We start from the raw sequence: 132,295 nt of genomic DNA on the forward strand, positions 1-132,295 counted from the left end.
GCGTAAACCATATTGTACTTTTGTTGAAAACCGCGAAGTAGTGAATCACCAAACGAAAAGAAAATACATTTTTTGAGTGCGCTTACAAGTTAAATGTGATGAATGAGGAATATAAAACCAACAAAGTTTAGAAAATTGTTTGCCTAACATTTCCCAGAACAAAAAAAATAATTTAATAAATTATGCGCTTAAGCCTTGTTTCAGCTCTGTAGCTACTAAAAACAATAAAATTGCCTAAGAGATAAGAGTTATAATACGATCTATCCATGCAACTGATCGCAAAATGATATGAGCCACAAAGTCAAAGCACTTTAAAAGGGTTTCTTACGGACACTCGCGTTATTTGTTTCTACGCATCCTTACTGCGCACGTAAGTCATGTCGCAACATCGTAGCAAGCGCGCATTGGAAAGAAATATTAACAATATTATCAAATTTTCACCCTCGAATTATGCATCTCTACCCTTCTTATTATTTCATTGAATCTCGGTTACCAGACATTATACCTATATTTGGCTTTTTATGGAAATTATGTGCGGCAAGTATCACTTAGCTTAAAAATTTTTGGCGGTATTAAAGCGGAAATTCCGTCGGAAAAGATGGCTGAAAACAGCAGTCAAAGGCAAAAAAATAGTCAAAGGCGATCCAGAAACTACAAAAAGCTACTTAATGTCACAATTAATTCAGCTGCACAGAGTTTGATCCAAAAGATTTAACTGAAAAGGATTGTAAATGCACAAGAAAAGCGACTGAAAGAAGACGAATGGCAGCAAAACCAACTGGAAATTCTAGATCCGAAACAGTTTCGTTCAGGAAGCGAAAACAGATTTTTCGGTATAAAATTAAGCTTAGCACTTTAGTAAAGTTTGTTACCTTACATTTGGATCTTGTCCTTTACTTCTTTTATTCTTCAGCAGTCTCCAGTGAACTCGATCGATGTGAGCAACTCAAGTGATCATGAATGCCGCGTAAACAGTAAACTCTTGATTCCGCCATTTGACTGGCACGATGAGTACATTTTCAGCAGGGCTATCCTTCCGAATCTTCCCGTTAACCTTTGTCGCTTGTCACAGATTATGGACGACTTAATAGAGGAGATTGTGCGAGTTGTGCCGGAATATATCAGAAGAAAACTCTGTCTCACTTGTTTTAATTTGCTGACATGCCTCATTTAACGAAAAAAGCCAACAGCCACTGACAAATATTTTCCCGCCTTTTCATACCTCACTTCGTTTAGGTCAAACTGAAATCTCCACATTCTTCTCTTAAATGGTCTTTGAACACGTTTTTCTTTATTTTAGATCAGTGTTTTTCCTCCTTCTCTCCACCTTAATAAAAAGAATCTAAGTTTAAGAAGTCTTAATTTTTTCGCTTTTTTTTCCCATTCTTATTCGGGTGTGCATGACTGGCATGACCTACAAGTGCTCTTCTGTCAGAAATAACGCGAACATCTAAATCAGCCACACTGAATGGATTTAGTTACTTCCGAAAGCCCTAGTCAGTGAAACAGCATGCAATCCATTATTATTAGAATTTATAGCTTATTAAAAAATTATATGGCTGTCATGTTGTGACTTACGAGAACAAACTCATACTTGAAGGAATCCTCAATCAAGGTGACTTTGAGAGAAAATCTTCTGAGCTGGAGATATCAATGGTATCTTTGCTACGGCAAGGATTTTTGGCTGAACTAAATTTCTGCACAGTAACTGACGAAATAGCCTACATACTGTTGTATGTAGATTAAAAACTATAAGTTAATAAAAACAATTGTTATGGAAAAAAATTTCACTTAACTGTTGGATAGCAATTTTGTACACAAGGGACTGAAATTTTAGTGCACCTTTTCTATATGTTTTTCAAATTGTTTTTCTTACCAGAAGAACGCTTTCGCTTTCACCCAGTTTCAGAATATAATCTCGCAGAAGTGTATGTGTACATACCGTTATAAGGCGGAGCGTTAAAAACTCTAAAAAAAGAGAGAAAATGCATGCTCTAATTGGCTGAAAATTCTGTGTATTATATATTTTTTTTCAAATAAACACGATATATTCAGAGAGACAATTAAAAACACTGGTATAATATTCCTTAGGTATCGTTGTTGTTTTTTCTTCTAAACATTTCAAAATAAAAATGAGCGATAGAAATTTTACACAACGTTTCGATGTCGTCATGACATCATTATCAAGTGACAAGAAAATAACGGTTCAACAGTGTTATATATGCGGTGAGAGGTGTTGAACCGTTATTTTCTTGTCACTTGATAATGATGTCATGACGACATCGAAACGTTGTGTAAAATTTCTATCGCTCATTTTTATTTTGAAATGTTTATCGAATTTTAATCTCATTCGTTTTTTCTTCTGCGGCCATTCTAGCCGCTTGCTCTTCCAAACTTTCACCCGTGGAAGAAGTATGTTCTTTTTGCCGGGTGGTTAGAAATCTTGTCTTCAGCTAGCCAAAAGGAACAGGAAAACAAGAGTTGTCTCCCATTTACTAGTACCCAATACGTTCACAAAGCTGACAACGCAAGTAACGCGTCGCTATCCGCCTGCTGGTTTATTGAAGGTCTCCTCGCCGTCTTTTTGTTTGATCTTTTTTATTATGATTATTTTTATTATTATTATCATTGTTGTTGTTATTATTATTATTATTATTATTATTTATGGTGTGTCGCTAATAAACTATTTCATCAAAATGATTATGGTTACTGTAGTTGTGGGTAAGAAGTTTTAAGTCTTCGTTTTAAGAATAATCGTTCTCAACCCCTATAACTCCACGCTTAGGGCACAAGTTTTGAGCGAATTACGAACTTCCCTTCAGATCTGCGTTACATGACAAAAAAGACTCGCACGTTCATTTGCAAGTGCACGCTATTTTTATCGAAAGTTGAAACAAGTTTGAAGAGAACCACTCTATTTCACCGCGCGCACTTCAATCCAGTAGGGAGCTTAAGAAACCACGACGGCGACGTCGAGGACAACGTTGATAAAAAAATGATTTTATATTTTACCTACGAATCTCGCAGTACAGCAACCCCTAAGTCATTTACTTTGTTTATCACTGCCAAAGCTATCACGAAACTGAATCTGGAACCCAGTGATAAATTTGAAATAAAAATTTAAAAAATTAGCCGCCGTAACTCACGTTCTCTAGACAACGCAGAATTTGGTCATTTCACGTTGTAGTTTTGCAGAGGACGGCAAAGAAATGTACCAAGAATTATAACGCACGGGCACAGCCATTGTTCTGCTCATTAAACCTTTTGTTTAGCGACGTTGCCGTTGCCGTTGCCGTCGTGGTTTTCTTAAGCTCCTTAGTACTAGAAGCACAGAACAAGAATTTTGCTTATTTCGCGACTGACTTTGTATTTCAGTGCGACCTTGTGACTTTGGTGGGCAAAAGCGAAAAACGTCCGTTCACTTACGTTCACATAATCAAAGTGAACGCAGTGAGCCTGTGTCTCTAGTGACTTCGGTTGACCAGGGGCCCGTTTCTCAAAAGCCCCGGAAACTTTTCGGGCCCGAAAAGCCCTTTTTAGTATATCGATATTTAAAGACAGAGAGGTGTATACGCCTGAAACTTCTTGTATGAAGAGAACCGCTGTTCATGTTAAGAATATGTAAAAAAAAAAAACAGCTCTGTAGTCATAAGGTTTGAGATTTTGGTACAGCTTTTCGTTTGCGAAAATCTTTCGGGACCTTCGAGAAACGGGCCCTAGGCTTTACAAGTGAACGCCCTTTCGGCACCCACGCGCTTTCAAAACATGAAGCGGGTACCTGAATCTGACACGGGTGACCTAGCAACCATAGAACAGCGAGTTCTGCCAACCGTTTCATTTCCCTGATCCACCAGTGAATAATTCAGTTGGTGTTTTTCGATAGGACACAACGTCGAGCGTATACTGAAATTTTTCCCAAACGACTGTCGGCGCCATGTTGGAGAAGAAGTGCTCGACCGGCCGCTCCTCACGGCGCTATCTGCGAGCGTTACTTGTGTTAGCTGCCTCGTGTGTTGTGGTGGCAGGAGTGGGATTCCTATTCAGGGATACGCCATTTGTAAGAGATCTGAAGAAAAGGTTTATGATGGGAAGGTAAGGAAGTGAAGCTGATAGTCATACATGACGATATCTGTTGGTCTAGATTGCGAAGATTTGACGCAAAAATGTCTTTCAAGCCGCGCAGATTTCTCACAAACCGGGTAATAGGCATAGGAAATTCTATTCAGCGATTTTACTCGACATGTTTCCTTGAACAAAAATATAACTGCTCGAAATTTTATGCCTCAGTCGATAAGTTTAAAGCTTGATCATTACAAACAGTTTTGATCCGCACTTTTGTCTCAATCGAATCCAAATGTTGTCGTATATCACCGGTGAATAACACGTTTATCTAGCAATCATGTTTTGTTTATCCAGAAGAATACTTATTAACTGAAATACAGCCCCGTCAATCGTTGTCACTTTGTATCAAAAATTGCAGTGCGACGTTATTGCAATAAGACACAATCAGAGAATTGTTGTTTCGTTTGAACGCCGGAAAAGTACATCACTGTTTTTAATTTGCCTTGACTCAATGACATTTTTGATCCAAGGATCAATCGAAACAACCTTTTGGCGCACAGAAAATTAAACGGGTACAGGTTTAAAGAGTGATTCACTTCTTAATTCTCTTAATAACAACAATATATTGCCATGTAGGCAGGTGATGAGAAATGAGAAAATCGTCAACCAAAGGGTATTGCCTTGATGTAACAACGAATTCTCAGCACTTATATCAAAAGAAACGTAGGGCGGAGGGTGTGGAGAATTAACTAGTGATCAGGTGTAGGGCTTAGGATGGAAACGTCAACTTCAAGCCACTTTCACTTCAACAATCTTTCTTAATGCATTGAATATTTTTGGCTGTTAGTTTTAAAAAATTTGACAACTGTCAAAACATGTCAGCTAGATTACAAAGTGTTAATGGATAACTGATGGCCCGATGCACGTTACACGACCCCCCTTTCATTAATGGATTTCTTGATCACGTGGCTATGAATTAAATTCAGATATATCCCGCGTGGGAAATATTTCTATAGATTGCAACTTAGGTGGGATGCGATACAGTTTGGTTGACTCTAACATTCGCTCTTTTCAGTATGTTATCGTTTCGTTGCTAGATGACAAATCACTTGTTTTTGGACTAACTGGTTCTTTGCACAACTACTTGGGTGGGACCAGTCATAAAGTATGTAATGTTTAACTGGTATCTTAGTAAAGATGGAGCAGTTTTCATTTGAGTGTCGAAAAGTAATTGGTTTTCCATCAACTGCGCTAAATGTTTGGCTCAAAAAACACGCGCCACTTTGTCATCCAATCAGAACTAAAACCAAAACCAATCGTGACTCGCTTGCACACGTTTTCCCGTGCTTTGCTTCGGCTACTTGCAATTACTTCGAGTTTTGATTGGATCACTGTATTGCCTGTGTCGTTTTGTGATTGGCCAGAGTACGTGATTACTTTGGTGTTGGTTTTACGACAATTAATTGAAAATTGCTCCGATGAGTTCGCACTGAATTTGAGCTATGATATATGCTTGTTTCCGTGATAAAAACTCTTCGTTGGTTGAACTAATGGGAAAGGCACAGATACCCCAGAGGTATAGTCTTGCGCAGGAAACACTCAGGCTTTCACTTGGGGTCGAGACGCAGCTCTCGCAAGGTCTCAAATGAATTGCTCGATACCCTTTGAGAGATAGAACAAACAACAGAAACAATGCACCCTAGCCCCAAAACAACAGCTGCTGCATTATGACGACGAATAGAATTACAAGTTTTCGAGAGCTGCTACACTTTTGTTTCCTTGATTTTAAACTTTTAATTCCTGTTTTTCATATCAAAGCCCAACGAGCGCTAAACAACCAGTCAAACAGCACTTTTACCAGCATGCTGCTGTGGCCGCAGACAATGCTGAGTGTTCCAAAGTGGGACGGAACATTCTCAAGAAAGGGGGTTCTGCTGTTGATGCTGCCATAGCAACCACCTTGTGCGTTGGCGTCATCAACATGCATTCCACTGGGATCGGAGGCGGTGGGTTTATGATGGTGTACGACAGTCACAAACGGTCAGCGGAGATGATCGACTTCAGAGAGACGGCGCCTGAGCATTCTGGTGTTGATTTGTTCAAAGGAGATCCCTTGAATGGGATTCGAGGTAATATCTTTATACCTAATCATACCCTTTTGGTACACTTCGGCGGCATATCAGGCAAGTTTGGTTGAATCACGGTTCCTGTTTTAGAGAGACATAGTTGAGCCAAAATACCCATGGCGAGACCAAACGAGACCAAACGACCAAACAAAACACGCCCAGATTCGACCAAGTGACCATGATATCGTAACTATATTAGGTCAGTGACTTGATATCGCAGGATATCAGGACAGTAGACACGACTTCTGATTGGCTAATTGCGAATTTGGGTACGGTTATGTCGTATGTGTCCCTCCATGGTATAAAACGGATGCCACAAAATGTATTGCACAAATATGTTTGTATTTATCATGTATATCATGTGACTATCGTTACCCTTTTTCCATGCTTGTCACTGTGGTTACATACGTTTCTATGCACGTCGTAAACCTGGCAACGGCACTGAACATAACCTTCCATAAGGGTATTAGTTTCTAAAGAAACTGCTGCCTTAGGCGGCGGGTACTTGAAACACTCAGCTATTTATCAACCTGAAGTCGATAAAGGTCGTTAAATTAACCACCGTATCGAGTTTGTGAAGCTCACGTTTTCAGTGTTAGGTCTTCGACAATTGCATCTAATTAGCGGGACTTAGGATTAGCCAGAGGTAGCGAACCAATCAGATTTCTTGAAACACCAAGATCACTGAGTGTGCATATACTAAATCAGGATACTGCTGAGCACCGTTGAAAGTTTGTCCATTCCATCAGTCGATTTGACAAATAGATACTGGACACGGATGGTGAATAAACGTTTAAAACCGTTAAAAAATACATCCTGTTACGTGGTAAAGGTAAAGTACGAGCCTAGTTCCCTATCAGGCCGGCGCTTATCTCGGGTTTCAGTAGCATGAAGGGGCTAGGACTATTTCTACTCTCCCCTAAATGGGATGCTAGTCCATCGTGAGGTTACCCCCAGGATTAAATTCGGCGGTACCGATTTATACACCTGGGTAAAGACACCCTGTTACATACACAGAATAAAATTGATAAGTTACTTACAATATTACGTGTTACGACTGTGTAACACTCCTTAAGAACCTTTTCACGTCAGTCCTTTTCCTTGTCTTCATTCACAGGTGGACTAGCTGTTGGAGTTCCCGGAGAGCTGCGAGGCTTGGAAGCTGCGTGGAAGAAATACGGCAAGTTACCATGGAAGGAATTGTTTAAACCAGCTATACACATCGCTAAAAAAGGGTTTATCATTCCAGAGACGGTAGCAATAGCGATAAACATCTGGAAAGATCTACTCATGAAGGACAAGACGTTTAGGTGAGAAAGAAAAGTTATTTGGTTGACGAAGAATAATAAGACAATTAATAGCTTGACCAACAATGGTTTCCCTGTAACGTTCATTTTTCTTTCACCGATTGATTGACTGACCGACTGACTGAATGAATGAATGAATGAATGATTGATTGATTGATTGATTGATTGATTGATTGAATGAATGACTGGTTGGTTGGTTGGTTGGTTGGTTGGTTGACTGACTAACTGATTGACTAACTGATTGATTGATTGATTGATTGATTGATTGATTGATCGATCGATCGATTGGTTGGTTGGTTGGTTGATTGACTGAATGCTTGATTGATTGATTGATTGATTAATTAATTAGTTGGTCGATTCACTGACTGACTGACTGTCTGACTGACTGACTGACTGACTGACTGACTGACTGATTGCTTCAATTATTGAATGACTCTGCTATTCCCCGAGCCAGTATGCAGTTAAAAACGTGGGGTTGTTTACCTAGATTTTGACAGTGTGTATGGGTCAAGGATGCATGAGACCGCACCTACATTGATAATTGTCACAATAAACAAACAATCATAAACCAGAGCAGTTATGGCAAAAGTTGTTCGATTATCCTCTATTATCTACCTTCTTCTTGCTTAAAATATACTTGCAGACGAGATTTTACCAGAAATGGAAAACTCTTGAAAAAAGGAGACCTCTTGAAACGACCACACTTGGCCAAAACTCTTCAACTTATTGCACGGGCGGGAAGCGCCGAACCATTTTATAACGGAGCAATGAGCAAAACTCTCGTCAAAGAAGTACGCGCTGCTGGAGGGGTTCTGACAAGGAATGACCTCAAGAACTACAAAGTCAAGTTTCGTCCAGCGTTAAAAAGCAAGCTGGATGACATGACGCTGCTGAGCACTCCACCGCCTACCGCTGGACCAGTGCTGGCTCTGACTTTAAATATCTTGGACGGTAAGAGGATGTATTCAGCTCATTTAAATTTTTAGAGATGTACCAAGAGCATTACTCATTACGTAAAGAGAGAAAAATTCCTGTTTCATTCACAGTTCCACAGAGGATATACTTTTAAATCAATCACAGGAAACCTGCCTGATAGAACAGTTTTCAATTGAGTGTCGTGAAACCAAAGCCAAACCGATTACTTACCAATTACACTACTCAACCAATCTCAAACCATTGTAAAACCAAAACAAAACCAAAGTAACTGTCTGATTACTTTCGACGCTCAATCGAAAACCACTCTGGCCACTATTAACTATTGTTACTTGTTCCCCGACGGGGGAGGGAAACAAAAAACAGCTACAAACAAAAGAAAAGAGGCCGGAGAAAAACGGGATTGTGAAAGATTCCAGGCAACAACTTGTTCTGGAGATCAGATTCAATTGTACCCCACAGCAAAACTCCTAAAAAGGATCATTTTGTCGTAACTCCCATCAGCAGGTATCTATGTTTGCTTACCGCAGGATTCAAATTAAGGCAGAACGATCTTGATGAAAATCCAGTGAGAACGTATCACCGTATCATCGAAGCATTCAAGTTTGCGTACAAGTATCGATCAATGCTCGCTGACCCTGACTATGAGAAGGAAGTTAACAAGGTTTGTTGTCATAAAGAGCTTTTGTAGTTTTGCCTCGGTCTTTTAGTAAGGGGTAATGTCTGCTGATGTGTTGGTAAGAAACAGAACAATCTCGAAAAGAAAAAGAAAATTTCTGGACCGGGTTGTTCAAAACCCGATTAAGCTAACCCAGGATTAGAGAAAATTTTGATTTCAGTTTTGCAACTTTTCGGTGAGGTTTTTTGTTTGTCCTTCAGTTTTGACTTTGAATAATCTCAAACTACACAAAATATTAGTAGTGAAAAACATTTTCGTACCAGAAAAATTAATAATTCGATTAACTTTTAATCCTGGGTTAGCGCTTACCGGGTTTCGAACAACCCGACCCTGTACTTAATTTGACCGATATAAGTTCTCATGCTTGCACGGGGATCGATCGCGGCTTTTGAATGATTGTAAGGATTCTTCTTTTTAGCTAGCGTTTTCAGGTTTTTTGCCCTTATTTAAGGGAGCTCAGTCACGGCATTTTGGCTGCGTAGAAAATTACCTTTGAAATGAAGGAAACCTAAAAATAATAGTTCACTAAGATAGAAAGACACCAAAGAGATTGTAATAAACCATAAGGGAACAAGGATGGTCAAGGATGGAGAAGATTATCACGGATTGCAAACGACGAACTTGAAAAATTTAGGTTGAACTTTTCAAAATGCGAAACCGTGACGTAGCTCCTTTATATGCCTCGGAAACTTTCACTTCTCATTTTATTTCTTCCCAGACTGTCAAGGAAATGATGAGTACAAAACTAGCGGACGACATTAGACACCAAATCACGGACACAAAAACACACCTTCAAGACTACTACGGATCTCGATACCACGTGCCTATCAAGACTGGAACAACTCATCTTGCCGTGCTTGCCGCCAATGGAGATGCAGTCTCGCTTACGAGCACTGTGAATGGATAGTAAGTAGTAGGTTACGCTGCTCTCCCTCCCCACCCCCCTGAACGCGTTGGAACGAGGGAGGGCCGCACTGGGACCACTGTACGTCATGATCGAAAATCAAAATCTTGTCATCGTGGTGGAGTGTACATCTCTCATCTCTCAGTAGGAAGCGACAATAGACTGTTCACAGCCTCTCTCTTTGTCTACGCAGGCGAAAGAAAAAAGTAAGCGAGGCATCGAATAAAAATACGAGAAAATAGAGGGCTGTGAACAGTCTAAAGCGACAAAGGCGACCCACACTCGTTAAATACTCTATAAGATCAGCGATTTTGCTTTGTTTTCTGTACGAAGCGAAGCGGATATGCGTGCCATGCTTCCAATTCCAGTCCAATGCTTCCAATACTTTAAGTAAAGTGCGTCAAACCAATCATTTCGGCTTGCGTTTTATTGCAGTTTTGGGGCAAAGTTTCTCTCAAACAAGCTTGGGTTTGTCTATAACAACGAGATGGACGACTTCAGCGCACCAAACGTCACGAACGAATTCGGACTTCCACCATCACCTGTTAATTTCATCAAGCCAGGGAAGAGACCGCAGTCCTCGGCCGTGCCCGCAATGGTACTGGACAAAAAAGGAAATGTGCTCATGACTATTGGCGCTGCTGGGGGTACTATAATCACAACTTCTGTTGCCCAGGTTAGTTTCGGTGAACGATCACTTTCAATAAGCTTTGGCTGAAGCTGGCTTACTACAGTTTCAAGAAAGTAAAAGGGCCGAACTTTTGACTCGTTTGTAACTGTTTCAACGCGTTTTTTCTTTCGATCCAATTACTTTATGTTCGAGTCTCGGGGCTTGAACAATACAAACGATAGTACTAGACAAAATGGACGACCGAGTGCTGAAGGGAAGACCAGGTGCTAGTAGTTTTAATGAACTTTTTCGCAAAATAAATCTCATTCCTCGAGTCTTCGTTCCTTACTGCGCAAGCTTGACGAAACGAACGACTTTCGAGAGTTCCGTTACAGGCTAGATTTTGATAAGTTTTAATTGCGTTATTTACCGAATAGTGATTTATCCAGTGGATAACGGTATCCACCTTTGAACATCTGGCCCAGATGCCTGGAGTCGTGTCTGGTCATTGCCTTTGTGTTATGATTCATGACAAGGGGCTTCGCCCTCATGGTGCCTCTCACAACAGCAAGAAGTTAATTCTATTTCTTCACATACCCAGTTTGAAAGCCCAACCCATGAATAGCTATATAGACATTCCACACGGACTTTGTAATTCAACTATCGTCTCGTTTTGTTTCTTTCATTCCAGGCCATCATGAACTATTTCTGGTTTAAGAAGAATCTGCAGACTGCCGTAACAATGCCTCGAGTACACGACCAGCTCTATCCTAACTATGTATTCGCTGAGACTAAGTTTCCAACAGAAGTAGTTAACGGTCTAAAGGCTCTTGGACATCAGGTAGATTTGATAAAAGACTGGTCAAGGAAAAGATCCTCTTGAACTCATTATCAATACATTACGTTTAAACAAACTAAATCACCAAGAGTGGTTTGGATATGTAATATTAATTAGCACAGGCTTTCTCAGTTTTCTCACTAGTCTAAGCTTCAATTGAAAGGATATATCAAACACTCGATCACCTCGAATTTCGGTAACAATTCCTCGCGGTACGTTGCATCTTTTCTAGTAGTTGGAAACGTGATGAAACGCCGTTTCTCGTGTTTGATATGTAACTTCAAATTTCTTCACTTCCACTTCTTTACATTTTAACAAAAAGAAAACAATGCATATGCTTACAGCACTTGGATGTTGATAGTTCTACGTTCTGTCTAGTGGACTAATCTGGGCGTCAAATTAAGTAATTCTCTTGTCATTTTGTCAGTGGATGCGCAATGGCCTCATGGTTAGTGCGCTCGCCTTCGGATTTAGCAGTCCGGGTTCGAACCTGTGTTGTGTGTGTTCTTGGGCAAGGTACTTTACTCTTACATTGCCTCTCCCCACACAGCTGTATAAGTGGATACCGGCGAAATTAATGCTTGGGGGGGGGGGGGGGAAAGCCTGCTATGGATTAGCATCACATCCGAGGTGGCGGGGGGGGGGGGGAGAAGAAATATTCCTAGTCGTATCATACTACTGAAACCGGAGACAAGCGCCGGCCTGATGGACTTCTTGGCTCGTATGCAGACTTGACCTTACTTTGTCTCTTCTCATTTTAGGTGAACGTGAGCGACGTTAGCCATGGAGTAGTCCAGGGAATTGTGAAAAACCCTCACAAGTTCAAAATGGTTGATTCCCACGGAAAACGAAAAGGCTACGTGTACAGTTTGGTACCTCAAATCTACGCAGAATCTGACTACAGGAAAGGAGGCCTTCCCGCGGGATATTAACGCTCACTGGTCACCGAGGGTCCAACATAGGCTTTTCCAATCCCGCATCCCGCCACTGTTTTTGGCTTTATCCCACCATCCTACTCCAGTCAGAATGTTTATCGAGATCCCGCCTGGTTAGAGTTGAAGTTCCCCGCGTAACGTCCATAACCTGTGATTTTTATGTTGTTCTTCCCGCATCCCGCCGTCAATTTTAAAGCTATCCCGCATCCCGCCTGTCAAAATGAGCAAATCGTGTTTCAGCCGAAGTATTTCTTATCGCGCATCCCGCCAGTAAAATTTATTTCATCCCGCATCCCGCCAAACCTATGTTGGACCGCGAGAATCACCAGTTGAGACAACAGTGATGTTATCAAGCAATCACGTTCAGCTGTCAGGAAAAAAAAGAAAAAAAAACATTTTATACGAAGGAGACGTACTATATTTTGAAAATTCTGCAGTCGTTCAACAATGGAATCTGCCGGAATTTTGACCTGACAGCAATATGAGGTTAACAGACATCGATATGGACGAAAACTTCATTGCACGATCAGGGAAAACTATACGAAAGAGCATAAAAAAGTAAATGTAAATTCGAGACCCTGATATTGAATTTTATTCAGCTGTATTCCGTTTTGTAATGATCTTGATGGGGTATATAAACTAACTATGTGTTGGCTTTACCGTTAACAGCACAAAGCATGATTAAAAACAATGCATTTTACACCTCAGAGTTTCCTGGAATTTTGTGTTAGTACATTATGTCAAAAAGCGCTCTCTTCGCTCTGCCAATCAACACAGCCTGATATAAGGAATGACCGACATCCAAAACTTCGCCGCATAAGGCCTGCGCATATATTTGACAGGTTTTACTACTAAGCCCAGACCTTCTGCCTTGCATACGGCAGCTGCGCCCGCAGTACGCGCGGCAGTCAAAACTTAGCTGTCTCACCGAAACGACACGATAATAGTAATTTTCTGCGCAGCTAACACAAATTAAGACAATGCTAATGTTGCTTTGGCCTCTTCTAATGGTTAACTTGAGAATCCTGGGTTTAATTTGATGAGGAACTACAGATTTTGTTCAGAATACAGAACTGTTATCCTACCTGGCGACACTCAACGAACTACGAGCGAGTTGCCTGACGTTGGCGCCAAATTAGAAGCTTGGAGGCTCAAAATGTTTCATAGTTTTCACTTTTTACAATCTGATATGGTTTTTGGAATTACAAATTCCTTTTCGTGAATATTTGATGCCGTTTCCAGTGAGAAAAGGTGCCTGACTTCAATACTTTTCTTGTTAACTTACATTGAATTGAAGACAGTAGACTTTCCCCGCCTGCTGAATCCTGATTGATCAATTCAAATTTCGGGCGCGTCAGCTGTATGCAAGGCGAGTGGCCCACCATATTTGCATTCGGTGTTTAGAATGGCAATTTCTTGAAACAAAAAAGCTGGCGACTTTTGACTCAGCTTAGATTACTCGAAACCAAAATGAGACCACTGAGAATGTCAAAAGCGGCACGTTCTGGAGCTCTTTGATTATGATATACGAAGAGACCATTTTCGTATTCTCGGTATTGGACTGTAACTAGCTTGCAACTGAAGCTAATGCGGGCAGTCTTTTCAAATGCAAAGGACATTAATCTATTTTTTTATAATGTTCCCCCACATGTGTCTCCATTGCAAGCTAGTTACAGTCGAGTATATGGCCTATTACCTTCAAATGGAAGGAAATCTTAAGATAATTTATTTCTAAGAAAAAAAAAACCAAAGAAGAAACAATCAAATGGAAATAAACAACGATGTCACACAACTGAGGAAGATTACGATAGATACGAGAAACTCGAAAAAAAAAAATGCTGATCTTTTCAAGACGAACCGTCACTGACGTATACGTAACGCCTTCAGGTTCAAGTAATTTGAACCTGAAATCAAAACTCAGAAACAACCGAGAATGCGTTAGAACTGTTAATTTCAGTTATTGTTACTCTTGAGGCTATAGAAAACCTGAGTAAACCGGTTTGCGTACCTAACACACATTTAGGGTGTCTGGTTTCTGGTGCTGGAGTCATCTGACTGCAAAAACCAAAATCCTTTACTATTCTTGTTTTCATGACAATTAGGGTAATGATATTAAATAATAAATGAAAAACAATGTTAATTTTGGTAGTTGTAGTCAAATGACGTCATCGTGCTAATCCGCTATTCGTGTCATTTCGCCATACCGGCCGGGAGCGATAAAAGACGTTGTATCCGCAGGCTAACGATGTCGCTAAAGCCCTGCCAAAACGGGAAATGTTTGGCGATCAAACACGATCAAACATTGTTTGGTGACCAAACATGTTGATGTTGACACGGAACGTTAACAGAAATATTGGCACATAATAAAATTAGACCTTGTGATTACCACGACTACAACGAAAAGACATAAAGTGCTTTTTTTTTTTATTAGGAAATAACTGATTTTGTCAGTGATTTTTCAAGCTACTAAAGACTGTATTAGGTAAATATGGTTTATCGCAGAACTCAAACAGCTCGATAGATAAAAAAATTATCGCGATTCACTGATTTTAAAGACAGTCCACTTGTCATTCATAACCTGCCGTTTTTATGCCTTTTAGGATTCTAAAGGAGCTCAGTCACGGTATTTTGAGTTATTTTTTACCAGGTACAATGCTACCTTTAAATTGAAGGAAATTTGAAACTAGTAGCTTACTACAATAGAAAACACTAAAAAGATGAAAATAAGCCATAAAGGACCAAGGATGTTTAGGATTGAGAAGATTAACAAGGATTACAAACGACGAACTTGAAAAGTTTAGGCTAGACTTTTCAAGATGCGCAAACCATGACGTAGCTCTTTTAAGCGCGCCATGAGTATCAAAAACAAACCCGCATTGTACGGCTCAGTAATGATGATGTCGAGTAGGGTGACTTCTCAAGTGCGTAAAATATTTGCTTCAGTTCAGTGAACTGCAAGATGAGCTGTAAGCACTCTTTCATCCGACCTACTTTGTAGCATTCAATCTGATTTCTCTAATAGCTTTTCTCTCACCCAAACACCTTTGTGTTTTCTTGCACTCGAGATAAAATAACACATTGATTTAAGTTTCTAACTCTTCAAGTTCTATGATATATATTTTTAAGTTCTGTGTCAATTCAGTGTGCATTGATTATATGTACGACAAATATCATTACCTCGACACGTGAGCCAGGTAGAATGAAAACTCAGAGCATTAAGTCCTTTATAAAACGTTTTCCTCCCTATATAAGGTAATTAACGGCCAGTTATGACTCATTAATGATTTTATTAGACACTGTAATAGTTTGAGTAGGTAAAGCCTGCATGCGAGCCAAGTGGCCCATCAAGCCGGAGCCTAACCCGGTTTACCATGAAACGGCTAGGAGTATTTCTACTCCCCCCTGGATGTGATGCTAGTCCATCGCCGGGTTACCCCCAGCATTAAATTCGGTGGTACCCATTTATACACCCGGGTGGAGATAGGCACTGAGAGTAAAATGTATTGCCCAACAACACAACACAATGTCCCTGGCCAGGGCTTGAACCCGGACCACTCGATCAGGAGACGAGCGCACTAACGATGAGGCCACCGCGCCTCCAATTATTCTGAGCAGCTTGCCTTTATTTGTGCTGCGACAAATAAAAGTGGATGAAAGTCGACAAAACCGATCGGCCTACATGGCAATGTTTTGCCATCGAAGAACAACCAGTTTCGCAAGGTAACAATTTTGCATTCAAGCTGTAATCTTCATACACTGTTTGCACTTTTTTGGAAAATTTAGATTGAAGTCAAAATATTAGTTTCTTTGCTTTCACGTATTATTTGAACTACGTACAAAAAACTGAATATTATAAAAACGGCATTGTAAATAGAATTAAGATAACAGTGATCACTAGCTGCTGGAATGGGACAAATGTTGAGCCAACCTAGATATGCACTAATAAATTCAAATCAAAAACAGACATTACAAATATATAAAGCTCTTCCAGTCAGTTATAAAGATGGCTTAGCACTACTTTCTGGGAGAGACTAGGAGAATTCTCACTTCCCCTGGATGGGATGCTAATCCATCGCTGTTGACTCCAACAATTTGCTGTATATCTACACCTTCCTAGAGAAAAGTTGGGGGCGGATCTAGGGGGTTCGGGGGATTCGGTAGAACCCCTAAATTAAAAAAAAAATGAGACATCATAACACGCTGACTTGGCCTCAGAATGACGGAAATCTACTCCTATTTCCGTCCGAGGAACTCAATTTTAAACATTTTCGGGGGAGAATGTCCCCGCACCCCCTACAGGGGATGGCCTTTAGTATCTCGAACCCCCTTCTCTAAAATCTTGTATCTGTCCCAGAAAAGGCACCGTGGGATTAACAAGTCTTCCCCTGAAAATAACACAGTGAACCCGGACAGGTTCGAAACAAGACTTCTCGATCTCAAAACACTTAATTACATTGCACAATGTAAAATAATACCTACAAAATTGGTGCTGTGCACTGATGATCAAGTAACAACTTTATATGTAATTTTCGCATCAGTTCCTTTCACAAATCATTGAACTATATAACTTCTTTCTTTTTGTTTACAATCATTACTTTGTCATTGAACGCTGGATGTTCTCAAATGTTTGAACTTCTCCATGTTGAAAGCCCAAGACTACGATAGCGTCGAGTGTTGGAAATAAGTCGCGCCAGTTTCTCCCGCTTAGCCCCAGGCACACTCGGCGACGGGTTCGACCCCGAAGACACCCGCAACAGCGGCTCCTTGAAAACAGGGCTTTGCCCTTTCGAGTCAGCGAGTCTGCCAAAGTTACTGACGTTCAATTCACTGAGTTTTCCCTGGATGCATATCCCAGGGTGAATAATCTGCTGACGAACCGGCGAATTTTGATCGGATCGCTTCGCATGACATCGGCACATCTGATCCCGAAGATTGCTGTCGAAAAAGCTGTACACAGCCGGATTGGTGCACAGCTTTGCCAAAGCCAGAAAACACGCGAAATCGTGAAATATCTCAAAGCTTTTTCGCTTGGGATTTCCCACGGTCTCCAGAGCGTAAAGTGCCGCTAACGGGGCATAACAAAATATAAAAGTCGCCATGACTATAAGGTTCATAACCACGGATTTTCGCTTGGCTAGCGGTACAGCGTTGGAGCGCAGAGAGCTGGTGAATCGGCGGTGAATGTTTATTGGGACGTCTGGGGTTGCTTCGCGCGCGCCCACCTTGCTAACGGCTCGGTCAGCTGAATCAGGTTTTAGCAGCCTACTCACCACTGCGAAGTACGTTACAGTCATGATCATGATGGGTAACATAAATATCGCCCAGAGTTGCACCAAGGAATAAAGCTTGTCCTTCCACGGCAAAACCGTATGCTTGTCACAGCTGAACAACAATGCTCTGGGTTGGTGTTTTGATCCCAAGAAATAGTACAAGACAGGATTAGCGAAGAGCAGTGCGTAACACCATGCAAACACACTCATGTACCGAGCTTGACGACGAGTTATCTTGGACAGAGGATAAAACACTGAGTAAAGTCGGTCCAGGCTGATCATTAATAACGTTACTGTAACTGATCCCAGAGCAACGGACTGGGCGTATTCCAGTAACTTGCAGACTGTCGGACCTCCAACCAAATACTCCCCTAAGATTTCTTGTTCGATCTTGAGTGGAATAGCTATACACGCAATAGCGAGTTCTCCAATGGAAAGATTCACGATTAAACTGTTCATAGCCGACATCCGCGGGGATCGTATACCGCAGTAGCAGACCAAGACGTTGCCAGTCGTGGAAACCGCCAGAATAAGAGACAAGGCGATGACCTTCCCTACGGCCACAGTTTCGTGGAAGGCCGAACCTTGTGTCCCTGTCGTGTGCGTCGTATAAACATCCGTCCAGTTTACGTTAAGATCCATTGGGGTTTGATAATCGCTCGTCAAAAAAATTCACCACGACTCAGTGTCAGTTTAGAATTACAGATATTGACTCCGAGTTCGGGTTCATTGTGTACACGGCCCACGAAACAGGGCGAAGCAAGCGGGAGACTAACATGTTGCTTTCGAGCGCAAGAATTCTATGGATTGAGAGAGATTTGCTATGGATGACACGCCTGCCAGGTGGCGTGATATTTGGCGGGTGTTTTCCCCGCCACGTCAGAAGAGCACCAGCGCCGCACCCTGTGAGGCCACAACGGAGCATGCGAGGGCGAGAACAACCGCTGAAATAAACCGGACAATGAGAGAAGTTTGACTGTATCAAAATACGGAAAGATTTTTCTTACTGCTTTACTTCTTTATCATTTGGGCTATACTAAAAGGCCAGTGAACCATTAATATTGCAAGCTGTGAGACTACCGAAGCATTAACTTAAGAAGTGGAATCTTTCCTGTTGCGTAAATAAAACAAATAAGCAAACCCTCAAAATCAAGAAACAGGAAAGATAATTTATGCACCGTCGGAGCGAAAAATATTACGACTTCTTTTTACGGCTTTTGAGTTTTTGATTCCAGAAGTATCAAAGCTATAACCTCAAACGGTAAATATTCCATCGCGACAATCCAAGCGAACGATAAATTGACGTTTCGTTTTTTGATGTTTTTACCAGTTGATTCCTCGACTAGGACCTCAAACATCGGCTTCACTTTTGTTCGTCTTTAGCATCAAAATTTACGCAAATGGTTTCGCAAAGACGAATGGACTCTTTTTGAAACACGTTTTTTCTACAGCGTGGATCAAGAATAGTTTTATTCAAAATGGCAGTTTTTCGTTATTCATAATTAATACTTACTCGGAATCAGTCATGCCAAGCACTGCGATCATGTGCAGCCAAGCTTTCGAGGTCAGTGGACGTCACTGGCGTGTATTGAGTAAGGATAAAGATATTTATTTGCATGACAGCCATCTGATCTTTAGGATTTATATTTATCCATGACACTTATAAAACATTGTATCACTTAAACGAAATGTCAACTGCAACGGAACGTGATTTTATTCACTGAAGCGACCGGGCGTAAAGAAAACTCGGTGAAAATGTAGAGACTGGAATGAAAAAGCTTCAACCTATAGGTTAAAAGTTCTCAGTTATTTTATTGGCTGTGCAGAGGAAAATGTGCCAATGATCAAAATGGCACGCTATTTCGGCTGTTCTTTAAAAGCTACCAAGCGATGAACGAACGATTCGGCTCCAAATACATCAAGGGCGTGACCGTAGGTAAATGTTAGGAGAGAATTCAGAGAATTGCTCGGCCTGCTCCCATAAGAAGTTGCCTGTTCTGTTCTTGTTTGAATTTCGTATCTCGAGTCATCGCCCCTTTCTGTGCAAGCTTGACGAAACGAGCGACTCTCGACAGTTCTGTTGCAGAATCGATCTTGATTGCTTTGCTTCAAATCGGAAGCAAAGACCAAGGAGAGCGATTGAGCCACGCGCGACTTGAGCCAAAAGGTTTGGCATGTACGCGTGCGCAATTAAACCGGAAGTCCTTTATTTTCGGACTTCCTCGCGCGCTTCCTAACCGCTGATCAAGGGGAACGAAGACTCTGGGTTACAGGGTACATGCATGAGTGTTCTTGTTTTGTTCCGTAGTAGCATGCTCCCAGACTCTACTGCAGACGGCAAGCCGTTTTTGCGAGCACTTCCATGCTCTCCCATTGGTCTACCACCGGGAAAAAGACGTCATAACGACGGCCCGTTACTGGAGAAATCTCGCACCAAAACACACCATCCAATAAATAACGTTACAAAACGCACAGTTCTTGTTTTAGATTGAATTTCGAAAGAGACACGAACTTCAAAGATCTGTCGTGAGTGCCTGAGCCAAAGGCACCAGCTAATTTTCTTCCAGGAGTACAAATACTCTTCAAGTAAGACGTTGGAAAAATAAGTTCGGTCTGACCGCTGATTTCATAAAACCGCTGATTACGTGTCGTACTTTACGGCAATTTACGTCATTTGGAAGATGGTTTAAAATAAGACTTAATTTCAGGGGCAATCTATAATAACAATAAAAAAAATACTACTCTTAGTGTCACACGAACAGATCACAGTCCATTACCTAAACTCTCCCTTCTCCGTTCTATATGGGGGTGGAGAACAAAGAGCGCAGGGACTGTACTAGTTCACAGTGAGTTATAGACCATTCTCATAAATGGCTGCCAATTATAAATTCTTTTGAATATTAAAATTAGCCTGACTAACCTCGTTTTGAGCTGATAACTCAAAAGCATTTTTGCTCTCAAATGAATCTATTGAGGCTAATTTAAATGCATACAAAAGGATTTTTTTGGCAGCCATTTTTGTTAAGGGTCTGTGTTACTCAGACAGTGTGAATGTGTTGCTAACCCAATGTAATTTGGTTTCTACCTAACCAATTATTTTTATGCACAGTACCAAAATATGTATTGATAACTGAAAAATGTATTGAGAGATTAAACAACTGATGACAGCTTCTATAGATGTTGAACAGTTGAAACATGATCACTTCTTACCATCCCTTTTCTTTTTTGATCTTTCCTTTCCTTTCTTTTCCTTCCCATTTTTTTTCCTGATCACAGATGTACCCTTCCTTGTGGGCAATATTTAAACCATCACCGTGACATACTCCTTCAACTGACAAATGAGTTTTTCTACAGTGGACAAGGATGTTCTTATTAAATTAACTCCAAATGTCTGATAGAGCAGTTTTCAATAATATTGAGTGTCACTCTAGTCTAGCAGTAAAACGTCACTCTAGCAGGAAAACGTATGAGAGTGAATCCTGATTGGTTATGGTTTTACTCCTAGTTGGATGAAAAAGTGGTGTGAGTTTTTTAAACCAATCTGGTGACCTAGTAAGTGCAATGCCAGATACTTTTCAACATTCAAATGAAAACCACTGTAAGAAGTAGCAAATTGCTATTATATTAGCCTGCGAACAGGCTCACAGCGAGGGCAGAAAAAAAATTTAGCGAGCGAAAGCGTGATTCCGCGAGCGAAGCAAATAGAAGCACTCCCTCATCACCAGACCGCTCTCGGCTCGTCCCGCTCGCCCTAGACTACACTCCGCTAGCATAGCACTCCTATTGATTCTCTCGTATTTGCTACATTATTCATTTGGCACAGACGCAATCCATTTATCCTTCGCAGTTAAGAACTTGTCACAGGCTGAATTTAAATTATTCGCAACATCTTTACGCTAAGAGAGCGAAAGGGCAAAGGCCTCGAAGCTAAGCGGCCTCCCGAAAGCTTAGTGACCTCCCGTTAAATGACGTCACTCGAATTTTGTTTTGTTTTGCGCGGTGGAATAAAATGTATTCATCCAACGAAAACAAAACAAATGCTCTTCATCGATGTTGAGAAGTCTTCTTTGAGGGAAAGAGCATAAGATGTAGCCATGGAGGACTGATAACAGTTATGTTGTTAGATCGCTTGACTAAAGGACAGCAAAGTCCTCGCAAATCCATCTTCTCTGGCGAAAAATTCGCTTCGTTTTCGCACAAACCGCTCGCCAGAACATTCTCCGACGAAGTGAAACTACGCACATCCTTCCTCTTGGAGTCAACAGTTCTTCTCTGCAATGGCGGAAAACGTCGGTGAATTTGTTTACAACAAGAAGGACCTTATAGGGCATGGAGCTTTCGCTGTAGTTTTCAAAGGACATCACAGAAAGGTGACCTTCATCTCCATAATTTTGCAAAGGGCAAAAAAAAAAAATGTTGATACGATTTTTTTTGTTTGACTTACGTAAGAGTCTTAATTCACAGTCAAGATCATTGTTTCGAGACATTTGAAGTTCTTTTAAATGTGAAATGATATGGATATCCAGCAATCTTATCAAAGGTTTCATTTATTCAGCATTTATACGTATTAAAGCTTGTACTTTTCCGATATGTTGTAACTTTGAACCTTGTCATTGAACAACATCAAATGTAAATAAGCTTACTGCACCATCCATAAACGCGCAGTGTTTAATTAGAGAGAATTAAAATTAAGATCTTTACACAAAGGCAAGTAAGCCAAGAAGGATAAGGTATCTTCTGTATTCTTTTGATACCTTTTTTCGTTTTATACGGTAAGTGAAATTTTCTTTGTTCGATTTTATGCCTTTGCAGAAGGATGACTTTGTGGTGGCCATCAAGGTGATTGCGAAGAAAAATATTTCCAAGACTCAAAATCTTCTAGCAAAGGAAATTAAAATTCTAAAGGTGAGTTCTAAATACCTCCAGCTTTTATTTAATAAGAAATTAATTCTGCGATCGTAGGCTTAAGCTTTCGTATTGCATGATCCATGTAATGCATGATCACAACATTATTCCCAGGGGAAAGGAAATTTACAAAGAACAGAGGAAACCGTTCACGTGGTCATCATGTGCTATGTACAAAGGCAATTAGCTTCTTAAACGAGGATCAAAATCTAATGTAGGGAACGTTTAATCTGAGGTTTTGTTCGTCACTTAGGCTCCTTTATAGTTTAATTGCAATGTTTTTTTTTCCTGTCGAATGGAGATGATGACAAAATCCTGTCATGCAATCCGTTGGTGTGTAACAACACGTTTATATCTTTCATTGCAGGAACTCCATCACGAAAATGTCGTGTCGCTTTTTGACTGCCAGGTAAATAAAGAAAGTTTTTCACACATATTGTAATGTTTTGCGAAGAACTCCCAGTATCTACAAGAAAATCGAAGAGATGAATAAAATCTTTGCAATGTATTTGTTACCAGTGAATTCTGATCATATCTTGCATACATGTCTGTAGACTTTGGAATTGACCTTTTTCCATTGATTTGAATCAGATAATCCTCTCACCCACAAAAAAATAATGCAAGGAAATATCCATATGCTATCCACAGAAGGTTTTTGTTTGAATTAAACCTCCTCTCCATCCATCTGGAAATTCCAGTTTACCTTCATACAAGTTTCCCTTTACAATTTTGGGTTTTCAAGATCCCACATCCTCTCAGAATTTCTACTGGTCCTTCCTTGGGGTGGGTAACTGGATACATACAGTTTCTGGAACTGCACAATACGAAAGTAAAGGCTAGACCCATACAGAAAATCCCTCTTACCTTCAGAATACCCACAAGGTACTTATTTGCATTACAGTAGTTTCAGTTTTCTGTTTATTATTATTTTTGCCACATTGTACATGTATTCACGAAATATCAATCCATAAGACAAGGAAGCCCAGGGAAGCCAATAATGCTCACGTAAAGGACTACCTTTAGAAATACCTTGCCACATCCCTGTACCCATTAAAATTGTAAACGTGTATTCAGAAATTGAAAGAGCATAATGAGTAAGAATGACAATGTTAGCCCATCCCAATGACATGAGAAGAGATTGAATACTGTGGGAGTGCCCAACTTCATTCCCAGTGTCTCTTTTCTTCTCCTGGGAATGAGGTTAGCAAGCATAGCTACATAATAGTTAAATATGGATGTCATAACAGCTGTATTATTTTATACAGTAATGATCTTCGTCGGTAAATCTTTTGCAGGAAACATCCAACAATGTCTTTCTTGTCATGGAGGTTTGTATCAATTGAGTGCCATTGTCTAGTGTATACACTTTGTGTGTTTGTGTGACTGAATTTAAAGGGTTTGAATACGGGTGAACATGAATTTATTTTATACATTTTTCCAGCTTTATTGTTTTCTCCTGATTTCCGTCTGATAATCGATAGATCTCTGTAAGGTGCAGTGGCATCATTTTTCAAAAGGATATCTGGCTTTCTTGTGTTTATTAAAATGCTTAATCACTCTTGACTCGACAGTATTGCAATGGAGGAGATCTTGCAGACTATCTACGTGGTGAGAAAATTTCACTTTTAATTACTGTCTCTTACAACAATTTAAATAGTACTGTGAATTCAGAGAGTCAAAAATATTTGATCACCAGTAAAAATTATGTGTTTCCTGAGATTTTCCCCAAACAGTGCAATATTGGACATCCTAAACAACTGAGGCCTTGCTTTTCACATACTGGCTAATTGTTTGCATAAGCCATGCCCAGATGTACTTACAAACTAAATTTAAAGTTGACTAAGCATATTTTTATTGTAGAGAAAGGAACCCTTAGTGAGGACACAATTCATATATTTCTACGACAGATAGGTATGTGAAATGATTATATGTACTGGGTGTTAAAATATTGTATAAATATCATTTAATAACATTCATGATGATGACGATGAAGGTGTTGATGTTGGTTTTAACAATAACTATGATGACAATAACAAGTACAGAGTAGAGTGTCCACGCTTGCTTGTTAACTAGCATTCTCTCAAATTTTGGAGAACTAAAACAGTTTGACTTCTTCAGCTCGTATTTTTGTCATTGTGGTGGATCTTAGTTGAAATTTTCAATAGCTAGATAAACGATCTTATTGTGCTTCCTTTTTATGCCTTAACATGTAGGACTTGTGACAAAATCTTGTAACTGGAATTGTTTTACTTAAGAGTCCCTGTCCATAGAAATGGAAAATAACTCGGCAAGGGTCGAAAGTTTGATTTCGCTCATATTTTCTTGGTAGATAGGCTCTCGTGTCGCTCACAATCATTTGCCCAAAGAAAATTTTACAGGAATCTGTAGACCATCCTTCTGCGATTCAACCACCAGAAGCTTGATCCATTTGAAGGTTTCGGACTAAATAAATAATAAAATACATGTCTTCAAAATTTAATTATTTTGCACCCAAAACGACAACGCAGCATTCCCTAAAATCAACCCAGTACACATTTAAACATTGCACAAAAATATTTGGGTGTTTTAAAGACGGAAGAATGATGTGGTTTTGCATGCGAGGCTCTCAAACGTGCTTAATAAAATGGTGCGTCAAATGACGATTTTAACGGAATTTGGTAATTTGCATATTTCTTTGAAATAAAAGGATATTTTGCCAAAAAAACTATCCAGTAGTTTTTGTCATGCCCTAGCCTATTTACCATAAGAATATGAGCGAAATCGAATTTTCGACCCTTGCCCCGAAATTAAGAATTTGTCTGATTATTACAGGCCGGCACTCTTTAAGATATAACAAAGTACATTTTTTGTCTGCAGCCTTTGCCATGTGCACCTTGCAGTCCAAAGGCGTGGTTCACAGAGATCTAAAACCACAGAACCTACTCCTGCATCACTCTGGAACAACCACACCATCGCCCTCACAGATCAAAATAAAGATTGGTAAGGGTTGTTCTTTATCAATGATCAGTTTCTGGAAACATTGAGCATTTTACTTTTCATTGCAAGATAAAAGGCCAACTTGAATGCTAGAGGTTACCCACAATTTGCTATCTTCCCATACAGGTAGAAGTGCAGTGTTCTTACAGGTACATGTAGTTGCTAAAATTGTGTCACAGACACCAGAGTTATGTGACAGAGCTAATTAGAATTCTGGTTGTTGCAAATATCAGCAGGAACTTTTACATTTATGTATGGGTGGCATGTTGCCCTAATGATGAGTGCACTAACCTCCACATTCAAAGCAGTCTGCTTTGAAGTCTAAACTAGGGTCATGTTTTTGCGCAACACTGAGTAATTGCACATGATTAAAATATTTACTGGCAAACAGTAAATATTTCAATCATGACCTCTGCTTGCTACCTTGAACTTGGTTATGTTGCAGGTCCCACTATCTCGGACAAAAATCATTTTCCTTGGATATGCTTTTTTGGTAAATGTTGGGGATAGTCCTGCAGTGGACTAGCATTCCTTCCAGGGAGAGTGGAGTAACTCCTAGCTGCTTCATGCTATGGAAACCAAAGATCCAAAGATAGCAGACTTGGCCTGATGGGCCACTAGGCTTTGCCTGTACCTTTATGCCCATGCACTGATGATAAAATGTGTAACATCAGTAATTCCCATAGTCTAATTTCACTTGAAGAGAAAGTCTTAATTTGTTTTATTTATTCCAGCTGATTTTGGGTTTGCAAGATTTTTACCTGGTGAAATGATGGCAGCTACATTATGTGGATCTCCAATGTACATGGTGTGTGAATTAAATAGCTAACTAGTCTTAACTTGTTTTCCCACCAGTTACTTTGTCATCCCTTTATGGCACATACATTTAAGGCAGACTTGAACTTTGTTTAATACTGTTTGAGTCTAATTTTACCAGGAACTACAGTGTAGGAACTAGAACTTTATTCATACACAACACTCAAAAGCTCCTACTGGAAGATTCTTTGAAGCCCCAAGTGAAAGGAGAGGAAGGGGGGATTCTTATTAAAGACCTTAGTTTAGACTGGGGAATGGGATCTTTTTGAATGGGATCTTTCTCAAGTCATATCTATTAATTTCAAAATATATAATTACAGTGTATTAAGATAAATTCAGGGCATCTCTGTAGTAACTGCAAAAACATATTTGAAAATAATTTTCTCAAAGTGATGGTGTTCTTTCTCATTGGTGTACCATAAAAGAACATATGTAATTCAAGCAGGGGGTATGGGGTGGGAACTTAAAAAGTTCACTTGTGAGTTCTAAATGGGGGCTTGAGCAGCAGGGTTGAAGGGGGGGGGGGATTTTAGACTTCAATTAATTTAATTATATCAATAAAATCAAAGGCTAGTGTGTTGAAAACAGAAATGTTGTTGGGACATTGTACTCGGTACTTTGTACTTGGTACTTACTAGTAACTTAATTGCCACTTGAGTATGATGTACTTGGTATATTGTACTTGATACTTGGTTTCTTGCCAAGTATGTACTTGGCATGTACCAATGTAGGAAATGCAAGTATTCCAGTTGTACCATTTGCATTATTAATAGCCTAACGGATGGTCAAATATTTGTAACTGAATTGTGCTTTTCTTGGATACATAATTTATTACATATTCCAGGCACCTGAAGTGATTATGTCCAAAGCATATGATGCCAAAGCTGACCTGTGGAGTGTGGGGACAATTGTGTACCAGTGTCTAACAGGAAAAGCCCCATTTCAGGTTTGTTAGTGTGAAAACAGTTCAAGAAAGTGGAAGGCTCTTATCAAGGCGGATACCACATGCTGTTCACTAGGGGCTAAACAAAGTCCACAGAAACTATTCATTAGTGAAATAGTGTTCCAATATTGTTGAGGAGGAGCATTACATTTTCACATGGGATGTCCTTTGGAAGGTGATCTACAAGTTCACCTCATACTTAAAACTTAGCATAGTTTATTCTTGTCATTTGCAGGCAAATAGTCCACAACAGTTAAAGAAGTTTTATGAGAAGAGCAAATCAATTTCCCCTAAGTGAGTACCTAAATTAAATAACTACTGACAGTAACTCAAATGTTTTTTTTTTTTTTTTTTAAATTTAGACTGTCTCTCGTAGTGATTGCTTCTCTTGTTTTCCTTGTGATGAGGAGTTCAGATTAAGAAACTTAGTATCATGTAACTTTGTTCAAAACTTTAGTATTCCAGTTGGTACTTCCAGTCACTTAAAGGACCTTCTAATAGGATTGTTGAAGAGGAATCCACGAGACAGGCTGGACTTTGGTAAGAAATTTTTGTTCATTCAAGTTTTTGTTTCAACCCAGTAATATCTGTTACTTACCTAGACTTGCATACGTACAGTTGTATTGAATGGCTCCAGGATACAAAACAGGGTGGTTTCTGTTGAATAGTTTACAGTCCCCAGAGCTCGACATTGAGACAACTGGGGTCGCTAATGGGACCAATTTTTTTCATTCATCTGGTGACTCACTTTTCATGCTTTTGACTGAAATACTTTTGCTGGCAACTAAATCTGAAAACTTAGGGGCCAGCTGGCCCCAAGGTTTTTTCCTGAAAGTTAAGCCCTGCACATATATAGTTTAATTCTCAGGTCCATTTGTTTTCTTTGAATTCTCTCCTTTTGGGGGTCATCATTTGAGTTGTCAATTTGGTCCTTTTTAGGAATGACAGGTGCTAAGTAAGGAAGTAAATAATGGCTTTAGTGGCTTGGGATACATTTGAACCTCTACTAATGGCCACCTAGAGGCCTATAACAGCCACCTTGTTTGTCCTGGCAGACGATACATTGACCCAAAGAGTCCAGTTGTTCCCTTTCAACCATAAAATCTTACATACTAGACTACATGTAGCCAAATGTTGACTTTGACACCCTGAAATAATATGACACTTACTCACTCATCAATGTTGAATGTTAACCTGGGCATTGTTTCTGTACATTATCATTTCAGGTGAATTCTTTGCTCATCCCTTCTTGACTGGCAGAGCTCCTCACAAAGCATGTAAGTCATAGAAAAATAATGATTGCTGGTTTATATTATATTATAGTTATTGTAGGCCAGAACAATGAGACAATGAAAACTGGTAACAGTTTGAGATGGTGTTGATGTATTTCAAAATTCTGACTTCTTTTTTAGCCAGTCACATTGCAGTTCACTTTATGTACACAGTGCATATTAGAAAAGGATTTCTATCATTGACTTCTAATAAATTGCAACTTCCAACTTGCACTGGATACATTGAATACATCTTGGATAGAAATATCCATTTGGCAGTGAATATTATTGTAACTGGTCTTTTGTTTTCACATTCCTTTGTAATGTAGCCACCCCAGTTGCCGTCCCAGTTCATCAGCGGAAACACTCAGGTAGTCCCCAGGGAATGAGGTCACCTTCTTATTCACCAGTAAGTCTGTTAAGCTGTAATTTCAAGTTCCACATGCATTGATCAAAAGTGAGTTAATGCTTTTCCACTATCCACAGTAGACTGGATTTTACAGATAAATATGGTGACTCACATTGTAAATAAGTAGGATAATATGACAGAAGATTGCTGCTGCCTTAGCTGGAAAAGTAAGTCCATCACAGGTTTAATAGCCATGCATTTGCACCCAATGCACAGCTGGTGAAACAAAGATGTGACATTTGCTTTCCAAGTTTGTGATGAAATTTAATTTTTTTGTACATGACACCTTCCGTTCTTAACTACATGTAATAATTAAATACATATTCCCCAATTTGTTTTCTTTAGAACTATGGCGCTGAAGCTTTGGGCGACATAAGAGTTGATCTGCTTCATCGCATAACTCCACCCTATGACGCTACTGGTATGTCCCCTCAGGACCCTCCCGCTGTCATTAACATCAGCTCCTCTGGGAACAGTAAGTAGTTAATAACGTCCTTAGATGCTCTTCCAAAGCTTGAAAGTATGATGCTACAAGTTCCTTTCCCTTCAGTGACTTACACTGTTTATTGGAAGTTTCTTTGTATAAGGGGAAAAAATGTAGGGCTTCAGTTTTTATTCTTTTCCAGTTTCCACTACAAACCACAAACATCTGATAGTAAATTGCAGTACCAAGTAAATGCCAACTTTTTTGTTAGATTTCAGATTTTTATTATTTGCAATGAAAAATATTAAATGGACCCAAATAAAAGAAAAATGCACAACGTAAACCAAATTAAGATGGCTCAGTGACCAATGTAGCATTGGCTAGTGTAGGCTATGAAGCAAAACATAACTAGATGTGTACAGGTTCATAAGGTGTTCAGAACAGTGTTTTGCAATGCTTTTTTCAATCATTTAGGGCTGTATTTGTATCGCAAAACCTACATAGTCCCTCAAATACGTAATCATTCCTTTTGTTGTTTGATTCCTGTGTAATGGACACAAAATCAAAATCAAAAGTTAGGTGAAGCTTGTTAATTTGTGAAGCAGATCGGAAGATGCAGCTTTTGGTAGAGTTAGTGACTGTTTGTGTCAGCATTAACTGCATCATATTGTCTTTTAATGTTTTTTATTTTTTCCTTCATCGTAGCCTCCAGTGCTCAGCTTAGTTCTCAAGGTGTTTACCCACCAAGCTCTACCCAGGAAGACGAGTTAGCTGCTGAGGTTTGTTGTTCAGTTACAAAACATAGACTCCACTTTAAAAAGTAAACGTTGCACTACCTTTCATTATTGTAGCTGATTTTTCATAAAATTAATGTATTTGACTTATTACTTCTCAAACTCATTAATAATTATTTTATTTATAAAGTTAAAACAACGGAAATCATGGCCGTGATGGTGTTCAGATATTTTATCTTAATTAGCAAAGATTTCTACGATTTTGTTACTCCGTTTTTCCGTCATAATTTCAACTCTCTTCTTGGCGTTTGGAAATGTGGTCAAACACGGTCTCTCGTGTATGCTACAGTGTATATTACATCAAGACCTCTCTTAAATATATTTTTTTCGGACTAAACCACTTAGACCTCTAAATATATGCATCACTTATACCTTTATGTGAAAAATATATCGCTTAAGCCCCAAATCTCGGGTTCAAAGTACAGTAACAAGTGTCAATCAATTGCTACGTCAATCATTGTTTAGGTGTGTTGGAGAAACTTATGAATTTGTTGGATATCTTTTACTTTTTTCTCTGAACAGAAGACCTTTGGTAGTTCTGTTTTTTGAAGGTTTTTGTTTTTGTTTTTGTTTTCAGGGTTTCGTGCTTGTTCCATCCAATCCAGAGACTCCTAGTAAGTCACGTGTTTTTTTTGTTTTCAGTTCAGCATGTGCAAGACTGCAAAAGTCTCTTTTTCCGTCTCGTTTGTCTCTCGAAGTGGCGGAGCATGACGCGCGAATTCGTGATGCATGATGCGTGACATGAAAGGCGCGAAACGCCATTAGCGTGAGCGAGCCTGTGAGTTCACGAGGCAAGTACAAATCTGCCCGTAATAATTTCCGGTTGAAAAATGAAAAATCTGCTCGACAGGTCGGCGCGCGTTACGCAAAACTGTCACACTCTCCCTCTTTCGCTGATCAGTTTATTGACTTCAGCAGTTGGATGATAGAACTCTTATCAGATGTTTTAGTGTGTAGTATCGCTGTATTTATTAATATGCACAATTGGTAAAAATATACAGCGATTACACACTACAACATCCAAGAAAGAGGTAAATGTTTCTTATAAGGAAGATAAGATTATATTGTAACATAATGGTAAAGGATGTGTTGTATGTATGAAAGGAATGAAATGTATGTATCGAACTAGTTGATACTGTATGTTGAACTTGAAAGTGTTGCTTGCGTGTTAAAAAAAACCTATAAGATTTTTGTATGAACAGTTCTAACATGGGCTAATCCAATTCTACCTTTGATTCTCTTTCAAGGATTTCAACAGCAGAGAAACCCCTCAGACCCGCTGTTCCCATTCTACGGGTTAGTGACCTTCTCTCCAGATGTTTTACTATTTGGTTAATCAAAGCTAACGAAGATTTCCGTTTTTTCCTTGCCTCTTACAGCCAATCACCCCCGAGGAGCAGCAACAGCCCCTATTCGCCGTCTCCTCCATTATCTCGCACTCCTCAAAGAGCCACTTTCACCGTGGGTTCACCCTATTCGACATCGCCAACATCACCCACTTCTCCTCTGGCACTCCCCCTACCCTTTCACAGCCCAACTTCGTCTCCATCGTCAGCAGACTCCCCTCCAGTTGAAATGCGTATGAGAAGACGAACAAATTCTTCTCCGGGACCAGCACCAAGCAGTCAGCCATTTTCGTCACCACTGCCTATTCCAAGATCCAACACTGCTGGAGGCTTCGGGAAGCAGGCTTCCTCTAGGAAATCCCCATCTCCCACCTACTATGGTGCAGCCGCTGCCGCCAGAAAGCAGAGAGGTGGCACTCCCACCAAGCCGTCCGTTGGCAAGAGCCCGACAAGCAGTCCCGGTCCATTGAAGGAAAGTAGTCCTGTGACACAGAAACAAGTAGCGCAGTTCATACCCAAGGGATCTCCTACGCCACTCACCGCTGCTGTCCAAGCGATAAACGAGCAAGTGAAGGGATCTGATATGCCTGCAGGTCTAAATCAGCCAGTATTTACGGGATTTTCAAACACGAGCGCTAACAAGGAGCTTGCACGCCCAGCAACGCGTACCATTCGAAGAGCCCTGTCAAATATTGAGCCTTTGGTTTCTAGGCCGCCAGACAGCTCCCCACTCCTGACCGCTCTGACACGTCAATCAAATGCAGGCATAGGTGTACCAATAACGGACCTCTCTGAACCAGGAGCTGAAGACAAACAGATCATACGCGTGCATAGCTCGCCGGCCATCTTAGCAATGGGCCTACCCAGGAAGGGAAGCTTGTTCACAGCACCTGGGTTCCAACTTGGAACAGGAACCTCTTCTCCCATCTTCCGCCGGCATTCGGGCGGAGGATACACGCCTCTAAGAGGAAAGAGTCCGCCACTGTCGTCTTCAGCCACTGGCCTTCCTACCATACCTGGGTCGCCAACCAAGACGTCTCACAGCAAGGAATTCAAAGATGCAGCTGTCGATCAGGATCAGGAGATGAAGCCTTTGAAGGGACTGTTCACTGTCGGGTCTTCTTCACCCAGGAGTGGCGAAAATGGCTTTCTGTTTGGATCCCACCCCGGGAGGCTGTCGGAAAACTCAAACAAGAACACTGGAGAGAAACCTGCTGTTGTGAGTCAAGGTAAGCGTTAAACGTTGCAATATACGACATCAAGAGACAGGATTTTCTGGTTCAGCAAATCAGTCGGAAAAATTTTGTAATTGTTACAGCTTTGTTGACAACAATAATAATTGCAACTGTGATGAGGTGAGTAAATGGTTGCTTAAGCACGGAAATAACGTACAATACATGTACCTCACGCTAATGCGTTGTAATGTTAATCACGTGACAGGCACTAAAGTTACCCTGGGATTTGGAAACGACTCTCCTCCCAAGAACCCCAAGCAGCAGCTTATGGTTGCCCAGGAAACCGAGGCCTCTTCACCTGACATGGAAGGTCCTATAGCTCTTATAGCTCCTGAATTGCCGGAGGACACACTCTTGGATGTAAGAAAACACGTTTGTTTGATTTAACACTTTTCCAGGCAGAGATATAATTACATGAACGCTATAGCATCAGGGTGGTCCACGAGATCAGCATCAGACTGAGTCCGTGTTGTTTGTCAGAGACGTTGCTAAGTAACGTGGCGTAAATCTTGATTGCTTCAAGCTGACGTCACAACTGTCGAAGTACTCATTCTTTTTTTTTTTTTCTTGTGATTGGACAAGAAGAATCGTTAACTTTTCGTGTACTCCGCCGGGAATTTGCCAAAAACGGTTCCTTGATACGACGAATGTTTTTTCTTTTCAACTAAACGCACAGCCATGCTCAGACCATTTCAGAAAACTAATTCCTGTTTTTCTTTTTAATATGTGAACTGCAGGCGGAGCATACAGAGGGTGTAAGGAAACTCAACTTTGTTTTGTCGCTGACGGATGCTATTCTTGAAGTAATTAGTGCTAGGGGAACTCCATTCACAGTCCTGGCAGATTCTGTGGCCATCAAACAAGTAAGTGCTTTTTTACATGCTGTCGTGTTTTACTCCTCTGTGTCTTGTGTTCCTCCGGTTTCAAGAAACGTTTTGTCTCAAGCAGTGTGGGGAAAGATTAACAGGTAAACACTTTTTCTCTTAAATGTTTCGCAGAATGAAAGCTTCCTCGCAGACCAGATTGGATTGAAAAGCGACGAGTTAAGGTAATGAACATTGAGGAAGTGTACATAAAGAAACCCTCTCATTTTATTCGGCTAAAATTTAACAAGTAGCGAGGTTACAGCCTTTATTCCTGTCTCCGAGAATCGTCTGAGCCTGTAGTGTTTCGCCAGCGAAGTGGCCAAGCAGCATGCCATATAGGATGCCTCTTTCGGAGTGCTCGCGAGTGTCTCGCCCCGTGTTTTCGGAAATAATAAGTAAGAGTTTGCTGGGTTGGTCTTGTTTGATAGCCATGGGATGCTTAGTATTGCATGCTAGTTGTTACAGTTGACTTACCATTGAATAAGAGCTATAAATCTTAGTTCAAGTGCCCGAAGGAATGTCGATCTTTTAGCTAGGTAGAGCACCGAAAGTTGAAACGTGATCTCGTCATCGCAAAAGTACGTCATTGCCCTGAAAGCTTCTCTTACGAAAACTGCAGACTCAGAATGTTATTGTAGACGGTTTTAGGAAGGCAAGGGTTATGCTCATGTTGGGTGTTGTTGGCTCAAATTTGACCATTTTCAAACTTGAGCCAACAACATCCAACACGTCGCAACAGGGTGGTCAAACGCGCGCAACATTTTGCGCCCAACAATGTTGCAATGTATTGCGTTGAAATGTTGCGATCGTTTGGCCGGGGCTTAAGAACAACTTGATTTACACAACAAAAGCAGTGAAGTCTGTATCAAAACAAGGTCACCTGCAGCCTCACTGTCATTCAAAGGCCAGGTCACTGAACAGACAATTGTAAAATAGATTTCACTATGAAAGCTAACGTTAAAAACAACGACGTTTCGACTGTTCGACGGTCATTTTCAAGTTAAAAAGTAGAATTTTTGTGTGCGCTCAAATAGTCTGTTAAATGTTTTTAGGAGTGGGAGAAAAACGGGACTAACTGATATGTCTTCAGCTACTTGTGCTACTATTAACATGGTTTATTTACCTTTTGTTAGGAAAATGGAACAGCTCGTTCTGTATGTAAAAGCTCTCCGTGCTCTCAATCTTTCTTTGCTGTTTGCGCAAGGAGAAATCCGAGTTGGACATTTAAAACCATCAAATGCAGTCAAGAATGGTAGGATTAATAAGATTAAAGATTAGCTTTTAAACTATATAGATTTAGTTTTGTTTTTGAGTCAACTGAACCCTATCTTATGGACAGCTCGTTATAACTAACGTCCTGAATTTTTCTGGAGCGGGATTTTAGAAGAAAGAAATGCTTGTCGGCAGTGTATAGAAGACTCTATACCTTGCTGTATTGGCTTGTTTAAAACGTTTTATGACAAAATGTTCAGTTCTCAATAAAGTAGATGTCTTAGCAGTTACACTTACCAAATCATATAGTCTGTAATGTCAGTCGTCTTCTCGCCCTAATCGTTTCCGTTGCGCCTCTGGGGGGAAACTGGACATCAATTAATATTCGGAAGTTCGTGCACGGAATTAAATGTGCGTCTTAATTTTATTTGTCTTGCCTAAAGCGACCAAAATCTAGATACGAACCCAGTTGATCCGTTGTCATTACTGAAATCTCCCAAACAATGGGCAAGTATAGTCTCACTCAGTGACTTTTGCGACGAGAATTTTGGATAACGTTTGATTTCATCGGCCTTCCTCGCATCTAACTTATAAATGAAAGCTCTAAGTTAGTTTAGGGTACAATCAGATCATGATTTTGTGTTGTTGTTTGTTTTAGTTTTAAACGACTTGAACAACCGTTATCACCAGTGCCTCGAGAAGGCGTCACAACTAAAGCAGCTCATTGAACCAGGATTGCAAACTCTCGATGGAAAAGCCATGACGGTAAGCCAGCCAATCAGAAAGCTAGAATTCGGCGGTATGCAGTGGTGTCTGCTTTCCCGCCCTAATGTACCGCGTCCATCGCAGCCTTCAATTTATCCCGCCAAAAGTTGGTGTGGGATATCACTATCGATAACTATCATATGTAGAGGCGCGGTGACCTAACGGTTAGCGCATCTGATGGGGCACTAGGCTCGAAAATAGACTTGACCTGTACCTTAGGGAGTTGGGCGCCTACTGGTTAGGTCAGGTTTTGTTGTGTTCTGTCTTTTGGACAAGAAGTACGCTTCACTCTCCACTCAGGAGAATAAATGTGAATTATTTCTCCCACAACTTAACGAGCATTCTGAAGGTTAGCATGCAATAGAAGAAGGACCGGGGGGGAGAGGAAGCAGGGAACCAACGTTTCTCAGTATTCGCAGCTTTTCGCTTTATGGCACAGAGAGTCGATACAATTCCACATTGAAATCTTTTCAGTTGTAGTTGATGTTGACCACAGATAGTTTAGACTTAGATAGTCTAGATTTTAAAGTTTTTGCATGTCCACAGGTCAGTGCAGACAGACTGATGTACCACTATGCGATGGAACAGGTAACTATTGTCACTAGTCTGAATCAGGCACGGTTACGACCAGCGTAGAACTCATAACCAGGAATTGTGAATTGCAAGTTGTCGTTTAGTTTCAGTGAAAAGGTGCAGTCTGACAGGGTTTGTTGTTCCTTCTCTGTGTCGTTTTGTTGCTTTCTTCAGCTATACCGTCACGGAACTGTCGTTTCTTTCGCAAAAAGTACACATGTCATTGGCACCAAGTAAACTGCTTCCTCATAGGTCTTTCTAAAACTCATTCTGACTTTTTAAAATTTGTAGGACATATTTGTGGTGCAGATGTTCAAAGGATGGTAACGCTTTTGGCTTTTCAACAGATTTTCTATCCAGTGGATGGCCTAGCTAGTTTTGTCAACACTGGAAAGCTATTTATCCGGTGGATAGTCTTTTCCACCTTTGAACAACTGGCAATACCTGCAGTGAATGTTTGCTTTTTCAATCATCTTGACGGGATTCACTAAGTAGTAAGATTACACCAAGAGAATACTAGTTGTTGTTGTTGTTTTTTACTTTTCTTTTTTCAACTTTTCAGTGCCAGAATGCTGCCCTGGATGAGCTGTTTGGTAATCCAAAAGAGGTAACTGGCTCTCTCAATCTCAGCCATTTATCGGCAATTCTCCAGTTGTTTGACCCCTTCATCTTTACGGTTCTGACTCTTGCTGTCTTTGTTTCCTTTTTCAGTGTAAGGTGAAGTACGAGACAGCCCAGGTTTTGCTTCAAGGTCTCGAGGAAGACGCGCATACTGACGATGATCGGCGTCTTTTGCAGAAATGTATCCTTTGATTGTTGTTATAATTATTTGACGATGTGAATGAGTTATTTGGGCAGGGCCGTGAGTGGCACGGAGCTAACGATCGTCCTGACCAACTCGGTCGTGATAAACCCTTTACTACGCTTGATTTAGTTGGTAAAAAACAAATAATATCATAAAAATATTAACAAACACATGAAGCATCTGAATACACAGTGTGCGTTAAATGATTAGCTCGACAGGAGTTGTCCTGGGAACTAGGTTAAGTGGACTCGGTTAGGTGATTGCTGTTTCTCGTACCCAGACCTCTGTAGCACTTAAGACAGTGGTGTGGGTACGAGATTACGGGAAAGTCGTGCCTGTCAGTGGATGGGATTGTGTTCTCCCGATTGACGTCCATGTGGTAATATCCAGTGGTGTGAGGTTGCGGTAGAACCCTGTTAATCCAATCAACAACGAACTACCAAAATCTGGTCATGTTAACAAGGAAATCGTCTTAAAACTTAATAGCATCAGTTGCAGATTTACTGTCGTTGTATTTCCTTAACCACAATTGCAGATAAAATTGCTGTGGATAAACGATTGACATGCATTTCAAGAGCAAGGTCTCGCAGAGCAAGTCAGTCCAGCGCTAGATAAACCGCGCGGGACTGGGGACTACCCGATGGGTAGTGTAGACGAGAACGAGATAACAAGTGTAAACTCAGAAATACGGATGTTGATATTTGTGTGTCAGGTGTTAAAGGTTGTTTACTTGTAAACCTACGAACGTGGAACCGAAACGGTTGGTTTAGCTCCAAATTGGGAAAAGTTGAAAAATTTGCTAAATTAGAAACTTCGTTTCAATCACAAGGTGTAAATATGCGATAAGGTTTTTGCCTTTTCGTTTTCAAATGGGTTATTGCAGCGCTCGAGTGTCATATGTTCATCAAATGGCCACTGTCTCGTGTGAAGAGACTGGAGCACTATCGCTATTTTGAAGTGGTTTATTTATTGCTTGGAAAGTCGTGGTAACTATTTGCATTGTACCACAGTTCCTCGGTTATACGTTTCACCGTCTGGGTTATTTTAGGTTATTTATATTTTTGCCACGTGTAGTGGTTTGTGCGTGTGTAGTAAAGTACGTAAGGTCTTTAAACCGACTCAAACGTCAAACTTTTCATGAACTGAATCTTTCGCATTTACGCCAGTCGGCTCACGGGAACTTCAGCCCGTTTGATAAGTTCATTATGTAATATATCAAACACGAGAGACAGTGTTTCATCAGGATATCCAAACACCGAGAAGAGAGTTGAAAATACGACGTGCAGCGGAGTATTTTTGACGAAATTCGAGGTGTTTGGATAGCCGATGAAATGCTGTCTCGAGTTTTTTATATATCTTCTCAATCGAAACAAAAACTAAGGAGTAAACGGAGAAGTAAAATCATCAAAATCGATGCTAATTAAGACCGGGTATCAAAACCTCCTTCACGGTTGTGATTTTCTTTGTCTTAACTTGATGAATTATTAATGAGTTTGAGAAACTATAATTCTCGATTGGTCTTAACCTGGAAGTTCGACTTTGCCAATTCAAACGTCGACCTTTTTATGATCCGATCGTAATACATAGATTGACATAACTTATGTCTCTACACCGCGAACTCTTAAACTTTTATTTAAAAACGAAAATATGGTTAGGTTGCCACTGATTTCTCACGTTTGGCGCGTTTGTATTTGCCTTGATTGAGTTAAATTTTAAATATAAGTTAGCTCTGAAATTCTGCCAATACTACATTCGGTTCATGAAAAGTTATACGCCTAACGGATCATGGACTCTGCCTGTAAATAATATGGTCAAAGAAAATATCGTTATTGCCTTGTTCAAAGACGCTTATGATAAGTTTTAAAAAAGAAAGCAACAATTTATATGAAGGGAAATTTTTGCAAAAGGTGTTAAAAAGAGACAGTATAAAAATTTTTATAAGAATAAATATTTCGTTATTTTTAGAGTTGAAATTTTAACTTATGATACATACATTTGCTTGAATTTAAATTAACATAATCGATGCTGAATACATTAAACAACACTGCGCAGGGAAAAACTATCATATTAAAATGCTATGCTTTGCTATAAATTGTATTTATTGGAAATGCAAAATTTTGAAAGTGTAAAAAAAAAAAAAACGGAAAAAAATTAATAAAAAAAAAACTTGTGAAGTGTGAAACCCTTCCATGGTGTGAAGTTATTTATTAAAGCCGTAGTTGTGTTCGCCTCCCCTCTTTCTGTTTTCCATTCGGATTGCCGGGACAAATGGAACCGAAATGTCCAAGGAAATTTTCCAGAGAACCCGAAAATTACGAACCGGCCACCATATTGAGCGCAGGCAAGCAATTAAAGACACTTTGTAAACACCGATTTAAAGGATGGAAAGGCAAGAAGAGGTTCGAAAAAGAAGTTAATGGTTTGCCAGGTAAATCTTAAGCTTACCAATGATGCATAATAATCAATCTTTATTTTATTTGTACTCATTCTTGCTTAAGAAAAAATTACAATTTCAATGAAAATATCAAAAGTAAAAATTTGAGTACTAGCTGCCTGGAATAACCATAGGGGCTAGCGGAGCCAGGCAGCCAGTTAACATCAGCATTAAATAGAAATAAAATACAGGGCAGCAAGAAAACTTGAGCACAAATGCACACACGAAGAAAAAAAGAAGAGGAAAAACGCTATTTCTATGCTGTGAAGGAAGTCTAAAATAGTTTAAGTTATATATGAATACAAAACATTAATATAAGAAGAGCACACAATAGCTATGGCAACTAATAACAGCTACTGTATTAAACTATAAAAGAAAGACTTCGAAAGGTGACAGAAATGAACAAAATGCCAATTAACAGGTACTTGGAAAACACAACTGCAACGAAATCGTGCTTAAATTTGTTCAAGTTGCTAAGATTCCTTCTTCAGCGATAGGAGAATTATAATAACAATTAAATCGAATTTGCCTTCTTCGACGTGCCCCGCAATCTGACCAGTTTTTACGCCAAATCACAGGCTGGGACATTCATGGCCTCGATTTTAACAATCTGGTTGCCTGCAATGCTGGTTAATGACTTGACCAGAAGAAGGGGTGGCGAATTGTCTCTCAAGCCCCATTAATGTCGCAAATCGTCTTGGAAAGTGCTGAAACAAGAGCCACCATAAGACTCGGTCTCACAATTGAAGAAGTCAAATGTCTCGAGCTCGCTACTCTCGCCTTCTCGCAATGTCTTGCTTTTGTACCGTTCACCGCTCCTAGAAGACATGCAAAATTCCTAGCTAGCCTCGGCTCCTCTCGTAACCAACACGAGAAGCTTTCCACAGCCTGTCGGAAACGGCTAGGAGATCTTTCCCTTCTATTAAAGAGCTGTCTGATTGCTTTTGCCGTCGCTCTTCTTTCAGCCCGTACTTGAGACCGTTTCCTTCCAATGAATGAACTGTTTCTTGAAGACGCTGAAAACAATCACCTACCGATTTATCTGCCCAGTTGAATGACTGTATCTTAAGGTCATTCCTCACATTTGCATCGCGCATCCTTACTGCGCATAATTTATGGCGTCATTAGCGAGCGCTCGTGCACGCGCATATTGAAAACATGACGGATTTGCCTTGATATTTAGCTGTCAGTTGAAAAATGGCTCTAGTTCACCAACGAGCACGGGCACCCCAATTTTTTTTCCCGTCATTGTAATCAACTAATCATAAGCTTTGCGTGAGAAAAGACTGATGTAATTTCTATTGCGGAAAATTGAATAAATAAGAAAAATAGCAGATACACTATTTTGCAGTTTGGTAACCACGTCAAGAAACTTGGTTCAAATTCTTAATCAAGGATTTAACTTTCTGTCTGAATCAAACTTAAAATATTTATTTGTGTCCGACACAATGTATTGACTGTAGTTTGATGCGTGTTCTTATGAGTCCGGGCTCACAAAGATTTTACAATTACCAGTGGGAATGCGTTCTTATAATAAGCATTAAATAATGCCAAAATGGGGCATTTCCAATGCCTCACTGCTCCTTAATGAGCATGGGCATCCCCCTTTTTTATTTTAAAATTGAAGTTATCATATGACAAATATTCAGTGGACAAAGTCTGAACAAAAATATATTGTCACTTTTATTTCAGAGGAATTACCTGAAGCCTGGTTTTCACTAGTGCCGGAGCCGTTGTCGGAGTCATAAGAGAGCTTACGACTTAGTGAAAATCAAAAATCGGAGTCGTAAGCGGAGTCATAAGCTCGACGGAATCGGAGTCGGAAGAATCGGAACGTTTCCATTTCTTCCGATTCCGTTTACGAATCCGTCGCTTACGATCCAGTGAAAACTAGATTGTTGGAGTCGGAAGAACCAACCAATCACAAGGCCCGGAATCTAGCATTGTGATTGGTTTATTCGTCGGCTTCTGCTTGCGACTCCGACAATCTAGTTCACGCAATCGTAAGCGACGGAGACATTAGCAGAATCGGTGTTCTGCTTCTGACTCCGTCAGTTTCATTTTCACTAGATCGTATCGCTCTACGCTTCTGATTATGACTCCGACTACAACTCCGTTGCTAGTGAAAACCAGCCTTTAGAGGACGCTAAAGTACTTGAATGACATGCAACCTACCAATAAGAGCGATCGATTTAGTGCTTAATTAATTCTGACCAATCAGGGAGAACAAAATAAGTGATTCATAAAGGCGCTAAACTATATATCAAACACGAGAGACCGTGTTTCATCGGGACATCCAAACACCGAGAAGAGAAGTGAAAATGCGACGCGCAGCGGAGTATTTTTGACGAAATTCGAGGCGTTTGGATAGCCGATGAAACACTCTCTCGAGTGCTTGATATATCTTCTCAATCGAAACAAACACTAAGGAGTAAACAGAGAAGTAAAATCGTCAAAATCTATGCTAACTAAGACCGGGTATCCAAACCTCCTTCACAGTTGTGATTTTCTTTATTTCATCTTGATGAATTATTAACGAGTTTAAGAAAAGTAGTACAAAGATGTTCTTCCCAAGAACACTTATGTATTTTTAAGATTGGTGAACTATATCAATCTCGCTCCCAGGGCTTTTCAATCAAAGTTTCCCGCCTCTTCCAACATTCAAGTGAAAGCCCTGGGAAGGAGGCTGGCCGACGTTTAATTTTGTTTTTTGTTTTTTTATTCTTTGCGTGGTCAAATGAACAAAAAAATAATAATAATAATTGTTCCTCTGTGTTCTAGCAATAAGATGTAGTACGGAAATCTTATGTTATTCCAGTCAATTCAGATTTTCACTTACATGTATCCTGTCCACAGACCCTCTATTTTGTGTTGAGTTCGTCAAGATCGCAAGTAAAAGGATTCAACGCTGGCAATTTGAAAAAGCCGGCAAACGCTAAGGGGGTGGCTCGTAGCAAATAAATAAATAAATAAATAAATAAATAAATAAATAAATAAATGTCTGTGGACAGACCATTTTTCTCTCCCTAAGTTTTTGCGTCGCGCTTTAACCAATAATTATTCGATTGCAGCATAGTTATTTCGTTGATGTCCAAAGTTATTTCAAAGGATCAAAATTGGAAAGAAGTACAGCATTTCCTCTTGTGCATGTCTATAAGTGAGAGCCCTAAATTGAAACAAAAATACTTAAACTTGTTTTTGAATCCAAGTAGTCAATGTTCGGAAAGTCTTCTTCAGTCGTTTGCAACAACAAAGATCACTTCATTTCTCTTCTTCCCAAAATGGAGAAGGTTCTCGTACCTCGCGGTAAAAACCACTTGTTTGTCGTACTTTTTCCCTTCGCTATCCAAAATTCTCTTCAACTTGAAGACTTCTTCCTGCCACTTGTCTTCGCTAGCAAACCCCTCGAAGCTCGACACGTAGGCAAAGTGTTCAGCCACGTCTTGGATGAAAAGACCGCCCTCGCTCGGCGCTGGTGGTCGGTTTGCGTTCTCGTAGGGCAGATGAAGAGACGCAACAAACTCGCTTTCTTCCCACTCTCCGTTCTTTCCGAGCTCTACTCGAACTTTAAGCGGACAAGTCAAGTCCATGAACTTCTCCGGGCCATTCTTGCCATTGAAGTAGCGACCGAGGATCTTTTCTCCTTTACTAAGCGCTTTGCTGTGTTCCATATTCTCGAAACGCGCCGAAATCCAAGTGGAATTTTCGTACTGTCGGTACTCGTAATCTCTCGTGAAGTTCATGACGCGAAACTTTGGACCATCCCTCCCTCGATAATACTTAGGTTTTCGAAATGCCTCTATATCCTCTTCGTCCTCTTCGTCTAATTGATCAGTAGAAACAAATATTCCCATCCTAGCAGTTATCTAACCTCGGGCAAGACAAACATTAAAAGATATCTCTCACATGTAATTACATGTAACGATATGCGAGATGAAACCTCAAACACCTTTTGTGGACTGTATGAATACCTTGCGAATAAATGCAAACTTGGTTCCTAATTATTATTACAATCATCTATAGAAGCTTGAAGGATCTCACAAAAATGTTTTTTGTTTAACATGTTTAATAGTTAATTAAGAAACTTAGAATACCAAACACGGTTTTAGTCGATCATAGCAACGAAATTGTATCAACCGAAACATGTGGTATTCGTCTTCTTTAATAGGGTCGATCTAATCCAGGTACCGTTTAATTTAGGTTTTTGCTCTTTAGTTTTATAACGAAAAATCCCGAAAACAAATTAGAGCAGCAAAGTTGATCGGATTGAAGCACGAAATCCATTTAAAATAATGATTTAAATAATTGATTTGAGAATTGCAGCAATGTCAGGGTAATGTTATCATGACTAAAAATTCGTTAATTACTTTCACTTTTGTTACATGTGGGCGGAAAAGAAATGGAAATAGAAATCATTTTCCGTTTTCTTTATGCGCTCAGTTTTGATCATTTATGAAAGACGGAATTAGTGCATTATAAATACGGATCATTATTCGCTTAGGAAATAATCCAAAGAATTCATTCCAAGTCTACCATGCTGTAGTCCTCACCTCCTTACTCTACAGCTGCGAAACCTGGACTGCGTACAGACGGCATGAGAAGCCGATCAACCACTTTCATCTGCGGTGCCTCCGAAACATTCTCCACATTCGCTGGCAGGACAAAGTCTCGGACACAGAAGTCCTGAAGCAGGCAGACCTTCCCAGTGCCATCACCGTCATGCGCAAGGCCCAGCTGAGATGGGCAGGCCACGTCTCTCGCATGCCAGATGACCGCATTCCAAAGCAGCTCCTCTACGGGGAACTCTGCTTTGGCAAGCGCACAGTTGGAGGGCAGCGAAAGCGCTACAAGGACAGTCTAAAAGTCTCCCTAAAAGACTTCAACATCAGCACTGAGTCCTGGGAGTCTCTTGCCTCTGACAGACCCTCCTGGCGCCAACTCATCACCAAAGGAGCCCACGCAGCAGAGGAACGCAGGTCCCGTCAAGCCGAGGAGAAGCGAGCAGTACGCAAGGAAAGAGCCGCCAGCACTAACAGCGAAGCCCCTACCCACTTCTGCCCTACCTGTGGGAGAGGCTTCCTTGCCCGGATTGGTTTCATCAGCCACCTCCGGACACACCGTAGAAATTTATTTACAAACTAGATGTCTTTGGTCATCTTCGACTACGAAGGACGAACAACAATCCAAAGAAAATTGGAAGAATTGTAATTGCTCGATACTCTGTCAGTCGCTCGCGCATTTTTAATACCATGTTCCATTTCAGTAGTTTAAAATAGAACTATCTAAAAAGAATTTTCAACAAAACAGCGCTTAATGTGCGGAACCTAACTGATTTAAAGCAAAACGTAATCGTGAGTAACAAAAATGGAAGACTGGATAATGTTCCAGGTCCAACCTCGTCCCCACCTTCAAGGGAAGGCCGTGGGGACGAGCTCGTCCCAGGTCAACCATTCGGGCTCCGTCCACACTACGCGGGAGGAATTTGAAAACGGAGGTTTCACTCTGAAAAAACGCATCAAATGTTTTACGTTCACACTACGGCTGAGAAATTTAAAAACGCATCAATCAGCGGTCATTTTGAATTTGTGTTTGAAGAAAACTCGGTCAGGGAAACCATACGATCATCGTGGCGACATCGTTTTCGAAAAGCTCCGTTTTCAAAATGTTTTCCGTCCACATGATAGCGAAAAGCCGACGTTTTCAAACTCCTCCGGTTTGAAGAGCGTTTGCAAAAAAGCTCCGTTTTCATGACGGATTAGTGTGGACAGTAGGCCTACCCGTGGTAATAAACCAGCTTTTTCAAATTTCCCCGGCGCGTCGGTGTGGACGCTGTTTCACTAGTATCAATGAAAAAATATTTTGTCTTTCAATAGGGAGGGAATGGTCTATATCAGAAATCGCTCCCATCCATTTACTTTTTGGAATTTCACGCTGCCTTCTTAATACTTCATATCCTGAAGGAAAATGAGTGCGGCAAGTTTCTCTTAGCTTGAAATTTTGTTCGCGGAAGGCGAAAGTTCCTTTGTCGTTTCCGTAACAACTTTTGAAGGCATCGTTTGAAGCAGATTTTAAACCATCTCCTTTCAAACTCAACACTAGAACTAAAGTTTGGACATTTTTATGATATTCATTTTCCGTCAACTGGGTTCATTTAGGATTTTTAATGCCACAAGTACATCAAAAGCGATTTTTCCTCGTATCGCACGTGCGGCCTCTACCACTTGCTACCCAGCCACGTGCCCTTACAGTTCTCCATACCAGTTGCTTTCTCGGCCACGTGCTCATACTGTTCCACCTCTAGCTTCCGTCCACGTGCCCATCCAGTTTTGTTAGTTGGGCCTACCACTTGCTCCACAGGCTAGGTGCCCATTCAAGTTTGTCCAAAACTGCACGATTACGTTTTAAGAGGCGGACAGACAGCTAAAGTTTTCTCCCCATTTTATAATAATATTAGGTATGGTCAAAAGGAACGATATTACAGTTTGCGTGGAATCGTGAACAATTTAGCTACCAGAATCTTCTATGTTTCTCAAGCTGATCGTTAGCAATACATCTCAATTTTCCCCACCCATACAAAAATTTCCTGTTTGCCTTGGTAAAATCCCGGCTATTTAGCCTCTTTTCGATAACTTAGTACTCGAATGTGTTGTCGCTTCATCTCAATTTGGGGGAAATTTTGCTCATTGTTGAAACCACAAAAGTGAGCACAACTGCGACATGCGTGCTCAACCCACGTGCTCAAACCACGTGCAGTGTACCGTACACGTGCGGGTGGCTCGTGTAAATATATGGATAAACAACCAGACATTACCAGGGGCTGTTACATTCATTTAATAGTATAATACTTTCCTCAGTAGTTTGGCAGAGTGGTGAAATAAGACTGAACAAGGTCTTGGAAACGTTTTCTAGGTGAGTGTGGCGACAATTAGAAGTTCAGGAAAAATTGTTCCTCACAGGTGATTCTGCTATTCGTTCACTGCTGCTATATTATTGGCCTTTAATCTTAGCGCATTCGCCAGTATTCATTAACTTCTCGTTTGATGTAAAATGAATATTTTTTAGGCGAGGTAAGAGCAGTGCTGTGTCAGTGGATATCGCGATATTTCATACCAGATCTGCCTTTTTTGTTTCAACCTGACTATGCCGGTTTTCGCCAGACCAGGGCTTTACGTTGATCATATTTGAGTGGTACGCCGGCCAGCATACTGACTTTCTCGATCAACTGGAACCGGTAATCAGTGAGCACTTGCTAGTTAGAATCTCTTGAACCAGAGTCAAAGTATTCACTATCTAGAAACAGGTGAACTGGTTGCATGCTCAACTCAACAGCTTGTTTAACTTTTTGTTAAACAAACTTTGAGAATAACTGAGTGACGCGACAATTTTCAAGTCGGTGAATTGAAAATATTCTGTTTACGATGACTTCTCCAACCATGATCTATTTTTAGAACATTTCCAAGCTCAAAACGCGGGTTTTTTTTAAGTTATTACTTTCATCAATGAATTCTACTTATACATCTTTCAACAGACAATGGCCGTCTTTGTACTAAAGACGCATTATCCGTCTGGACGAACTTGGCCAAGCATTTGTAGTTCGTCATGCGTCTTTAGTATAGAGACGGGCACAAGACGTATTATGTATCTAGACGAACTATGCTTAATAATAATAGGTATTTCTATAGCGCCGATCTGTTTTAAGCGCTTAATTTACAAAAGCAAAAGAGCTAAAAAGAAAAGTTCTACGAGATAAAAGTACAGTGTACAATGATAAAAATACAATAAATTAAGAATTTTTTCTAGCTAAAAATAATAATTTTTAAAAAGATGTCTTTAGTTTACGTTGAAAAAGACTTGGATTATCGCATGAACGTACTCCATTGGGTAGTTTGTTTCAAAGTTCTGGAGCTGAGACGGATAAAGTTCTTGATCCAGGTCTTTAGGTTAAAGTTAACAGGGTTAAGACGAAGTGTGGATGATGAGCGGAGTGTTCTAGACGATATAAAGTATCGAGTTATCAGTTCTTGAAAGTAAGGCCCTCGTAGTGCGTCGTTCAAGACGCGCGATGAAGGATAGTTCGTCTTGACGCATAGTGCGTCTCGTGCCCGTCTTTATTCTAGAGACACATAACCAGACGAACTACAAATGTAGGAACAAGGTGTCCAATAACACACTGTCCAATAGAAAACAGGTGCCCAATAACCAACTGTCCAATAGTAACAAGTGTCCAATAACAAAGTGTCCAATAACCAACTGCCCAATAGGAACAAGGCATCCAAAAACAAACTGTCCAATAGAAAACAAGTGCCCAATAACAAACTGTGCAATGGTAACAAGGTATCCAATAACAAACTGTCCAATAGGAACAAGGTGTCCAATAACAAACTGTCCAATAGTAACAAGGTATCCAGTAACAAACTGTTCAATAGGAACAAGGTGTCCAATAACAAACTGTCCAATAGGAACAAGGTGTCCAATAACAAATTGTTCAATAGCAACAAGGTGTCCAATAACAAACTGTCCAGTAGGAACAAGTGTCCAATAACAAATAGTTCAATAGTGACAAGGTGTCCAATAACAAGCTGTCCAATAGGAACAAGGTGTCTAATAACCAATTGTCTAATAGCAACAAGTGTCCAATAACAAATTGTTCAATAGCAACAAGTGTCCAATAACAAACTGCCCAATAGAAACAAGTGTCCGGTAACAAAGTGTCCAATAGGAACAAAGTGTCCAATAACAAACTGTCCAATAGTAACAAGGTGTTCAATAACAAACTGTCCAATAGGAACAAGGTATCCAATAACAAACTGTCTAATAGTAACAAGGTGTCCAATAACAAACTGTCCAATAGTAACAAGGTGTCCAATAACAAACTGTCCAATAGGAGCAAAGTATCCGATAACAAACCATCCAATAGTAACAAGTGTCCAATAACAAACTGTCTAATAGTAACAAGGTGTCCAATAACAAACTGTCCAATAGGAGCAAAGTATCCGATAACAAACTATCCAATAGTAACAAGTGTCCAATAACAAACTGTCCAATAGTAACAAGGTGTCCAATAACAAACTGTCCAATAGGAGCAAAGTATCCGATAACAAACTATCCAATAGTAACAAGTGTCCAATAACAAACTGTCTAATAGTAACAAGGTGTCCAATAACAAACTGTCCAATAGTAACAAGTGCCCAATAACAAACTGTCCAATAGTAACAAGGTGTCCAATCCCAAACTGTCCAATAGTAACAAGGTGTCCAATAACAAACTGCTCAACCGGAACAAGTGTCCAATAACAAACTGTCCAATAGGAACAAGTGTCCAATCACAAAATGGATCCTCCTTGTGACAGAATACCCCTCGTAGCTGATCCCAAAACCTTTCATTCAAAAATGACTCTTACGCTCAGTGACCTATGTCCTTTCTTCGAATTTTGTTGTAGTTATGATTAATTGGTGACAGGAGTTGGTATCGTCTGTAATCAGGGCATACTCGTAATTAAACAAATCATGCTCATGCTTCCGATAGCAGTCCGATTTTGTCAATCAGTCGCATTCAAATGTTCTTTTAATGCTTCCACGAACACTCCCGTGAGTTTGTCGTATTTTTCACAGCTAGATCATCCGCTGTTTTTCTTTATTTCATGCTTCGTCTCGGCGGGGTTACTCCCCAATTTTGTTTATGATAGATATGATACATGATTGATATACCAACAACCTCGTCAAGACTTAGGTCTGTAAGCTTTTTCATACCTGCGTTATTCGGAGAAGTATTTTACCCAAATTTAAAGGGCTTTGTCTGGAGACGCCTTCCCGCGGGGGAGGGGCGGGGGGGTGCATATGTTGGTGTCCCTCGGAGAGTGCACCAATATGGCGGCCGTAAAGTAGCAGAAACAGCTGTCACGGAGTTTTGCCATTAAAACGAGACGTTTATACTCGAGGTCTCCTACACGTTGAAATCAATATTTCATAGAACGCAAGGACCGATCAGTTAGCAAAACCTTACAAAATAAGTCATCTTTTGACCAACGTGACAGCTCTCGGGCCGAGGTCGCCATTTTAATGTCACGCAACGCAAAATCTTGGAACTTCAAACGTACCTTACTAATACAAAACGAAGTACCCTGGCGAGCTAAAGCTTTGAAAACGTCAAGTTCTTAGAGAGTCTTTTATCTGATTGAACTAACACCTCAGAAGGATGGGTAATTTTTATTTCGGAATATGAGGATGTCACATGAAAACCGCAATATCATTTCGTTTTCCCTGTGCGTAACACATAGTTCCCGTTATTTTGTTCTTTATAACTGGCTCTAAGGAAACACAAAGCAAACAAAAATAAATGCAAGGGGTATGGAACATGTAAAGTTTTAGTCTTATTTTGGCCCTCTCGCCGTTACGCAACATAGCGTTGCGTGACGGAGCATTACCGGTAATCGACCGTCGATAATCAAATGTGACTTTTCTGTCTTCATGTCAAGCGCACGTGCGGCAACAACAACAAGTTTGGGACATACAACAGTGTTTTCTTCGCATTATATGAATGATCACCCACACAAATCGTGATTACAATTCATGCCAGAGGAAAAACAAATCGTTTTATTTCTTTTCTTCTTTCTATTTTAAATTAAATTTCAGTAGCGGCCAAATTTGTATTGCACGTGCAGCCTTCTTAATTACCGCTCTCTTCACGTGCTCCAGCGACTCGCGTGCAGATAAAATTGCTTACCAGACATCGCTGAGTCGATTCGAAAAAGATAAAACTTACGGAAGAGACGTTTGTTCGCAAGCAAGCTGCCTTTTAAGAGTCAAACTTTCCTTGAGTTCGTAGTTACTATCTGAAGGTAAGTTTAAGTAAAACGAGGTCGACAGTTGAAAATTTAGTTTGATCGGCGAGCCGCAGCGCAGTGTAATCAGGTGTAAGTGATATTCAATTTGACAGACATCGCCACGAGGTTGAGCGTACGGAATCAACTTTTCGCTGGTGAAAGATCCGTTGAACTTCGTGGATTTTTATAATCTCAATTAACGAAATTTAGACTTGAGAAATGATGCACAAGCGGAAATCGAGAGAGGAGAAAACGGTTATAGGGACGAAAATACTGGAAAATATAACCAAGTGAATTAATTTTATTTGATGTAGCAAGTCGACGATCAATGGACACTGTCTGAATCATTTCGGGAACTGTGCTTGTAGTCGTTTGAAGCAGGCAAGGACTTGTTTTCTATGGAGATATTAACTCTTGTGGGAAAGAGGGAAAATAAATAATACTGGATGATTTATTTGCAAAAATATTGTGATTTCAGGTTTATAAGGAAGCAATCAACACCGAGTAGGGAGCCAGAGTACTAGAGTAATACGTAACATTATCATCAGCCGTTTTTTTTTTTTTTTTTGTTAATTTTCTTTCTTTCTTTCCTACCTTTGGGGGAGTTGGGGAATTGAAATTCGGCCCTTTTTTTGTGCGGAGGTCGAAAAAATACTCGGTTCTTTTGTGTTCCTCAATTACTGTATCGGGTACCATCCCGAAACCCGCAACGAACCCTTCCGGTCACCCTCCCTGGCATAGAGCGTCATGTATGTTCACGTTTTGTTTCCAAGTCGCGTGAGTGAATTTAATATGGCCGCTAGTGATGTCGAAAAATCGTTCAAAATAACTCGTCAGATCACTTAGGTTATACACACGACGTGTCAAACTGCTGAAAATTATTCTCATCCGCCAGAAAATACGAAAAAATTCATTTGGAAATGGTTCGAACCAACCAGACTAACACGGAAAATCCATTCGGTGTTGGTGATGTGCACTCACGTTTGTCACGGTCCATGGTCACGTTTCTGCGCCGCTCGCATGTGATGAAGACTACTGAGAAAGACTGAAAACGGTTACGTAACGCACTACTGAAGCGGTTTTAATTGTTGACATCAGCTCGCCATCTTTGTCGAGGGTTTGTGAAAGGCTTTTTTTTCGCTATTACTTTGGACAGAAAAACATCGGCACGGCTTGAACAAACACCGTAACAAGTTAACAATAGCAGAGTTCGAAAATTCGAGAGTTGATCTTACATAGTAAACCTGAGTAAAGTGCGTGTAATAGCTGTCCGTCCTGTTGACTTCAGCCATGGACTAAGTTATCCTCAAAACATAGGATAAAACGACATGTATGGTTATCTTTCTGTTTAGTTAACATTGCCACAATATGACTAACAGTGAGGACTGTGTTGTTGTTGACTATGCGTAGTATTTTCGTGCCTTTTCAAACGAAAATCAGTGTTCAGTGGGCAAACGGATTCAAAGAGTTTTCACTTAATTTGGCGCTTTACTATATTTACAGGTTTTAAATCCCCGAGTGCTTGGCTGTAGAGTGTGACTTTACATGGCGGAAGACTTTGAAGATAATAGAAACCAGTTTCAGGTCAGTTCAACCAAAAGGCATTTTATTGCGTGCCTACTGATTGAAGGCTAAAGCTGGGAGCAGGGTCTCTCTAACTTAACCTTCGTTAAGGCGTCGTTTTTAGAAAGGGAGAAAAGGAAAACAATTCAGCGAGGGAGGGTACGATTGCAGGGTTACAGCTAACAGGATGTCTGAGACCATTTACCAAACCCAGCTTGACCAACCTGTAACCTCACCTCTCTCCCGAGCAAATGGCCTGGTAACATCCCTCATTAGTATCACCCAGCTAGTGGACTAATGCAAATCCTGCATTTTAATTGGCTATGCTACTAGAAGACTATTAGTAATAGTCCTCGACTAGCGAAATTGGCGCAATCGAACATGACGCTTTCTTTCGTTTTATTCCCAAATAAATATTTCTTCAACTTGCATTATATTTGCTAACTTTATTATTGCCTTTTCTGTCTGACTAGTTGGGTGATACTAAAACAATTAGACCCTTCACCCTCAAGGGCCACGAGTCTAATAATTGTTAATTAGTAGAATTCTACAAGTATACTCATTCAAATGCTGTACTCTGATTGGCTGAGCCATTACACACTATCAGCCATTAGTGTGCAGTAGCTTGGTTTGGTCCAAAAAATTACAACATTTCCTCGTTTCTCCGAAGTTTTGAAAGGACAATTAGAAACAAATGGATAATGAAATAGCTGAGAAGACTAAAATTAAAAAGCTTGAAATTGTTGACAGAAACTGATAAGCGCACATACACAACTGCAAATGTCAAATTGACAATTCAGTCCGTGTAAATTCTCTAAAGCGTGAAGTTTAATACTAAGATCAGAAATAATTAGTGTCATGTTCCACAACCGATGGAACTGGATTATTGTAATGAACGGATACGACACACGAATCAAATCTGGAAGTCCGCCATGCTGCTTTAATAATCAACTTTCCAACTTACATTGTGCGCTTAAGTATATTATGTATGATGCACCGAAATGTACCTTACAAACACTACAATTAGAATCGTCATTTGCAGGAAAATTCAGTTTGAATTCTACGAAAACAATTAGATAATTTGCTTGTATATTTTCTTTGGGCTATTTTCTAAACCCCCAATAAAGTGTCCTTGTAGGTTCATGTAGGAGTTCCCTTCCTGGGGAGATAATGGTCATGTGTTGTCTTCATGGATAATCATCATAACAGCACTATTAAGGTAAAACTTCATGTATCTGAACTACTTTTTTGTCATTAAACAAAGGGTGATGTAATTGTTCCAAGATCCACACCATCTGGTCTTCATAAGACTTCTCACATTGTAAACAACAGTTCACATCCACTTGCTGACTCGAAAAGCCAGCAAAGAAGCAACCATTTTGGTATGCCACCATCAACGTCTAAAGATTCAACAATCAAGGCAAAAACCAGCAATAACCATCGCCATCACAACCACAGTATAAAACGACATTACAGCAAAGGAAAGGTTAAGAAGGATAATGGCAGTGAGGGTCGCTTCAGTCGCACTGCAACTGTTCTCCGTCAAGCAGGTCTAATGAAACTTACACTTCAGATTGCGCAGTTAATCAAAACTAATGAAGATCTTCAAAAAGAAATTGATGAACTGCAGAAAGAAGCTGTTCAATTTAGTGAAAATTTAAAAAGCCAGCTGCAGCAGAAACTACAAGAAAATGGCAGCATAAGTGAACTACAAGACAAAGAGAAATAACATCTTCCCTTTCTGTATTGGAGCATTTTATGTAATAATTTTATAACAAAAACCAAAGTCATTTTTAACTTTGCGGACTGGAGCTAATGATCAAACTGGAATTTTAATTTATTGTACATGTTTTGGAAATGTTGGTTATTTTGTTTTCAGGAATCTAAGAATTTGTGAATATTGTATAGAAGACTTACAGATTGCTTAGGCTAGGAGGTGTGTGGTGGTTGTCAGTGTTTACTTTGAGGATTTAAATAATTATTAATCCACTGTTGGCCGGGACTCAGAGGTTGTTGCTTTTCAGGATATTGCCATGCTTTTATAACGAAGCTGTTGATTTGTTTTGAGGATGATAATGAAAATGGGAATGGCAGTGACAGCAACAGTGGTAATGATAATGATAGTGATAGTGATAATAATAATAATAATAATAATAATAATAATAACAATGATAGTGATAAGTTATTAATGATAATGATAATGATAATGATAATTAATGATAATGATAGTGATTGTGATAGTGATAGTGATAATAGTTTTGTTTCATTTCTTCTTTATCATGACCAATCAGAGGACATGGCTTTATTGGCTCTGTTTTCTCACACTCAAGACTAGACAGATAATGACCAGTTTTAGTTGATCATCACAGTGATAACAGCGTAGCAGTAGTTCAAATTGCAATGTTTAAAACGTTTTTGTGATCATGTCAGGGCTCAAAATACCAGCTAGTCAACAGACAATTTCCAAACAATATTGATCTGGCCAATTTTTTGTTTGTGGGCTATTTTGACCAGGAGCCTGTAACTAATAAAGAGGATAAACACATAACAGTCACAGAATGGTAAACTTGTGGCCCTCCATTTAATTACAAAGTTGTAGTAAGTGTAACTGGTTTAATAAACTGTATGGAATTTCAGTTGACAAAATGACCAGAAAAGTAAACTAAATTTGAGTAAACAACACACAGCATATATACATTCTAAGAGAAGAAGATCTGTTTTCAACTTCAGGGTCACAATTGAATGGCACATAATTTTTGGAAACTATGGAAGAGTAGTCCAAAATAATTGAATCCTAGCAATTTAAAGATCAAAGGGCTCTTAGAGCCAGCTCATTCATGTAATGACTAATTTGCATTATGCTCTTTGGTTATCCATATTTCTCATGGGGATTGGAAATCCAGTCCCCTCTGTGGGGGGAATAGGCATTATCTGGGGTCACATGCATTGTTGATCCATTCTCATGAACACCAAAACCTGAGATATCACTTTGAACTAATTGCCACTGGCAGAAACTTGGGAAGATTAAAGGGCAGGTTTTGGCACTAGGAGCTGTGAGATGGATTGGGTAACCAATATGAGCTATGATTGGTCGATGGTTGTCTTTGAAAACCATTGATCAATCATAACTCGCATTTTGTATCTGAACCAACCCAGTAACAGTAAAAGTAAAGTCTGCATGCAAGTCAAGTGGCCTATCAGGCCAGAGCTAATATCCCAGTTTCTTTAGCATGAAGTGACTAAGAGTGTTTCTACTTCCTCCCGAATGGGATGCATGTCCATCGTAGGGTTACCCCCAGCACTAAGTTCACAGGTGCCAATTCATACACCTGGGTGGAGGGAGGCACTGTGAGAGTTAAGTGTCATGTCATGCTTTAATATTCATGTTTTTAAGTAGCTATAAGGCAAGAAATAAGGCTAGCAACGCAATTACAAGGTACAAGCTCTTAGAACATGAAGGTGCAAGATATTAAAAGCTCCTTAATTTCAGTCTCTAGAAAACTGTGCAAAAATAAAATGCCAGTTTATGCTGGTGTGGAAGCACAAGTCAACGTTAATTTGATCATGCCTTTTGAGTGAAAATTTACAATTGCATACTTTTTAATTTAACCAACCTGCAACTCTGTTTTGTTCTGTACAAGCCATGTGTATTATCTATGAAAAGAATAAATACTTAAGTTGCGAGATAGTGTGAAAAGATTTGCAGTTTAGTGTATTGTTGACAAGCTCTCCACTTATGATAATTAATGATGGTATTTAGTTAAACGATATCTTCAAACCTTCCAAGCTATAGTGGGGTCTGATGCCAACTTCTCTCGCTTCTGTTGAGGCTTCACTCAGAGCTCGTCCAAAAACATGGACAGGGTTGGTTAATTTTCTATTTTTAAGTGGTAACAATAAGATTACGAGCTCGAGATTGAATTCTATCGCGTGTATAGTTGACGAGGTCACAGCCCTCAGAGTCAACTATCACGCATAGATAACGATACCGAATCTTGACTGAATCTACTAGTCGTTCAAAACTTCATCTAAATCCTTTTCACAGACACTTTGAAAGGCAAAGAAACGGGCGCCATTTTGTTAAACACGGCTCACCGCGGCTACCCACTATTTTCAACAGAACAGACTGAATTGATAGCTAGTAACAAAGCCATGTTAAAGAGGACAGCATTCGTGATAGAACGCGTTAGATATACAAATAACCATTACAGGCAACACTATGGTTTTGAGGTTCAAGTCGTTTCTAAACCAGCGCAGCGGGTCAGAGGAGCCAGGCCACTCGAATGCAGATGATGTTGCCCCAGCAGTTTAACATGTAATGTAAGATAAGGAAGTCTTCAGCTGTAGAAGATGAGAGGAAGAATTCTTATTAATAAATAGTATTAATGCCAAAGGAACATGCCCAGAGTCATGCGTCTAGATTTACAATTTCATATAACTAACTGCTATAAAATACTAATTACAAACTATTTACAAATATATGAATAACAATTAAATTAAATTGGAAAAGCATCTGTTCACAAAACAGCGTTTATGACGTTCAGTTCTGACATGTGGCAGGACGTAAGGGTGTCCCTTTTTCCTAAAGCTCCTTGATCTCTGGAGTGGAAGCAGTTCATGAAAGGGATGAGTACTATCAGTAGTTATCTTAAAGCCTATCTTTGATTCTAATTACATCAGTTATGGGTGTATATTTGCTGGTATAACCATAACGTAGAGCCCGCTTGCAAAACGTATCAATTTGGGAGAGATATTATTTACTATAGTGGGCGCAAGCCCTCACCTCAATCGCATAGGTCAAAAGTGACATTATAAGGCTGTCAAACAGCAGTGTAAGCTCTTGTAGCGAGTAGCCGTAGTATTTACAAACTCTAAGGATGTACAGTCTAGAACTCGCTTTGCTACGCATATTTTCGAATTGAGTGTCCCAATTACATGGATCTTCATTGACTGTAACTTCTAACAGCTTTAGTTCACTCTTCCCACTGAGCCATTCCATCCGTGGACTCTGGGAGGGGCATCCTGGTTTTACCCTTAACAACCATGTCAAAGGTCTTTTTCATGTTCAGCTTGATCAGGTTATCGTCAGCCCAACGTTTGATGTTTGCTACTTCCTGATGTGATGAATTATTCAGTTCTTAATGTATGGGTTAATGTCATACGACACTATCTTTTCGCACAGAACGCGATGGGAGACTGAGTCAAAAGCCTTACTAAAATCAAATGAAAAGGTCCTGACAAAATCCGCATCCCTGAAGGGGAAAGCGTAGAACTCGATCCTAAAAGTACAAGTAGCCGACAATAAGGGTTTTTTTTTTTGCGGAGTGGGGCTGGAGAAGGAGGTTACAAATTGGTTAGAAAAATCGGTGTGCTTTGATTCTTAACCATGTTTTGCGACTTAGATCGGCAAGCAAATCTAAGGAGCTTAAGCAAACCACGAAGTCAACGGCAACGAGAACGTCACCAAACAAAAGGTTTATTGACCAAAACAATGTCTGCACGTGCGTTATAAATCTTCGTACATCTCGTATTATATATTCGTCCTCGACAAAACAACAACGTGAAATGACCAAGAGGCGTTACATCTTAAGTTTGAATAGGGAATTAAGACCGCTTGGCGTACTGAATAATTCTAGATAATTGCGAGATTCAAAGATAAAATATATATAAATTTTTTTCAGACGTCTTCCTCGTCCGACCTGTGCCCAACAACTGTCACATCAAAAGCAAAACCTGAAATCAAAAATAAGACTATCTCATCAAAAATAATTAGTCAGTTAAAATCAAAATAAATAGCTCACATCAATAACAAATGGCTTATAACAATGGACTACTCGGCTGTTGTTTATGTGGGCGATGCCCTGGGGGCGATGTTGTTTTGGTGTGGCCTCCCAGTCCTTTCCATTCAAGTACAAATCTGCCACTCACGTTTCCGATGCACGTGTACACGTGATGCAGGGTTGCATTCACGTGCCGAGACGTGCGATAAGTCAGAGTGAACTTCATCGACCCACACAGTCGTGTGATAGAAGTGAAAGTTTATAGGCTGCAGGAAAATATCGTTCAAAGTCAACTTTCGTTACAGGCTTAGAAACGCACAAAAGGATTTCGTCATCTACAAACAGAGAATACAAAGCGAATTCAGAACGTCCGGGAGCGAATATGTGTGAAATTCTGCTTCCTAGTGGGACCACACTCAACAACAGTCCATCGAAAGCGAGCAAGAGTGTCGATGTTTCTTCGGACTGTGGCAAACAAAAGTCCTTTACTTCTGAAGAACTGCCGATCGAGAACTATGGAGTAAAAGGTACGAAACGTTATCCTGAATCATCATCTCGATCTCGTAGTCATCATCATCGACATCATCACTCAAAATCGCTCAAAAAGAAAGACACTGTATTGCCATCGAATGTGGACAGATATCAGAGAACTGCCGCGGTGCTGCGCTGCTCAGGACTACTTAAAATCTCGCAGAGTATTTCCCAGCTCTTGCGGAACAATGAAACGCTACAAACCGAGATCGATGAGCTTCAACAAATTACGAGAGAGCACAGCAAGCAGTTACGGAAACAGATGCGAGAGAAGCTTGAAAAAGAAAGCAAAGCGAGCGGTGCTTGTAACGAGGAAGGCCAAAGACTACTAACTCTTCTCTCCCAAGTTTTACTTTGATAACCGGAGTAAAACAATTCTGGATTTTTGACGCTTTCGGACGTCGAAATTGTTATTTTCAGTGAATGCAATTCATCACGTTTTACTAAGTGATTTCCTTAACTGCATTCAGGTCACAGGTCCGCAACGCGTCCAAAAGCTAATTATGGCTTTAGTACATTATCAGGAAGCGGGCGCGAAAAGACTGTCCGCCGTGGCAGAGGATTGTGAGAACAGAGAGAGCTAGATATTATCTCAATAAACATAGCAACTTTGTTCCTACACACCAATAAGTTTGAATGAACTAGTAGGATTTGGACAGTAAGGCATATATACTGTATACAATTTTATAAGTACACCTGGTGACAAAACTCTGTTTCACAGGATCATCTAAATAATTTCTGGAGCTGTCAGTCAGTTTCAGATGGAGTGTTTGTGTGTAATGGAGGAGGCATAGTTTAGGACACAATCAGTCAGGTTATTTTTCTAAAATTAAAACGCTTTGTAGTCATCTTTTGTATTCTGTGGTTCTTGACTTGATAGTATAAGGGAGCTTAAGTAAGCCACGACGACGACGGCAACGAGAACGTCACCAAACAAAAGGTTTAATGAGCAAAACAATAGCTGTGCACCTGCGTTAAAAATCTTTGTACAATTCTTTGCCGTCCTCTGCAAGATAACAACGTGAAATGACCAAGTTCTGCGTCGCCTACTGAACGTGGACGACGACGGCTAATTTTGCGTATTTCCATTTGGAATCGAATGCTCGCATTACGTATTACATACCGAACAGATCTAGACAATCGCGAATTTCGCTTGTAAAATATAAATTCATTTTTTAGTAGGCGTCGTCCTCGGCGTCGTCGTCGTCGTTGCTCAAGCTCCCTAATAACAATATTTGCATACACCGGAATCTGACAAGCTTTTTCGGTTGAATATTCACTCTTTTCCTCCACTTCACTGTTGCACTTAGGAAACGATGTAGGAAACATCCGGAAACATTCGATCATTAGGGAACTCAAACCGAAAAGATCACTTTCGCTAAGTAAAAAGGCCAAAAATAGGCCAAATATGAACGTATTTGTGCTATTTTGGTCTTTGGGCAGTTCCAGACCCTCGCGGGTACTCCCACATAATGTGTGATCTCACGTGTGTTTGTTGAATGGAAACAGCGCCGCACGTGAAATGAACTTCTTTGACGTCACGAAATTGAATAGCAAATTTTCTGGTTTTGAAGAAAGCAAAACAAAAATTTTCAGCTGCAGGCACTTTAAATACCTCTAGACAAAACTAAAAAGTGAATGCCAAAGCTTTCTTGCGTGGCCGACGAGGACGACAGAAAGTACACAGTTTCGGCGTATCGTCTGCTAAATGAACTCTTAACGCGAGAGGATACATCTAGAAGACTTTTTGGATTTTAAAGAAGCGAGTGAAAATGCTCCCCGAGGTCTGCGTCTACATGGTAAACGTAAGAGTTCTCTGAAACTAAGATCAAGCAAAACAAATCACACGGCGAGAGCTGATGACCGATTTCACAGAACCTTCGCGAACCTTCGTTCCACTCGGGCTTGCTAGAAATTTTCGTTCAAACCTTAAAACTCTTGGAGGAAAACTTCAGACTCCAGAAAGAAATCGACTAACTTGCACAGGTGACGATCACTTATAGCAAAAAGCTACAAGTCAATACAAGATTAGAAGAACTGCAAACCAGACGTTAAAACTTAGCAGGTAGCCTTGGGGGCAAATACATGTAATCGATTTATACAATGTATTAATTCCCATGCCAGTCACTCTTCTCAGAACGTTTCCAGTTTATTCATTACAGTTCAGACATGTTTACACATCCACTTTAGAGAGATCTTCATTAAAAATATCACATCTCTGGCATCTTGACCTTCCAAGATAAAAGACCTTCAAAATGACTGCAGTTTGACAGTAAGTTTATTTTTAATAAGATAACTTTCAGAACCTTTTAGAGTTGAAGAGTTTATAGTAGACATAGTAGAACACGTTAATAAATTACCGAGTTGCCAACAGAAGCACGTCTTTTAAATGTAATTACTGATGACTATGCATTTGATTTTAGATTTTTAGGATGTTTCATCAAAATACATAAATTTCTTGAATCACCTGTCTCAAACCTGTCTGACAAAGTTCTTATTGCAAAAGCTCTAGATATGCCAGGTGATAAATGTCCATGTTTAGTTCAAATGGGCAAAACAAGTAAATGAGCTAGCGGGGCGATCGCCGTATCGCGTGAATTACATGCCAACTAGACTATCCAGAATGGGTCTGCAAGCACTGTGTAAAAGCTCGTGTTGGTATCAGTGTTTTCTTCAGCTGGCCCTTTATTTGTGTCAAGGCAGGTACAAGGGTAGAGCGGAGGAGGGGCTCAGGAGTGGGTGGGTGGGCTTTACAAAGACATCTCAAGTTAGCTAGTGCACATTAAATAGATGCAAGCATGTAGGGTATACTGATTTCATTTTAATAGCACATCTCCACAAAAAAATAACGTGATCAGAGAATGTCCCTAAAATTAATGCACATTTCAATTGGTCTGCTCTTAGACTTTCCCTTCTTTGCTTACAGTCAAAATTAAGAACACAAATATTCCTTTTACATAAGCGTGCATATTAACTGAATAAGACAAACATCCAGACAGATATCTAGTATAGATGTTACTTTTCAAAAGCCTTCCATCAGGCAATTAAGAATTCTGTATCCATTTGTTTCAGATAAATTGTAAGGGTATGCGATTTAACAATATTAAAGAGTCCGAGTTTGAGATGAGTGAATGTGGTCAATAAGATGCAGCTAGGTTGACCACTGCTCACCAAAAACAATAAAAACCAACGCTGAAAAAAAAAAATTACTGCAGAGGACAAATCAGAGAGGACATAGCTTCAAATTTGTCCTTCTCGACAGGCAGCCATATACAGGGAAATGTCTGCTGATTCTTAAAACATGCACCTTGAATCAGTTCCGAGAGCTTGTTTTACAAAACATCCACCAGAGGACATGGAGACTTGAGCATTGTTCTTATTATCAAAGTACCCATGGGAAGGGTACTCTCCAATAGGCCAATTCTGATATATTAAAATTCTAACTTGGCTCCGAGGCTTAGCAGAATAAAACAAAAAAAATTAATTCTTCATCCCTCATCCTCAATGCGATTTCTTTTGTTTTATTCCCCTAAGCCTTGGAGGCAAGTTAGAATTTTAATATAGCGGAATTGGCCTATTTTAAACATTACTATACTGTCTGTGACCTTGGGGCAAGGCCCAATAATTATACAAACTACAAGTACAATTTCCTACAACTGATGATAACTAGTATTGTCAGGGGCTCTGTTTTGTACCTTATCACAGGTCGAGAAATCAAATGGTCTGCGTCTGTGGTGGGGTGGGAGGGGTAGGGCAATAATCACAGGGGGAAGGAAGGGGAAGATGCCCCCTCCTCATTTTACCTCTGAATACCCTCTTTCTACCATCCAGTTTAAACATGGGCACAGGCTAAGGTTGGGGGGGGGGGGGGGGGGAGAGATTTCCTTAACCTGCAAAATCAGGCTCAAGATTGATCAGTACACTTCTATGATCAACATAAAATTGCTACAGAATTCTGGTAAGAAACATCCACACTAACGATGCTTTCCACTTCCAGAACTACTCTCGCTGGCTCCTCATTCCTTGGGCATGGCTGTACTTTGTTCTTGTCCCTTGAATTGTTGCTCAGTTAAACGCCTATTGAATTCAACGGTCTCCTCTTGTAGCTTGTTTATTTCCTTCTGAAGCAAATCACTGTCCCGAACTAGCTGGAAGATACCAGTGGAGATTTCAAAGAGGCCCGAACATTGCAGCGCTAGGACCGTTCTATTAAAGCGGTCCAGTTTCGCAAAGCTTTCAGTTCCTTTTCTTTTCAAGCAATGTAAATTCCTGTCGCGATGGCGCCGAAGGTAAACGTGGCTGGACCTAAGCTTAGTTTCTTCTGATTCTTTGCATTTCCTTTTGTGCTGCTCTGGGGTGCCAGGTGGGGAATCTCCATTAATGTTGAGCGAGTCACCTTTCTGTAGCCACTCGCTACTTTTCGAATTTCCATTCACAGCCGCTTCATTCATGACATGGTAAGCCATGATAACATTAACATATCACCCAGCTGAAATTATAGTAACAGTAAAAATATGATTCATAATCAACGTTCACTGCCTATAAATATGTATCGCGATTATATTCTTGAGCTTGAATTGTGCTCCACATACCCGAGGAATTGAACATGATTGAAAGAAAGAAGAAAAACTCACTTCAAAATCTTGCTTTCTTCTGCCTGCGTTTCAGTTCTCTTCTGGTAAACATCGTGAATGATCCGATCAAAACACATCGATCGTCTGCACGAGATAACGTGAAAATGTTTTGTCGTGCGTGTGTGGCACGTGTTCATGTTACAAAATCGTCTTGAAGATCTTTGGTCAGCGGTTAGTACAGTGACCCAAGGCAATCTCAAGGTGGCCGAACACAGTTTTCAAGTGCCTGTATGCCTAATTCACCATTACTTTTAAACTATTTATGCTTTAACGCCCGTTTTTTGCAAGAGTCAAGGTTAACCACAAAAGGGTTTATTCTCGCATTTTGGCTGAGGTGTGTACTGTTGCCATGGCAACAGGGCTGGTTAAAAACAAGGCTCAAAAAATGTTTTTTGTTTATTTAAAAAAAATCCAGTCGTTAGATTTTTTTCATCATTTGCCCACTACGAATTGACATTACATCCCTTCTGTCAACACTGTTCTAATAAAATTTTGACTTAGAAGATTTTCGTAATTCGCCGTAAATCGTTTTCACTGCATGTTCTGTATTATTAAAAATTCCCTACATCAAAATTCAAATTTTTTGTGATAGATCATTCACGTGGCCTCTGAACTATTTTTTTTGCCAAATTTCTCGAAATTCTAACAACTGGATTGTTAGAAAACCGCAAGTTTCTGCAAAAGCAATCGGTCTCAATTTTTCGAGCAACTGCGCATGCGATGCATTTAACAAAGAAAAAGCTGAGAATTGCTGGGTTCTTTGCATCGTTACCTTTTCTAATATATCTCTGTGATAAAAGAATAAAGCCATCAATACACTGCGTTTAAATATAGAGAAAAATAGCACAGATAATGCGGGTGTTGAGTAAATGAAATGATCGCTGGATCGCTCTGTTGACGGCATATTTGTTTTTTGCAATCCTTGTGCGCGCGCTGAATTTAAACAATTACTGGAAATAAGCACGGTGGCGATCATTGTACTGTCTGGGGTTGATTTTAATGACAAATGAGTCCGCGCGACTTGTGCTGTGTGGCTACTGTGCTGCTCAAAGCCTTTGTTTTGCTTTTACAAGCACGTATTTCAGTGATTTTCCTTTTCTATAACAGATCAAGGGTGGCTCCTTAAATGTGTATATCTCTGAGTATTTGTATTTAAAAGTGCCATTTGTGCGTGATTATGCTTTCCAAATTTTGGTATTGACGGTTGAGTGAAATTGCCCGAAATTGTAGTAGTTCCTTCTGCAATTTTCGATTTCTGTTTTAGAGCTTCTTTCTGTCTTTATATTTAACTTCTCGGATGGTCTTTTCTACCATTTGCTCCGGGTAGCCTTTCGAGATCAGGCGTGTATTGAAATTTTCAATATTCTCTTCAATGTAAGTTTCACAATAAACCTCACGCAAGCAAAAGGGAGTTTATCGGTATATTGCACCACTTATTTCACTGTTATTCAAACAAAAACTTACATTTTCCATGTATCAACATTGCCAAAATCCATTTGCGATAAAACAACAGCGAAAAAGCGTTGATCTGTCCCCAAAACCATGTTTTTGGGCGTCGAAACAACTTTTCGCCATACTTTTCCTTCTAGAAACTTGCTATGTTTGCCCCCTAACGATCCCAGAGTTCTTTGCGCAAACACGGGTATCCGATTACTGGCAACTCATTCGTTGTATTTCTCATACATATATAAACCTCGGGACTTGCGACTCAGACCACAGGCAGACCACTCTATGTGTTCGGTAAAACAAGACAGTCTCCGGTCAAAAGTAATTTCCTAAAAAGACCCTTCAGACGGCCCAGGAAGGCCAACAAACACCATACGTGAGTCGATTAACGTTTCATTTAACTTTATTGGGATATTCAGACCGAGACGTAATTTAGATATGCAATTTTCAGAGTTCTGTTCATAACCCTCATAGATTCTGTTCCTTTAATATAAACAATTTTTAACCACGAACACACAGAGTGGCCTGTCTGTGTGTGCTCAGACATGTCTGAGACAACGACGTGCTCGCGAATTTAAATAATTTAGTTGAACTGGGTAAATAAAAAGTCGAAATTTGGAAAAACTCTTGAATTGGAGAAGCCTAAGTAAAATAGGCCAATTCCGATATATTAAAATTGTAACTTGGCTCCGAGGCTTAGGGGGATAAAACAAAAGAGATTAATTATTCATCCCTCATCCTCGATGCCATTTCTTTCGTTTTATTCCCCTAAGCCTCGAAGCCAAGTTAGAATTTTAATATATCGTAATTGGCCTATTGGCTCATAGCTTAACTGCTTGGAACTTAATTGCAGTGTCTAAAATGTACGAAACGTCGTATTGTAGCAAGGGCATTGCGTTGTTGTAGTCATGGGATTGTGTAACAGAAGGAAAGCCTGTCTGGCATTTATGAATAATATTAAAATATTCTAATTTTGTAACTGTTTTGATAAGTCTCGAATAGCAAGCATTAAGCGAGAATAACTGGTACTAACCTGTGAAAGACTTGCAATTTTCTACTGTTGTCATGACAACAGACCATCGCTTCGTGCAGCAGTCAGTTTCTCAACCGGTCATAGCTTCAAAAATTGTAAAATTTTTATTTCAACTCGAAAAACCTTTAGGCTCCTTCGACGTACACAAAATTTCTCCGCCAAAGTTTGTATACAGTTCACTGTCAATTCGATTTGTCTAGATCTACAGATCGTATCAGATCGCACGTATTCAGAAAACGCTCATCCATCATTAATTACTCCAGTTTATTTACATTTCTTTTTTGGATAACAGCTGCCAAATAAGCGTTACAATAATTGTCTCTTGACTTTTAAAAAAAAGCCTAATTTATCTACTGCCTTAGGTGTGCATTTTGGACAGCAATCAAGCGAATTTTTTTCCTTAAATGTTGAAATGTCGAAGAAAAGGTTGCTTTGGTTGCTGGTCGTAATCTCTGGACGCTTTGCATACCAAGGTTGAAACCTGATAAGCAGGTTTTAGAGGAGCGCGCGAGAAAGTCGCGCCAACAATACAAAAGTGCGAAATTTATTCAAAGCCGCGCGTTTACGTTCGAAATGGCGAAGAGCGTCAGGTCTCTGAGATCAAAACTTCTTTTTAACGGAGGATCGCCAAATAGTATTCGTTCGTTAGTATTCTTAACAAGAAGCAGTAGTCATAGTGTCGCTGAGGTTTCAACAACAGCGACAATTTCTCCCGAGAGGGATCAAATCGCCGCTAGTTCGGAGCAACCGCTCCGTAGTCTCAGCTTCAACGACGGGAGAAATGCGTTCCGATCCAAAACGACTTGGGAAATAATTCGAGCATTAGCCATCTTTAGACTATGCTCCTTCGACTTTCTGGTGAACAGAAACAAAGAGGTTAGTAAATGCTATTTTAAGAGTTTGTACCACCAGTGAATGTCGCACCGAACGTTTCTTTTTATAAACAATTTACGAACTCTTGAATGCGTATGTCTTGACAGCCCGTTACGTAAGACTTACGAAAGTTAATGATTCATATTCAGGGGAAAATATTTTTAATCCCATGGTTTGGGACACATTTTCACAAACTGAAAGACAGTAATCGTTGTCTATTGTAATCTTGCCGATACATATCGTACTGAGCTCATGTTTGAACCAGGAAATACTAGTAAGCTTGCGGCGTCTGTAACGCTTGTTATATTTAATTTGTTTAGGCAATTGTTTACAAACTTTCAGACATGCTTTACGCTTGTCAATTCATTTCACGGCACAGAATAATGAAGTTGTTAGAATTTTTAAACGCGTTGCCTTCTTCTTCACACGCATAGACCAAACAAAATTGATTTCCGCTACGTAACACTTGCTTTGACTCATCAATTACGAAACAACTTGTACTGGCATAAAATGACTGTAAATCACGTGAAAGTAGTCTTTCGTTCTGCATCGATCGATGCGATCGGTTGCAAAGACAAAATTCACCGATATATCATCACAAAGCTTGTTCTCTTCGTCGTTGGGAGATTGGTGGTACAAGGTCAAGAAAATTAACTTCAGTTTTCGTGATGTAAATCAAAGGCAAGTGCCAAACTGTGGCACAATTTACATTTAGTTGTTTACCTTCGAATTTTGCAATTTCGCAGTTGTCTCGATTTCTTCAACACGTCTATCGCTCCAAAAACTTGTTCAGGCTAAATATGTAATGACAGCGTTTAATTCCAAATGAAAATACGAAAAATTAGCCGCCGTCGTTCGCGGTCATCAGAATTCGCCGATCAACTTGCTCATTTGTTTTGCAGAGGACGGAACGCACGTGCATAGCTATTGTCCTGCTAATTTTAAAAACGTTTTGTTTGGTGGCATTCTCGTTGCCGTCGTCGTCGTGGTTGGCTTAAGCTCCCTAATTATGTCAATTTACAATCCTCTTCGCGAAAGATATCTTACACACAAGGCCATATTTTCCTCGTATTTTCTTTGTTTATGCGAACGTCGTATATACACATGTATACATATCCTCGAAACGATAAATTACGCACAATATCTTAACGAAGTTTAATAATAAATTTTTTATGGTCCTTACATCTCTTGAGATCGCGCAAGAATTTTAAATGAGATTCCTTCAGCAAAAGAAGTCTGATTTCAATATGCTCTTGGTTTCGTTTTCTGAAAATAGCATCTTTCTACACAAGTCTATATAAGAACATGTACAGACACACCCCCAGACATTATCATGGTCTCTTCACCCACATGATAAAGCATAAAAATAGATAAATTTTTTTTCGTTTGTGAATTTAAATACAGTGGAATCCTAGTGTCTTAAACCTCTGATGTCTTAAAATATAATGTTTGTTTTGAAACATTCTTTGGCAGTATGAGCAATTGGGGTAAAATTACAGTATTTGACTGAGGAAGGGAAATGACTTTTGGTCCAAAGAATTGGAAGTTTTGAAAAATCGGGATTCCACTATACTGGTATCAGGCATTCAGTGGGAGGCTGAAGGTGGAGGGGCCAGGGCACAGTGGCGGTGCTAAGGGGTACTCATATGTAATAGTAATGGGGAGATGTGAAGACCTTTTGTGGGCCATTTCAGGCCTCGAAAAATATTTGAATTCCACCTTGCCTGTTCGGCAAGTAACTCTCAAATTTTGCTTGCCCGGGGCACTTCCCCGCTTGCCCAAGTTTTCAAACTCATTAATAATTCATGAATCCAAAAATGGAAGTCAAACTACAGGTGTGTTTTAATGTTACAGTAATAAACCCATCTTGACTGTAGTCCTCTTAGTGCTGATCACTTTCATGTTTACGCCATTATATTGTAATAATTCCACAAATTTAACTTCTTCATTCCACTTTAATTTGTGAAGTTGTACGGTTTGTAATAATTAACATTGAGGAACTCACAGTTGAAGAAACAAAGTTTGCGAAGTTGTTGTTGTTCATTTGTGTACTTACTTCCTAGTTCCTGTATTACACACTGGGTATCTTTGTTATTATACAGCCTTGAATCAATCTGTTCAATTTGTCGAAGGTCGCGTTCGACTCCTTGAATGTTCACCTCCATCTTGTCTAGCTCCAGGAAATCATAGCGAAGAGAAGCGCGAGAAATTTATAACACACAGAATTAACAACAAGTCGCCTTCCCACTTCAGTTTTGACACAGGCACAGTGACAAATTTGAAAAGTCGGCGAGAGCATATTTCTTCATTTGGGTGAATGAAAAATAGTTTCAGTTGAGGGAAAACGTCTTCGTTTGAAAGAAACACTATTTTAAGTCATTTTCCAGGAACTCTGAGAGTATTTTGATGACTTACTTATTCATTTCTTTTTAATAATATAATACTTTTCATTTCGCGCGGCGGCGCCCAAGTATGTTATCACTAGCAAACTTGCATGTTTTGCCGAAAACAGAGATTTACCTGGATTTTAGTATCACAAATGCTGGCTTCGTTTTCGTGATAGAAGTATGCGGCTTCTTTTCGCGTACAATTTCTACGCTTTAATATATTGTTGTTGAGTTACATTTTGTACAGAGAAACTGGAAAATGCTTACAAAAAATTGCTAAAATTTTAAGAAATAACCACAGCGTTTTCGTGCCCTATGCGGTTACTTTTAATCCCGAAAAGAAATTTGATCAAGATTTTGATCACGTACTAGGCAACCACTTCTGAGCCATGAGTGCGCGTCACACAATAAACAAAACAACCCTATAAATTGTAATTTTCATCAAGCTTCATCTAAACACTTGATTGCCCTTGAGCCTAAAATTTACCTTTTCTTCTCAAAATTGTTATCAAAAATTTAGTCGGTGAACGGCTTGCCTGGGTCCTTGCCCATGGGGCAAGTAAGGAGAGAAAGTTACTTGCCCGAAGGGAAAATCTACTTGTCCCGGACGACCGGACGGGGGTTTTTTCGAGCCCTGCCATTTGATTCAGTAACTGATTATGCTGGCTAAGGCCTGGTTTTCACTAGCAATGCAAACTTATGCAAGCACAAAGGGTGCAAGGACAAGAGAGGTCAATTTTACCTGAAAATTGAAGGCAGTGCAAGCACAAGAACAAGTAGCGGTGTTTCACTAGTCTTAAGTCTTTTTATCACCTGAGAAGGACGCTGGCCCAACATGAAAGATTTCCCAGCACTAAGTACGCTGTGATTCGTTTTGACACAGCATAGCACAAGCAAACCAAAAATGTGGATGCTTGTTTTTGCGCTTGTGCTTAGGCTTGCATCAAGCATGTTCTCGCAACAAAATAAGGGGCTCTTGTACTTGTAATTATGTTTAAATTGCTCGAGCCTTCATCTCGGATCACGTCTACTAAAGGCATCTGCGGTTGAGTGTCGGGTGACCCATGATCGATACTCGATCTCGATTGAAACTCGATCGATACTCGATCGATACTCAGTCGATACTCGATCGACACTCCATCAACACTGATCATCTGTCACTTGATCAACAATTGATCAACAACTTGGTCGACAGTCGGTCAAGAGTCGACTAATTTTCGATCAATGCATAAAGTTTTATGAGTCGGTCAACACTCTGCTGACTATCAATTGACTGTTGATTGAGTGTCGACTGAGTATCGACTGAGTATTGATTAATTGACACTCAACTGTGGATGCCTTTAGTTCACATGATCACTCATCTCTTGTGAAAGCAAAAACCAGTCTTGGGCTGCCATGAAAACAATTTCATAAACTTTCTTATCATAATATGCTTATCAGATCAATAGCATTGATGGAAAATTGATTTTTTGTTTTGTTTTTCAGCTGCTTCATCTTGGCCAAAAAGTTCTCGGCAAGCGTTTGTTCAGAAGGTTACTGAAAGCTTCTTTCTACGGCCATTTTGTGGCCGGCGAAGATCAGGAGGCAATCAAGCCAGTCATCTCAAATTTGGAAAAGTTCGGAGTTGGTGCAATTTTGGATTATTCTGTAGAGGAAGACTTATCGGAAAATGAAACCAAAGGCCAGATGGGCAACAATCCTGATGAGTCATTAGACCCAGCTGATGAACATGCGCAGTACAAACCACATGTAGAGTTTGCCGACAGAAGGAAAGGAGTCTACAGTGCTAGGACATATTTCTATGAAGGCGAAGAGGAGTGTGACACGAGACTTAACACATTTCTGAAATGTATTGATGCAGCAGGTATTAAAGATGTCTACATAATTATACATGTATATGAAGACAATGTCGTTATTGTCTTCAGGATCAAAACAGATGTGCAACTAGTCTGTCTCCTGCAACCCAGCACTGTTTCCCACATATTTTTAGTTATTTTTGCCATTACTATTAATTGAGAAAACACTAAACAGACAAACTGGATGTTCTTCTCTGGGCAGTCTTTGCAATGTTAAGACGTAAGGTTGGAATTATTTTAATTGACAGTTGCTTCTAAATTTAGGAGCAATTAGGTTACAAATTCAAATTTTGGTGTTGCAAATTCCTTTTTGTTTTATGAAAAATTGTTTAACTCAATTTTATTTCATAATTGTTTTAATTAGGAGGTGCATCCAAGGATGGCTTTGCTGCCATCAAGGTGACAGCCTTGGGAAGGCCGCAGATACTTGTGAGTAATTTATGATTCATCAACAGCATTTTGTTCTGAATTACGTGTCTGTATATAAGACTGAGGAAGTTCATTATCTCTCAGTTACTGTGTTTGATATGGTTCGTCAATCTAGGGGGTGGTTTTCTAACAACCTGCTAAAATGTAAAGTCGCTTTGGTTGCCAAAATCTTTTGTGATTAAAGATGTAATTATTGCCAAGTGTTTTTTTATATTGATTACTTAATAAATTGCATGCTTGTTATTATTTCTAACAGATGAGAATCTCAGAAATCCTCAACCAGACACAATATTTCTTTGACCACTTGGCCTCTGATTCTGTTACGATGGACAAGATTGGAAACAGTGTTGCCAGAGACAAGTTCTTTGAAGGCCTGGAAAGGCTTGGGGTATATAGTTCTTATTATAACAACTTCTCTTTTAGTATAGTTATTAGTAATGGGAGGCTAAATATTCACAAACTACTAAACAGTCTTGAACTAAACATAACTTGTTAAGTTATAAAATCTTAAAAGTTGTTGTCACTGACTTAAAAATCTTAAAATAGACGTTTCGGCTAAAATACTATAACCTTCTTTGGTGATGAAATGAATGTTAACGGCGTCTAAATGTAAATGAGATGTTTATAAGAATGTGAGGAACTTGCTAGGGATTAATTTAGCATTTTGTAAATGTCTGGAATATGCGCGTGGTCATTAATTGAGTTTGGTTCGCGAATGGAATGCCATGCTTCCAAGAACAATCTACGCGACCACAAGGGACAGCGGTCTATGACCTTGACATTATTAAAATCAAATTCGTGGTTGTTTTTCATACAGTGTTGTGCCAAAAGAGAGTTCTTGTCACATGTGAGGACGGCTCTTTTGTGTTCTTTTGTTCTGGATCTCAGTGCTCTGGATGTTTGACTGATGTAAAGTTTTTCACAGTTTTTACAATAATGATTTTATACACAACACCAGTTGACAGGTCTTGATCGAATTTGTCCGTCAGTTTCTTCAGGATGGAACCAACCATCTTGACGGGTTTATGAGCAACATTTATGTCAAATTGTCCCAACGAGGCTTTGTTACTTTGCCATATTTTCAAAGAATCTCTGAAAAAATTGCAAGAACTTTGGGACAATTCGACGTAAATGTTGCTCATAAATCCGTCAAGATGGTCGGTTCGATCCTGAAGAAACCGAAGGACAAATTCGATCAAGACCTGTCAACTGGTGTCATGTATAAAATCAATTGTAAAAACTGTGAAAAACTTTACATCGGTCAAACATCCAGAGCACTGAGATCCAGGACAAAAGAACACAAAAGAGCCGTCCTCACATATGACTAGAACTCTCTTTTGGCGCAACACTGTATGAAAAACAACCACGAATTTGATTTTAATAATGTCAAGGTCATAGACCGCTGTCCCTTGTGGTTGTGTAGATTGTTCTTGGAAGCGCGGCATTCCATTCGCGAACCGAACTCAATTAATGACCACGCGCATATTCCAGACATTTACAAAATGCTAAATTAATCCCTAGCAAAGTCCTCACATTCTTATAAACATCTCATTTACATTTAGACGCCATTAACATTCATTTCATCACTGAAGAAGGTTATAGTATTTTAGCCGAAACGTCTATTTTAAGATTTTTAGGTCAGTGACAACAACTTTTAAGATTTTATCACTATGCCTGACTACAACTACAGTATTTTTAAACTTGTTAAGTTCTTTCAATACAATGCTATCATTACCATAGTTTATTCAAGAGATATAAATAATGTTTAAAAATTACCTCTTGAAATGGAAATCGTGAGGTTAGCCCTATACGTGACATTCCCATAAATAAAAGCGTAAATGATGTGTACATTATCTAGCTAGTGGACAGTCATTGCTGCTGCTCTGTTTAGGTCCTTCTTAACAGGAAAGTTTGTTTAGTTACAAAATGGGCAGGTAGATCATTTAGCAACCTAATTTACGTTATTGTACATTTTCATTTAGTACTATTTCTTTGGTGAGGGGTGTGGCAGGGTGGGGGGGTGGGGCAGGGGAGAATTGGTTTGTTCTTTTGGGCCACCAGAGAATTGTGATAGCATCCCCTAGTTTTACAATGAAGCCAATTATTTCTAATGGTTATTTAAGCAATAAAAAAGTAATAAATAAATGAGATTTCCCACTGCCATTTTTTGTCACTTATATTTTCATGCATGCTCAGAGGGACTACATGTAGTCTATCAATTGTATTGTGTTCATAATTTGGTAGGTTGAGATGAGCCCAGAAGAAGCCAACAGAATATTTGACTTGATTGACACCAACAAATCAGGGTAAAATGAACAACAAAAATTAAAGTTACTTCACCATTACTAAACAATAATTTTTCAAATTACACAGTGGCTTGCAAATTTTGCATTCTCTCTGTGCATAAAACCCAGGTAAAAAAGCTTGTCAAGTTCAGTGACTTGTCAACATCTATTCATTAGACTGTACATGTATAAAAGATCCCTCAAATTCTCCCTTTGGAAATTACAACAAGAAAATGAAATGTGAGAGAAAAATAGCCCCACTTAGAAGAAAAATAATCAAATGGTGCATGATGCATGTACCGTTAGACTCTTATGAAAGGCATAATCTTATCTTGCATGCTGATGCATTGTGTGCCAATTGCATTTCAAGTTTCACCTATTAAGCCGAGGAAGTAACTGTTAATGATCAGTACTTTGAATAGGTTTGATTACCAGCCGCTCTTCGGGAAAGGAGCCCACACTCTGGGAGAAATGTTGACTGAGACATGAGAGAGCAGTGGAAATCAAACCTATACTTAAAGTGTGAAGATGCATACTCGCAGATAAATGAAAGTAATGATTGGGAACCAATTATCAATTGAAAGTGTACGTCATCAAATTAACAGTAGAGAGTTTCCTTCAGAACAAGAAGCAAGCAACTCAACTCTGGATTGACTCAAGGCTGCTGCCATGCTACAGGATGAAGTTGGTTCTTTCACAATAAAATTGCTGTTTTTCAATTTCAGTGATATCGATGTCATAGAATGGCATGAATTCCTCACACCACAGCTGAAGCTGTCACAGCTATTCAAGGCTAAGCCAAAGGGAGATGTAAGTTTGCCTGCTTATGAATTCTCTTCCAGTATCTGGAAGTGAATCAGATGACAATTTTATTATTGTTTATTGTCTAGTATATTTCTGAGAATGACTGGCATCAACAATACACATCTGTTAAACATATAGTGAACCTTACATTTTAGTAGCAGGTCCAAAATGCTTAAAAATCATTAGTGAAATTAACTAATTTACAATTGCAGAAATACCTCACGTTATTAAATGACATAATTTGTTTAACTTAATGTTAAATTATTCTAAATGTCCTCTCTGCCAAAATGTCTATATTCAGGAGAAGACAGGAAGGCCAGTCATTTCAGTTCTTAAAGATGAGGAACTTCACCAAATGGAGAACATGGCAAAAAGACTAACCACCCTTGCTGAGGTGAAGAGATATTTATTTAATTAATTTTTCCTCAGAGTTGCATTGTAAAATGCATGCACGAGGCACTTTGGGGTTTCTAGACGTGGCACATTGTACTGATGCAAGAAATAAAATTTGGTGTGTTTTGTTTCCTTGCATCCATGACCTCACCATTTGTTTCAAAGTTTCGATTCAAGATCGGTACTGAATATATCTGTTGTTCTGAAAACAAAAGTTTGATTGACTGAAGTGAATATGTATTTACTTGGACAACTGTTTATTTTTAATTAGGTAGAGGTACTTGTGAATTCTCAGTGTCACACTCAACTTAGTTGAGGGTGGGTGCTAGCTTAATCAGGTTGGGTTCTAATTTTAGGAAATATCATGAATAATATGGTGTTTGCTGATTAATATTATAATTGTAGTCTGTAATAAAAATTAGAGTACTGTGCTTTACTGATCAAACCTCTCTATTTATTTTAGCATGCTGTGAAGAGAGGAGTAAGGCTTATGGTTGATGCTGAGCAGACATATTTTCAACCTGCCATAAGACATCTAACATTAGACTTAATGAGGCAGTTCAATAAGACCTCTCCTCTTGTGCTTAATACATACCAGTGTTACTTAAAGGTAAGTGCTGGCAGTCATTTGCCTGCAGGTTGTTGATACATGTGGGATGCACTGTGGCTTAATTTGAATGGTTAATGTGAATTGGATTTTGAAACTCTGGAAAGGCGCAGATTCAATACAGACCTGGTTGTCGACATTTCTTTAGAGAGTAAGACACTTTTAGTCTCACAGTACCCCAATGCAAGTCTGCAAGCTCATTCTCACTTGCAAAAAGGGCAAGGGCCCAGGCAAGTTGTCTGTCCACTAAGACTTTCCCTGAGGGCAAGCAAAGTTTGGGAGCTGTTTGTCAGAAGGGCAAGCTGGAATTCAAGTTTTTTTTCAAGCCCTGTTATGACCTATAAATTAAGTACATCTAATTTTATGGTATATTATCTAGAACTATAGGCAAGCATTGCGTTCGCAAAGCTCTGTGCCTGCAAGTACCTTCACAGGTTGTGCAGGGCTACATGACTTTCCTGAAAGACTCTCGCCACTAATAGGCCTGCAATGCATTGCATGCAAAGGTCAATACATTATTACAGTCAATCTCTTGGGTTTTAAAGGACCTGACTACCTACAAATAACTGATTGGTGTATGTAATCTAGTTTACCAATGTCACACATTATGTCTCTAGGACACCTACTCCAAAATCCAGACAGACATGGAACTGGCAAGACGGGAAGGTTACATGTTTGGTGCCAAGCTAGTCAGAGGTGCCTACATGGAACAAGAACGACTGAGGGCAAGCACTTTGGGCTACACTGATCCAATCCACCCAAGCTACAAGGCAACAAGTAAATGTTTTGATGAAGTTTTAAATGCTGTGTTGGAGGAAACAAAGAGAGGAAATGCTAATGTTCTTGTCGCAACTCACAATGAGAACTCCATCCAGGTTGCCATCAAGAGGTACGTTGAGTTAAAGACAAAACACTGTACAGTTTTTGTGTAGAGGGTTTTAAACTTAACATGTTGTTAATCACCAAAAGGGGCTCAGCTTTCCATTCGTTTCAGGAAAGTACACACAGGTCTTGCAGCTCCATCTTTAGCTGACACTCCGACACAGGGTCCTTACATTCCTTTGGTCATTACTTAACTCTGTCTTGGATGTGTAGCTCTCTAACTTAATGGACAACTGTACTGACACACCATCAACAAACAGTTCTGTGATCAGTAGTGCTTTTGTCAGAAGTTGTTTGTCAGAGAACCTCAGAATGGACACATTTTGGCACAATACTAGTGCTTCTCTTTCACCATGTTTCCATAAACGACATAAACCCAGTCATGTAAATCTATAATCACTATTAATATGAAACAGATTATTGAAACAGCTGAATTGTTTGTATATATGCAAATTATTAAAATTAACGCTAAAATTAACGTTTTCACGGTCATTTTCAACTTGAATTTATTGACCATTGAATGGTCAAAATGTCATTCGCTTATAGCATTAATTTTTATCACAAAATCAATTGCAAAGAACTTATTGATTCGAGTATTATATGGTCTGTAAATTGTGTACTATTTAATTCCAATTTGCTCTTTAGGATGCATGAATTGGGAATTTCACCGCAGGACAGGAAAGTTTTCTTTGGACAGCTTTTGGGAATGTCTGATGCAATCTCATTTACACTTGGTACGTGATTGATAGAACATTGTAAATGAAACTAACAACACGTCAAGTCTGAACTTGTGTGTTTGTGTAAGATCAGAAGGCCCGAGTCCAGCCATTGACAGGGTTGTGTTCTTGGGAGAGGGAAATACCTCTCTCCACCAAGGTGTATAAATGAGATCTCACAGGGTAATATGTTGTTGGTAGCCTGCGATACTGGACTAGAATTCAAGGGAGTTAAGCAATACTCTTAGGCACTTTGTTTTAAGCACTACCACAGCCATCTCTCACTCCTTCTGTCCTTGGTGGAGGGGATGGGTCCACGGATGAGAACCTACAACTTTAATGCGGCAAGAATTTTTAGGAAGTGGTAGAACAGAGGTTTGGGAAGTGGGATTCCCAAAGGTGCTTGAAATTCCCCCTTGTCCTTAGGATTCACCTGTACATACTAGTAACCCCCTCCACCCTTCCCGCCCCACCCCACACACACACCATTACCAAGATAGTAACCAGATCATAGGTCATTATAAATGTTTTGTTTACTTTCCTCCCAGGTAATAAGGGATATGCTGTGTACAAGTATGTTCCATTTGGGCCAGTGGACGAGGTACTGCCCTATCTCTCAAGACGAGCCATGGAAAACAAGGGTCTTCTTAAGGGAGTACTCAAAGAGAGGGGTCTTCTGTGGGGAGAACTGAAAAGGAGGTTCCAAGAAGGAGAGCTCAAATATGACCCAACTTTGGTACAAGTTGGTTCTACATAGAGTGGTGCTGACATTATTATGCTGTTACACCAAGTGCTTTCAGCAACTGTTATTCTTTCCGTGAACAGAGCACTACTGTACCATTCATTCACATGGTAACAGTGGTTTGAAAGCCTTCAAGTATTGTTAATGCGGAGCAGTTTTGAGAGGCAGTGCGACAAGTCTTTGTTCATGCGAAGTTTGCTGCATATTGAATGATCATTACAATTTTGTGAGAAGACTGTCTTAGTTCTTCAAAAATGAATGTGTCTGAATGTGTGCCACATACTCTTACAGGTATTTGGGGAGTGCAAATAGTAATATGATTGAATGTACGTCAATTTGTAGAAAATTATTGGTTTAATTTTAACATATATTGAGGAATACTTTAATTCATGGCTGAATTTTAAAACCCCCCATTTCACTTGTCATATCAATGCTCAGTACTACTTACTTAGTAATAAAGAACAAAATAATTTGGAACACAGATTCAACATTGATGTGAACAATTTGGTTTCACAGTGAGGGAACATTTTTTTTTACAATAGCTGTACATGTCAACCCAGAAATGAAGTTTATTTTGCATACAAAGCAATTATCCTATAGGTATGGGACACGGGGGGGGGGGGGGGGGGGAATAACTCATTTGTGAGGACTGTAGAAATTTTTCAGAGCCAGGTAAATAATTTCATTTTTCTGTGGAGTTGTGCACAAGGGTGTGAAATTCTTATGTATTTATTATAATTATGGAGATTAAGGGTATCTTTTATATTTATTTCATACAAATTTGCAAGTTTGCAATTGAAGGATTGAAATGCTACTTATTAATTCCCCTTTTCCTCCTGATCCTTCAATGAATGAACAAGTTCATAGCTGGTAGTGAAACATATAGTGTTAGTAATATGATCACTTGGTTTCAAACAGGGTTATTTGTTAGCAAACCTAGGGTAAAGGTCAATAATTCAAGTTGAACTTTTTTTCCTTTGTGCAGGAGATTTCACTTTTAATTCATTGTGGGGAAAAAAAATGAATTTTTGTATCAAAGCATCAATAATTTGCATTTTTCCTGGAAATAATATTAACCTGATTTTCGATTAATTTAGTCTTTTAAGTCAATGGTGTGTATAGGATGAATTCTATAATGTTAGGTATCTACTTATTATTAGGTAAAATGAATTGTAAAATAGGTGTTGCTGGCAACAGGCTGATTGAATAAATGTTAACACTATGTACTTGTGAATATCACAGAAATGAGTTTGTGTAATTCTAGGTTATTAAAAGGGACATCCACCCAGTATACAGAGAAGACCTACTTCATCAGTGACCTAGCCTAAACTTCCACCAACCTACAGGTAACCCACCTCCACTGCACCTCCACTGGAAGTGAGACCCTTGATAGCAACAATGTCCTCCCCCCCCCCCCCCCCCTAGTCTTGCATTTGAGTATTGGTCTAAAGAATGTTATGGTTAAAACGTCTTGTTACTATTGCAATTCATATGCAATTCTGAAGATTGTCATCTGACAACCCAGAATAAAAAAGGCAACTAGAATAACAAAAAGACAACTAATTATAATAAATTAGCCATTTTTAGCCACAATGTATTTAAGTTTTAGAAACATCAACACCACAATTAGTAAATTGGAATCATCACAGATTAAAAATATTCATTGATTTATTTTCTTTTACTTTCATATGTATTTCATTTCTTTTCTTCTTCTTGCCCTTTTCCCTCCAAGTCAATTTTCTCTTTCCTTCCAGTCTTTCATGTATCCTCTCTTGCACAATGCTTGTTTTGAAACAAGACAAGAAACTGTAAAAAAAAAACGATAAATATCCACTCAGTTTTATCACTGTTTTCATTGTTACTTCGCCACATATTCTCTATTACATATCACTAATTTGCGAAGACTAAAAATAGAGACGGAAGATGGAAAAGCTAATAGGCCCTTTGCAGGATCCAGTCACATGGTACAGAATTAACTATGCTGGGATGCAAGTTACACAGTTATGTAACACTTCCAAAACAAAGCAACTCATACCAGTCCAGCCTGACTTTCCTTTGTTTTGAAAGTCCCACTGTGTAACTTGCATCCCAGCATAATTTTTCCATACCATGTGACTGCATCGTGCAAAGGGCCTATTTTCAATACTTACCACAACAGTCAACTTCCAGCGGCAAGAGCCACTCCCGCATTGTTGGGACTGAAGGAGGGTTGCCTCTAGGTGTGGTTGGGATGATCCTTACCACTGCCCTCCAGTTCTTTAAAAATTGCAGTTGCAATTTGAAGTATGTCTTTGAAGAATATAACCATCTGTAAGTGCAATGTTGTGAAATACAAACACATTTGTCTCTGTTGTTACCAAAAATTGTAAACTTAAGACTATACACTTAACTAATATTCTAACAACACCTTTAATAAGTTTAAAAAGTGAATTTGCTTGAGCATAGAGCTGTAGAGCTTTATGAAAACCTCTGCACCCAAAGCAACCTGTCTGCAGGTGGTGGAATAGTTTTGTTTTTGAAGATCAGAATGGCAGAGAAAGGTGTTGGAAGGAATTTCTGCACAATCGGACATTCTTCCACATAAACGGTCGCAACTTACAAACAAATGCAAAACTGTGCAGATATCAAACTTTATGCACAAACCAAATTTAATGTGGTAGAAATTTAAAATGATCTCTGGCTGATTTTTCTTTGTTTCTTGTCATTCACACTTTAACCGTCGAAGACTGTAGTTCAGGCTGTCGAAAGCTTGTAATTTTTTAATCATTTCAGCTAGAGAGCATTTTAAATTTTTACCATGTTTTATCCTGGCGGTGCCCCTTCAATATTTTCACAAATTTTACATGTTGTTGAATCCATCAGATGGCCACTGTGCTTGAATTGTCATCACTAGTGCATCTGTCGCAGGGTTATCACACCCCACCACCAACAGCACACATCATCATCTGGATGACAACAAAATTAATTATGACAGGCACTTGAGAGTGGAACAAGTGTAGAACTACTATGTACAATGTATTTTAGTTTCAGATCAACCAAGACAGTAGAGGCTTTAACTGCAGTAATGCTGAAGCCTTAAAATAAACTAATTACAATATTTTGGACCCATACAATCACTGAAATTATTCTATCTGCAAAATATTGACAGCTTTGCATGTACTATAGGTATCCCTTAAATGTAAGAAGAGTAAAAAGACAAATAACTTACACAGAGTCCTGACATATCAAGAAGGTATGTAGCTTCATTCAGATTACTTCAATCTTTTTCCTCCACTTGAAGCTAAGCCACAGAAGAGAAAAACAGATTCAAGTTTTGATTGCTGTACTCAAATGTATGGCACCATATCTCTTTGTCATGTACAAGAAAAATGGGCAATTCTGTTGCTCAGATTTAAAAAGCTCGTTTGTGAAGCCACATGGCAAATTCAGCACACAATGGTTAATCATCAATGCAACAGAATGGGTTTCACATTGATTTTAAATTTGATGCAATTAAGCTTAGGGGGCATTTGCTACAGATGTACACAGGCACCTGTTATTGGTTATACACAAGATTTTCCCTTGGCTAATGGCTGGATTGAAAGACAATGAAAAATCATCAACATCTACTGACAGAAGAACAAGTAACAGCAAATGGAATTAATTGCGCTTGTCAACTGAATGTCAATAATAACTATAATATTATTACCTTCATCGTAATGCTAGGAAATGTTCTGTTTCTGTATCCTGCATCACAAAAATAGAGTGTTTTAGCATGCTGCCAAGTGTCAGGTAAACAAATGTTATTACAAGTACACCACAGTCCCCTTTTCGAGGGCATGCTCAGTTAAACTTAAGGAAAATGTCTTCAGAATTAGATCAGGTGAAGAAATTCATACTCCATCACTGCATGCCCCCCGAAAAAAAAAAATTACATAAACTGAAGAGAAGAACAGAAGTTTTGAAGAGATAATACACATTATGACATGCTTGCATTGTGTGGCATGCCAAAGATCATTTCCAGGTTAGAGAGTAACCTTTTTCTAAGGAAATTTCTGATGCAACAATTTACAGTGAGTACAACGGAGTACAGGGATAGATTGTTTTTGGTGCGAGGGACGTCTCCCATCAGTTTGGTGCAGCTAGTTGCATGTGTTGCTTCCAATGTTTCTCAAGGGTGGTACTTTTGAGGTAATTTGGTACTTTCAGAGGGTTGTTAGGGTTAGGAATTTGTTAACAAATACAATTTAGGGGCCACTTTCAAAAATTTGCTCCTTTTGAGGGTTGTTACTTTCAAACTTAACATCAAAATTGTCTTAGATGTAAAAACAAGAGATCACATCAGCTTTCCTTTGCCTTTGCCACACATGAAAATCTGAATAAAAACTTGAAGTTGCAGCTGCACTACTTACCCTCTTTGCATGTAAAATGGTTTCCAAAGCCACTGAGCAGTTCAATATTCATTTTGCCATGAGACTTGTAAATTGATCTTCCACCTATCATTTACCAATCCACTTTCTTCCCCTCATTTTACAAGAGATGTGAAGCCCTAAGACAGAGATAGAATAAAGTTCTACTGGCAAGAACTTAAAAAAAAACAACTTGTGTCAGAAAGTAGTCAAAAAAAAATCTGAAGAACACAAACTGTCAGCGACTTAAATTCAGTGAGTCATTCTGCACTGCCATGATAAATGACATGCAGTCAATACCTCTGCAAAGTCTCATCATCCAGCAACACTTATTTATTAGCAGTTGTTAAAAACCTTTACTACTTGACAAAACACATACACATAGACCCTTTTCATAAATGGCTGCCAATTATAAATTCTTTTGTAAGTATTAAAATTAATCTGACTAACCTTGTTTTTGAGTAGATAATTCAAAAGAATTTTTACTCCCAAACAAGTTTAGTGAGGCTAATTTAAATGTATACAAAAGAATTTTAAATTGGCAGCCATTAATGAGAAGGGTCTATGGTGCTTTCATTTGGGAATCTGATGTCAAACAATTCCCCAAAACAGCAGACTTCAGTTTATTACTTTGTCCAAGTTATTGTTGACTGTATGCAGGTACAAGACTATTGACAAAGTTGTGCAAAAAGCAATTGCATATACTGGTTTTGAAAGATAATTAAAAAATGTTTAATTTTGTCTTGTGCCTGTGCATTACAGGCATTTTCCCTACTAACAATAAACTAAGCTAAAAAAAAATTACTGCCTCTATGCAGTGTTTCTGGGCCAAGAAAATTGATTAAAGGCTTACCTCTACAGGGGATTTAAATATTTATTGTCATTAGCTTGACTCCATCTCAAGGATATGAAAGATGCTGATGTAATAATAAAAGGATGTTAGTGTATCAAAGGTTAAAGAAGAGGATTTCCATCAAGCATATCACATACAAAATGGCAAAAGATTCACTACACTGCTCAGACATTCTTGTTTGCATTCACTGCAAAGTGGGGTAGTACTCCACTCATCTATTAAGCCTTCCTTTGTCATCACTGCAGTGACAAAGTAAACTCGACAAAAAATAAATAACTATTAGACAGTCTTGTGTTACAAATCTTGTAGTGAACATTTACCTCACCAATAACACTGATCAAAACGCAATAATATCTGCTATTTTGGTACCATCCATCAGAGCACTGTTGTACAAATATAGTAAAATACACTTCGCAGTCTTATCGATCCACAGCTTATTAACGAAGTTCCTAAATTATTAATCAAGAGATGTGGAGGTTCCAGGTATGAACAGGCCAACAGCAACTCAGAAATTGCCTTTTTGGCTTCATGTTATTGGGCAATTTCAGAACACATTACATTCCCTCAGAACATTTTTTGTGCATTGAGGAGCACGAAAGAAGGTCAATGCTACATGTATCTGGTAAAAGCAGCGTATGACCTAAATTACAAACAAACAAAGAAGGGCTTAAGCAACAAATACTTAGTGAAGAACTCAAGAGCAGCATTCTTAGGTATGACACATACCCCACAATTGGATGTTAATTTCAGTGGTGGGTCCCTGCCCTTTTTGATTGTGGTCATCTTCTGCATTTTGCCCTGTGGAAAGATCAACCAATATGTCAACATACATTTAGCAAGTAAGAGTCAAAGTTTGGGAACCAGAATGGCTTGCAAGCAAGCAAATGCATTGAATTCACTGGTCAGTTAAGAAACGTTTTCACTCATGTGTTGTATCAGAAGAACGAAAGTTTGATATACTCATCATCCCAGTGAATGCAATGTTCAACCACATCAGGCTCAATAATATTATCATTCACACCCGTTTGCTTATCCAACAATACAAACTACACCAAGCTGATAACAACAATGCATGGAGAAACAAAAAGAACAAGATCTTCACAGTTGTATTTCAACTAAGGCAGCTGAAAAGAAAGCCTGAAGAAAATGTTCAGGATCTGGCAAACCTATGACCTTCGCGTTCCTAGAACAGGCCGTGTGGACCGGACCTACTGTAGTGTCTTACTGCATTTGGATATGTATCTTGTGTTAGCTTAGATAATAGGATGTAACACAGAGAATTGTATGTCAAACTAGAGTGTGTACTTAGAGCACATCTGACAGGTTGCAATTTTGGCTAAGGCAGGAGAATCATGCAAGTTGCATCAGCTTTGTTTTCTACAATATTCTTCTATGATAGCCACCACTGTAAGCTAGTTCCAGTCTGGTCTCAAAAATATGAATATGGCCTATAAAAATACTAAACATTTACATTTTTTTTCTCCAGTCTTCAGATTTAATCAAGAGATAAATCTGGAGTTTGACAAAAGTTAGGCGAATGGGAGGCATGACATGAAATCACGAGCTGGAGGGTTCTGTTGGAGCCTCAATTTTTTTTTCACGCCTTCTCTCACTAAGCTGAAATATAACTGTGAAGATCGCATTCTCTTTCTTTCCATACTTCCATCAAAGTTGAATGAAAGCCGACATTCAATTTCCCTAAACTTAAAAATTGATATACGGCTATTCGCAACCCACGGGAAAAGAACTTGTGGCAAAGAATGATGAAGAAAGACTTGATGGTTGCGGAAAAAAAGCTGGAGTAAACAAATTGTTATCGAGTTTGCTTGAATCCAATGTACGTGTTGCTTGCACGTGGGTTGTGGTCGAGGTCCAGTATTTTCGTTAATAAATTAACTGTGTGCTTTCATGACTAGTCATTTGTTTAGTAGTTAGTTTAAGCCACTATTGCAGTTTGGTATGAAAGCTTTTCTGCAGAGTAACAGAGTAAAAACAAGCAGAAATTCAACAAACCTTCTCGGAGCTTCAACATTGACAACGGCCGCTGCTTTCCATGTGCTTCAACTAACCCAGAATGCTTTTCTGGCGCATTCCTCGCCTCAACTCACCGCGGCCAGCAAAAAGGCACAGGGCATGGGCCACTTTCGACTTCAGCTTGATAGGGAGACCTGGAGGACACAAACAAAAGAAATGAATAAACATGGTCATTCAATTTTCTTTGTTTAAGTCCTCTAGGCCTCGCTGCCAAGCTGAATTGTAATATATCGAAAGTAGTCTATTGGAAATGGTGCACTGGTGAGATTGCGATGTCGGTGATTTGCTTGTTTTCAGCAGTTCCGACGGTTTTATTTCGTGGCTTTGGATTTTACTTACACCATGTACTATATGAGCATATATGGTGGGGAGAGTTCAGGGAGGCCATTTAGCACTGTTGTGCTAAATGGGGACATTGTAAATAAACAATAGGAGAGGGCAAAGTGGACTTTTTCCTTTATCAACATATCGGTGCCTGAACGCGAAGAACTCGTTGCAAGGAATCATGTCATTGCTATATTCTATATGATTTTGCACGCTATAGCTGAAGCCCAGAAACGCCGAGGAGAGTGCCTTGTAATCTGTTTCTATTCTTGCAGTCTTTCATGAATATCACTTAACAAAAAACGCTTGGAAAATTATACTTTTTTTGCAATAAAACTGAAGTTCTGTGACAATTTCTTTTTGCGTTTTCCATAGGCAAGAAAATCTTGGCTAAAGGCTGTGAAAGTCTGCTCGGACTGATTTTGAGCTCAAGGGCGAATCCAGGATTTTTCTTAAGAGGGGTGCACCACTAAGGAATGACGTTACTGACTGCTGAGGTAAACAAATTTTAAAAGCGAATACGAAGAAGAAGGCTTCAACCAGGCTTCACCCAGTACCCCAGCGTACCCCCTGCACCATCCCTCTAGATCCGCCCCTAGAGTTGAAACAGTTGCCCCCTTTCAAAGGACAACTGGAGATATTTTTTTATCAAATTTCAAATCCACTCGTTTTGATCAACGCAATTGTAATTCGGAAACATGTAGAAACTTCACAGCTTGGCGCTTTCAGAGTGAAGTATAAGTGGAAGTTCTATTGTATGTATAGCAGTACACGAAAGCAATTTCAGCGCTGTTCAGACAGAACTGACCATCTTTGAGATGGTTGTCATTACGAGGAAAAATAGTGATACATGCCAATAAAGTGCCATTGACAAGATATATTTTGACGTGAATTTTGATTGGAAAATGGTTTTCAAGTCTTCAAGTGGAGTAATGAGCTGCGGGACACGAGAATTGTTTGTAATAGCACTGTTATGCATAATAAATTTAAGTATTTTTTTCTGAACTAGACAACTAAACACCTGTTATCGCGCTACAGGCCCAAAAACGTGCTACACGTTCAGCATCGTTTTTCTGGCCCGTTATTCCATTCTGCAGCACCATAACCGTTATACAGAGGGCCCACTAAAGTGTTACAGGGACGTTAACAGCCTCTACGCAAGTTGTCTTCGTTTTAGGTCCTTTCTGAGTTTCGGAATAAAAGTCCCGGGAAAATCCGAATACCCATCTTATTGGTGCCTATACTCGAGATTGATTGTATTCCAAAAAGGTAACCAACGGCTGTAGTTACTGATGTTGATTTTCATCAAAAGCCCAGAACGAAGAAGGCTTTCCACTAAAATCTCTTTCACGTTTGACAAATGAGGAAAACGATGACACGCAGTTGCCGATGAAAAAGTCAGCTCTGCCTAAAATGGCAAGGTCTATCTGCGGCAGCGATGGGTTGAGATGGAAAACTTTTACCTGAAATTGGATTGGAAACAAAAACAAAAAAATCAGCAAAAGGGGAAGGAAAAATCAATTCAAAACGTAATTATCTGCTTTGCAAAGTTTGACACTTACGTTACTTTCGTGGCTGTTTAAAATTGTCCTCATCCGATGCATTATTCTACTTCTTAAGTTTCACTCAGATACTTTTAATTTATCATATCGGCTTAGTAAAAGGGGAAGAAAAACCAAATTCCAAATGAAATTATGTACTGCACAAAGTTTGACGATTTCGTTTCTTTTGTAGCTGTTTACTTAGCATTTTCTTCGTCTAATGCCGTATTCCACCTAAAAAGTTCAACTCAAATACTTTTAATTTACAATATCGTGGGCCTGGGCAGCTTGTGCTCAATAGTCCAATACTAATGGGTGAAAATTTTAGAACTGCTTGTGATGATCACCTGTCAGAAAATGTTGGCCAAATAGTTCGTCTTGTGTGATCGTCTGGGTGAGGGTAGTTATGAAAAGAACTGTTGTTGTTGACTGACGTTTCGACAACCTGAGCGCAAGTCATCTTCAGAGTCAAGTGAATAGTGTTAGTCAGTCAATGATGTTATAAGTCTGGTCCGTTGAAAGTGATTGGTCAGTTTAGCCGTGATGGTCTTGGCTAAAAGACTAGTGCAAAGTTTGCCAGCAGTCATTGGTTGATTCTAGTAATCACTCAATCACTTTCAACGGACCAGACTTGTAAGTCTTATAACAACATCATTTACTGACTAACACTATTCACTTGACGCTAAAGATGACTTCCGGTCAGGTTGTCGAAACGTCAGTCAACAACAATTCTCTTCAGAACTACCCTCACCCGGACGATCACACTATACGAACTACTGATACTCCTGGCCGCGTCCAAACCATTTACTATGCTGAACAAATGTTCGACTCGAATCCAAAGGGTCTCCACATTGATAATACGCCAATATGTACATAAAACATAATTTTACAATCAACTTACATCCAGCCCTTTAAGTCTGAAATTCAAATGATCAATCATTGGATCATTATCAGTGGCCACAAACACGGCCCTGGCACCATATGTCCTCACAGCTTGCTCAGTGCGGTTGAGAATGTCTTGTTTGGGAGGGAAACAAAGATCCTTAGTGACAGTTCTGTAGCGGGTATACCCCAGACACTGCGGTGATGCCATGTATTGAGGCATGCCTGGTGCATGCTCACAAGCATTTTTCTGGAAGAAAGAAATGAAGAAAACAATAATATTGGCTTCTATCATTGGTAAGGAATGCCTCCATGAAGAGAGCTATGTAGTTGTATCTTTCACATGCACAGTGTATTACAAACCTTTAGAAAATAGCTCAAAGAAAATATGCATTCTGATTGGTTAAAATCGTGTTTCTACAACTAGATTATGAGTCTGAGATTTCTATGGGGTGACAGTTGATAAGGCTGAAGCCCGAACTAACTATCACCAAACCAAATCAACTAACATGAAAAAGAAAGTGAAAACTTTAAAAATGTTCAAAAACGATTTGCCAAATATGGCACCTTTTTAAAAACAAGATTATCATACTGTCTGGCTGGGTGGGACTTAGTCAGATTAAGAGGATTAACACCAAAATGAATATTGTTAAAAATTAAACTTTCTGTACCCAATCAATTCTATTGCATAGATGAATTCCAACAAATGGCCCTTTTGGCAAAGTGTTTTGAATAAAAAAAATTAAACTTTCTTTACCCAATCAATTCCGTTGCGTAGATGAATTCCAACAAATGGCCCTTTGGGCAAAGTGTTTTGAATATACTCATCCACCTCATGGTTTATCTTGTCGGACCACTTTAGAAAAGCATGTGCGTGACGATTCTGTTCTTCTACTGGGTAACTGGCAGGAGCTCCCCTGAATGCAAGAACAGGGTGACTTGATGGTGGAAATCTGTGTAATAATGATTGAAATAATTATTGAAATGGATCTTTTTTCCACTGTCACGCCTTTATAAAACACTCTGGACAGTACTTCATTGTAATTTCCACATTGTTGCATTGTTAGTAGTTCTGGTGTGACAGTTTTCAATTAGGTTCCAATTCTCAAACTGCAAAATTTTGGGGGCATTTTCCATGGATTCTGCAACCCCAAGATACCAGCCACCCACCCCTGTTCCCCTTCCACTAAGAAAAATTCTGACCATTAGTAATTATAACTAAGAACAGAGAGAACAGAGGGTATCTTCAGAACTTACTCTCTTTGCCACTGATCTCTCTCATAAGGGTCCCACACATGAACTCCAAGATGGTAGACAATTTTCTCATCAAAGTCAACCTCCAGTCCATCCCAAAAGGGTTTGAAAGGATTTCCTTCCTAAATTAGAAAGACAGTGTGGTCTGGATTCCTTTACAGCTTCAGTAAAACCTTATACATTGACAAAAGCCCATCTGGGCCCAGTTACTCACAGCAGGGTTAAAACACAGAGATTAAGGAATCAATTCAGTTTTCTTGGTTAAGTCTTCTTTAAGTCGGTCACCTGTTAAGAAAAGTGTTTTCTTCTCATGAGATTTTCTGTTTCACTACTATTTTCAAATGATCATTCTCAACTTAGGAAGTTAAACTTATTTTAGTACCAACTGTACCTTCATAACACACTTTGCTTTGGAGCTAGGAGGTAGCCAGCAGTAGCCGTGCCTTTTTCCTTTGGGCCAGTAAGTGGAGGCTAAATGTTTCATAAAATCTTCTGCTAAAATAACTCTGTGGTAAGATTGAAGAGGTTCCACTTGAAAAAAGTCAGAGAAAGGGACATTTTTCTGTTGGAAAATTAATATAATAATCATGAATACACAATACATAAATTTGACTGAATGCTGGTACATATGGGTTATTGACCAAGCATGAGGTCAAAATGGCTAGATATTGGCCGACTTCTGTCTTTTACATGTTACTGGACTGAGATGGCTGCCTGCCTGCTTGGGTAGCCAATCACAGTGCAGGATTTGGTTCATCTTGCCCGGTCACTAGCTAGCCATGTAATAAGGACAGTTATAGCTTTTCAGATCAGTAACCAGCTGCACAATAATTTTATTGGTCTTTTCAATTCCTAGCATTTCAATTTGTTAACTATATGAGCACAGAAATAACATGTCTTAGTAGTCATGTTTGCTGCTTGCCTAAATCCATCAATCTTCCCCATCCTCACCTGAGTGCCTTATTTCTGACTCCTTTGGTGTTTTCTTGGTAAGGAAAGGTAGGTAGGTAGGTAGGTAAAGTCTGCACACGAGCCAAGTGGCCCATCAGGCCAGAGCTTATCCCAGTTTCTGTTGCATGAAGAGACTAAGAGTATTTCTACCCTCACTCCCCCCTCCCCTCCCAGATGGGATGCCAGTCCATCGCAGGGTTACCCCCAGCATTAAGTTTGCCAGTACCCATTTATACACCTGGGTTGAGAGAGGCACTGTGAGAGTGAAGTCTCTTGCCCAAAAACACAACACAATGTCCCGCTCAATGTCACGGCTCAAACCCCAACCAAATGCTCCGGAGATGAGCGCACTAACCATGAGGCCACTGCTCCTCCCTGAGTTTTCTTGGTAACCTATTGTATTTATTAGCTTCCTTTGATGTAAAGGAAGCATTTGTGGCATTAATATTTTTATTTCAACCTCTGGATAGATTTGGGTATGGGGAAGAGGAAAACCCTGTGGTGCAAGTCAAGCAATGAAGGACAAAATATAACATACATATGTTCTCCAAGGTGGAAGAATTAATGTTCTGTCAAGAGCCTTGGCAAATGCTATTGCTCCTAGAAAATGTTCTGCTTGGTTTCCAAATCTTCCTGTGAAAAGATAAATTATAAGAAAATGATATTAGGCTTAATTGCTTTCATAGGCTAACACATCCAAAATATATCTTTTTATTTCATGCATTCCAATTCATTTTTTGAATCCTCAATTTTTTTAGAACCTCCCAAGTTTTCAAACCAATTCCAATTTCATCGGGTGGTTAAAAAAAAAATCAGAATTCCATTGTTTCCTTGACTATATTTTTATGTCAATCTTTCACAGTACACTGTAATATTGCAATATTTCTCTTTTCCAGGAGAGTCATCAACCCTCATGCCCATTTTTCTTCTGTCACTCTTCGGGGCTATAAGACTACTGTGCGCCGTTATGCACCCAGAAACAAAATCCCTCTGAAATTCCAATACACCCACATGTGTTCTGTCACAAGTGTCTTGTTTTAATTGGCTTTAGCTTAAAATTTCAGTGGTGGTTTGGGCTGTGGGCTCTGGGTCTCATTGGGTTAGGTGGCGAAGATAATTGCACTTAACATTTTTAATGGCTATAATAAATAAGGTTTTTCTGTAACCAACTACTAACTAAAGTAACCACCAAATACCTAAAACGGCTTTAAAGGTTTGCTTTCAAAATTTCTGACGATCTCAGCTCCACCACTTTATCTGGAACTTTTAAATTACACCCCCCCCCCCCCCCTCCCCCCTTTCACCTTACATGGGTAAAACAGCAACTTACAAGGTGCAATTAAAAATTTAAATTGTGAAGTGAAATTATTCCTATATTAAAACAAAACTTCGGGGAAAGATTATCACGTTGCATACTTGAAAAAAACCATTAGTTATGTGCACACTGATTTAAGCTAACCTACCCATGCACGGACAGTAAAACACGTAACCACGAGTGTCCCATTTGAAACTCGATCCATTGCTCTCCACTTCGGAAGTAAACACTTGGTTGAGCAAAGAAAAAAAATACGAAAGCAACAGAATGACACTTGCATGATCAGGACGCATCTTGGAAGAAATGAAGTGCTTCAGCGAAATAACCAGTAATCAAAGCCCAGAAAATTGAATGGAAGGAAATAAATAACAGTAAATCTCAGCTAAGCTGAGTAAATAAGCAAATGTGGGCAGCTGTTCTCAGAAAGATGACCGCTGAAGGAATGCAGTCAATGTTTTCCCAGGTATCTGTTCGCTCGTGACTTCAACATGGCGGTTCTTTCAAAAACACAGCAGACTCGAAGTAATGACGGTGATGACGATTTCTCGGGTGTTCTGGCGGATCAGGTAAGGACCTACATGTCACTTACATCTTAGGAAATTCAAAACAACGTTATTAACTATTTAGTTTTTATACAAACACATTGCAGGCAAGCAAAACGGTGGGAAGAGCGCACTTGAAGAAATGCGAGTTAACCTGTGCGAGGCAAATCCGCGATGGTCGCGATCGACTAGCATCCCTCCCAGGGGGAGATGAAATAGCTTTCGTCGCTTTCAAAATGCCACAAAAATCGGCGGGATAAGTCCCAGCGGAGTGGACCACTTGGCCCAACGCAGACCTCCCCTCTTAGTTACGACTGAGCGCCTGAGCTAATGAATGATGATAAACGAGGTGAGATAATGACCGCGGTCGGTGTAAAACCCAGACTGCAAACTACAGACTGCAGACCAGGGGTATTAAAATAAAAACAGACTGGTCACAGCCCTCCATTTTCTGTTTCTCGTATTTTTCTTCGATCGTTAAACGCGCGGAGAGAATCGCGAGAGAACTGGACACCGGCGCAAAACGGGAGACTTGAATGGGTATGGGGTGGGGACCGACCGTCCCGGTCTCCGCGTACCTCGCGCGTACCTCCGCGTACCTCGCGCTCGCTTCGCTCGCTTTTTCGCGTGCTTTGGAAAACAGAGAGACTTTGAACAGCCTAGGGGTAAAGTGCCGACTGCAGACTGGAGACTTTTTAACTGAATCGTTTTACCATTTCTATTATCGAGGGCTAACCGTAAGCATGTTAACCGGAGAGTTATTCAGGCTAACCTGATTTATATCCAGCCTAACCGGAGCTCTATTCAGGCTAAACGGAGCGCAGATTTTCACTCCCCTTAGCCTGAATAACTTCTAGGTTAGTCTGTTTATGGTTAGAGCTTGATATTGGACACAACGCGATATACACTTAAAAAGCCTGCAATATACAGTCTGCATTTTAACCCTCGGTCTACAGTCTGCGTTTTGCAAGACACTGACCGTAATAACGGTGAGGTGGGCCTTAGGGAAGGGGGACAGGGAACTTTGAATAGGAAAAATAGGGGTGTAGTATTTAAATGCGCCCATCACTAAAATTTTGTAGTCACTTGAAATCCGTCGATCAGTAGATGTTTTTTAATACAGAGTCTATGACTGACTCGTTGAAATCTCTCACCGTTAATAACGTGGAGCAAGTTTGTCGCATGCACCGGCTTTAAAGCACGGGCTGCCACAGGGAGCCCTCACATCAAACACGCACGATAAAGGTAGGTTGATTCATATTCTAAACGGATGTGAGGGCTCCCTGTGCGCTGCTTACGACAAAGAAAATTCGCATGCAACCCTCATTACGTAACATCGTCTGACACTACCATCGTCGTACAATTTTGAGGCATCCTTGCCTACGACATTTTTCAGTCGCACCGTAGATGACTATCCCAAGCATGTGGTAGGTTGGATTTTTAAGGCTGAAAAGATTCCATCAGTAGATCTTCGCAAGTTTGTGCATGTGGCAAAGTTGCGCCGTCGAATGGTGGTTCCTACACCTTTCCAAACTGTATTAACTTCTTACTAACCGAGCGCGAGGGCCGCACCGGGGCAATATTGGCCCGAGGTCGTGGCAGTTAGTTAGGTTAGTACGTAGTTAACTATATGACAAAAAATAAATAAATAAATAAAGAAATAAATAAATAAATAAATAAATAACGGCTTGGAAACATGGAACGGTTCGTATGGCAAAATCCCGATCAAGGAAGAACCAATCAGAACGTTCAGATCTACCTAAAGACTACCTTGCAGTCTCCTTGCCATATAATAAAGGAATTTATACTGTTCAATATTAGGTTCATTTGTCTAATCAGTTTAATCTTTCTCAATATCATGTATGTCACTCTCGCCCCATGGGTGATTATTGAAAGGCCGCTGGATGGGGAGCCCTTGTTTGTTAGGGGCGTTTATTGGAAGAAGGGCGCTAAATCGAATTATTACGGTACGCTTGTCCATTTGTCGTTACCGCTGTCCACAGATGACGGGTAGCGGGCTTGAGACAATGTTTTGATGTGGTATAAATATTAGAATTTATGGTGTTGGGCCTAAAACCATGGCTATTTTGACCTTTTTAAAGACAGTGTAATGAGGGTTATAATCAGAAAAGACCTTAAGACGTTTTACAGGTGAGAGTAACAACATCTTTTTATAACTTGATCAAATGATTAACGTGTCTAATCTAAATTTTAGTCCGGGGCAACACGATCTAAGACGCGCTCAAACGCGTCGCAAAAACAGAAGTTGTACACTTCAACGTATGCGCTCGTAATTTGAGGAGCTGGTTTTCTGAACCTTTACCTGATAGCGCAATATTGAAATTTTATCCCGGAAGACTTTCTGGAAGGTCTTGTCGGATTTAACTGAAATCTACTTGGCAATGTGTCAGCGGAGAGCTTTCGTGGTGCCAACGGGTGTTACAGGTAGCTTATCAATTAGACACCATTCTATTACGAATACAAGCAGCTGCTATGGCTGAGAATAGTTCCCCTATGAACATAGGAGGGCAGCTTCTCTTTTGAGTTTAAGGTAGCTCCATAGAGTATTTACGAACACCCTCCCTATAGAGCGCGAGTTAGAAAAGAAAACTTACTGAGTTAATTTATCTTAAAGTTTTCCCTGTAGAGATTTACCAGTATGGTTATTGTTAATTAACGCTTATTTTTTGGTTGTCAATTTTTGGATTAAGGCCGTTACCATGGCAACATCTCATCTAATGACAGGCAGATATATTCCTCAGTTTGGCCTAAACTCCTTAATATTTATACTTTCCTTCGGTGAAATTTTTTCATACTTTGCCACATCATGGAAATGATATTGCCTGACATTTTGAATTGGTAAAAAGACAAGGCTGTTCAGACAATTTTCCCAATATTTTGTAATTTGTGATTCTTCTAAATATATTAGATTAGCTCTGACAGATTTTAACAAAAATAGGGTATTTTATGGGAATTGTATGTGGTCCCAACAGAGCCAAATTTAGAAAAAAATTCACCGAAGGAAACGCGAGAAAATTCACTGTCAGTTTTGCTTTTTGTGCTCATTTTGACGACCTTAAAATCGAAAAACACTGACGTTTTCCTTTGAGTGCGCGCAGGTAAACTTGAGCATTCGCCCCATGCACGCGTGCAATCGTAAAACTATAGGGAGCCACCTTAAACTTAGAAGGACCTCTTGACTTTCCTGACAATTGTAGTCTAATCAGTTGACAAATCTGTTTAAAAAAAAAACCCGAAGAGTTGCCGGTTCTTACCGTCTAATCACGGCATGGCAAGAGTAAGTGCGAACACGACCCGAAGGTTGTGACGTCATCCTGACGTCACATCTATGCGTGCTGTAATAGCTAGGTTGCCTGGCACCCTCCCAGGCTAAAAACAATGTTGGCTTGAAGTCTCTTGAGGCGTAGGTTCTGGCGAAAACGATAAACATGGCCATCTTTCATAATCATATAATCTCGTATTTCAAATATGTCAAATACGTGCATCGTGTTTTTCCATAAAACTTTTACAGAAACATTACAACATCTACGAGTTTTGTTTGCCGGAAACAGATATTCTTGCAGTCTCTTTGAAATTTGAAATATAGTTTATTCGTCCTTTTGTTGCCTCGCTCACTCAATTCTAGATTTCTATGGTGACGACATCCTTTCCATTGGTATTAGCTTTTTATTATCGTCTAAATGAACTCGCTAAACAGCTATTATTTATTTGAGGGAATTCGCAATTTCTACGGAAACATCGCTTGAGTCGAACTCGAGTTTCAGTGCACATGATACATCGAAGGTTAGTAGAAGGATTTTGTTCAGGTTATTGCATTTAACGCACAAGAAAACAATCTTATCCGTAAATTTCTTTGGCCATTCATCTGTTTCCCTGTACCACTTCGGCCAGATGATGTTGGAGGCGCGTTGGCCTCACGGTTAGTGCGCTCGACTCCGGATTGGATTGAGCGGTCCGGGTTCGAGCCCGAGTCGGGGACATTGTGGGACGGTGTTCTTGGACAAGACACTTTACTCTCACAGTGGCTCTCTCCACCTAGGAGTGTAAATGGGTGCCGGCGAATTTAATGCTGGGGGTAACCTGCGATGGACTAGCATCCCATCCAGGGTGGAGTAGAAATACTCCTAGTCGCTTCATGCTAAAGAATCCGGAGATAAGAGCCGGCCTGATGCTGGAGCTACTTGGCTCGTACTGATGCAGACTTAACCTTACCTTACTTCGGCCTCATCAACTATCACCTCATAGAAATCGCGCGCTCATATAAATCTAATTGTTAAATTATATTCAAATGATGCCAGTCCGAATCTCTTTACTAACTGCTAAAAAGGTTAGCGTGCAGTTTTCAATTAGGTTCATATCAAAACCTTAATGATTTCTCTTAGTTGTTTCTTCACTTGAATTTCAGATAAAATTCTCGAAAGATCAGAGCAGCCATGGAAACGGATGTCGGCGAATTCGAATCGAAGAAGACACGAAAGACCAATTTAAGGAGCAAAAATCTACTATCGCGTTATTCGCCCACGAAGAGTAAGCAAATCCACAAAATAATACTAAAATATTTAGTTTTCTTCATTTCGCTCATTTTCGCAGCGGCTCTCGTTGGTGTTCTAACAAAACACGATTTTCTACCCTACTTCACCGAGCATGCGCGAGAGTTGTCAAAACATCGCACCAGGGGAGAAGAGGTCGAGTTTCACTTCGTTCATAACATTGAGAAGTTCCCTCACAAAGATCTACGTCTTCCTAAGGACTTGAAACCGCTCAGTTACAAACTGGATTTGCGAGTGAATTTGACAACGCTCAAGTACAATGGAGTTGTAAAGATACAAATTGCTTGTGACCAAACAACTCGATATGTTATCCTTCACTGCGGAGATCTGGATGTAACCAACGTTTCCGTGACAACAGTAGAGAACAGCCGAGAGAAAGGAATGCTGCTCAAGAGAATCCTTGCTTTCAAGGAACACCAACAGCTCTGTATAGAGCTCAGAGACGCTCTTCGCAAAGAAGGATTTTATTACGTTACTTTGGAGTTTAAGTCCAAGATTTCCGACAGATTGGAAGGATTCTACAAGAGTTCGTACACTACTGAAACAGGGGTGAAAAGGTCCGTGGCTATCTGAATACATATTTCGTAAGCTTATTTATGTTTGTAAACTCCTACTATTGCTTCATAAATGTCGCGTAACATTTACCAAACAATCAGAGTCAATTAAGGTGCCCTCTCGATCAATCAAGTACAGCCGCCAAAGCCAGTCGTGATTCCTCCATGTTCGCGCACTTTTCGGAAATTCAGAGCGCCTCATAACAATTTGGCAAAAGAGGAAAAAAAAAATCTGGACATTTCTAGATACAAACTTCCTGGAAATTATTTTCGGAAATCTTTCTGTTTTGGAAATTCGTTTCGAATATTCAGGATTTCAGAGTTATTCTATACCGTTTTACCCAGTTGTAATGAAACGCCAACTGCCTAGCCTTCTTTGAAGACAAACGTTCGCACTTCTGTCGTCAAGGTATTTCCTATGGAGGCCCTTTTCGGGATACGGGATATTAACGGGATACAGGTTATTTTGGGGAAAAATTTATGGGGTGGGATATTTAGAGCAGATAAACTTGGATATCTAGTAGGAAAATTGTTAATTTTTGCTACTTAAATAAAAGGAATACAGGAATTTAAGCAAAAAATTAGTGGGATATGGGATACTGAGAGCCCCTTCTCCTCCCCCTAATGAGGCCTCGTTTTAGGCGACCTCTTTCGGTGGTCTATTGACTCCAACTGAGCGTTTCGAACAAATGGGAGACACCCACATCGTTTGTTTGTTTGTTTTAGTGTTTGCTCACTAACTTAATTATTAACTCCCGTATTCTTTCACGTTTTCTTTTCAACAGAACACTAGCTGTGTCTCATTTTGAGCCGGCTCACGCCAGGAAAGTGTTCCCCTGTTTCGACGAGCCCTCATTTAAAGCGTCCTTTACCATATCAATAACCCACGACCCTCAATATTATGCCCTCTCCAATATGCTCCGGGTCGGGCGCGTGACCAGGAAGGATGGACTTGTTGAGGAACACTTTGCCCGTAGCGTCAACATGAGCTCCTATCTTGTGGCTTTTGCAGTGCTGGACTTCAAATACAAAGAGAAGACGACCGGCTCGGGAGTATTGGTACGATTGTCAATGTAGTTGGGTTTGTTTGTTGGATATAGTGTATGCTTTAGTGATGGCTCTCCGGTCAGGGTTTTCTTGCGGCGACTTGTTCTTTTATTACAAAGCTCCGTTTTCATGATGGATTAGTGTGGACGTTTTCAAATTCCTCTGGCGTAGTGTGGACGGGGCGTTAAATGATAGCAGAAGAGATTACTGAATAAACAAGAAGGTGTGTGACATTTTTAGTGGGAGAGAAATTGTTAGAGTGCGCCTTGACCGCGATTGTTTTTTCAGTTCAAGTTAGGTCAATGGAGTCGTTCGTAATTAAGTACCAAAAATTCCGGAACTTTCGTGCATTTCGTTTCGGTCATTTTCTTGCAAAGTTTCTTGAAAATCCGAAAATTGTTAAATTTTAGAAATACAAATCATTCAAACGAAAACTCCGTAAATTCCAGGAGGAAAACCAAATGGAACGGAAATTCCCGGTAAGAAATTTTCGAAAATTTGGGCCTAAAACACGAGGGGCGCTTTCCATTCGACTGAAACCTCGTGAATTCCCGCACTGCAACCCCTAAACAAGTTCCCAGTGTGCAATTCCACAATCTTTTGAGACCGATTGATGATGTATGATGAGGGATCTTTAAACTTCTGTTCATTTTGGTCGGCAGGTTAGGGTCCATGCCCCACCCGATGATTACGACCGTTTGGAGTATGCCCTGGAGACCGGTGTGAAGGTGTTGTCTTATTACGAGAAGCTATTTGGAGAACCTTTTCCTCTTCCTAAACTTGGTAAGTAAGACATCATGTACATTTTTGTTTCCGTTTTGAACTGTAAATCTGGAAAGGATGTCTTCTTGTCGCCGTCTTTTAATAATTTGCGAGATCTTGCGAGCTGTAGCTTCGTTCTTAAAATCACGTATTGTCTCAGTGCTGTCACGTGTTGTGTCAGTGCTCTCGTGTTGTCTCAGTGTTGTCACGTGTTGTCTCAGTGTTGTCACGTGTTGTCTCAGTGTTGTCACGTGTTGTGTCAGTGCTGTCACGTATTGTCTCAGTGCTGTCACGTGTTGTCTCAGTGCTGTCACGTGTTGTCTCAGTGTTTTCACGTGTTGTGTCAGTGCTGTCACGTGTTGTGTCAGTGCTGTCACGTTTTGTCTCAGTGCTGTCACGTGTTGTGTCAGTGCTCTCGTGTTGTCTCAGTGTTGTCACGTGTTGTGTCAGGCTGTCACGTGTTGTGTCAGTGCTGTCACGTGTTGTCTCAATGCTGTCACGTGTTGTCTCACGTGTTGTCTCAGTGCTGTGTTATTTAAAATCACGTGTTCTCCCTTGTTTCCAGATATGCTAGCTGTACCCGACTTTCTAATCGGTGCGATGGAGGAATGGGGACTGGTGATGTTCCGGCGATCTTATCTTGTGTACGATGAGCAGTTTTGTTCAACTGATGTCAAACTAGCGATGACCAAAGTCATAGCACACGAGCTGGCTCATCAGGTGATCTATGCTGCCAATCATCTTGCCAAGATGGTCAGCAATATAATATTTCAAACTACTGTAAAACTCACAGCACCATCTGAGAGTATGATGCGATAGCGTTGGTGCGAACGGTCGCACACTAAGTAAACTACAAGTAGTGCCTCTTTCGCTTAGTCTGTCGTGCGTGAAGCCAAAGGATACGCGCGCTCCTCGCCCCCAGGATTTCGCGCGGCCATTTTTTTCTCGCGGTTTTCTTTCGCGTCACGCACGACGGACTAAGTGAAAGAGTTTTCTTTCGCGTCACGCACGACGGACTAAGCCAAAGAGGGACTACTCGTGGTTTACACGCTAAGGTTTCGTCCACAGGCTCGAGAGTTAGAAGCACCTTTTACGGCGTAACAAACAGTACCATTAGTGCATGAGGATGGGGCCACCGCGCCTCCCTCCACACGAATGAACTGTTCAATAACTTTTATTTAAATAATCACACCATAAACTTATCATCCAATGATTTGAGAGTTAGCGCCACATTAAAATACATGTAATAAGAGTAAAGTACAGGTCTTTGATCAAGAAAATACGTTACGACATATCGTTGTTTGTTTCAGTGGTTCGGGAACCTGGTAACAATGAGATGGTGGAACGACCTGTGGCTGAACGAGGGATTCGCCATCTTTGTCGAGGATGAATTTGGAGCTAATCATGTATTAGATGGCTGGAACATGGTAATTACACCACCAGTCTATACAATTCATGCAGCGCTAATAGATTGGCTGGGTTTTTTACAGAAGAGACACATAATGCGTCCACACGTAATAATTACGCGTCTGCGAGAATATAGGTCTTGTGTGAAGGATATTGAGGCTGAAATTGACGAAATCTAAAGAATATGTTAAGAACATTCCAAAGCCGGCGCTTATCTCCAGTTTCTGTGGCACGAAGCGACTAGGAGTATTGTTACTCCCCCTGGATGGGACGCTAGTCCATCGCAGGGTTACCCCCAGCACTAAGTTCGCCGGTACTCATTTGTACACCTGGGTAGAGAGAGGCATTGTATGAGTTAAGTGTCTTGCCCAAGAACACAACACAATGTCCCCGGCTAGGGCTAGATGGAGTTTAACTGACAGCTTATTTTTTTCAGCGGGAACCAGTTGTATCTACCAGCTGGCAGTCTGCTTTGCAAGCTGATTCCGCTCGGTCATCTCATCCAATCAGCGTCAAGGTTCAAAGACCAGAAGAGATTGACGACATATTTGACACCATCTCTTATCAGAAGGTGAACAGGCCATTAGGGCATGCGTTTAGCGGAAGGAGTGGGTAGGGGGTGGGTAGTCAGGCATAATTTCTTCCACTATTTACTGAACCAGCATGCTTTCACTGCGAAGGTGCTAAGTAACATAATGACGTTAGAAGTTGGTGCTGTACTTCTGATTGGATGAGAAAAGTCCGTCTGTTCATTTTCTGCAACTTTGAACTAGAAAAACAGTACTTGTTTCCGGACTGAGTTTTCTATTCATTATCGGTAGGAACCATTGCGGTTTCGTACCGGATTTTTGGAGTAATGAATAACAGAAGGAAAAAAGCGATGGAACATTGAGGGGCGATGACATAATGAAGTGACGACATTTGATTAGCGATAACGATGATGATTACATAGTGAAGTGCGGATTTTTGATTGGCGATAACGACAACACTTCAACTAGACCATATCACACAGTCAATCATCACATATAAAAAAAGTGTACATTTCTTTTTCTGTTTCTGTATAAAAAACGTAGTTAATTTATTTTGTATAGGGAGCCATGATTCTTCGTATGTTGATGAACTTTCTTGGTGAGGAGAAATTCTTGAATGGAATCAAGGTACTATCAGATAGTCCTTAAGGTGGCTTACTACAGTTTTGATGGATTATAATAGCCCAAATTCTAACTCTTTTGAAAAATGTTCCCAGATGTTTTTTCCTTCTCTATTTACTGTTTACTTAAGTCTTTTACCATTCTATGTGAAACTTGAACAATTAAACGTCAACAAATGGCCAAAATGAACGACCCAGTTCCCCAGAAGAGACTGGGCAGTAGTAGGTTAAATCACGTTTTTCTCAAAATCTACCCGTATGACCCCACCTCAAAATTTCAGGAATAAGAAGATGGCTCTGATTTAACATTCATGCAGAGCAAAATAAAAATCTGTAAAACTAAGAAAATTTGAAATAAAAAAAAGCTCAAAATCTGTCTTACAGATTTTTATTTATATAAGCCACCTTAATTTAGTTGCGGCTGTAATAAATCAGATCAGATTTCCAAATTTAGTTTTTGTTGAAGTAGAAAGTGACTACGAGCGAAAGTTCAACGAGAAAGGAATCTTCACAATCGAGCCGCGGACATCTAATAATAGTTTGCGGGCAACATAACGCTATTTTTCAAAGTAAAGCGCAATTGATCGATTTTTTTGTGTGTGTGTTCGTCCGCAGTGCTACATTCAAACTTTCAAATACGGGAATGCTGATGCAGAGGAATTGTGGGATGCCATAGGCGAGGTAGGAATCTTAGTAACTGATTGTGCTTTTACAAAAAGAATATTATTGACTAACTGAAATAATCACTCGACAATTCTGTTAAAGGAGCTACGTCACGGTCTGCGCATATTGAAAAGTTTAGCCTCAATTTTTCAAATTTGTCGTTTGTAATCCGTGTTAATCTTCTCCATCCTTAGCCATCCTTGTTCCTTTATGGTTTATCATTATCTCTTTGGTGTTTTTCTATCTTATTAAACTGTTATTTTCAGGTTTCCTACCATTTAAAGGCTATTTTGTTTGTGGCCAAAATAACTCAAAATACCATGACTGAGCCCCTTTAAACTGAGTTCCTTTTTAGTTAACCCTTCATATAAGTGGGAAGGAGACAAGGGGCGGGGACTGTGCTAAAGACGGGAGAAGAGAGGGCAGAAATGGGGGGTTCTCAATGCGACTGGGAACAAGGAGCTATGTCTGTAATAAAAGGCACACATCAGGACAAACTTCAATTGAGATTGTATTTGTAATACCATTCACTAACAAGAGCACGTTCAAGAAGATCTCGACGTTGAGTACAATGGTCGGTTAGTGGGGGGGGGGAGGGTAGAGTCAGGCAAAAGTCATCTGACACGCTTGGTCTCAGTCTTCAACAATGTCACGGTACATAATATTGAGACATTTTTGTGGTGTTCTAAGTTCCCTTGAAATTGAAGGAAACACGAACAGTTAGTCTAACTTATAGCAAGAGGAAAAAGAATGGTTAGGACTGGGAAAGATCGAATTGAGACGGATTACGAACCATTAACAAATGCTACATTTTTCAACAGGGGCTAACCGCAACTTGTTCTCACAATAGATCTGATACTGCATTTTAGTATTAGTCGTGATATCACCAAGACTTTAAGGATATCACTTAATATTTTGTTTGTTTTTTAAATATTTGTCTGCTTCCCAAGGCAAATGGAAATATCGACGTAAAAGGATTAATGAAAGTTTGGACAGATCAGAAAGGATTTCCCATCGTTAACATACGAAAGCAGGGAGGCGTGTTTCACGTTGAACAAGAAGACGTCCTTGAGGATTTAAAAAAAGAAAATAAACAAGCAGAGAACAGGTAACCAAGAGTGAAGTAACCATGGTTTCTTTCCCCTTCGGGTACTAAATTTTCGCGCGTAAATTATAACCAATCACAGGTACAATACGGATCTCTGAAGACCTATGTCATCAGAGTGAGATTTTTCGATTCCAGTCTCCGACATCTCTCGAGCGCAGGAAAAATTGAGCCCGCGGAGAGAAATTTCTGTTCGCTCGGACTAATCAAAATCTTGGTATACACATCTTTTACGCGTCGACAGATAGGGAGAGCACTCTTTGGACGAGCTTACATTGCGGCTCGAACGCCTTTTGACAGGTCCGTAACAGCTCTCAAAAACTAAGTTAAAAAACTCCCGCCTGTCGCGATAGTAAGATGTGTTTGTAGCTAGCATATAGCGGTGGTGATCTTTGTGGTATCATTTTTGTATAAACATGATATCTTTTGTTGAAATGTGCTCTTAGGCAGAAGTGGTCAATTCCCTTGTCTTACGTCACACAGTCCCATCAAACACCGCGGTGGGTTTCAATATCACCAACCTACAGTAAGTATGGAAAGTTTTCTCCAGTTGAATTTGTCACTTCCGAGTTGCCTTTTGCCTCTGTGTCAAAGCGAGTCTTCGTTTGAGACTATTCGTATAAAAATGTATTCCACCTACATGTTCATTTTCATGCAAATCAAACTCATTTTCATTTGAAAGGTTTTGCACGGACTCGTTTTGAAACAGAGGCACACGGTAGAGCAAATAAAAATGCCATTTAGATGGACCAACTTTATTACCTAACGGAAATCTGATCACTAAAGTGAGAATCGTAGATTAAACTTTCATCTGTGCTTTCATGTGACATTTTTAAGTATGTAACACAATGCAGTGGACAAACGGCCGGGATCAATATGGCCGAAGATACTTGCTACCGGGAAAGAAATAAAAATTCCAGTATGCAAATCCTTGAGAAAACTGATGTATAAGCATGACGGGAATGTCTTTCGATTTCTGTTCTGCTGTATCCAAGGACAGCGTCCACTTTGTGAATATTGGCGCTGCTACTATATATACCGCCAGCTATCTTGGCAACTAAGCACTACAATCCAAGTAAATATTTGAAAGATCATAAGCACTACAATGTCTGGCAATTCAGTCATTTCTGAGTCTCTGTTTAGAATCGTACCCGCTAAAAGACGCCTCCACAGATGGTTGGATAATGGCTAACGTCAACGCCACAGGCTTTTTCATGGTAAACTATGACGAGGAAAACTGGAAAAAGCTTTCAGCGCAGCTCAGAGAAGATCATCAGGTAACTTACTGCTGTTTTCCAGGTAAGAAGGTTTTATTAGCATCATGCTCTCTTAAATTAAAAACGTTGTGCCTTTTACAGGTATTCAGTCCGTCTGACCGAGCTGGTTTGATTCACGACGTTTTTACACTTTCTTGGTGAGTAATTGAATGGGCTCGCCCTTAGTGTAATATGGTTTTTAGTTTTATGTCTGATTGGCTTAGGAGGAGACTGGAGTATTGAAAACCAATTCTCTGTAGGAAAAAGAATGGCGACTGGTATATTTACCCATCAATCTTAGCGCAAGAAAACGTTAACAACGCTCAAAAACAACGTACAGAAAAGTTCATTTTCAAGTCTAGCACAGGGACAAATGTTCCAAAAATATGGCTTTCCTTGTACTTTATGGGCTGTGTAAGGTTCGCATGTTATTGTGTTGAATTAACAGCCTACGGGGGATCACAGAGTACAATGAAGCGAAATAAAAGCAATCCCAGATTACTTTCAACACCCAATTGAAAACTGATTTAAAGCTCAATCCCCTGTGCCGGTATAAATCGCTACTTAACAACGAAGTCCTGCTTTTTATTTTGTTTTCTAGTCGAGGCTTACTAGATCCAGTCCTTGCCCTGAATTTGTCGACGTACCTGATACGAGAGCAACACCCAGTTCCCTGGTCTGTGGCGAGACACGTGTCCAAGTGTCTCACGGGAGTATTTAGTAAACCTCACAAGCTGTTGTACAAGGTACACACAACCGTCTCATAAGGTTTTTTTTTACCGTCGGTTGCAGACACTAATTAGTTTTATTAAGCCCAGGTTCTAACATGTGTTGACGTTTTCTAGCTCTAGTCTTGATCGCTGAATTTGAGGAGTGAAACGTTAGAAGCAATGTCAGACGGGTTCATGCGTGTGATAAATAATGGAAAGATGGTAAATGTTCAGCTCGAAGAATACATGATAGGGATAAAATGTTCATTTGTCATGAACGTGGTATAAAGAAAGATAACATTGGCAAAAAAAATAGTTGAAATGCTATTATATTGCTATCCCTGAGGTAGACGGCTAGAGGCAGAAGATTAAAATCCATTTCACTTGATGAATTGTGTTTCAGCAATTCTTGTGGCACCTTCAGGATCATCTTATTGACTTGGTCGGCGCGGAGGACACTGGGACTGACCAGGAAAGGTGCGTCACTATCACGTGATAAGAACAGGCCATTTCCGAGTTACCTTGGGCCTCTGTTTCAAAACGAGTCCTCGTGTAAAACCTTTCATATGAAAATGAGATTGATGTACACGACAGATGAACCTCTAGGCGGAACACATTTTCGTATGAATGGTTTCGCAAAAAGACTCGTTTGGGGCAAAAGCCAACTCGGAAATTTTAATGGTCGGGTTATCATTTTATCGTTCAGCTGTCTAAGGTTTATTTGGTTGTTCAAACGTCAACAAACATTTTATTATTTGAACAGCACATTTTGCAAAACAACATGTCTAGCTAGTAGAATAGTCGAGCGTGTTAGTCCAGTCTAGCTTGCAACTAATTTCCTACCCAGTTCTCGCGCTGTTTTGCACTGGGTTCAAGGTTACCTGGCAACCGTTTTATGGTACTTCACGCAAGCGCTTAAATAGGAGCACTACGCGACGTCCCAATGAACGACTGCAAAGGACAGTATGTTAATATCACGAGGAAAGCGTGTGAAAAAGTGAGACACTTAAGCGATCGTTGCGTTCCCCGTTAATTATTTTCGCAGTAGTGCCGGACCAGCTGAAAACGTCTTCATAAAAGTCAATATATTTACGAGCAGACAGCTGATGTCAATAAAGAAAAGTTATCAACAGGGATATGTCTCACAAAATTAACTGGACAGAAATTTAAGGCAGTCAGCTAAGGGAGTTGAGAAGAAACGAGCTTTTGAACTTGGGTCTTCGAGCTTGAGTTTTAAAAACAAACCTTGAAAATTGCCTTTCTTTGTCTGCAAAAAAACGTTTGACCTGTTGATGTCTTAGCTAAAAGTGTTACTGTTTTTCTCAGGTATTTTAGATATGACGTGCTCTCTGAAGCCATGAAAAGCGGTCAGAGAAAAGACATCAATGAAAGATTCGTTCGTTTGTTTAACGAACTGAGAAACACCTCTCTTGGAAGGTAAATATTATTTTACACTAAGTTATAAACTCTGTTTCGCTGCCTTTCAGTTGATTGAATGCTTGATTAATTGAAATTGTGGGACATTTTTTTCTTTGGTTTTTAAAACACGTTCAGATCAATATATTCCCTTTCTTTACTTCCTCTCCTCAGTCTCCCGGGTGTGGGTGCCAACTTCCGGAACCTGGCTTTCTCATTCGGAGTCAACAAGGCAAGCGAGGGAGACTGGGACTACCTCTGGTCTGTTTACCAACACTCTCCTTTTGACACAGACAGGAAGTTCTTGATGAATGTTATTACGTCATTCAATACAGACAGCCTCAGATCCAGGTATTAAATCATATCTTGATCTTCAGCTTATGCAGAGTTCTCGATTCACCGAGCAATCTGTAGTTTGTCCACAGACCCTCTATTTTGTCTTGAGTTCGTCGAGATCGCAAGCATAGCAAAATATTAACCCGGTGGGTGGGATATGAACGAGCCAAAACGCAAGAGGGTGGGACTGGGGACGCGCGCTCGGAGAAAAATAATTCGTAGCAAAAAACTAAACGTCTGTGGATAGACATAGCAATCCGTTCCCGGTTGTTCAAAGAATGGAAAACGCTATCCGCTGGTTGAAACACTATCGGATAGCGTTCTTACGGAACGTTTATCGGGAAGGGAATACACGAAGCGAAGTGGGATTAGTGAGGGCAAGGTGGGAAGCGGGTTCACATAGCGGAATGGGAAAGTCAAGGAGGGGAAATTCAAAGTGGGGGATACCCGGGATAAATATAGCCAAGCAATTTTGAATGACATCGTTACAGTAAATCTGAATTTGTAAGATACGCAATCCGTGACATACAAAGAGGGATAGTTGCACATTTGATTATTCAATAAGAGTTACAAATAATCATGCAGGGTCAACTTTTACTCGGCCTACAGGGGCTACATTTTCACATACAAATACTTGATAAAGTTGCCTCAGGGGGAGGGTTATCTCGGATACCCGAGACCATATAAATGGGACCTGTACTTGTGTTGCCTCAAAGAACACCCCACGATTTTCAAAGGGGAAGGTCCTTAAACAGGACCTTAACTTAGGGCAGCTTCAATGGCAGATTCCCTCTGATGGCTCGGATTTGAATAATTGATTTAATTACTTTTAAAGAGGACTAGAACTCAAAAATCTTGTTCAAATTTCGATCCAGCGAGACATAAGCTTCCATGCCGTGAATCAAGATTTACTGGGCGTTTTAAAAGCACTCACCAAAGAAAGAGACTGATGACCCCAAAGTACCAATATATATGTACTCAGTGTACTGTATCTAACTGAAAACAACAATCTTCAACGAGAGATGAGGGAATGTGGGATACTGACCTTCAGCATGCGATCCAGCTTGTCTCTTCTACCAATACATGTGAGCCAAGAGCAACAAAAGCTCTGGTGACAGCGACTTTCGGAGCTAAACGGCTTCTGTTAATTATGTTCCCGTAGTACACAATGCAAACTATGGCCAGCAATACTTCATCCAGGTTGTTGTTAACATTATAGGCTATTGCACTTATTGTTATCACTAAATCACGAACAACAAGAACCAAAAGTCGGAACAACACCAGTTTTGCGAATGTGTAAAATTCGCCCGACGATAACCAAAGGCTCTCCGTTATTTTGCTTCAAAACAATAATAAAATTTTCTCTTTTCCCGAAGTTTTTGCTAAAAAAGTCGAAGTAATGTGTCTGCAACATCTTTCCATCCTCAATATAAAATGAAACGAAACTGATGGTTTACAAATAGAGGGAAATCGTGAGTAATCGAAACGCCATTTTCTCGCTTTGTGAAACGAGCCGCGAAGCGCAGTTTAAACCGGATGTGACGTCATTTTTTGTTGGATGATGCCTGTACGAAAATTTCAGAAGTCTTCTGCCCCGCCCCTGGTGACATAGCATGGATTCTGACTTATAGGTATGCAATGCGTGCAGATTACTATTTGACTGCTTTACGTAGACCTATCCTCAGGTGATGCTGTGGAAGCGATAATTCTGTTATGCCACTTCCTATTAAACTTCAGTCTTCGGTCTACTACTTAGACTCTTTGATCACGAGCCCATCGCCCCTGCTTTGATCGACTGCCAACGCTATGGTTTTATATGCAGATTAATAGAAACCAACAGAGTTTTGAAAAACACTCTTCGTATATGTGCACAACCCACTCAGGAAAATCTCGTTCCCAGATATTTACCTACCGTCTTAGAGAGAAAGGCCATAGAAACGAGAATCTGCGAGCCAATCAGGGTTTCTTACTGACTATTGTTTTCTTCGACAGAAATCTGCTCTACAGTTTGGACGAAAACAAAGTTCGGCCCCAGGACAGCTTGTATTGGATAGAGATGGTTAACAAGGGAAGTGGAAAGACAGACGCCAGCTGGGATTTTATCGTCAAACATTGGAAAAATATTGCAAGAAGGTGAAGACAAAAATCAATAGTTAAATCGACCGTTGGATGTTTAACATCACACTACTTCTCTTTAGCAAGGTGTATAAACTGCGCAATGTTTTGCAAAGTATCAAACCCGAGTTGGATGGGATGGGTGGGTGGTATTAGGTTGAGGGTTCTTAGCAAATCAATTTTGATGAGGGTCTTTCTCTCTTGCATGCTACTGAAATGACAAAGGGCTTTTGAAGCAGGATATATTCCTGAAGATATGAATACAGGCATTTTTGTTTGCTGCGTGTTTACAATTAAGAGATGTTCTTGTTCTCACCTAGATATGGGGGAAGTTACAAGCTTGGCAATCTTGTTAAAGCAGTGGCTGGAAGTTTTCACACGACAGACCAGCTGAAAATGGCAAGTACATCGAACTGTTTTCTCTATTGTTGAGGAGTTAACTTTTTTATTCAAAAGTTGCTGAGGTTTTCTGAAACTTAAGAGCACTCTTGAGCTTAAATTTCATTATTTAAAGCATGTAAGAAATGGAAATTCGTGCAAGAAACAGAAATTCGTGAAAGAAATGAATTTATAATTACATGTATTTGCGCTAGCAAAAATTAGCATGAAAGCTCAGGCCATTAACTTTTTTATCGAGCAAAAGAGTCTTTTACGAAAGCCCTAGGTTCAGGATCAACATTTAATTTTCTGATCACGTTAAGGAATTGTCCCAACTGTTACTGTCAGAAATATATAGAGAAACGAAGAAGAATTTGAAGTTTGACTGCAATAGAAAAAGGCTGGTTGTGGTCCGTCTAATAGTGTGCATCACGTTACAATGTTAGAGACTTCAACGCTCCATAGATTACATTTTATAGCTGATCTATAAGAGTCTTTCTTCCTGGAGCCAATCTTTGGTGCGTTGCAAATGTATAAGACTCGTGAAAGATTACAATATTCTGACTTATTATACGGCTAGCTCCGTGAGCGGGCAAGGTGAACCGAATCCTGCGCTGTGATTGGCTACCCGATGGCGCTATTTTGCCCGCTTGGGATTACCCGCTGTGTCCCGATAATCGAGCCAATATCAAGCCATCTTGACCTCACGCTTGGTCAAGAAGGAGACAGGGTGGCCGAGTGGCCGAGTGGCCGAGTGGCCGAGTGGTCGAGTGGTTTAGGGCACTAGTGTTGTAATCCGGAGGTCCCGGGTTCAAGGTCTCCACCCTGCCACAAGCGGGATTTGTTTCTCGGTAGTCCCGAGTTCAAATCCTCAGTCACGCTTTGTAAATAGCCAACTGGTTTGCCTCCTGCCAGTTGGGATTTTTAACTATGTTACGTTTATTTGAAATATTTGTTTCCTTTGTTTCAGTGGCATGCCTGTAAACTAGCTAAGCTTAGTGCTTGTATAGCTAAGTGCATGAACACTATAAATAAGATTTACATTTACATTTTACATTACATTAACCCCTATATCACGGCACAATTCATCTCGGCAGGTTAAGAGACTCTTCCACTCCTTGACTCCGGGAGAAATCGCCCTCAGAGCACAAAGCAAAACCCTGGAAAACATACAGCGTAACATAGCTGGTAAACCCGCGCAACTAAAGACAAGCGAGGCCAAGATGGTCAAATGGATAAAGGAATGCAATCGAAGCTCGTGAAGGGACGTGTGAGGGCTGGGCTTTAGTTTCCTTTTATGGTACGCACTCCTTGGACATGTAGCAGACCTATCAAAATGCAGCTGCGGCGAGGACCACAGCGTCTTGTCCTGTCAGGGGAGGTGTCTGTACATACTAACTTACGAGAGGTGCCAAGCATTGTTTTATAGCGAATACCTTGTTTATTAAAACTCAGCGAGGACCACAAATTGGCGCCCCATTACTGAAGGTTTCTTTGTGAATGGGACAATGGCTTAGTGACCTTGCAGAGCTCCTGTTACTGGATGTACAGTAGTGTGGTACACATCATGCCTCAGTAGTGTTTCCTTGTGAGGGTTGATCTCTTGTGTATGGTCAGGACCCATGGCTGAGTGTCCCCAGCCCTACTGGACACTTCAGATCTAGTTTAGTATAGGGTTTGTATCTTGTGCCCAAAAACAGGGGCAGGAGTTGTCATTATTGTAGGACGATCGACGTCAAATTCTACGTCGTCATTAGAGAAAAAGATATTGAAGCAGGAAACACTTACAAGTGTAATAAATCAGTTTTTCTTCACTTGTAAATAAAACATATTTTTATCAATCTTTCAGTGTAGCGACAAGTTCGAGGATTGGGTATCTTTTCCTCAGGATTCAATGCTCTCTCTTCTTGCAATTTTCTCCACTTCGAAAACTTTAAACATCAAGTCTCCTGTCTATAGCGGATATTGTAAAGATAATATTTCTTCGTGTGTCTATACAGTGTAATCTTCAGTTTGATGCTGTAAAACGAAAGCTAAGAGCATATCACATGCAGTTTGTGTAAAGGAAAAACGCATTGATTCATTCGTTCTCTCGTTCGTTTATCACCCCACTTTGTATCTCCCCAGCTGAAACGTCAGTGGAAACGTCGCTATTTACACTCCAAGGTGACTCTACCGTGAAACAAGCGAACAAACGTTCATCATTTACCACGATGAACAATGACCCCATCCTTATCACGACTAAAACCGTATAGTTTGTTGTGCCCTCCACGAATTACCATCTGTGTTTTTTTCTTGTGACCATTCGTCGAGATTTATGATGAAGGTCAACAATAATCCGATCACCCACTACAACTCGTAACATACCATCGCAATCATGAGTTAAAAATGGATTGGATAAAAATGTCCCTTTATAATACGCAGGTTTATGCTAAAATCACTGATATGGAAAGACATTATTGTTTACGGGGGGTTTATTGACTGAATTGAGAGTTAAGAGCTGTAAGATAGAGGTTGTTTTATTTCTGTCATTGACCTTTAGTTTTCTAATTCAATACAGACATATATTTAATGCAGATTTATTAAACACAAATTTTCCTTTAGCTCTACCGTTGCAGCAACCTCATGACCAGTTCCATGACATCCGTCAATATTGATCAATTAATGCCAGCCGAGAGTTCGAACGGGGCGTGTCCTTCCTTTTGATGGGCTCGCTATGCACAACTATCGAGACCTAATGGTGCTATTCTTGCATGGCAAATGGACATCAATTAGCACACAGCTTGAAATATATTTTCAAACACAATGTGCAATCACTATCTCAGTTATATCTAACTAAAGATATTTTCTCTTGCTAAATATAGATCTGAACGGAATCTTTGAAGTTGAAGGGAAGCCCTCAGCCATTGATCTCTTGTAGAGTTAATTAATCATCGACCGACTTGCAACATAAAAAAGCCATTAGAGCAAATTTAAACTGAAGTTACAGTCAGTTCGTTGTGTAACAATCTAAATTCAATCGTCCATGATGGCTTGCTCGGGGGTTCCTGTTGATACTCAAACAAAGGAGAAACAGCCTAAAAATCGAAAGAATTACAAACACCAGGGAAGTGTAACGTAAACACACTTAAAGGACGTTCGCGCAAGAATATTTTGCCATCTTTTATTGCGGTCAGTTAAGGTGTTTCCTTTGTCAGACATGTGAAAAACAGGGTCACGGACTTCTTTTCGGAGATAAACTTCACTTTACTTTTGCCATGACCCCTTGTGGGTAATAGACTGGAGATAAGGTGGGAGCAAAAATATCCTCATTTTGAAAAATTTGCGAAGGTAACAAATCATTATCTCGATGAGTCATCAACCAAACTATCGTAGTCATATTTCGTGTAAGTGCGTTTGTTTCGTTAACAATTCGAAATGTGTCAATGTTTTGATCAAATGTAACCCTAAAGACACATTTGAAGCAGTTCAGTTGTACAGTGGAATTCGACGGTGCGTGGGGCAAAAATTTCAAACTTGCAATTAATGGATTTCGTTTTTCATTATTTGCAAAACGCACTGGAGAACAGTAGAGAAAGTGATCTATCGGAAGAAAAATAGGGGTCAAGATCGCTAAATCCACGCCATGTTATAGCAATGGCCACTAGCACTATTGTTTATTTCACCCCTTCGCGCGCGTACTCGATTTAGGACATGCGTGTGAGTTACGTGCGCTTCAAGATTGCGCACAAATAATGAGCTACTTCACAGATTTCGCATCTTGAGAATGTTTCAACTCAAAATTTTTAAATGTTATCAGGAGAACCATTTGCACTCCGTTTCGGTCCTCCTGAGTCTTAAACATGAAGTCCTTATTAAGTTGCTTGTCAACTCTTCGAAGATTTTCTGCCCCAGTAAACTTTAGATAGCTTGACAGCTCCATTAACGAAGTTATGTAACCGGAAAGGTCTGTTTTCTTTAGCCTCGCATAATTCACCCTAGTATAGGTCTTTCCTTGAAATACCACAATATTTTTCAAAATACAGGTTAAGCCTCGTGTTCAGGATGCAAATATTTTCCATGTCCTTCGTTCCCAGCACGAACTGCACGTGCCATGCAACAAACCATCAAAAAATGAAATTTGCATAACGTACCAGTGCACCGTGATTGGTTTTTCCTGTGTTTGTAGTTAATCTGTAACCCAGTTTCCATTGGCCTCAGAAGTAAGATCGTGGTTTTAGGTTTCTTTAGTTCGAGAACTTGCTGCACTCAAACGCAAGTTGGCTTCAGGGACTTTTAATTGCTTTGTCCTATTGGTACAATGAGACTAAACAACCACTACGTCCATGCTAAAACTGTACATTGAAGAGTATTATGGTGTTTTTAGGAAAGGCTATTGAATTGTTGCCTGGGGCCCGTTTCTCGAAGGTCCCGAGAAGTTTTCGCACCCGGAAAGCCGTAGCAAACTCTCAAACCTTACGATTACAGAGCTGTTTTATTCACATATTCTTAATATGAACAGAGGTTCTCTTCACACAAGAAGTTTCAGGCGTATACACTTCTCCGTTTTTAGATACAGATGAACTAAAAATGGCTTTACGGGCCCGAAAAGTTTCCGGGGCTTTCGAGAAACGGGCCCCAGGCCCCTGTTTGTTAACGGCTGGATAACGCTATCCACCGGATAAATCTCTATCCAGCGAATAAGTGCTAATAAAACTAACCACGCTATCATCTCTGTAGCATTATGCTGAATGCTATGCGCAACCGTCTGAACTGTTGGAAAGACCAGAACAGACGGAAACAAATTCAGGTAGTGGCAAAAGTTTTTATAAGACACGAACGGTTTAGAACATCTTAAATTAAGGCATTCTAAAACTCTAAACCTTAAAACACACCATGTTTGATTTAATAATTACGGGATATTTTTGTTCCGATCAAAAGATCGACTGCTGTGTTGAGTTTGTTATGTAACACACCCCAACAAGAGGTTATCGAGACCTATTAACGAATTAAACATCTCGTGCATTTACTGCCTACCTTTGAACTATGCTCTCCTGGGTCGCTTATATCTTCTATCGACTTCTAAATTCTCCTAACTGTATCGATATAATATCAAGCAGTTAGGTAATGAGAATAAAGGAAGTCATCAAAAGGCACAAATTGTCTTGATCTACCAACTGTTTCTCAAAACGAACAGTATAAGGAATGTGTGAGAGTCGGTACGGAGAATTGATAAATTTTAGCTTGGAACTGCAAGTGACAATGAGGTAGGAACACCTTTAGGCTCACAGCAGGTTCATTGCCACTTAATGGCAGCAATATTTTAGTGATTATGTAATAAAAATGCTGTGACGTTCTCTTAAAATGAAAGTGCGTTCACGATATTTTAAGTCAGTTATTTTTATGATGTACAAAATCAGGGGCACCCAACGACGACAGTTTCTCAAATACTTTAAAACGCGGTTTAGGCTATCGGAGTGCTTTTAAAGCTCTGTAGATTAAATTTTAGGCTGTGCTGTAAAATTTTGTCTGTTTGGTCATTTTTGGGGAACTTGAGTCTTCTTGAATTTAAAATTCACCATCTTTATTAACTTATTCTTGAATTTAGTTAAGGATTTTTTTGTCCAATTCATAGCTAACCTTTCTTCGCTTCCCAAATGACATTCATAAGTCAGAAAACAACAAGCATTAACTTTCAAATACCACGAAAGTTTGAGGTGACCATTCACTTAAGAAAATTGGAGGGGATCAAAGGCCTTCCGCACAGTTAATTTACCGAAGCGATCCCCTGCAAAATTGGTCAGTTTTAAGGGTGCGGAAACCTCCAAATAAAATCATTTTCCCCTTGAAGGTAGAAAAACACTAAATGAGAACACGGTACTGATAATAAATCGAAATGTTGAAACTATAGGGTTGTTATGTCTGAATCGATGAAGACTGAAACTGATATAAAGGGAATTGCCAGGTCAATTTTTCAGTTACATGTAATTCATTCTTTCGCTTATGAATAAAGCACACACAGACATTTATCTCAAAATACTTTTCTTTGTGAGGCCATAAGAGTTCTGTTATTTTCACAATAAACAGTGTTTACTCTTAAAAAATGACTATTGCCGCGGGCTACAACTGCAAGCATACGGCTTAGCAAATCTAGATATTTCTCCGTAATCCTCAAAACTATCAGTGACGAAATTTCTCTTTCCCTTGATCTGTACTAAGGTTCTCTAATTTTGAAAAAGCTTATTTTTGACGCACATTTGCGAAATGCATCTATTCCACTGACACACATCTAGGCCTCTTACTATAGTTGTCCTGTTTCTTCCGTTTACTTTAATTAAAAGCATGCAATGTTTTTAAATCTGCTTGCACTCGCTTAGTCAGATACCAAGTCAACTTTCACCGCCTTTGTAAAGTAAGTGCCTTTAGTTCTTTTCTTCCTCTTCGTTACAGTCTGCTGCCATTTTGTTCCCTTTGACGACAGGATCGAGGTATCCATTTTTGATTTTATCGATCGGCGCTCCACTCCGTATTAACAGTTCCGCACATTCGAAATTCCCGCTGATGACAGCCGCTTCTAGCGGAGTGAAACCCTCAGAGCATTCCAAAGTCAAATTCGCGCCGTTCTCGATCAAAATCTGTGCGCATTCTACGAAACCCTCCGAAGCGGCTTCGTGAATCGGCAGCCTTCCGATGGAGTTCGCTTGATTCACGTTGACATTTCCCTCTCGAAGTATCTTCGCCAATTCTTCTGTGTTGTTCTCCATAACGGCAGAAAGAAGTAAAATCTCGGGGCAAAAGGACACAGCTCTTGGTTGCTTTTGGCTCTCGTCAGGGCTCGAGAAAATCGGCATTGACTGATGTCGTTTCCGCACCACTCCGTCGACGTTTCGGCGACTTCGCATGATAGCTTGTGTCAGTTCTTCACCCGAGGACAGCTTCCTCTCTCTGGTTTCTTCTGGTTTCGAGCCTTCTTCTGTCTTCGACAGCACTTCATCTGGGCAAGAAAACTTCCTCTTCTTCATCTGTCCTCTGAAAGACATTTTCCCTTTGATTACTTTCATTGCCGATCCGTTAATTATTGCTGTCTTCTGGTGTAGTTTAGTAGGATTTTTTAACGAAGGGTGCTTCCTTCAAAGTTGTGAGGAACACAGCACGTTTTTGCAGGGCGAGAATTGGCAAAGCCTAGGCGACTTATGGCAGAGCTTTTGTGTTTATAACTATAGGAACTTAGTAAGAATCTCGTCACGCCCTTTGCACGAGTACTAGCAATTATGTCAAACATCTACAAGCAGCACTCAAAACGCGATTTCAAAACCAAAACAATTGCGCAAAAGAGAATGTAACAGCGGGAGAGCGAACGACTCCATTTGAATCCCGCGAACTGACAAGTGAAATGCTCTGTAGAAAAACAAAGAGTTCCATATTGGGAAGAAGACGTCTTGTCGGCAACCCCGCCGAGATACAAACAACTCAAACATCTTTCGTTCTCCCAAACAAATTGTAAGAGGACAGAAAACTTTGCTAAACATTGACCAAAGATGCGATCCACCCAGCTAATTGAGTGGAATAGACAGTTGGCTTTGTTTGAATTCAACAAATTGTCGTTGCGGCTTTGTGGGTTTAGCAGCTTGTTTATTGCGTTTATTTGCGGTAACCCATTTATTCATACTCCGTGATAGACACTCATTGTTCCTTTTCAGTTTAATACCCTCAAAAGAACAACGAAGCTCACTTTCAACGCTTTAGCAGTAATTAAAGTTCAAGAATAATCTTGAAAAGTACCCCTGCTGCTGAAAAACTGGAATTGTTTTCAAGGAAAGTTAATGTGAAGAACTAAGCCAGTAGATATTCTGGAGGCCAAAAGACTAAAATAGACATGACTGTACTAGATGTTTTCATTTTTCCCTGAGGCGTAACCATGCATTAATGTCTTAACTTATGTTTTGGAGTTTTACATCTTTAGCTTTTTTACCTTTCTTCGCAACTTTGAAGAAAACATTTTAAGTTTAGCTTGTGTTAGGGCTGTTTTAAGAAAGTAATTGTCTATTAAACCCTGATGGCTAGTGCTGATAAAAAATCTGACAAAGTTCTATTTTAATAACTGCTTACGTCACCAGCTATATACAAAAACAAGAGAAATAGTTATTACACCACACTCGAGCTGACAAGCTTAAATTTGACTGCAAACTTTCCATTGTTCAAGTTTCCCTGCTACCTTTTCTCAGTGTGTGTTGTTTTTCTCGCGGTCAAGTGTTTCGAGAAGGGCACTGATACTCGTATGGTAGCTTAGGAGTAAACTTAAATTGTAAACATAAAGGTTGCGCGTGAGGCAACTTTATCTGGCGGGCAGTGTATGCGACATCGACATGCTGACACTCTCCTCCCCTACTATCTGTACTACCGGCTGCTTTATATCTACAATGGGCGACAAAAGTAGTTGAAACACTTAGAAAATAACCCTTTACGATACTACTCTATTTCAAATACATTTAACGATAATTCTCTGATACCCCCCACCTCCCACCCTCCAATGTTGTGTAGGCGGGTGGCGAGGAGAGTAGAATGATTCCAAGACGCTCGAAAATAGAATTTTCCAGTTAAATTTCTCAACATCTCTGTCGCCCATTTTAGGTTAAAATTTTGAATAGTTTCCAATCAAACTCTGACCTTTCCCTGCTTTTGGCATCTCAAGCAAGGCCTTTCAGCAACTCCTGATGAGATTTTGCGGCTTTCGGCATTTTAGTGAATGTAGGCGGGCATTAAGGGGTGTATGGGTCGGGCTCCTTTGTGCTAATGACGTTAGATTTATCTTCCCAGCCATTTGTTTTTAGACTTAATTGTATGATCACCGTGACTAGGTTGATTCAATTTGTCTTGTTGAGGTCCAAGCTCATTAATGTATTCGAATTTGAAGGGAGCCGCCGGGAGACTGAGTGCCAGTTTATGCCCTGAGCTCAGTTGTCGCTGGCTTTAAGTTGCTAAGGGAACAAGGGTGAAATCTACTTCCTTTCCTTGTCTTTGCTTGTTTGAGAGGTAAGAGTACAAAGGAATCGAAATCCGACAAGTATGCTGTCCTACAAAGCTTTAAAGGAAACGCAACGGCACTCCTATCTCTAGCAATACAAGGACATTGTAAACAGTGGATAAACATTGTCACTGCGATAGATCTCACGGACTTTTTATGCCGGTGAGGAGCTATTTAAAGTCGAGGGACTAACATGACTAATCTCGAAGTAAGAGGACTTGTTGCATTCGAAGGGGCATGCCTGTTAGAGAGAGGACGCTTTTAAGAAGAAGGGTCTGAAATAGAATCACTCCCAAAGGAAACAGAAGGCCCTTGCCTTGATCGTAGGCCTAGCTAGTCTCATCCAGTCGTTCAGTTAGTTGGGGCGCAGCTTGAAATATGGCGATCGAAAAAAGGAGAGAGAGAGGCTTGGTGCGAGGAGTGAACGAATTAATGCCCGTGGTTCTCTCGCCTTCCCGCGCCGCGCGTCTGTCTTATTTTTTCGCGCGCCATTTTTCGCGCTGCGCCCCAACTAACTGAACGCCTGCAAGAGGCTAAGGTCTAACAGAAAACAGTGCTTATGTTTCATGTCATCGTAAGCATCGCAAAAACGTGCTTATTTCTAGTTCCACGATCTATTTATGTCTTTCCATGTCGTCGCGAGCATTAACCATCGAATTCCACTCATTTTAGAAGCTTTTGAGAATTGATGAAAGCCATATCTAGTCTGCGCGTTGGGTGACATCTTAACTAAATTCTCAGCCATCACAGGCTGAGAACTCAAGGAGCTTATTATTAACTTTGTTTGATAATTTTGTGTGCATTTTCCGTTACAAGTTTCATCTGCTTCGAAGTGGGAAGGCATCGCACCGAAGTTTCCGGCTTCTGGCAAACATTGTAGCATACGCCTCTACAATTTAAGAATGCCTAGTTTAAAGTTAATCTTCTAAAGCTAATGGTGTTTAACTCAAGTCAAGTTAAGAACATTTTCATTGCAATTTTTTTCGCATTATCTGATGACACAGCTGGTACAACACTAAACGAGGTTCAGCGTCTTGAAAATTAAAAGGTTAGACCACTTGACGGCTTGGCAAGAGCGACTGACTGTTCTTCTCTGGGCAATCTTCTTATATTTTGAGCCAACGTACACCTTCTAGAAACAACTATCTCCCTAACTTACAAACTGTTTGTATACACTGAGTTCACTCCTTGGCCAGACCCATTCTCAAGGAACAAGCAAACAACGACTGTTCAGTTGATAAATATGACAAGAGAGTTCTAAAATAGTGGCACTCGCATAAGTTCAGGTTTCTCAGCGGAGTTATCAAGCTACATGTAATGTCAACAAAATCGTTTTTGTCCATTTCTTGGCCTTGACCCTGCACGAAACACAATGATTGTTTATTCTCACGCACAGAGGAACTAACCAATAGAAACGTTCCGGTACCGAAATTCTCAAGTGTACGAGCGCAAAACAAAAGATTGTGGACGGGGGTGGATCTTCCGACATAAATCTTAGCATCTCTTTTTGCTCCTTTGATGTTTGTTACTCTTTACAACCACTTCTCTCTTAAATATGGTTTCGATTACGAGGACATAGTAAGTAAACCACTTAGGCAAACGGGTGACAAAATTAAGTTAGAGTAAGATATGGACGAACCTTGGCTTGTTGGATGACCTTTGAACATTGAAGATTGGCATGAGAAAAAATACGCATCTATCTCATTACCAAAGAGTCGAGAAGGCGGGGAGGAGGATACTTAACCCATGTTTTGGCACAGGAGTGCCATTACGGAGGGTCTGAAACCCTGAGCCTTGTCAGGATAAAGAAAACCGAAAATAGCTAATCTTAAGAAGGACACTATATTCTAGACACTCTCTATTCTAGGACCGTGTAGAGGATTAATTAAAGATTGGATGGAATTCTGAGAGGATAAGCACTCTCTCTTATCTTGAAAATTATCTGATGTTTAATGATCTGATGACCATTAAAACAAAGACCAGCCATTATCTCCGAACTCGGATTGCTGAATACTGTTAGACTACTGCTTGAACCACATGTAACGTCAGGAATCGTGCAACTGTGCCCTGTTTAAGACAGGTTCAGACCCTGTTTACACCGGAGAACTCGTATAAAATACTCTGTTATTGGCAGCGAAGACAACAATTCATACCGTGTCGGGCTTCACCTCCCCGTCTAGGCCATGTAAGGAAATATCCCCCCCGGGGCCAAAAGGAAAGTTAGTTCTCACGCCCCATAAAATTCCCCAATATATCAACATGGTCATTATTAGATAGTCGTTTGTCGCAGTGAGAATCTCAGTAGTACACATACAGCTGCAGCTAAAATGTTAAGTAACTCTTCTCTATGCTCTGTTCTTTTTGTAGTCCCTTGTTTACGGCCAACCCGATTCCGGGAAAATGTCCTTTAAAGATGTCAGCCGTTCGCATTAAAAATATGCTTTCTGACCGCTCGTTATGTGACGGCGGAGAATGTTATCTTATGAATTCTCAGATTACAACATTGAGAATTGATAATTTCAAGAAAACGTAGCACTGCGAACTATGTGTTCGAATATTTGACGTTTTCGCCTTTTTATCGTATTTGTATGCTACTTAATTGAAGTTTTCCTTGACATGGCAGGGAAATGATCCAATTTTCATGACAATGTTTTTCTGGAATACTCGCAGCCCGGGGGGAGACTCCCATATAAAAAGGACGGGGGGGGGCTCGTCCTACCCTTTAGAGGTGCGAGACGCAGTTATGGTACCTCTTAGGGTGTTCAGCCTTAAAAGGTCCACACACCACCACCACACCGCCACCGGTACCACACCGCCACCGGTACCACACCGCCACCACACCGCCACCACACCGCCACCACACCGCCACCGGTACCACACATCGGGAGCTTTAACGGGACCATTTAGGGTACTGAGCCGAGAAAAATATGGCAGGATATAAAGTATTATTTTAGAATTGGTACGTCGTAGGGAAGCCGACAATTTCAAGCCACGCCCACAAAACAGGATCTTGGTACCTCTTAGGGTTATTTTCAAAATTTCCGACGAGCTCCCCCGTCCTATTCAAATGGGAGTTTCCCCCCGGGGGAACTAGTAAATGGTTTCTATATTTTCCTCTCACAGGTGATCGAACAGCTCAGTGAAGACAGTGTTGTATTTCGTTTTAATCACAGAAAAATTTGATGATTTATCAAATTGACCCCTTCAGTTTTTTTTTTGTTTTGTTTTAACTAAGTTAAATGTTCAATTAGGCAGACATACAGGTCGCGAAAAGTCGGCTACATTGCAATCTATGGAGTTACCTAAAACGGAGTAAGGGACAAACAAACAAGAAAAATAACTTTAAGTGACACTATTCTGACATTAGCCAGAAATCTTATCTTTTCTTTCCTGTAATGTTTGTTCGTTCTACTATTTTTCGAGTCCAAGAACTTAATAATTCATAAGTGGACCAGGCTCCGCCTTTTTTTTATGTGCCTTACGATGTTTAATTAATAGCCGGTTAAATAAGTTCGGTTCCTGCTCTCACTAATTTGAAACAGAACTGTGTACAAACCAAAGGTGAAATATGCGAAAAACGCGAACTTACGTCCGAACTTACGTCTTTTTAATTCAAGAAGCTATCTTGATTAATTTTTTTCCGTATACATTTTTGATTGAAAACAGAAAGCAACTTCTCCTCATAGTTTAGTATTAAAGAAAAGCCATGCCCAACATTACGTACGTTCCTGACATGATGATATTTTGGCGTGATTTTACTTAATGTAGACAACCTTGGGACGCCATTTAACCCGCGTTTTTGCGCGTTCTACCGATTCTTCTTATATTTTACAATAGCTGTAGCCATGGAAGATAAAAACCTCCTAAATTTAATCCGACCACAATAGTACAGTACAGTACAGTGCAGCGCAGAACAGAACACTTTGTGCAACCAGCTAGTTTTGTTATTGTTTTTAGCAGCCGGAAGTTTGTACATCGTGCTTTGTGTTAATGGGTCTTAATGGCCAAGAATGCGAAAGGGTTAGAAAACCTTTTTACATCTGTCTACGGGAAAAAAACGTTTGCGCTGGTAAACTCTAAATGCCTTTCAAACCGGCAGAAAGTGTCACAAAAGTAATAAAAGAATAAGCTAAAGAAAAATGCTGAATGTGTGTCATTCCGCCTAACTCAGGGCAGTAAAGACAACGAATTGCCAGAAACGGCTAAGCAATAATGAAGAAGATAAAACTAGCGTTATGTATCGCCACCTTAAAAAGTGATCAGTCGCGATAATAAGGACATCTAGAGGATGCAAAACGCAAGCGATTTCCTGTAAATTAGATTATACGTGCTGAAAATCTTGTCTTGCACTGACGAGGAGTCGTTTAATGGAAAAACCTCTGTTCCGTTATCGTTTAATCTTGGAGAGTATTTAGTAAACACAAAACGGGTGTAGATTTTTCGTGTTAGAACACGCATTTCGCTTTTTTTTTTTGTTGGATCGCAAATATTGACGAGAAGCCGTACATTTTGAAAATATCTTTAATTATTCACTAGATTTTTATCTTTCTTGCTTCAGTAGTAAGTAGAAAATCGTGAAATTAGAGGTACTTTATTCCTTTAGGTGATTATGCCGAATTTGAGAAGCAGATAACTTTGATTAAAATGGAATTCATGTTTCTGTCACATGTATGCCAGGGCAGTTAATATTCAATTTTAATTTAATAGAGACAATGTACCTCATTCAGTTAAAGCCACAAACGGTGTACACAGTTTGCTTACGTTTATTTCTAATACTTAACAAGAATGTCTCAAATAAAAGAGACATTTTTAAGGATAAGTTAAAATGAAAACTGGAAGGTCTGTATCACCAATAAAGATCCCTTATCCTGTCAGGACTTGGATTTTACGAGTCTAATCTCGACGTTTACAGTACTTTATATATTGTAAGCTATGAGTGATAAGGCCTCCTCCAGGAGGTCGTTCGGGTATCAAGCACTCATTATGAAACATTGAAATACATGCACCAAATGATCTAACTTTTCGTATACACGCTGAAATGTCTGTGACCTCCTTTGCATTGGGAGCGATCCCGGGTAGCGATCAAGTACAGTCATTCAGTCAGACAGTCGGTGTGCGAAATCGCTTTACTAGATGCAGCCCGATAAAGCGACTGTTCAGCATCCCGGGGGGGGGGGGACTCCTATATAAATAAGAAGGGGGTGCTTGTCGGAAATTTTGGAAAGAGCCCCAAGCTAGAGGTACCAAGATCCTGTTTTATGGGCGTGGCTTGACATTGTTTCCAGCCCTAAGAGGTACATATTCTAAAACAACACATCATCTCTTGTCATATTTTATTCCGTTCAATACCCTAAAAGGTACCGCTAAATGCTTTTGTTCTTGGGCCATCGTAGTTTAACGAGGAATAAAACACAAATAGCGGTGATAAACATATTAAACTTACGCTAAAGCTAAACGGTACCGCTAAAGCTCGCGCTGTGGACCTTTTGCGGCTGAACACCCTAAAAGGTACCAAAACCAGTTTTTCAACCCCTAAAAGGTACGACGAGCACCCCCGTCCTTGTTACATGGGATTCCCCCCCCCCCCACTAGGGTAATACATACTGCGCGTAAAGCGACTGTTTGGCATATGTATAATCTTGATAGCACGAGTTTAGGTAGAACTGGATACCTTACGTAAAGTCCTTGACCTTAATTTGAAACCATGTCTGATGTCTTCAGTGGACGCTCCGTGTCTTATCAGCAGCTCGGCGCACTCAAAATTCCCCGTTTCCACAGCTACATCCAAGGGCGAAAATCCTTCGGCATTCCGCACGTTTATGGTGGTCGCCTTCTCAATGAGCATCTTAGCGCAGTCCGTAAGACCCTTGGCCACTGCTTCGTGGAGTGGAAAAATCCCTTTCGTGGCGAGCGACTGTAAGTCGGCCTCGCCGATCTTTATCAGCTTGAAAAGCTCGGGAAGTTCCTTGCCATCGAGTCCCGTATTGTGAAGTAGTATCTCCGGACAAGATGACTTTCGATTGCGTATTCTGGTGACATCGACCCGCTTGTTGAGCGTGTCTGATACACTGGCACTGTTCGTCTTTTTGAGAGGAAGTTTGGTCTTGTTTTTCAGCCGTTTTTCGGGATTGTCGTGTTTCGCAGATTTGCTCTTCTTCTGCACCTTTTTCAGAGGAATCATACTTCCTATGGTAATCTTTTCACCAATACTCTCGAAGTTTGCTCCAAAATGTAACTTCAATTAGTCCACCTTTACGTCAGCCGAGCGCACCTCTTTCAAAAGTTAAACAGTTTTTCCTTTAAATTCACCAATCTACTCCAGTTGGTATAAACAACTGTTCATAGCTTCTCGGACGCGACAAACACACAAAACAGGAACTCCGCGATCTCCGACAAGATAATTTCTTACTGTACGCGCGCGCTCTTCTCCGCCGAATGACATCATGTAGGAATGTCATGCCATATAACCTGTATATGGCGAGGGACACCTGACACCACAGAATGCGCCAAAGCGTAACCCTTTCATCACATTCCTACTACCAAACGTTCATTTATCACTGATACGAGCTGATTTGGTTGAATTTGATTATCTGAACTCAAAATCGCGTCCGTATTGCTTTGTTCTTCGATCTCTAGGGACAATATCCATGGTTTTTTTGAAGGTGAAACAACGTTTTAACACTAGAACAAAAAGAAAACCCGCGGTAAATTGAAAGATTAGGAACATCTCAGGAAGTTAATAGCGTGTTCGTTCCTAATTGCCCTTCGCGGGGCCATCTTGTCTTGACAAACTGGGAATTTTGATAACCCTTATCTCGTCATCGACAGCTTCTCTGTGCATCACTTGTCAGGATGTGACAAACATCACGCTTTCGCGGTGATGGAAAATCACTTTTTATGAATTCCGAACAGAGTGGACCCACATCATTGATCGGATCATCAGCGGAACAATTCATGTTCAGATAAACACGAAACGTCAAGTCAATACAGTTAAGTTTTTTAAACCGTGCGTTGTCTATTTGTAATGTTTGTAACCGCTGTTTGCTTTCTTTTCCTTCCGAAATCGAAATTATGGCCAAAGAACAAGAATATTTATGTTACCTTCTTCATCTATTTGTCTGGAAAATTTCAATCTCATTGATCGGATCATTCTTTACACTGGGCTTATCGCATTCGTGCAGTCCCGGGTGAAATGCTCGGTTTTGATCGTTTCCTTTCCGAGAGTGCGCGTTAGGGGAGTAAAACTTGAGGCATGAGCCCGTGTCCTACTTCACCAGCGGTCAGGAAACGCTACCATTGATTTTAAGGGGGCTGAGCACGAGCGATTGCCGCGCCTACGATTGCTGCGCGAGGCGAGTCGAAAAATTAAAGGGCAACTACAGTAGGTTGGCAAATATTTGCTTAATCATTCCGCCGGTTTCCCCAGCAAAAAGCAACAGTGTGCGGCGCTAGTCTACTCTGATAGGCCCCTGGTCTACTGCAGAGTTACCCCTTGCATTTTGTTAGAATGGCCCCTCCGGGACCCCTGCCGGCCCCTGCCTCATCCCTAGGCTTTCTTCTTTGGTTGGAGTACCGCGCGCGTAGAGCTTTCAGCCAGTTGCTATGCTGTCGCTGCCTAACTGCGCTCCCTATTTCTCACCCTTCACCGGCGAAATAAAACGGCGCATGTGGACCAGGGAACTGGTACCTATACCCATTTGTACTCTCAGATGGAGATGTGTGCCGAGTGCGGGGAACAAGCAAAAACCTGTGGGAACTTCGCTCTGTAGAGCACCATATGCCTTGCGGGCAAGCAAACTCGTAACGATTTCCTGGTAGACGGAGATCTAACAGTAACATGGGCTCCTGATAGTGAATGGTCTTCTTTACGGACATCAAGAATGAAACAGGACTTGGTTCCACTGAACTGAGTAGTTTTTCATACCTTTACTTGTGATCGTCGATACCATAAATGTATCAATGCAAACAACGATGAAATCGAAAATTATTTGTAATATATAGCTTGCCTATACACAAAGGTGCTTGAATTATTCTTTTCGAAATTTCGATTCTTAATTAAAAATCCTGCTTACTATCGCGATTTATTTGTTACACTTAGTGACTGACAGCCGTGAGAACCTCCCACTGAAAAGAAGTAGAACACAAGTGCAAAAGGACCAGGTGCAATTTAAAATGAACATCTAACAGAAGAAATTATGGAAGGAGAGATTAACACATGGGCAAAAGTTGAAAAGTACAAAGTTCAGTACAAAAGAACATCGAACAAAGAACCGTGTACAAAGGTACGAGGTTCAATTTAAAATGAATATCCACAGGAACCCGTGATGGGCTCCTGATATCAGTATTAAAAGGAATTATAGGGCAGATTAACACTTGAGCAAAATTCGAAAAGTACAAAGTTTGATTTGAATAAAATCCGAGTCCGAGCTTATAGGAAACGTTCCAAAATCTTAAAAAATATTATTAAAGGAGCATGACTTACAAACGACATATCTTCTCGCAGCACACACTGTGACCAACAACTTCTTTCTCCTTACCGAAATAGTCAGTGAAACAGATGACGTTTAATGTTGGGAATCATCCAATAAGAGATCACTGTTTAATGCTTCACAAAATTTTTCTGTCACGAATCTGAATTAAAAATGAACAAAACTACTTTGTTTTTCTCCTTTAATTCTCTAACATTTAAGGCAAAACAATGGCCTTGGTGGAATGTTACTTTGTTCTCGTTTTTTCAGAAAATATAGTAATAAGGTTTTAGTTATATCCCGGAGGGGGGGGGGCACTGCCATATATGGGCTAGGTATGTGCCGCTGTGAAGGGTATAGTTTTCAAGCAGTTTACTCTAGGATAGGGTATATAAATCGGAGCGTTTGGGTGTAGAATAGGGTATGATTTTTCACAAAACTGACTGGTTGGTTGACGATTTTATCTGGGGTAAAGAAACCAGGAATTGCCACTCAAAAATACAAAAAAATCAAATCGGTAAGTTTAAATTTACGCAAATCAGTCTCAACAGTGTCGATAGATGGGGGGATTTGGGGAGTTTACTCTAGTATAGGTTAGCAAAATTTAGCTGAACTAGCTCTGGTATAGGCTAAGGGTTCCAGGGTCCCAGCGGCACATCTCCACCCAGAAATTCCCAAAGTACCCCCCCGGGAGTTATATAGTCTCGTCACGCAGTCTTTTCAACCCTTCTGTGAAGATTGCCTGATGAACTCAAAGACTCGACGTTCCCACCATTGCTGATAAGCGTGTCGGCGCATCAGGGTCTCCATTCTCTTTGGGAATATGCAGAGTATGGACTCCTGTGCGCGCTAAGTCAGTTCATTCTAGTCTACACTAGCCCGGCCGGCTTACGCAAACTAAAACTATGATTTATAACAATAGCACTTCTTCGCCATGTCAAGGTGAATGGATGAAGTTTTTACTACTTGTTAATGTGAGGTGCTTTTTCTCCTGGTGCCGTTGCATCTTGTCGGGGATATACAGGAAACAGGGAGCACAACTCTCGCGCACCGCGCTTTCGCATTCCTTGAAGCTCGATTCTTTCGGCCAGCACCAAGAAAACCGTAAAAATCGCAAAGGCTCTGGCCACGAGATTGACCAAAACAAGACGCCTGGGGCGATGCAGGGTGAAAGTGACGGCTGAAACACAAATTAGGCAGGTGCACGATGGCCAAGTATATTAGTCATCAACTGAAGTAGGAAACAGATGGCGGCGTTTTTTTTGGCAATGGTGTTTATCAAAGACTTAAAAAGAGCACAAAACAGAAAGATAAAATCCCAAAACATCCTTACGCTTAGTTTATTATGCTATTTTATTTTGTGATGGTGAGTGAGCTTCATTTCCCGCGATCCGCCGTGAATTCACAGCTTCCACGTTTTTCACAGACTCGCAGTATGTGACACGATTAGCACGTTAGAGCCGAGCATTTTCACAAGCCCAGGCATGCAGACCTTTACTTGGCGTCGACTGACCTTGAAGTGAAGAGCTCGCCTTTTAGCGATCCCTCACAATATCAATAGTTTTGCGGGATTCTCAACACAAAAAATATGAATTTTTAATTCAACGAGTTTAATTTAATGACTGCCAGTCAAAAATCATCTTTCTTTAATAAATTTCTAGAGCGCTGAATGAATACAGTCAATTTTTTTTCCGGCGGCAGTGAATGAAATTATTGCTAAAACTGTTATAGCTAAAATCGGACTTCTTTGGTGTTGAAATGCCAGTTCAAGGAACCGAAATATCACTTGCACGATTCAAAAAAATTCATGTTTGTCAATTGAGTTATCTTTTGTGTTGTAAAACAATGGGCTTTTCTTCGCTTGTAGCATAGTTAGTAACTATGCTTGTAGGAGGCCATTTATGCGTTTTCTCTTAACAGACTTGTTTTGGAGTTTTGAAGAGATTGGTAACCTAAAAGATGGAAATCGTATCGAGTTCTACAGTTATTGAGCGTTGTGTTGTCTAGAGAGTTTGGTTAGTTTGTATGTAGCGGTTTTCCTATTGAAAAAACTTGAAGAGCTGGCTGTGAGCGAGTCTCGGTGGATCGAAAGGCAGCCGCTACAATGGTAATTAACTTTCTTTTCTGTTTCACCTGGCCACAATTTACATGACAAAACTACATTTCAGAAACGCAAATTACAGCTGTTTTAAAGTCAATGGAACTATTTTTGTTTATTCTACAAGTATAAGTCATTTGGTTTTTTTTTCTGGAAATAATTTAAAGATAAATCAAAAGTTTGATTCGCCAAACAAGGCCAAGACATTCCAAATAGCAGAAACTCCTGTACTGATGGAAGTAGAGGGTAGAAAATTAATTTCTGAATATTTATAGCTTTGGTTAGGCGACAAAATATTTTCGAGAACAAATAACTTTTTCTTCGAATCAGCCTTTCAAAGGACGACTTCTATTGCCAAGGGAACCGAAAACCACTTGGGGCCTCAAGCGTGATTTTTAACTGACCAATCAGGTTCCGACAAATTTCAGCACGTGATTTCACGGGGAAAAATGGGTGGGGGTACAATGTAGCAAATTTTCATGTAGTAAATTGATTTGCCGTGACTGCTTGCTGTGGAGAGAAGACAGTTTTCCGCTCGCTTGATTTTGAAGTGCGTTTGTTGCCTGCAACTTGCAAGATGCCGACGGAATGGAGCAATGGTTTGTGCGACTGCCTCAGTGATATTCCACTTTGTCTAACGACGTACTGCGCTCCGTGCTATACGTTTGGCAAGACAGCCGAGGCGGTTGGCGATGATTGTTTGATGTGCGGTATAATAACCTTCGTCCCATTAGTAAACCTGTGGTTTGCCACGCAAATCCGAGGCAAGATCCGTGAACAGAAAGGAATCGACGGCTCGTTTGTGAGCGATCTTCTTTTGAATTGCTGTTGTCCTTTGTGCACTTTGGTTCAGGACGCGCAGGAAGTGGGAGTCAAAGCGCCGTTCGGAAATTCCATGGCAAGGTCGTAACTTGGAGGTTTCGTGCAAGATTCAGTGTCCATTGAAGACCAGGACAGAGCTGAACACTCCTCCAAGCAAGTTTACTTCTTCTTCATTTTTCTTTATTGTGTGTCTTAGTTAGACTACTTAAACGAACTTATTTACGCATAGCTCTGATGTAGGCGCCAAGTTGCGATCCTCAAGTATCTTTCTTGTCAGTGATCTTTGATCTAGGTGCTCGTCTTTAGGACATTTCAAATCACTTCTCACAAGATGCTGAAATAACTATTTGTTTTGGTGGACTCTAGACTTAACTCGGGACTGACGCAGCAGAACTGCTGAAACTTCGACAAACGGGTTTATCAACACCTTGTACGGTTTCTTAATGCAAATTATAATTTCAAGCTATCGTGAACTTGGCTCGCTGATGATCTGTAATCAGTCGGAGATTTTCTGTAACCAGTCGGAAAACTTTCCGTAGTATTTTGTAAATGGGAACATAATGAATAATTGAAAGAAATCCCTCAGTTTTACACTAGAAATGTTATTAAAAATGTTGCGGTACACATTGTTTTTTTGAATACTAATTATATGCGTGTTCGTCCTTGCTTCTACGGCTTTCCGAAGGACACAGCTTGATGCCTTGTAAAAATTTGTTTGGAATGCCCCCAATACGAGCGTGGTTTACAGTTCTTTGTGTTGCCAAGCGAACCTTTCTTGTAATGGTGCGAAATGTTGACGCGGCAGGCAGAGAGAGGCGAGGGAGTGGCGAGAATATTGGGTGTGGAAGTAACATGGAGAAAGTGAAAGTATTTCCAAATCAAAACAAACTTCCGTTTTATGCAACCCTTAGCTACACTCAATAATCACCGCTGAACATCTTTCCGTTTCAGTTACGTGCTAATGAGCCGAAGAGTAAATAAGGGTATAATGTTTAGAAACTGGAGATCAGTATTTTCATTTGCTCAGTGAGACGGTATCGTTCTTTTATATCACTAAACGGTGCGAGCAAGGGGCATTGTTGTGACTTGTCTGTCTGTCTGTCTGTCAGAGATGTATGGGGAAACCCTATATCATTTGATCCTTGCAGTAATCTAACACATTCCAGTTGCAAAAGGAAAAAAACAAAACATGCAAGTCTTAAGCCAAAACATCCAGAATTTTCTACACAAGGCAGAAATGGTGACTGATTTTCCCTTCGTTAAGTTTGCCCACAGGCGTTCTCTCGCTTCCCCTCTTTCGCTTCCTTTTGTCGCGAGCTGTTTTTCGCGCTGCGCCCCAACTAACTGAACGCCTAGAAGAGGCTACCCTTCGTGTGGTAAACACACTTCTCAGGCACCTCTTGGTGGAAAGGCACAGAAAGATCAAGTAACCTGTTTTGGCCTGGAACACATTTGATTTCAAACTAGACGCTCTAACTCAAGAGCGTTCGGGCTTCGTTACGAGTACGCGTATATGGACACAATAAAGACAAATCAAAGAATCAGGATATTTTAGCACAAGAGTTCCGCTTAGATATTACTTTTCATTACTTGCTTCGTTTTGTATCCTCCTGATCCAATCGCAAGTTGTGAGTTTAAACCATTTTGGTTCAAGAATCCAGCACAGCTGTCCACGCATTTATGGAGAACTTGTTTGCACAGAATTTTCCAGGTCTTTTCACAACTTACGGCGATTACATTGCACATCCTAACAGAAATTGTGCGAAGTTCGTTTACGGGTCGTGGAGATCCGAGTGAATTGTGCAGCTGAACATTTTTGCCGTGTTGCGATCTTAAATCCTTTTCAAGAGTCATATCTCCTTTGGAGAGCGAATAATCTCGTTCGAGAGAGCCAAAACGAATATCAGGATAAACTCCTTTGCCAAAACAACATTCTAATGACAAGGCGTCAAATTACAGTGCACATAATTTGCATAAACTTTAAACTTCCGAGAATTTGCGACCCTTAACGCAGTTTATGAAGAAATGTTCAAGCTACATATTTTTTTTTTGAATCAAGGCATTCTGTTTTGCTATTTAATTGGTTTCGTACTCGTCTAGTTCATGTCACGCAACATGATTTCGTCAGCAGTCAGACACAGTTTTCTAAACGAATTGGCAGTTCCGAAGTCTGCTAAGTATATTTGAACTACTAGTGAAATAAATTTGGCTTAACTATCGTCAATGCTGATTTTCCTTAGGACTTGAATTGGCAAGAACATTTGTTCGTCAATGAATTCTGGCACAATTCCCCGTACAATCGAAGTTTTAATTTTCCCGCACAATTTGCCTCCAAAATTATACAATGATATTTTTGTTTCCTGCACCATACTAGAAAGCCAACTAACTTGGAGGCATTTAGATATTTAACTCAAGTTACCGAAAGTCCTATCTTTACAAATTTGGAGATAGACATATTTTGCGCGGTGCAAGAAACAAGTCGCAGGTGTTAATAAGCTACGAGTCCAACAACGTTTTCGTATTTACCTCGTTTTACTGCAACATGATTTTTTTTTACTCTCATGTTCTAAATAATAACAGCAGTAGCCACATACTACCTGTTTTTTGTCAGCGTTTTCGTAGTTTGAATTCATACCGCGATCGGCTCAGCTGTTATCTCACGAGAACGTTTCGAGCGTGAACTTTGCTTACCTGGCTGGCGCATTCGTGGACCGACCCTTTCCGAAAACGATCGACATCTTTGTATGTGACATGAACGTATAAGGCGCGATTCTTGCCGAAACTTTCCTCGCAAAACACCGCATTCCGTCACGAAGGGCGAGTATTCAATGTCGCGTTTCGTGCCCAGTTTACACGGTCTACGCATGGAACGCCTGGGACCATAACCGCCATTTTCGCGACCAACAACGGCTTGAATTTTATGACTCGGGCTTTCCTATAGCTACGGAAGCCAGAGTAACGAGGGTTCAAGACCACATAGTCATCCAGCTGCAGTTCCCTGATTATGTTTTATCAGAGTGCAAAGGAAGTCGTGTCCAATAGCCTGCTCAGACTGGGATTTTGTGGTTGCATGCACTGGTGTTTATATTGTTGGGTGTGGTACTTGCCCCTCCTCAGAAGCTCCCTAG

At 40.1% G+C, this 132,295-nt stretch overlaps 11 protein-coding genes, 2 non-coding genes and 1 pseudogene across 20 annotated transcripts; 5 read left to right on the forward strand and 9 right to left on the reverse strand.

Annotated features, from left to right (window-relative positions):
- The first annotated feature begins 3,137 nt into the window (after positions 1–3,137).
- On the forward strand, positions 3,138–12,802 carry LOC145464125 (glutathione hydrolase 1 proenzyme-like). The gene is made up of 9 exons (XM_081447940.1): positions 3,138–4,092; positions 5,881–6,191; positions 7,306–7,498; positions 8,139–8,446; positions 8,959–9,092; positions 9,826–10,013; positions 10,447–10,687; positions 11,313–11,462; positions 12,221–12,802. The coding sequence occupies exons 1-9, from the start codon at positions 3,935–3,937 to the stop codon at positions 12,389–12,391; spliced, it is 1,854 nt and encodes a 617-aa protein (XP_081304066.1). The 5' UTR covers positions 3,138–3,934; the 3' UTR covers positions 12,392–12,802.
- A 3,507-nt stretch (positions 12,803–16,309) lies between these two features.
- Positions 16,310–18,839, reverse strand: LOC145463545 (orexin/Hypocretin receptor type 1-like). Its single transcript, XM_081447308.1, has one exon. It carries the CDS (start codon positions 18,304–18,306, stop codon positions 17,014–17,016), a length of 1,293 nt encoding a protein of 430 aa, XP_081303434.1. The 5' UTR covers positions 18,307–18,839; the 3' UTR covers positions 16,310–17,013.
- A 2,828-nt stretch (positions 18,840–21,667) lies between these two features.
- Positions 21,668–40,366, forward strand: LOC145462772 (serine/threonine-protein kinase unc-51-like). Its single transcript, XM_081446362.1, has 27 exons — positions 21,668–22,034; positions 22,477–22,569; positions 22,937–22,978; positions 23,865–23,897; positions 24,141–24,177; positions 24,430–24,480; positions 25,426–25,548; positions 26,280–26,353; positions 27,206–27,307; positions 27,540–27,598; positions 27,762–27,844; positions 28,531–28,581; positions 28,905–28,984; positions 29,330–29,459; positions 30,114–30,187; positions 30,780–30,816; positions 31,450–31,498; positions 31,582–32,777; positions 32,989–33,143; positions 33,521–33,646; positions 33,782–33,831; positions 34,783–34,901; positions 35,520–35,626; positions 36,173–36,214; positions 36,762–36,806; positions 36,911–37,001; positions 37,540–40,366. Exons 1-27 carry the CDS (start codon positions 21,942–21,944, stop codon positions 37,617–37,619), a joined length of 3,222 nt encoding a protein of 1,073 aa, XP_081302488.1. The 5' UTR covers positions 21,668–21,941; the 3' UTR covers positions 37,620–40,366.
- A 786-nt stretch (positions 40,367–41,152) lies between these two features.
- On the reverse strand, positions 41,153–43,503 carry LOC145463461 (heme-binding protein 2-like). The gene has a single exon (XM_081447216.1). The coding sequence runs from the start codon at positions 43,290–43,292 to the stop codon at positions 42,672–42,674; it is 621 nt and encodes a 206-aa protein (XP_081303342.1). The 5' UTR covers positions 43,293–43,503; the 3' UTR covers positions 41,153–42,671.
- Positions 43,504–50,301: 6,798 nt separating this feature from the next.
- On the forward strand, positions 50,302–55,509 carry LOC145463931 (uncharacterized). Its single transcript, XM_081447722.1, has 3 exons — positions 50,302–51,590; positions 51,764–51,844; positions 53,088–55,509. Exons 2-3 carry the CDS (start codon positions 51,806–51,808, stop codon positions 53,550–53,552), a joined length of 504 nt encoding a protein of 167 aa, XP_081303848.1. The 5' UTR covers positions 50,302–51,590; positions 51,764–51,805; the 3' UTR covers positions 53,553–55,509.
- Positions 55,510–56,314: 805 nt separating this feature from the next.
- On the reverse strand, positions 56,315–57,829 carry LOC145463890 (uncharacterized; annotated as a pseudogene).
- A 2,522-nt stretch (positions 57,830–60,351) lies between these two features.
- Positions 60,352–62,872, reverse strand: LOC145463565 (uncharacterized). Of its 2 annotated transcripts, XR_014041348.1 has the most exons (3): positions 62,769–62,872; positions 61,973–62,623; positions 60,352–61,939 (listed from the first exon to the last, which is right to left on the reverse strand). XR_014041348.1 is itself a non-coding variant. In XM_081447331.1 (2 exons), exon 2 carries the CDS (start codon positions 62,598–62,600, stop codon positions 62,151–62,153), a length of 450 nt encoding a protein of 149 aa, XP_081303457.1. In that variant the 5' UTR covers positions 62,601–62,623; positions 62,769–62,872; the 3' UTR covers positions 61,954–62,150. The 2 variants fall into 2 exon arrangements, 1 of the variants encoding a protein (XP_081303457.1); XM_081447331.1 differs by lacking the exon at positions 60,352–61,939 and having other exon boundaries at positions 61,954–62,623.
- A 2,823-nt stretch (positions 62,873–65,695) lies between these two features.
- Positions 65,696–78,447, forward strand: LOC145464346 (proline dehydrogenase 1, mitochondrial-like). Its single transcript, XM_081448203.1, has 11 exons — positions 65,696–66,123; positions 69,993–70,371; positions 70,728–70,792; positions 71,049–71,180; positions 73,037–73,098; positions 73,803–73,887; positions 74,183–74,275; positions 74,738–74,884; positions 75,499–75,770; positions 76,409–76,497; positions 77,028–78,447. The coding sequence occupies exons 1-11, from the start codon at positions 65,821–65,823 to the stop codon at positions 77,234–77,236; spliced, it is 1,836 nt and encodes a 611-aa protein (XP_081304329.1). The 5' UTR covers positions 65,696–65,820; the 3' UTR covers positions 77,237–78,447.
- Positions 78,448–78,642: 195 nt separating this feature from the next.
- On the reverse strand, positions 78,643–91,173 carry LOC145464347 (GDP-fucose protein O-fucosyltransferase 1-like). Of its 7 annotated transcripts, none has more exons than XM_081448205.1 (13): positions 90,912–91,173; positions 89,987–90,081; positions 88,889–89,059; positions 88,501–88,619; positions 88,001–88,196; positions 87,263–87,493; positions 84,476–86,283; positions 83,189–83,260; positions 82,463–82,526; positions 81,613–81,749; positions 80,910–80,947; positions 79,372–80,501; positions 78,643–79,027 (listed from the first exon to the last, which is right to left on the reverse strand). In XM_081448205.1, the coding sequence occupies exons 1-7, from the start codon at positions 91,054–91,056 to the stop codon at positions 86,107–86,109; spliced, it is 1,134 nt and encodes a 377-aa protein (XP_081304331.1). In that variant the 5' UTR covers positions 91,057–91,173; the 3' UTR covers positions 78,643–79,027; positions 79,372–80,501; positions 80,910–80,947; positions 81,613–81,749; positions 82,463–82,526; positions 83,189–83,260; positions 84,476–86,106. The 7 variants fall into 7 exon arrangements, with proteins under 7 accessions (XP_081304331.1, XP_081304332.1, XP_081304335.1 ...); XM_081448206.1 differs by having other exon boundaries at positions 82,783–83,260; XM_081448209.1 differs by having other exon boundaries at positions 79,372–79,529; positions 80,430–80,501; positions 82,463–83,260.
- On the reverse strand, positions 80,602–80,676 carry LOC145464579 (small nucleolar RNA SNORD36). Its single transcript, XR_014041448.1, has one exon. It is a non-coding gene; the product is annotated as a small nucleolar RNA SNORD36 (small nucleolar RNA).
- Positions 81,039–81,112, reverse strand: LOC145464580 (small nucleolar RNA SNORD36). Its single transcript, XR_014041449.1, has one exon. It is a non-coding gene; the product is annotated as a small nucleolar RNA SNORD36 (small nucleolar RNA).
- Positions 91,174–95,759: 4,586 nt separating the features above from the next.
- On the forward strand, positions 95,760–108,829 carry LOC145463608 (endoplasmic reticulum aminopeptidase 2-like). The gene is made up of 18 exons (XM_081447375.1): positions 95,760–96,433; positions 97,216–97,489; positions 98,140–98,260; positions 98,805–98,959; positions 99,550–99,666; positions 100,083–100,217; positions 100,738–100,803; positions 101,412–101,477; positions 102,410–102,567; positions 103,011–103,090; positions 103,708–103,841; positions 103,923–103,978; positions 104,422–104,566; positions 104,934–105,007; positions 105,857–105,967; positions 106,121–106,297; positions 108,275–108,415; positions 108,718–108,829. The coding sequence occupies exons 1-18, from the start codon at positions 95,760–95,762 to the stop codon at positions 108,827–108,829; spliced, it is 2,796 nt and encodes a 931-aa protein (XP_081303501.1).
- A 5,951-nt stretch (positions 108,830–114,780) lies between these two features.
- LOC145464202 (uncharacterized) lies at positions 114,781–116,658 on the reverse strand. The gene has a single exon (XM_081448014.1). The coding sequence runs from the start codon at positions 115,813–115,815 to the stop codon at positions 115,177–115,179; it is 639 nt and encodes a 212-aa protein (XP_081304140.1). The 5' UTR covers positions 115,816–116,658; the 3' UTR covers positions 114,781–115,176.
- Positions 116,659–122,527: 5,869 nt separating this feature from the next.
- LOC145462529 (uncharacterized) lies at positions 122,528–126,556 on the reverse strand. Its single transcript, XM_081446059.1, has 2 exons — positions 125,886–126,556; positions 122,528–125,314 (listed from the first exon to the last, which is right to left on the reverse strand). The coding sequence occupies exon 2, from the start codon at positions 123,958–123,960 to the stop codon at positions 123,433–123,435; it is 528 nt and encodes a 175-aa protein (XP_081302185.1). The 5' UTR covers positions 123,961–125,314; positions 125,886–126,556; the 3' UTR covers positions 122,528–123,432.
- Positions 126,557–132,295: the final 5,739 nt, after the last annotated feature.

The sequence above is a fragment of the Orbicella franksi genome, chromosome 12, assembly GCF_964199315.1.
Source record: "Orbicella franksi chromosome 12, jaOrbFran1.1, whole genome shotgun sequence".
NCBI lineage: Eukaryota > Metazoa > Cnidaria > Anthozoa > Scleractinia > Merulinidae > Orbicella > Orbicella franksi.

What these genes read in the sequence shown, in the direction of transcription:
- LOC145463461 (XM_081447216.1), bottom strand. Translation starts at nt 43,292, where the DNA reads ATGGGAATATTTGTTTCTACTGATCAATTAGACGAAGAGGACGAAGAG.
- LOC145463565 (XM_081447331.1), bottom strand. Translation starts at nt 62,600, where the DNA reads ATGGCTTACCATGTCATGAATGAAGCGGCTGTGAATGGAAATTCGAAA.
- LOC145462772 (XM_081446362.1), top strand. Translation starts at nt 21,942, where the DNA reads ATGGCGGAAAACGTCGGTGAATTTGTTTACAACAAGAAGGACCTTATA. An exon ending in GTGGATCTCCAATGTACATG is followed by an intron (nt 26,354 to 27,205) that starts GTGTGTGAATTA and finishes TACATATTCCAG; the next exon opens with GCACCTGAAGTGATTATGTC. An exon ending in TGTTTGGTAATCCAAAAGAG is followed by an intron (nt 36,807 to 36,910) that starts GTAACTGGCTCT and finishes TTCCTTTTTCAG; the next exon opens with TGTAAGGTGAAGTACGAGAC.
- LOC145464346 (XM_081448203.1), top strand. Translation starts at nt 65,821, where the DNA reads ATGGCGAAGAGCGTCAGGTCTCTGAGATCAAAACTTCTTTTTAACGGA. An exon ending in AAGGCCTGGAAAGGCTTGGG is followed by an intron (nt 71,181 to 73,036) that starts GTATATAGTTCT and finishes ATAATTTGGTAG; the next exon opens with GTTGAGATGAGCCCAGAAGA. An exon ending in GACTAACCACCCTTGCTGAG is followed by an intron (nt 74,276 to 74,737) that starts GTGAAGAGATAT and finishes TATTTATTTTAG; the next exon opens with CATGCTGTGAAGAGAGGAGT.
- LOC145462529 (XM_081446059.1), bottom strand. Translation starts at nt 123,960, where the DNA reads ATGATTCCTCTGAAAAAGGTGCAGAAGAAGAGCAAATCTGCGAAACAC.
- LOC145463608 (XM_081447375.1), top strand. Translation starts at nt 95,760, where the DNA reads ATGGAAACGGATGTCGGCGAATTCGAATCGAAGAAGACACGAAAGACC. An exon ending in TTCAATATCACCAACCTACA is followed by an intron (nt 103,091 to 103,707) that starts GTAAGTATGGAA and finishes GTCTCTGTTTAG; the next exon opens with AATCGTACCCGCTAAAAGAC. An exon ending in AGCTCAGAGAAGATCATCAG is followed by an intron (nt 103,842 to 103,922) that starts GTAACTTACTGC and finishes TGCCTTTTACAG; the next exon opens with GTATTCAGTCCGTCTGACCG.
- LOC145464202 (XM_081448014.1), bottom strand. Translation starts at nt 115,815, where the DNA reads ATGAAAGTAATCAAAGGGAAAATGTCTTTCAGAGGACAGATGAAGAAG.
- LOC145463545 (XM_081447308.1), bottom strand. Translation starts at nt 18,306, where the DNA reads ATGGATCTTAACGTAAACTGGACGGATGTTTATACGACGCACACGACA.
- LOC145464347 (XM_081448205.1), bottom strand. Translation starts at nt 91,056, where the DNA reads ATGCGTCCTGATCATGCAAGTGTCATTCTGTTGCTTTCGTATTTTTTT. An exon ending in GTTTTACTGTCCGTGCATGG is followed by an intron (nt 90,082 to 90,911) that starts GTAGGTTAGCTT and finishes ATCTTTTCACAG; the next exon opens with GAAGATTTGGAAACCAAGCA. An exon ending in TTCCACCTTGGAGAACATAT is followed by an intron (nt 89,060 to 89,986) that starts GTATGTTATATT and finishes ATTTTCCAACAG; the next exon opens with AAAAATGTCCCTTTCTCTGA.
- LOC145463931 (XM_081447722.1), top strand. Translation starts at nt 51,806, where the DNA reads ATGGCGGAAGACTTTGAAGATAATAGAAACCAGTTTCAG. An exon ending in ATAATAGAAACCAGTTTCAG is followed by an intron (nt 51,845 to 53,087) that starts GTCAGTTCAACC and finishes CATTAAACAAAG; the next exon opens with GGTGATGTAATTGTTCCAAG.
- LOC145464125 (XM_081447940.1), top strand. Translation starts at nt 3,935, where the DNA reads ATGTTGGAGAAGAAGTGCTCGACCGGCCGCTCCTCACGGCGCTATCTG. An exon ending in GACTTTAAATATCTTGGACG is followed by an intron (nt 8,447 to 8,958) that starts GTAAGAGGATGT and finishes TGCTTACCGCAG; the next exon opens with GATTCAAATTAAGGCAGAAC. An exon ending in TAAAGGCTCTTGGACATCAG is followed by an intron (nt 11,463 to 12,220) that starts GTAGATTTGATA and finishes TTCTCATTTTAG; the next exon opens with GTGAACGTGAGCGACGTTAG.